Source organism: Periophthalmus magnuspinnatus, chromosome 15 (genome assembly GCF_009829125.3).
Source record: "Periophthalmus magnuspinnatus isolate fPerMag1 chromosome 15, fPerMag1.2.pri, whole genome shotgun sequence".
Classification (NCBI taxonomy): domain Eukaryota; kingdom Metazoa; phylum Chordata; class Actinopteri; order Gobiiformes; family Gobiidae; genus Periophthalmus; species Periophthalmus magnuspinnatus.
This window is the reverse complement of record NC_047140.1, coordinates 11,886,911-12,029,808: the sequence shown is the minus strand read 5'-3', so window position 1 is coordinate 12,029,808 and position 142,898 is coordinate 11,886,911. Positions and strand designations below refer to the sequence as shown.

General features: G+C 41.8%; 41 non-coding genes and 5 pseudogenes across 41 annotated transcripts; 39 read left to right on the top strand and 7 right to left on the bottom strand.

Moving 5' to 3' along the window:
* Nucleotides 1-55,553: 55,553 nt before the first annotated feature.
* LOC117383073 (U4 spliceosomal RNA) lies at nt 55,554-55,694 on the bottom strand. The gene has a single exon (XR_004542390.1). It is a non-coding gene; the product is annotated as a U4 spliceosomal RNA (small nuclear RNA).
* Nucleotides 55,695-59,638: 3,944 nt separating this feature from the next.
* Nucleotides 59,639-59,711, bottom strand: trnak-uuu (transfer RNA lysine (anticodon UUU)). The gene has a single exon. It is a non-coding gene; the product is annotated as a tRNA-Lys (tRNA).
* Nucleotides 59,712-59,919: 208 nt separating this feature from the next.
* Nucleotides 59,920-59,992, top strand: trnav-uac (transfer RNA valine (anticodon UAC)). Its single transcript has one exon. It is a non-coding gene; the product is annotated as a tRNA-Val (tRNA).
* Nucleotides 59,993-61,420: 1,428 nt separating this feature from the next.
* On the top strand, nt 61,421-61,493 carry trnar-ccu (transfer RNA arginine (anticodon CCU)). The gene has a single exon. It is a non-coding gene; the product is annotated as a tRNA-Arg (tRNA).
* Nucleotides 61,494-62,375: 882 nt separating this feature from the next.
* On the top strand, nt 62,376-62,447 carry trnam-cau (transfer RNA methionine (anticodon CAU)). Its single transcript has one exon. It is a non-coding gene; the product is annotated as a tRNA-Met (tRNA).
* A 943-nt stretch (nt 62,448-63,390) lies between these two features.
* trnad-guc (transfer RNA aspartic acid (anticodon GUC)) lies at nt 63,391-63,462 on the top strand. The gene has a single exon. It is a non-coding gene; the product is annotated as a tRNA-Asp (tRNA).
* Nucleotides 63,463-64,500: 1,038 nt separating this feature from the next.
* On the top strand, nt 64,501-64,573 carry trnav-cac (transfer RNA valine (anticodon CAC)). The gene has a single exon. It is a non-coding gene; the product is annotated as a tRNA-Val (tRNA).
* A 128-nt stretch (nt 64,574-64,701) lies between these two features.
* On the top strand, nt 64,702-64,864 carry LOC117383080 (U4 spliceosomal RNA; annotated as a pseudogene).
* Nucleotides 64,865-65,051: 187 nt separating this feature from the next.
* On the top strand, nt 65,052-65,123 carry trnap-ugg (transfer RNA proline (anticodon UGG)). The gene has a single exon. It is a non-coding gene; the product is annotated as a tRNA-Pro (tRNA).
* Nucleotides 65,124-66,928: 1,805 nt separating this feature from the next.
* On the top strand, nt 66,929-67,000 carry trnam-cau (transfer RNA methionine (anticodon CAU)). The gene has a single exon. It is a non-coding gene; the product is annotated as a tRNA-Met (tRNA).
* Nucleotides 67,001-67,622: 622 nt separating this feature from the next.
* Nucleotides 67,623-67,695, bottom strand: trnak-uuu (transfer RNA lysine (anticodon UUU)). The gene has a single exon. It is a non-coding gene; the product is annotated as a tRNA-Lys (tRNA).
* Nucleotides 67,696-67,903: 208 nt separating this feature from the next.
* Nucleotides 67,904-67,976, top strand: trnav-uac (transfer RNA valine (anticodon UAC)). The gene has a single exon. It is a non-coding gene; the product is annotated as a tRNA-Val (tRNA).
* A 1,429-nt stretch (nt 67,977-69,405) lies between these two features.
* On the top strand, nt 69,406-69,478 carry trnar-ccu (transfer RNA arginine (anticodon CCU)). The gene has a single exon. It is a non-coding gene; the product is annotated as a tRNA-Arg (tRNA).
* Nucleotides 69,479-70,360: 882 nt separating this feature from the next.
* Nucleotides 70,361-70,432, top strand: trnam-cau (transfer RNA methionine (anticodon CAU)). Its single transcript has one exon. It is a non-coding gene; the product is annotated as a tRNA-Met (tRNA).
* A 2,053-nt stretch (nt 70,433-72,485) lies between these two features.
* Nucleotides 72,486-72,558, top strand: trnav-cac (transfer RNA valine (anticodon CAC)). Its single transcript has one exon. It is a non-coding gene; the product is annotated as a tRNA-Val (tRNA).
* Nucleotides 72,559-72,686: 128 nt separating this feature from the next.
* Nucleotides 72,687-72,849, top strand: LOC117383079 (U4 spliceosomal RNA; annotated as a pseudogene).
* A 187-nt stretch (nt 72,850-73,036) lies between these two features.
* On the top strand, nt 73,037-73,108 carry trnap-ugg (transfer RNA proline (anticodon UGG)). Its single transcript has one exon. It is a non-coding gene; the product is annotated as a tRNA-Pro (tRNA).
* A 1,805-nt stretch (nt 73,109-74,913) lies between these two features.
* On the top strand, nt 74,914-74,985 carry trnam-cau (transfer RNA methionine (anticodon CAU)). Its single transcript has one exon. It is a non-coding gene; the product is annotated as a tRNA-Met (tRNA).
* A 622-nt stretch (nt 74,986-75,607) lies between these two features.
* trnak-uuu (transfer RNA lysine (anticodon UUU)) lies at nt 75,608-75,680 on the bottom strand. Its single transcript has one exon. It is a non-coding gene; the product is annotated as a tRNA-Lys (tRNA).
* Nucleotides 75,681-75,887: 207 nt separating this feature from the next.
* On the top strand, nt 75,888-75,960 carry trnav-uac (transfer RNA valine (anticodon UAC)). The gene has a single exon. It is a non-coding gene; the product is annotated as a tRNA-Val (tRNA).
* A 1,811-nt stretch (nt 75,961-77,771) lies between these two features.
* On the top strand, nt 77,772-77,844 carry trnar-ccu (transfer RNA arginine (anticodon CCU)). The gene has a single exon. It is a non-coding gene; the product is annotated as a tRNA-Arg (tRNA).
* Nucleotides 77,845-78,726: 882 nt separating this feature from the next.
* trnam-cau (transfer RNA methionine (anticodon CAU)) lies at nt 78,727-78,798 on the top strand. Its single transcript has one exon. It is a non-coding gene; the product is annotated as a tRNA-Met (tRNA).
* A 943-nt stretch (nt 78,799-79,741) lies between these two features.
* On the top strand, nt 79,742-79,813 carry trnad-guc (transfer RNA aspartic acid (anticodon GUC)). Its single transcript has one exon. It is a non-coding gene; the product is annotated as a tRNA-Asp (tRNA).
* A 1,038-nt stretch (nt 79,814-80,851) lies between these two features.
* trnav-cac (transfer RNA valine (anticodon CAC)) lies at nt 80,852-80,924 on the top strand. The gene has a single exon. It is a non-coding gene; the product is annotated as a tRNA-Val (tRNA).
* Nucleotides 80,925-81,052: 128 nt separating this feature from the next.
* LOC117383078 (U4 spliceosomal RNA) lies at nt 81,053-81,214 on the top strand (annotated as a pseudogene).
* A 187-nt stretch (nt 81,215-81,401) lies between these two features.
* trnap-ugg (transfer RNA proline (anticodon UGG)) lies at nt 81,402-81,473 on the top strand. The gene has a single exon. It is a non-coding gene; the product is annotated as a tRNA-Pro (tRNA).
* A 1,806-nt stretch (nt 81,474-83,279) lies between these two features.
* trnam-cau (transfer RNA methionine (anticodon CAU)) lies at nt 83,280-83,351 on the top strand. Its single transcript has one exon. It is a non-coding gene; the product is annotated as a tRNA-Met (tRNA).
* Nucleotides 83,352-83,973: 622 nt separating this feature from the next.
* trnak-uuu (transfer RNA lysine (anticodon UUU)) lies at nt 83,974-84,046 on the bottom strand. The gene has a single exon. It is a non-coding gene; the product is annotated as a tRNA-Lys (tRNA).
* A 207-nt stretch (nt 84,047-84,253) lies between these two features.
* trnav-uac (transfer RNA valine (anticodon UAC)) lies at nt 84,254-84,326 on the top strand. Its single transcript has one exon. It is a non-coding gene; the product is annotated as a tRNA-Val (tRNA).
* A 1,811-nt stretch (nt 84,327-86,137) lies between these two features.
* Nucleotides 86,138-86,210, top strand: trnar-ccu (transfer RNA arginine (anticodon CCU)). The gene has a single exon. It is a non-coding gene; the product is annotated as a tRNA-Arg (tRNA).
* Nucleotides 86,211-87,093: 883 nt separating this feature from the next.
* Nucleotides 87,094-87,165, top strand: trnam-cau (transfer RNA methionine (anticodon CAU)). Its single transcript has one exon. It is a non-coding gene; the product is annotated as a tRNA-Met (tRNA).
* Nucleotides 87,166-88,108: 943 nt separating this feature from the next.
* On the top strand, nt 88,109-88,180 carry trnad-guc (transfer RNA aspartic acid (anticodon GUC)). The gene has a single exon. It is a non-coding gene; the product is annotated as a tRNA-Asp (tRNA).
* Nucleotides 88,181-89,019: 839 nt separating this feature from the next.
* Nucleotides 89,020-89,108, top strand: LOC129456870 (U4 spliceosomal RNA; annotated as a pseudogene).
* A 196-nt stretch (nt 89,109-89,304) lies between these two features.
* Nucleotides 89,305-89,376, top strand: trnap-ugg (transfer RNA proline (anticodon UGG)). The gene has a single exon. It is a non-coding gene; the product is annotated as a tRNA-Pro (tRNA).
* A 1,808-nt stretch (nt 89,377-91,184) lies between these two features.
* Nucleotides 91,185-91,256, top strand: trnam-cau (transfer RNA methionine (anticodon CAU)). Its single transcript has one exon. It is a non-coding gene; the product is annotated as a tRNA-Met (tRNA).
* A 622-nt stretch (nt 91,257-91,878) lies between these two features.
* Nucleotides 91,879-91,951, bottom strand: trnak-uuu (transfer RNA lysine (anticodon UUU)). The gene has a single exon. It is a non-coding gene; the product is annotated as a tRNA-Lys (tRNA).
* Nucleotides 91,952-92,159: 208 nt separating this feature from the next.
* Nucleotides 92,160-92,232, top strand: trnav-uac (transfer RNA valine (anticodon UAC)). Its single transcript has one exon. It is a non-coding gene; the product is annotated as a tRNA-Val (tRNA).
* A 1,809-nt stretch (nt 92,233-94,041) lies between these two features.
* On the top strand, nt 94,042-94,114 carry trnar-ccu (transfer RNA arginine (anticodon CCU)). The gene has a single exon. It is a non-coding gene; the product is annotated as a tRNA-Arg (tRNA).
* An 882-nt stretch (nt 94,115-94,996) lies between these two features.
* trnam-cau (transfer RNA methionine (anticodon CAU)) lies at nt 94,997-95,068 on the top strand. Its single transcript has one exon. It is a non-coding gene; the product is annotated as a tRNA-Met (tRNA).
* A 1,842-nt stretch (nt 95,069-96,910) lies between these two features.
* On the top strand, nt 96,911-96,982 carry trnad-guc (transfer RNA aspartic acid (anticodon GUC)). The gene has a single exon. It is a non-coding gene; the product is annotated as a tRNA-Asp (tRNA).
* An 838-nt stretch (nt 96,983-97,820) lies between these two features.
* LOC117383081 (U4 spliceosomal RNA) lies at nt 97,821-97,909 on the top strand (annotated as a pseudogene).
* A 196-nt stretch (nt 97,910-98,105) lies between these two features.
* trnap-ugg (transfer RNA proline (anticodon UGG)) lies at nt 98,106-98,177 on the top strand. The gene has a single exon. It is a non-coding gene; the product is annotated as a tRNA-Pro (tRNA).
* A 1,808-nt stretch (nt 98,178-99,985) lies between these two features.
* trnam-cau (transfer RNA methionine (anticodon CAU)) lies at nt 99,986-100,057 on the top strand. Its single transcript has one exon. It is a non-coding gene; the product is annotated as a tRNA-Met (tRNA).
* A 622-nt stretch (nt 100,058-100,679) lies between these two features.
* On the bottom strand, nt 100,680-100,752 carry trnak-uuu (transfer RNA lysine (anticodon UUU)). Its single transcript has one exon. It is a non-coding gene; the product is annotated as a tRNA-Lys (tRNA).
* A 1,730-nt stretch (nt 100,753-102,482) lies between these two features.
* trnar-ccu (transfer RNA arginine (anticodon CCU)) lies at nt 102,483-102,555 on the top strand. Its single transcript has one exon. It is a non-coding gene; the product is annotated as a tRNA-Arg (tRNA).
* A 4,442-nt stretch (nt 102,556-106,997) lies between these two features.
* On the top strand, nt 106,998-107,069 carry trnap-cgg (transfer RNA proline (anticodon CGG)). Its single transcript has one exon. It is a non-coding gene; the product is annotated as a tRNA-Pro (tRNA).
* Nucleotides 107,070-142,898: the final 35,829 nt, after the last annotated feature.

Sequence of the window (142,898 nt, the reverse complement as noted above, 5' to 3'; positions counted from 1 at the left end):
GAATGGCCTCTTGGCCTTCTTAAGTAAAGCTTACCAGTGTGCCTTAGGCTTTAGCATTTTATATTCTCCAGGTGAAATTCCTGGGGTGGCATTCTTGGGGATTTGCTATGATTCGAGTATCAGTTTAAAGTGCCAACCGATTAAACATTATACAGTCTGTACCTCACCGCTTCCGCTGCACATATATAATCTAGGAGAAATCCAGAAACCATTCCAATTTGGCAGCCCTGAAATGGGTGTCATCCTTCATGGTCCTTCATTTGTCACAACCATGATAGGCATTGTGACCCTTCACATTTTTAACAAAAGACCTAGCAGGGGAGTCACACATGACTCCATCTAATTTGAGCTTTAACATCATGCCACCAAATTCATATCCATTTTCGGGTTTTTAATTAGCAGTAATGAAAGGCACAGAGTGTGTTTTTTCTGTAGCAGTGACTCAGACATGGGTGTCATTTTAAAGAGCATAGATTGTGCAGATTTTGCCTTAACCCTTCAATATCTGGATATTTGGCCCCAGGAGATGTTTGTCAAAAATAGACTTTATTATAAATCCCTGAACTTATAACATTTATTGATATTGACAGTTTAAATTATGTGAAATTGATGAAATAGTAAAATCTAATACGCAGATATCGTAGCCTCTTAGCAGCTAAATCACTCACGTCAATGCAATAAACACAAACAGTTGACATTTCTTAACAGCCAATTAACGTTAAGCAAATTAACAGTGTTTAGCAAGACACATTTGGGATAATTTCTCTTCAAACTACTGTCGCTCTTCCTAATTAATACTATAATGCCAACGACAATGGACAAACATAGTTTTTGAATTGTTAAAGTATGGTTGAATCAGTCAAATAAAACAAAAATAAATACAAACTCTATGTAAAAATACATTCATAGCTTAATTAATGTACACCTTGACTGCTAGCACATGTAGCTGCAGAAATCCATTTCTACCATACATTTGGAGCTTTATAAATCCAGTAAAAATAATAATGTGTACATCCCAGTGCACAACAATAATCCACTAACACTGAAACTCCCATAAAGTTTGTTCATTACAGCAGAAGCCATTAGTTTTTATGCAAATTCTCCACCACTATCCCTGTCAGTATGGGGTTTGGAGGTCCATGCTGGGATTGTGTGATGACAGTTACAGGAGCTTTATAGAGCAAGAATGGGTCACAATTGTAAAGTCGAGCTCTTGAAAAGGGGGAGGCCATCAATGTTTACATGAAGTTTTAGAGTGAAGTTATCTTCCAGTGAGCCAATGCACTTGGAAAGTGTATTTTGGGGAGTTTAACATGCCAAAATAGTGGTATTGTCCACCAGCATTTTCCATGAAACTATATTTTCTTTTGGTTTTAAGAAGGGTCAGAGGATGGTGCATTCTCAGAATGGCCAATGCTGCCGTCAGTGCCACAAGTGGTACAGCGACGAGTATTGCCCAGTTTAAGAGATGATGAAACAAAGAAGTGTCACCTGATTCCGAATCATCATCCTGAACATCATCAAACTGGAATCCCACACTGTCATCTTTTCTCATTTCACAGTCATCGGATCAGTTTGAAGTTAAATGTGACAGACTAGTCTCTCCCATGTTTGTAATCCCTCCTATGTCTATGCCTGTCATCTGCCCATGTCTGTCCTTGCTTCTTCATCCACTGCTGTCTTGTCTCCATTCGGGTGTTCCTCAGCAATTTCCCACTGTCACCTGATTATGTATATCTGGGTCCTCTGCCTTACAGCTGAGCCAGAAACAGGTACTGACTTTCTATTATTTTTTACATGAAAATTGTTTAGGAAGGAGAGTAAGGATATTCACTTCTTTTTATCAAATGTCATATTTGGGGTTTTCAAATAATGATAATCATAACAATAATTTACAAATTTACATAAAGCCAAGGTTGGTTTAAAATGCCTTTCCTAGTTATGGCATGTCTTAATAGACCTGAGTCTCTGTCCTCTTATTGTGGCCTTGCATTGTGGGCTGTGTTCAAACTGGACAAGTACATTATCTCTGTCTCAAAGTCCAGGTTCTTTCAGTTGAGGCTCCTTGTAAAATCTTATCTTCCACTGATGAATTCTGAAAAAGCAGTCCACACATTTGTATTGCCCTGTCTGGATTGTTGTAACTCTTTGTATCTGGGGCTCAACCAGGGCTCCCAGAATCGCTTACAGAATATCCAGAATGCTGAAGGATGACACCCATTTCAGGGCTGCCAAATTGGAATGGTTTCTGGATTTCTCCTAGATTATATATGTGCAGCGGGAGCGGTGAGGTACAGCCTGTATAACGTTTAATCAGTTGGCACTTTAAACTGATACTCGAATCATAGCAAATCCCCAAGAATGCCACCCCAGGAATTTCACCTGGAGAATATAAAATGCTAAAGCCTAAGGCACACTGGTAAGCTTTACTTAAGAAGGCCAAGAGGCCATTCCAATTCGCAATGTTTAATGAAAGAGGCAAAATAGTAAAATGTTAGATTTAAAAACATGCAATTCTTTATTAGTCTAATTTCAAGTATAAGCATATAAAGCCTACAGCATTCACACCTGTGCTGTGCAATCTTCACTCCCTATTTCATATGGAGTGTAATTAAAAAGGTTAGTAATTGTTTTAAAATGTTTGCACTCTATGGGTCCTCTTTATTTGAGGGAGTTACTGTAGTTCTATACACCCAGGGCCCAGAGGTCAGTGGACCTGCTCCTGCTGGCTGTGGTCAAAGTCAGATTTAAGACCAGGGGTGGAAGCGTCCAGACTTTGGAACAGCCTGCCTCTGCCTGTCAGGTCTTTACAGCCTTTAACGCAGTTTAAGACTTGACTGAAAATCCACCTCTTCTCTCTGACATGTAACACTAGCTAGATGGGATATCTTTTTCTATTCTATTTTCTATTTTTTATCTTTTTTCTATTGTTCTTTCCCTATGTTTTATATGATCTGTTTATCTGTTTCTTTATTGACATTTTATATGAAGGACTTTTGGCAGATTGAATTGTTTTTAAATCTGTTATATAAATAAAATGTAATTTAATTGAATAATATATATTTATATTTTTGGCCAAGGCACACCCCCCAAAAAAAATCCACCAGCCACTACTGGATAAGCATATGCACAAGTCTCATGGCGATGAAAATATCCACATATTATGTATGTACAAACTACCATTTACTTACCCCACTGAATGTAACAGCTTATTTCAGAATGTCAGCTAATAACCTCTGCTTGAATATGGCCACAAACAGGTTCAACAACAATAACACAATAATATTCACTGGTGGTTTTACTTGAGCTTCTTGATATGTACAACCTCAATTCCAATGAAGTTGGGACACTGTGTAAAACTTAAAAAAAAAAAAAGAAAAACATAAAAAAATACAGAAAACAATGATTTGCATGATTTCCTTAATTTTCCCATTCTTTTGTTGCCCCTGTCCCAGCTTTATTGGAATGTGTTGAAAATGAGTGAATATTTGCATAAAAACAACAAAGTATCATTTTGAACATTACATATCATGTCTTTGTAGTTTATTCAATTAGTTCAATATAGGTTGAAAAGGATTTGCAGATCATTGTATTCTGTATTTTTTTATTTCTTTATTTTTTAAGTTTTACTCAGTGTCCCAACTTCATTGGAATTGGGGTTGTAAAAGGATTTAGGAAAGAGAAAAGATGGCGCAAAATTCACCATGGGATACTTAATTATTTATAAAGGCACAGCCCAAATTGTGTACATAAAATAATTAATAATGAGAAGATTGGTATCAGGATGAGATCGGTATCAGAGGCCAAAAAGTGGATCAGGGCATCCCTAGTTATTAGACCATACAATCAGTCAGAGGAAGGTGCAGTGGTGCTTAATGTCTCTCTCTGTTCATACAGTTGTCATTTCAATCACAAAAATCAACTCAACATAATAACACAAGATTATATTACAATCTTTAATTGAGAGATATGTTCAAAGATGTATGATTCTGTAAAGTTTCACCTTCTGTTATTCTGTGTCTCTTAAGGTAGTAGAAATAAAAACAAAAAAAACAACTAGAACAAAAAACTGCAATCTTCTCCTCCTGTGAGACCATGTCATTGTACACAGGTTCATCTTATTTTAGGTTGGTCTTCATCTTACTCAATCTTCATCCAGGCATTTGATCCTTGATCGAGCCCCAGTACAGATGGATTGTATAAGCAGCTCTTGACGTCCGCTGTGTGCCGCCTGCATCTAATCAGGAAGAACCAGGAAGTGTACTGTTAGCATGCTAATTGTTGCTGGCATTACTCTGACAGTAAAACTCCACTCTGGCCTCTGAGAGCTGTGAAAGGCACTTGTAAATTCATCATGATGAAAAATGAAGATGCTCAGAATGCATAAGGTAAGGGAGAAATAACTGGAGCACTGCAAACAGCTTAAAATGAACTGTTTTTCATGTTTTTAAGACAGCAAAAATCAGGTGGAGCACTTTCAAAGCTACCACCTGTACATTTTATTTTATTTTTTAATGGCAGATGTCACACTTAGCTGGAATGTTACAGAAAAAGCGATAACACCTGCACGGAGACAGTGGCCCGTCCAGAAAAGTTACACATTGCAGCTTTTAAATCCAATTCATCATATGCTAACCACTCTACCACCGCTCTGCCAGATTGATCTTGGTGAGCTGCCTGTTGCATGAGGATCTCTTTATGTGCTAATGAATTGCAGAGCTCCGTGGGCAGTAGTTAGTGTTGGGCCCTCCGGTGGACATCTGCTCATTCCGACAGACAGATGGCTCCATACAGACTGGCCTTGGGGCCGACACACACTCAGATCTGCAGCTTTACCAGCACGTGCACGCCTGCTTCAGATATCTGAGGCCAGAGAGGGACTAAAGCCTCCTCACACTACAGGATCAATTGCGCAATTTAGAGCCCAAATTCGCTTCCTTCCAACTTCAGGGAGGCGTGACCCAGCTTTGGATCCTCATACGCGCTCCGCACGTGTGTGGAGTCTGCGACTATGAGCTGCTCTTTCATATCGTAACCACAAAACAATACCACTCCTTCTGCTACACAGCGTCAAGAGCAGACGGAGTGATGGACACAGAGCTGCAAGATATAAACTCAAGAAATAATTAGGTAACTTTATTACTCATTTCTCGTAAAGACTGCAGCATTCTCATCCATATTATCCATCAGAATTTGCCCTCTGGAAATAATGACACAAAGTACGCTAAACAGAAGTTATTAACCCTGTTTGAAACATTCTTTAAAAGTAAAACGGCAATATTAGTTCCTCATGTGTGTCTGTTTACATCTACGCCGCAAGGATGGGCTACTGCAGATAAGTGTTATATGAGCAACAGTAAAACACAACTCTACTTCCTGTGTACTCACCAGCATCCTGTGTATTAAAAAGCATTTATTCTATTGTACCACATTTCACAAATAATCAGTTTTAGGAGATTTAAAATCTGTCATGACGCCCGTTTGTTCCTGTCCTCCCGTGCTCTCTACCCCTCCCCGACCTGTCTGCCCGGAGCTGGGCGGAGTTCGAGACTTCTCCCGCACGCACCTGGAGTGCATCAGCGTAATCACCGCCACCTGCTGCTGAGTACTTGAGGGCTCGGCAGACTACACTTGGCGCCAGACCGTCCGCGTGTAAACGTGAATGCTCTAGCTCAGTTTTGTATTCTGGTACCAGCTTGTATGTACTCATTTGGATTTTGTTACCCTCCAGATCCCTGTCCTCGCTCATCCCCGCTCCTGCCTCTGCGCTCCGGCTCCGGTAAAGTCACCCCTCCGTCTCGCTACCTGTCTCCTCCTGGTCTCCGGCTTGCTGCTTACCTTGGGTCTCGGACTCCGCTCTCTGGACTACGCCGGACCAGCCTGCCCTGGTCTCGCCCTGCTCCTGCCTGCACCCCGGTCCTGGTTTCCTCGTCCCCGACCTGCACTCCGCCCGCCTGGTTTGCCTCCCGCTCCGTGATTCTCTGTGTGAACTTATATGAACTATTAAGACTGACTTTCACTGCCTTTGTAAATATACACTGTAACCTTGCCCCGAGTCTGCACCTCTTGGTCCGCTACACACACCCGTTACAACAGAACGGTGTGGCCACGATGGACCAAGCGGACTCGGGTCCGGATCAGGTGCTCCGGCAAGCGCGCTCCCACCATGAGGCGGTGTTGGGGCAGCACGAACAGTCAATCCGGACTCTGTTAGATTTAAATCAGACTTTGACCCAACAAGTGGCGCAGCTCAACCACCAACCACCTGCGGCCGCTGGGGGGCCGCCGCGTCCTCTGGAACCGAGAGGCACGGATCCGGAGCCATATTCGGGCCAGCCTCATCTCTGTCGGGGATTCCTGTTCCAGTGTGAGTATATTTTTCAACAGTGTCCTACGCGCTTTCACTCGGGGGCCACGAAGATACGCTTTATATGTGGATTACTTCGAGGAAGGGCTCTCCAGTGGGCTGAGGCACGGCTAACCCACACACCGGTCGAGACTTTGGATTATAACGAGTTTATCACTAACTTTAAATTGGTGTTCGACCACCCGCACTACCGGGACAATGCGGCGTCCCGCCTACTGACTCTTAGCCAGGGCTCCAGGATGGTGGCGGACTACACCATCGACTTCTGGACGCACGCGGCGGAGGTGGATTGGACAGACAGCACACTGCAGGCCGTTTTCGTGCTCCCTCATGCGTTATCGCCGCGGTCCACTGGGAGATCGAGAACACTGTCCGTGAGGCCCAGACCAACGACCCTGACCCAGGTAATGGCCCACCTGGTAAACTGTTTGTCCCAGACTCTGTCCGCTCCCAGGTGCTCCAGTGGGTCCACGCCTCCAGGTTCGCCTGCCATCCCGGTGCGAGTCGCTCTCTCTCTCTGCTCAAGAGGCACTTCTGGTGGCCCACCATGGACACGGACACCCGGGCCTTTGTCTCAGCGTGCCAGGTATGTGCTCGGGCCAAGGCCTCCCATTCACCCCCTTCTGGACTCTTGTATCCCCTTACAGTTACTCGGCGGCCGTGGTCCCATATCGCAGTGGACTTTGTGACGGGACTACCTACATCCCAGGGGAACACGGTCATCCTCACGGTGGTGGACCGGTTCTCCAAGGCCGCTCACTTCATAGCCCTGCCCAAGCTCCCAATGGCCAAGGAGACCGCCGACCAGCTCACCAACCATGTCTTCCGCCTTCACGGCATCCCGGTGGACATCGTTTCTGACAGGGGGACCCAGTTCACGTCCCAGGTGTGGCGAGCCTTTTGCAACGGTTTGGGGGCGACGGTGAGTCTCACGTCCGGCTTTCACCCGCAGTCAAATGGGCAGACGGAGCAGGCTAACCAGGACCTAGAATCTGCACTGCGATGCACCGTCTCCGCTAACCCCGCAACTTGGAGTTCTTACCTGCCCTGGATAGAGTATGCCCACAACTCTCTCGTGAGCTCGGCCACCGGGATGTCCCCGTTCCAGGCATCCTTGGGATACCAGCCTCCGCTTTTCCTCGCGGAGGAAAAGGACCTTGCCGTTCCGTCAGTCCAGCATCACCTCCGACGCTGCCATCGGGTCTGGAACAAGACCAGGGCAGCCCTCCTTCGGTCCGGGGCGCGCACCAAGGCAGCGGCCGATCGCCACCGCATCCCGGCGCCTACATACCTGCCCGGCCAAATGGTTTGGCTCTCATCCAAGACCATCCCGCTGAAGACCGACTCTCGCAAGCTGTCTCCCCGCTTCCTAGGACCGTTTAAGATTGTAAGAATCATCAATCCGTCTGCTGTGCGACTCCAGTTGCCCCCGTCTCTCCGGATCCACCCAACCTTCCACGTTTCGCAGATCAAACCAGTCCGGACCAGCGAACTTAGATACATTGAATACTTTAAATACAAAGACAAGACCAGTTAAAGACATGTTCATAGCACGTTAACTTTTTTTTTTTTTTTTTTTTCCTTATTACTGGTGATACATCGTAAGGATATAAATATAGAGGAAGTTTTTTTGTTTGTTTTTTTTAAGAGATGAGAGAGTCACAATTAACATATAGGTTATGCAATCTTAAAATGCATTTATTTAGTTTAATTTGAAATGCAACAATTGTTTGGTAAAAGCCAGGCTTTGTGCCAGTCATCTTATTGATTTAAAATAATGTCAATAGAATTTTCCTCTGGAAGTAATTTCTTTTTGCTGCTGAAATATCTAGTGAACATGTTTGCTGTTACAGTTTAATGTCATTCAGAAGCAGCTGCACTTGCACTGCATTGATTTGAACCATAGGTTAAGTGACTTTTAAGAGTATTGTGAGATGAGGGGCAATGGCTTCCATTACAGTGCTGAACTCTTGAAAGGAGATTGGAATACCATATCGAGAATAAGAAAGAGAGAACAGCCATTGTTTAAAAATATTACTTAGAATGCTAGAGTTCCATTTGACCAGAAAGTAAGACTGATAACATCACCACTTAACAATCTGCCTTCTGGTTTAATATGAGATTACCTATTAAGATTGAAATTGATATTAAGTTTAATTTCTTTGACCAACCCTTCGTTGTCTTTATTCTATCTTATGGTGAGAGAGCGACACAGGAGAAAGATAAAACCATACCCATACCAAAAAGAGCACAAAATGGCTAATACATGTATTTATTTATTTATGTATTTATTTTTTAGTCTGGTATTTTTCATATTTTGATTTAACATGCTTAAAATGTAAAATTACATTTTGGGATTTATTTTTTGTGTTAAAACATAATGCAAAACGACTATCAGTTCTCCCAACTATTTTTTGTTTTCTTTCTTTTGACACAGTCACCTAAAAAGAAATCTTGCTCTTGTGTACCTATGAAAAATGATCGAGCAAGAGCATGGGGTGGAGCCTTGTACAGGATCGAACTGCTAACTGTAAGGAGGATTCAAATAGGGCCCTGGAGAGATTGCTAGATTACTCAAACATACATGGAAGACATACTATAAAACCATTCCAGGCATGTTTTTGATGAGGGAATAATGTAATAGCATGGTAGAAATCTCCAAAAAGTCAATTTTACAATATATTGCATAATACAGTTTCTACTTAATCTGAGAATCTCCTTCAGTTAGATGGGTGCGATTGGCAGGTAGATTGGCCAATTAGAGACACCCATAGTCTATCCGTATAAGTATGGCTGCTTACAAGCAAAAAATACATGAAAAAATGTCACAGGGAACTGAAAAATATTTCAGATTTCTGCAGATTTAATAAGCAAAGCACTAAACTCTGAGGGGAGAGAGGGGAGAGAAATGTAATTTTATTCAAAATAATAGGTGACCAATGAGCTCCTTCATTTCACGTGCACCAATAACCAAATTGGACAGCCGTGTATGAGCCTTGGTCGAAGATTATTATTATTATTATTATTATTATTATTATTATTATTATTATTATTGTTGTTGTTGTTGTTGTTGTTGTTATTATTATTATTATGTTATTTTATTTTTTTTATTATTATTTTTTTTTACTATGGATCATACCTGGACAACTGAGGGATTATACAGACAATTTAGCATGCTGGTTGATGGCACCCTGAAAGTTGTGAAAAGCGCTTATGAGCTCATTGCGGTAAATAGTTAGGATACTTGAAATAGATAAGGTATACGAGGAATGACTACGGACCACTGCAAACCATTTAGGCTATAATGAACTAGTTCATATGTCACATTTTTAAGAACCCTTTAAGTAATTTACAGTGCCTTTAAATCAATGAGTTATTCATCAATTTGTTGGCACTTTTTAAACTACTACTGTATATTGGCAAAATGTGTTTACTGTGTTTACTGGCCCAACGACGCCACAACAGCGTGTTCATTCAGCCTGGGGGATACTCAATATTATTTTCCTGGCATGTACATGAACAGCTGTTTTCAGACCACCCAAGCACAGCCAATCAGAGTCCTGCTTTTGGTGCTTACTTTCAGATTGACAAGAAAGAAAAAATATACTATTATAAATTATGCTTATTCATATTAGTTTATACACATTTTTTTTCCCCACAAAGTGCTGCTTTTACAATACTCTTAAGAGGAAACTCCAGCTGAAAATGTGCACTATTGCATCAAAGTTGCTTAACAGGTCCAGGCTAATCTTAAAATCCTTTGGCGGAAACTACCTCCAACTCCAACTCCAACTTAAGCCTCAACTCATTCCATGAAAGAAATAAGCCTGGGTCAAACCAGTGCTAACTCAGCCCTGGTTGTCGTGCAGATTGGATGAGAGAATGCTTTGAGAGCTGTGCTTGTTCACCTGACCAGTATCAATATTTTGAGCAGAAGCTTCTGTCTGCAAACAACATATTCTTCCACCAATCAATGTCCCTTGCTCAAACTTTTGATTAAAGTTTTATTTAGAAATTTTTGAAGACAAAGCTGAAATAATCTTGACAGTTAACCTTGTCCCGACCAGGTTTGTACCTGAGGTACTACAGCAACTCTGGTTAGCCACATTGATGGAACAGAACTGAGTATTTGATCAGTCTGGTCTGCCCAAATAAGCCATTAATGGAATACCCCCTATGTAACTTTTCTAGTGGACGGTCCACTACCTGCTTGTCTCCATTGAGATTTTTTTTTCTAGAATTGTAAACAGCTTCATGTCTTGTGTTAGTTTTTCAGAGAGGAGCAGTTTTAGTTCACCCCTCCTGACTCATCCTCCCCTGTTCTCTCCATTGATCTTCTTCCCTCAATAATTCATGACAGACTAACTGCTCTGGGGCTGAGGGTCCACCACACACTGCCTCAAACTGCTGCCGCTTTACAACTGTGGGACCGACACCACACACAGAACTGTCACCTGTCTAAGCAAAGAGGTCCTACATGCTCTCTAAATAAAAACTACAAACTTAACAGGTCTTGGTGTCAAACTAGATATAATACATTTTCATGCTTTTCTAATTATGGCTTCATATCGTAGTTTTACATCAGTTACGTGACAGTTTGTGGTTGCTAGGTAACATTTGTGCAATTACCTCTACGTATGTCACATCTGCTGCCCATGTCCAACCAGGAAGTAACTTTTTTGATAAAATCTTAAAAATTATTATGCTACCTAAATGTTTGTGAAATTAGTAGTCTAACCTGTCATATGCACTTGGATGCTGTAGTAATGTTAGTTAAATTGTATATTAGATAAGATTTGACATAGTAGATTTGACATAGTAGTGAGTGCTACAACGCCAAGCCTGAAACTGAAAGTACAGAGTAGTGGGCGGAGGGTAGGTGGAGGTAGGTGAAAACACTTTTTTCCTGAGCATTCAAGCTTCAAATACAGGACAAAACAATATTACTCAAACATGCAGGAATCAATCAAAATCCAAGTGACTGATTCATGATGAGGGAACATAGTGATAATATGGTTATTGTATTTTCCGGACTCTAAGTCGCACTTTTTTTCCTAATTTGTCTTGGGGTGCAACTTATACTCAGATGCGACTTATATGTGAAATTTTTAAAATATATAATTTCACACAAGGGCACTAGGCTTGTTTACCAGTATGACAGCGGCACTTGTTGTTCAGAAGAGACACTGAGGATGAAGAATTCAGTGGATTTTGTGATTTGGAGTGAGATCGAGAGTAAACTTGTTAGCTTGATTTTATGCTTCAGTTACCTGATTAACTGTTAATATCTTACATTAACATACCAGACACGTATTCAGTTTGCTGTTTGTACTTCATGTACATATTTACGTATGTGTTATGTAAAACAGTTGATTATACGTGTTACAGTTGCTTGTTTGACCACTAGATTGTGCAGTTGTGTTTGTAATACCTGTAAGAAAATGTACTTGACTCGTTTTCTTTTATACATTTCATATTTAATTTTCCCTTATTTATTTCCCCTTAATTTATAAGACCATAAAGGTGATAAGTTTTCATTTGCAACCAGAGATGAAACTCTGTTTGGTCTGAGGGGGACGATTGCCAGTAATAACAAAGGCAGCAGAGGAGCACATGCTTTTGTTTTGATAATTTTAAGATTTCACTCTGCGGTTTCCTGAGCGATGGAGGATGATTATGGCGCTTTATGTGGACTCATTTGGCTGCGTCTTTATGCATACGTGCTCCACATGGCTATTTACTACCCCACATTTACCTGGGAATTACGCTTTTACCAGGACCGAGGAGGAGTTTTATGGCGGAATTTGGTTCATGTTATGTGTTTGGTTTCAACTTTTTATGCACGAACGCTGCAGACTGTAATGGACTGTGGATATTATTAAGCACAACACTTTGACTGTGGCTGTGTGTTCTTCAACTCTTACCGATAAGAAAGTACACTGCACTTGGTACAGATGTTAAAACCCAGTGTCTACAACATGAGTGGTGACTTAGCTCTGTAGCTCTTGTGTGGTCTGTGTGTTACGTTAGAGTGCTGTACTGCTATTCAGCGTGTTGTTACCTATTTTATTGTTATTATTATACCTTTCCTTTAAAGATAAAATGTCTGTTCTTGCTCTTGGATTTTGTAAAATAAATTTCCCCCAGAATGCAACTTATAGTCCAGTGTGACTTATATATGTTTTTTCTTCATTATTTTCGCTGGTGCAACTTATAGTCCTGAATGACGTATAGCCCGGAAAATACGGTACTTTTTTTTTACATATTATGTCCCCTTTCCTAAATCAGTTATTGAGTATTCATTTTTATGGTAGTATTCTACAGTTTTGCTTTATAGAAACCCTCAGTTGCATTCTCCTCTGCTCCAGTTTGGCAGAGGCTAAATAGGATGGTTCTACTATAGAGGCCCTCCACTCAGGCTGTAAAGCTGAAGGCTGGAGCTGTTCTCTGGTCTGTTCTCTGGTCTAACTTCTGAGCCACCTATCTGCCATTTACATGAGAGCTGTGCACATAAAATGTGCTTTCCTGTATGCATGCTGAAACACTGTCATCAAGTTATTATTCTGGAAATATTTGGAAATCTGTGGATGCATATTTTTCCCATAACCTTAATAAGTGCAAGGAGGAGGCTTACAGGTTGTTTCTGGTCTTAAATTAATGGAATGATTTTGCCTTCCTTCCACAGAGTGGGATATATTCCTGTCAGGGTGCACTGATTGAACATATGGCACAATGGGGCAGCAGTGTATTCAGCTGTTTTGTTTAGAACTATGTTGTTCAAGTTATCTCTTCCAGGACTTCCATGTATAGGAAGAGATTTAAGCAGGGTCATCACTTCTGCTGTTTGCATGCAGTCAAAGCCAAACATTTTGTAAACCATAATTTCAATTTTGATCAATGCATTAAAATTTTAATATTTTTCATAAACTCTAGTTTAAGATGCTAACTGTATTTATAAAATAGTTATTAAAATAATCTGGAATATCTGGAATAAAACCATTATCTGACTCAACAAATGAAGGGTATGAATTTCTGTTTCTAACCATTATTTCATGTACGATAATCCATTTTTTATGTTGAGCATTGTCAACTTTGTCTCTATATTATTATTATTATTATTATTATTATTATTATTTTATTTTTTATTTTATTTTTTTTTTTCCTTTACTCATTTTGGTGACTTTGTTTCTTAACTTGCAATATTTCAACCTGTTAACGTTTCAACGGCCTGGGCCTTTACTTTATAAATTTACAGCAATGTACATACACTTCTGCATCACCCACACAAACAATCTACACATCAAATGAAAGCTACGGCTCTCATCTTTCTGAATATGCAAACCTGCAATCACAACAGAGCTGACAGGAAAGCCATTTTTACAGAAAAGTAAAAAATGTGGATTTGTACTTCACAAATCCACATTTTTTACTAATAATTTTAGTAAAATTTTAGCTTTAGCTTCATCATATTCTTAAATGTCAATCCACTTGGCATTGCTTCTGTTTGTTATCTCTTTCACTGGTGCATATTAGTCTACAGTGCCCTAAAGTAAACTCATAAAAGCATCTGAATAAAACCTGACTTATACACATCATTCCAATCATACTTACTCACTTCTTTCACAATATCATCAATAGCACATGCTTTATAAAACCTTTTGTATTTAAAATTTCCCTACACTAGGGACTTTAATTACCTTTGTGACTGTGATGAAACTATGGTTGCTGAATCCAACAGTACTTGTTCACACACGGCTTATCATTCACCCCAAATGCCGTACCCCTAGACTTACACATAGAAGTGGTCTAAGGGGCCCCATACTGTTAGGCTCCATCCCACTGAAGCCAATAGCGGCTAGTAGTTATACTGGCTAATTTGGAGCAGAGTCCCATGTTTGGAATTTTGAGCAGGAATTTAATTGCAACCATTATATTCATAATATTCATACAATTTACACAGAGACACTAGAAACTCCTCTTAAGTTAAGTCAATGTTAGTACATCGTATCCCCCTCGTGAGTCTAGAGTAGGTTTATAGTTGCATAACTACACTGTACTGTACATATTCATAGACCTGGAAGGCACAACACTCTTTTTGTTTCTGAATGAGAGGCTGGAGGATGCAGCAGCACTGAGTATTTTACAAATGTGTCTCTTATGAGAACTTCACTATTAATAATTAATAGTTTGCATATTTTAAACACTATCTAACAGTGTTGTTCATCAACGCAGGCAAAATAATCCATACTGGGAAAGAACATTTAAAAAAATATTAATTAAGATAATAAGGATACACATTAAGCATTATACATACAACATTAAGAGTTATACCACTATACAAAATATATACAATAAGGCTTTAAAATATAAGTGCTTGTCATCAGCTCAGCTCCTTAGCACAGTGTTCCTCCTTCCTGTCGGGTAAGCCTCCTAGCCTGACTTATGTGATTTAATTTAGGTGTAGACATGTAAAAAACAAAATGATGCCCCTCAGCGGCTCCCTTTTCCTGTTGGGCCTCCTAGTACATTGTCAACCGGGTTTTCAAAACACTGTGTAGACCACTGACCCAGGGTTGTTGTCATGCCATTTAGTGATGACACTCTTAATGATAGAAACTGACGCTCCTCTGCTGTGTCTTTGCAGCTGCCTGTCCCTGTTGTGGGGTTTAGTCTTAGCAGGTGACACACTTGTTGGACTGCACATTTTCAGTCCTGAGGCCTCACAGGTCTGTTGTTACAGACATTATGCTTTTTAGTTATAATCTATAGAACATGTGGATAGTTATTTCATAAACAGGTTAATTAAGGATTAATTAAGGAAACAGGTCCTCTTATTTCCGGTTGAAAAGTGCAGCACAGATTTCACAGAAGTCTTTGCTGCGCATGAGGTGGGTGGGGAGGGCGTGGCTGTTTGGCAAAGCCCAGCTGAACCTTGGTCAAGTTGGAGTAGGAATCCTACACAAAGCAGAAGTTCTCAGTCTGTTCCCAGGCCAATTCGACACAACCTCCTTGCCAGGTCTAATCATATCTGGTACACTCCCCCATAATCTACCAGGTAGTCCACCTCCACTTCTAGCAGGATTTGTGCTCCAGCTGCAATAAGGTAATGTCTTATTTTAAAACTCTGCATATTAATAATGCATGCTACACAACTTACTTTAAAGACAAAAACGCCACAAGAGCTGTCATCTTGTTGCTTGGGATGTGATACAGCCTTTAACAACCAAAGCCTCGGGTGTCAGGACACCATTACATCAATTAAATAAAGTATGAGAGATACAACATTTATAAGGTAAGTGTCTGTACCTTGTCATTTGCTCACATCTTCACAAGATGAGCTGCAGTGGGACCAAAGTGATCCAAGTAATTCACAAAGCCACTTATAGACAGTGTTTACCACAAGTGAGTCCAGTGGTTATGAATGCCCCCACAGCTTTCTCCTGTGTCGAGACATTCATGCTAGACATATTATCCTGCAATTACATAGATCTACGATACTGCTTGCTTGCCTACTGGTCATAATCACTGGGTTCTACGCTCCAACACCTGTGACAAAGCCATGCAGTCCAGGACCATGGCATTACTCTTTCACTCCAGCTATTTCAGCTGGCAGAGCAGATCTCAATCAGTCAATGGAACTGGAAGGACATGAGTAAGACTTTCAGTAGGAAAAATGTCATTTCCATGTCCATGTTCATAATCATGTTTATTTCCTCCTTTGAACAAGTGAATGGAAGCCAAATCCATGGCCACCACTGTACCCAGTAAGTTCAAATGAAACTCATCAGTAAATCCACTTTTTTTTTTGCTACTGTATATGGTGTTTTAATAGAATGAATCTACTAGAATCTACTATTCCTGGTCATTTTTGGCAACTTTAGTGCAAAATACATTTGCATCTTTCTTGTCAAAAATGCCTAAATCTAAATGTGTGCTGCTTTTAACAGCCTCTGCAATGTCCAGTAGTTGGTGTCATCATGCAGGACCTCCCCATTACAGGCAGGTGTTACTGATTACAAACCCTTGGCTGAAGGGGCGGAGTTTGATACATGTTAGACCAAACACAATACCTCCTTATACCTCCAGACCATGCCCCTCTTCTTCTCACTCTCTTCTTTAGTCCACTGCACAGCCTGCAGTTTGATGCAATGCTGTTGTAGGGCGAGTTTAGATCTTTAGATCCATATTAATCTACCAGTAAGGTATACTCGGACACTGGCAAACTTTTGTTATGTGTTGTTGTACAGAGCTAAATACTAGAATACTGGTTCCAGAAATAAATTTCCCATTCATTTCACCGAAATGCTTTTTGAAAAATCCAAATATTAAGAGTTTTAAGGCATGGTGGGGACTGACCAGCTCTGTATTAACTGATGCCCATATGATGATTGTTTTTAGTCCAAAAAACATATTCAGCAAAAAGAACTCCATTTAACATTAATAATAATAATGCATTGGATTTATATATCACCTTTCAAGATACCAAAAGCATCTTGCAGTGCATTATTCATTCACTCCACATCTTGGATGTGTGCAGTTAATGACGCTCCTCCAATGCCATCTTCTGTCCCTCTTTTCAAGCTCCAAACCTACGGAGACAGAGCCTTCTCCATCACTCTCCAGCAGCTTTTTAATCTTTAGCATCTTTGACTTCCTCTGCTCTAACTCGAGCTCCGCTTGTTCTGATTGGTCAGAGCTGTAAAGGGTTACACAAGACCCCAAGTACTGAAGTTGTAAATCACGTTGCTGGAACAAGTGGCTTTGGGACTGATGTCGATACAAGGTCACAACTTTAGCTGAAGTGCATTTTATATTGGGAACAAATTAGTAGTTAAAAAAGTTAGTTGCCTGTAACTTACCATGAGAACTCCCTCTCTGTAAGAGTGGACTGAACCACTCTCACAGACAGGGGCACTGGCAGCACAGAGAGCTTGTGAAAGCAGAATGGAGACTGTGGGCTTATTTTGCCTTAAATCCAAACATCCGTATTTACATTATACAAGACCTTAAACATAAAGCTTTATTTCCAGAGTAGTTACTGGGTCAAAGATAATACTTAGCGGGAATGCATGCAGGCTCAAATTAAGCCCTGGAGCACAGACACTGGATGTACCTAGCCATTAAAGCTAAAGGTAAAAGCTAAACTACAGACATGGGAAATTTATTTCCAGAATGAAGTGGTGGGTAGTCACTGCTGAGCTCCATACGGAGAGAAAGTCCCTGTCAGTGTTCAACAACACATGTTTAAGTAGAGAGCTTGCAGTGGGCTGATACGGCAGAGTGGAAGAATGGTTAATCCCTTTTCATCTACAAAGAAAAAAAATGATTCTCAAATTGTGTTCCCTGTGTCTTGTTGATGGACTTAGGACAGAAGTGACAATTTAAGTGCACAACTTCACTCCAGCAGTGTGTATTTTATTTTGGATCAAAGATAATAGACAGTGGTAACACAGCATGTTTCCCCCACTGTCTCTCAAAAACACATATTTTTCTTCTGCTGCCTCTGCACACAAATATAGAGCTGAGAATCTAACGCCTGAATGACAGTTTAGTTACTTTACAGAAAAGGAAAAAATAAAAAAAACAAAAAAACTGTACTGACTATTATAGATTAAATGTGCACAGACAACAAGGTGGTTGAAGTGTCTTGCCTAAGGACACAACAGCAGTTTGCACTAGAGCCATTGCTGTTACCTGGTATTCAAGCTTTGTTAAGTTGGGATGGGATCAGCTAGGGAAAAGGTGAAGAAACAAAATAAGATGGAAATTTGTAAAACTAAAGTTATAATTTATTTAAAAGGAATGTTAAGGTTAAATCTAACAAAAAGAGGCTCTAAACAGAGTAGTTTTCAATGTGCAACTTAAATACAGCTAACAAAACAAAAATTTAGTGATGTGTCCTCCGTGTCGAGGCTTCGGAGTGTGTACCAAGTAGGGGAGGGGACGTTTCCGTGATGTGTGTATCAAGGTTTGCTTCATTTAGGGGAGGAGCTGAAAATGATGACATCCGAAGCCTCGCTGCCCGGCTGTACCACGTGACTGATTCAGAAAGTGGTTCGGATTTTGCCGTGAGTAACAACCTGTGGTGTCGCCTGGATGACAGTGTCAGGCACAAACACAAAACGTGAGAGCAGACACAAATATTGAGGTCCAACGCTACATGATGAAGCAAAATACTTCAAGGCTGGAGGACCCTTCTGTACTGGGAGAGACAGATAAACGTGGATTCAGAGCCCATGTATATGTATGTGTATTTATATAAGTTAACAGTGGCATTCTTGTGTACGCCTCATCTGTGCCTTGTGAGAGGGTGTTTTCTGCACACATACACACATATACACAGTGTGTGTGTGTATATATATATATATATATATATATATATATATATATATATATATATATATATATATATATATATATATATATATATATATATATATATATATATATATATATATATGTGTGTGTTTGGTTTTTTTTATTCTCTGCTGTCTACTATGATCCCTCTGCTGCCCAGGAAGGTGATCACCTGCTGCTCCAGTCCATGTCCAGCTGCTTCCCCCTCAGTAGCAGCGGCACAATCTGTTTATCCTTTTCTTCGTCTTGTTTTTTGAGCTGCATTACCTCTCTCATTAGGTCCATGATCGTATCCTGTAACTTTTTAAATTCTTCAGCCACAGAGCTTAGGGCTTTCCTTATGTCTCCAATCTCCTCCTTGAATACTAGATTTGTGCTTGTTGTTGTTTTCAGTCATTCAGTCACATATTGTGCTCATCTGTGTCTTTTCTCCAGGCTGTCTGTGTGTGTGTATATATATATATATATATATATATATATATATATATATATATATATATATATATATATATATATATATATATATATATATATATATATATATATATATATATGTGTGTGTCGGTGTGTGTCTATGTGTGTGTGTGTGTGTGGGGTGGGTGTGTGTATATATATATATATATATATATATATATATATATATATATATATATGTGTGTGTGTGTGTGTGTGTGTATATATATATATATATATATATATATATATATATATATATATATATATATATATATATATATATATATATATATATATATATATATGTGTATATATGTATATGTCAGGTGTAATCCAGGGTAGTAGCTGGGTCAAATGTAGCGTTTTAAGCCCAGTTTTGGTGCGGTGCATAGGCACTTGTAGCTCATTACACTTCCCAGTTGGAAGCTTCTGTTGTACTCTACCTCACACACTTACTTGCACAAATACACATGTTGGGTGTCTATGCTTCTTGGGGATATCAGATTGAATTGACTTCTATTCATTTCCTGGAGACCGATCCGAACCTTAACCATAGTCACTACTTACCTAACTTCATCCTAAAACCTAACTTAACCTATTTAAGCCATTTGTGAACTCGATGTTGTTGAACTAATAATAAAGTATTTACATCATGAGAACTTGATTTTGTCCCCATAAGGGAGGCAGTTCTCCATGAATGAAGTGTGTATACTGTTTTTTGGTCCCCACAATATGATAAATACCCACCCACACACAGATATATCTTGAGGGAGAACATTAAAAAGAATGCAAAAAAACAAAAAAAAACAAAAAAAACATCCAACAGAAATAAAAGATCTAGGAGTGTCAGGGCGTGCCAAGTACATAGGTTAGTACAGTTTGAAGTACATACCGTACTGGGATAGCCTCTAGCTACAAGACGTGTGTGTGGTGTGTGTGGTGTTGGCTTCCCTGTGTGGCAGTCTAGGTGAGCTTGGAGGTTTTGCACTAACAGGGGAAGGTTGAGGCAGACTGAGGACTGGAGAGAGGCCTGAAAGAGTGGACATGAATGCAGTAAAGGTTTATATGGAGGAATCTAATGACAATTATCTGCAGAACTCTTCACCTTTTTTTTGAGAAAAAACAGGGGGATTGTACAAGTATTTTAGGTGTCAAAAGGTTGCTTAGTGCAGCAAAAAGAGTTTATGTTTGATGCGATGACTGTGATGATGACTGTGCTCTGTGCAGCTTGTGTTTACTGTGCTCCACACTAACAGATCAATGCAGACAGACTTTGAACAGGGTTCCCTCTCCACTTACTGTTGATCAATATATTCACGATACAGAGGCTGAATTGTGTCTAACAACAAATATATCAATAAGCCTAGGAAGCTGCTTCTTCTGTCATCGCCCCGGATAGGTGGATCATCATCAGCCAAGACAAGGACCATCCAAATTGATTGGTGAAGTTGAAAAGGTAACATTATGGTTACTCTCATAGCTCCTTTAGCATAGGAACCTCAAGAGGTTTCTAACCAGTGTTAAAGAGCTATAGGACATCCCACAATCCACTGCACAGATCGGCCCAAATGTTTTCAAATAGGCTGATCTAACGAATAATTTATTAATTACACTGTTGCAGATTATGAAGCCGAATAAAATCAGGCAAAAATCCACAGACTTCACTGCATAAAGCATAACTGCTTTAAACCACAGTGGCTGTTTATGTTAATGTGTATTACTTACTCTTATAGAAACAAAAGTTAAAGCTACATGGCTTATTCTGCACTGACATAACAGAGCTCCATCTACTGCTGATGGACTAGAGAATATGATTCATATTGGGTCTCTCTGTGACAGAGGGATGTGTGCTGCTGATGGGAAATCTGCTCTGTGCATGTGATTATATTGTGTTTGCGGCGGTTCATGTTTAAACTTTTCAGTGATCATGAACTCAACTATGTTCCATTGTGATAAAAACACAGACTGTACAGACTGAAAGGTTAAATAATTGTCATGGCTCAGTGCAGTAGTAGAGGATGGTGTGCTTGCTGTAGTTTGTTTTCTGGGATTTGTAGTTTTTACTGAGCAGCTGTTGCCACCACTGGTTAGGAGGATTCAGATCCACCAAAAGCAGTGCGAGCTCCGTCTCCTCACTGCTCCTTACTTAGTCCTCATTGGAGGAGAGACAGAGCTTGTTTTGTTTGTTTTTTTTTTTTTTTTAAGGAGAGGCTCGTCCCAAAAAGTGAGTGGGTATAAGTCCACACAGTGTTTAAAAAGACACTCATACACACGCACACACACTCCTCAGTATGTGCTGACACTGTGCACTAATCATTCACTCAATAAAGGGGGTGCTGTGGAGGTGTGAGTGTGTGGAGGTGTAGGAGCTGCCATGTGTATAAAGGCCGTTCATTAGCGCCTATCGACCTGCAGGACAGAACACACTGCAGGGGTCTGAGCAGCAGGAGGCGCACGCTGCACACACAGAAGTTGGTAAATAAACTTGACTTGGTGGCTGCATATGTGCTGAATTTTACAACAGTGACACGTTGGGTTGAGCTGTCAATATGCCAGTCACAGCGGCTCACATTTACACACACACAGTCAAAGGTACAAATCTCTCTGTGGTCATTGTTTGTTGGCTGACTGGCTGACAAACTAAGCAGTTTTTAAACGTTTTACATTTTTTGCTGTGATACCCGGGCTACAAGATCACTTTTGTCCTAAGAGCTGTTACCCTAATCAAACTGCCCTGACACTAAATCTGATGACTCTACCTGCACTGCACTAAGACTTGTGTTTGAGCTTTTCTTGTACTTGTATTTTACTGCTCAATGTGCTTAAATTGCCCTTCAGGGACAAATAAAGTGATATTGATTGATTGATACAATGTGCATAGTTAATGTGAACCTGTATGTACAGCTCAGATCCTGCCGTACATAGAAGCAGCACCATTTGAATGAAATGTTTCAGGTTGCTTGCCCACAGGATTTATGACATGGTGGCGCAGAATATGTCAACAAGCTGTACTTTCTGAAAAGAAAATTAAAAAAAAATACATATGCAGAACAAAAAATATGTAGTTTTGGCACACTAGATAAACCCATCCCCTTTCCAAACCCAGCAGCAGCAGAACATACATTTAAGTGTCAGCCAATAACCTGCTATGATTGTCTATATCAACAGATTAATTTTAATCAGAATACACTGCATTCCTAATCTGTGCACCTCTGCTCATTCATGTCCATGCACCCATGTCCCACACACTATATCACACATGGCCCTGCACAGACGTGGTCGTGTAGATGCCGACTGTGGGCAGGTGATGGGGAGTGTACAAGGTGAGTGACATGGGAGAGAGGCTGGATGGAGAACAGCTGCTGCACACTCACCTCCGCTGTAGCCTGTGCGATCTGTCCACTATGGCCCATGGCTCTACACAGAGCTTCTTTCTGCTTTGTTTTATAATGGGTCAAGTCTTGTTCATAAAGAGACCACAGCAAATTACATATTTTAATTGGCACCTACTATACATTATAAAGAAAAGTTTGGACACACTTTTTTATTCATGTTTCGTCTTTATTTTCATGATTTCCATTTACATTGTAGATGTTCACTGAAGGCATCAAAACTATGAATGACACATATGAAATGTAGTAAAGAAAACATCAACTCTGAATAACTGATAACTGAAATCCGCAAAGTAGTCAGCTTTATTTTTTTTTTACAATTATATTATTATTATTAATTAGTATTATATATTTTTTGCAGCTGTAAAACCCCTCACCACACACTTTATACACTTTTCTCAGACAGGCATTAACATTTTCTCACATTTCTCTCTTGTTTAATTCATTAATAGTGACTCATGCGTATTTCACTTTTCCTCTGACTGTGCCTCTTCGTCCTGGCGCCGCTCCACTGTAGTGTCAGTCGAACATTTATGTAAATTTGGCTGAACACATTCTGTACTGTACAGGAGACACGGCATGGAGGAGATTGATGGACATGGTCTACAGTCCCTCAGCCAATCAGGATGCAAAACACAAAGCACATTCATACACTGTAAAAAAGCATGCAAAATTGCACTAAAAAAATCTGTGAAACAGCGAGATGTGAAATGTGAACTGCGATATAGTGATGGGCCATTGTATTCACCCTTTGCTTTGATCACTGCTGTGCACTCCATATATCTTGCATCATATATTTGATGTCTTCATTATGTATATCAAATTTACAAACTAATAAACATAGAAAAACATTGAATGAGAGAGTGTGTCAAGTTGGTTAAATGCAAATGACCTGAGCGTTCCTCTGATATTTTCATCCTCTGTACTACAGAAAATGAAGGGAAGTCTCAAAGATAAGTAGATCCCTGATCTCAGTTGTTTTAACATACACAGGCTTTTGTTCATCACTTATGTAACACAGCTCTGCTGTGCCTGGATCAGTCTGAAGAGGGCACTGTGGGATAGAGGCCTGCTGCTGTGCCCTGTCCCGCTGTGTCGACGGATAGAGAACAGACAGACAAGAAGCACTCACCTGGATCACATGTACACCACTTCAACATACTTAATCATTATCAGTCTACTGAGGTGGGACATCACACAACCAACTGTTATTCTCTCGCCAAGTGACAATGTAAAGTTACTAACATGATTCAGCAGGAATGATGAAATGCCATACAAACAAGAAATGGAGGGATTGAAAGGGCTAATCTGCAACAACATATCTACACAAAAAAGGTTATCAACAATAGCATGTATTATTAGGCCCGAGCCTGGGACCACGTCCTGGTGATGGACTCATTAAAACCGCATCCGGAGCATGGAAAATGGCAAAAATCAAGTAGTAAACACGCCCCGACATGGCAGTGAGTGGTATCAAAAATTAGAACTCGACGAGCTCTAATTGTCACAAAAGACCCAGAGAAAAAATAACGAAAAACGACTCGGAAGTGCCACCTCAAACTTTGATTTTCATGGGGCCAATGGGAGCCCGACTCGGAAAAAAGTCAACGTAAAAATCTGACACTCACATAAAAAATAGATGTTATGGCCCCGCCCTAAAATGTACAGGAAATCGGCCATATTGGATCAAACCCGGGAAAGACAAAAGTGCACACCCTCGCTTTCAGGACATCTTCTCACACAGTTTTCATCACAAACACTTCAAATTTGTCCAAATCCCACTAAACCCATGTGTGATTAAAGATTATCAATTACATTTTGAATATGACTTTGGGTGTGGTCAGGGTGAATTTTCAACAAACTCGCAATTTTTGGAATATTTCAATAAAATATTTCTCTTTCACACATTTTTTGTTGGGAAAACACTAATACAGCATTTATACATATTTGTGAGCTGAACACAATGATATGCATATTGTGGCACTATTTCAGGAAATGACTCTCTAGCGCCCTCTTCAAATTTCATTTTCAAAAATTAATAGAAGACAATTGATTTGTCTTGGACTTGTGAAAAAATTCACTGGGGCCTTATTTGTGATTGGGCACAATGTGAGAGAGTCACATGACTGTAGCTGTTATGGTTTAGGAGAGAAATAATGGATGGAAAAAAAATCCCATTATTATTATTATTGTCGGATTGAAGCCATTTTTGAGCCCCTGAACGTAAACGAAAACTCAATTTTATTGGACCCAAAATTCAAGGTTGGTGAAAAATTAATTATTTTGATGTTCAAAAAAATGTACGTATCAAAATGACTCAATAGCGCCACCTCGAAAATCAAAATACATTACGGTAATGAGAGACCTTTTTCATCGTAGACAAATGAAATTTGGTACAAGCATAGAACATGTCAAGACAAGTAAAAAATTATATTATGACCCCACCCTAAACCCTACAGGAAGTCGGCCATTGTGGGCGGAACCCAATTTTTTCAAAATTTTACCTCTCACATTTTAATTTTTTAGCATTTTCTTTCAAGAAACTTGCAAATTGGTCAAAATGAACTAGATCCATTTAGGAATATAGGCTACTCTCCTGGATTTTTTAAGCTATAAAATGTGGGTGTGGCCAGCCTGCAAAGAAAAAATATGTTTTTTGAAGTTTTAAATGGCCCGTAACTCAAACATGCAGTGTCCTATTTCCCAGCATTAATATACGTTTTGTTCAAAATCTTGTTCTTAATGTAATGATATAAATTTTCATAGGTCAGACATTATATTGCTCCACAGCGCCCCCTTGAACTTTTGAATAGGACCAAAAAAATCACTTTGTCAAAATCATTTGAAATTCGGCATGGACATCTGGCTTGACAAACTGAACAAAAAAGCCAATGAGAGCATACCTCTATCTGCAACCATGTTACCATGGTAATATAATAAATGTGTCATTGAAATACATGGGGTTCAGAGTACTGGACGTCGTTGTAGACTAAATAGATGCGCTACACTAATTCAACTATGGCCTAAAATTCAAGATTGGCAAAAAAATTTATATTTTCATGAGCAAAAAATGTGTTTCAAAATTACTCAATAGCACCACCTCAAAAATTAAAATATATTATGATATATATTATGAAATTTGGTACAAACATAGTACATGTCAAGACAAGTAAAAAATGATATTATGACTTCACCCTAAATCCTACAGGAAGTCGGCCATTGTGGGCAGAACCCAATTTTTTCAAAATAGTAACTCTCACATTTGAATTTTTTACACTTGCAAATTGGACAAAATGAACTATGCCCATGTGCGATTAGAGGCTCCTCCGACAGCTCCTCTGGGATGTAAACAGTCTGTCCTGTGACCAAACATCCATCAACGACCACAACTCCTGAAAAACAAACTTCTATGAGCACATCTAAAGTTTGAAGTAACAGTACTGGAGTATACAGTTACCCTTCCCACTGTGAGGAAGTCTATCTATAAGCAGAGATGTGTAGTACTCAGTTACATTTCACTTTTTGAACAACCGTATTTTTACTCCTACGTAAGTAATATTTAGTTTGAAGTAACAGTCAACAAGTGACAAAAGCTTTATGTTGACAATATGAAATGATCTGAACATTTCTGTTTCTTGCGCTCTTCAGTAGTAGTTTCCCCAAAATACTTCATATAAATACTCTTTGCTACTTGACAAATTTCTTGGGTTACTCTTAATCTTATTAGTACAATTTGTGATCAACTCTACCCAATTTGCACATACATCAAGGGAGCAACATTTCACTCTCATAGTTAGCTAATAACTACTAGCGTTAAACAGAATATATTTAATATTTTGTACATAAATTAAACGTCTAAATGTAGGTGAAGTATAGTAAAAAAGTAAAGTCATCTGACCTGGGACATGCTGAGAGCTGAAGTGGTTGAATTTAAAGCCCGTAGAGTTCAAGATCCGCTGAAAACAAAAGAAAATTACCACTCAGCTATAATAACCTCTCCATCCATAGATTTAATAATTGCCATTTCAAACAAACACATCTCCACCAAACAGAGCATTGGCTGTAGACGTCTCCATTAAGAGACCAATGGATATCACTGACAAATAGAAATGGATCTTTGTGTTTCTTGTACCTCTTTAACGATTTGGAAAAACATGAATTTATTAAATAATAGTTTGTTGTTGTTTTTTTTAAGTCAAAGTTACAGATAAGACCATGAATGACCTTAGTAATGTTGTTGATAATTGTGGATGTAATGTAGAGGTTTCAAGAGACAAGCCAACCTTAAGGCCAGGGTGCTTTTGTGCACATTCCCAAACTCCTGTTCTTCCGAGAACGGTGACAAGGGTTATCGAAGCACTCAAGGTCCCAAGAGCAGCCATTTTGGGTCCGCAGTGACTGTCCATTTGTCTTGATTTGAGTGCTTCGTTAAATTGTAAAACATGAGTGGTGTGTGTGATGGAGGACAGCCCTGGAATAACAGCTACTTTAGCCCTGTCCTTCGCCTGTCTAATACCACTAATGTTATTGATGGGCCTCCCACAGACATTAAAGTGACTGGATACCATTTTAGCCTAAATTCTGAAGAACTAGCTAGCCCTTCTGCATCCGCTGTTCGCTGTTTAGTTACTAAATCACAATTTCATACATTTTTAACTCTTCATTGACATCTCAGACCAATGCTTTGTAATTATTTCATTCCTGTGATACTTTTAAAGAACACCTATTGTTTTTGTTTTATATAGTAGTTTACAATCTATGACACCAGCGAATCATTATGTTATAATTTGTACATTTTAAATTGCAATATCCATCTAAAACAACTTCATAAAAGAAAAACGTCTGCTGACTCCCACGTTAAAAAACAGCCTTGCCCAATGGAAGATAATGTTGCTGTAAACGTCATCACAGCAAGAGTTGTGTAGCTGTCGGCATCTGTGATGGATAACTGCCCCTCACACTAGTGAGCCGCAGATTTTTTTTCATTCCAGAGCAGTGGGCAGTGGTGGTGAAAACGGGCTGATTGGTGTCTTGAAAATAAGTGATTAAAGATTACTCAAACATGCACAAATCACTCCAAAAAAGTATACCACATGGTTAAAAGCACTGAAATGTTGATTTTGCGTAATAAGTGCACTTTAATTAAAGGTTTTGTACCTGATATTTTTTTCCCCCATGTATGTGAGTAAAATGTGTCATGCCTCAGTACAGATATATTGTATAAGTAGCTCTTGAGGTCAAAACATGTCCACTGTGTGCGTCTGCATCTAGTTATAATGTTTTTAATTTCTGATAATCAGGAAACAGTGATAGTGTTAGCATGCAACATTTCTGATTTGAAAGTACTGCACAACTGGTCAGATATATGTCTTTTGGCCTGTTTTTCTATTTATTTATTTTTTTTCCTGTCAAGAAAGCAAAATAGTCAATAGTTACTTATTGAACTCTGAGCTGTTTGTCAGTTATTGCCCGGTAACTGATACTTGGAGAGAACTTGTACAACCTGACCTCTATTCTCTACACAAAATGGAGCATCAGAATCTAGCCTTGTTTTTCTAAATCTCTGCTTGAATTTAACATAGAACCACCATGCACATGTACTGCAACATAACTGAAAGCAATATATGGAGAAATGGCATTTAACAGGCTTGTGACAGAAATGATTGTATGCATGCAATGTACTTCTCTGAAAAAACAAAACAAAACTCATACAAATATTTATGTTGCTTACCTGTTCAGTGTCAATGTGACTTACACCATGTGAAGCAAACATGAGCAGTAAAAAGGAATTATCAGTAGAGAAGGGTTGTGCAGGGCCATACCAGTGTTTTTTGTTTCGATCCCATACAAAGCGATACTATGGCAAGTATCCCAATATCGATTTGATACAAATGAGTTTTTGTATTGAAACTACTCTACTACCTTGGTGTGTATAATTTTTGCAAATTATACAATGATTGAAATGATTAAAAAATGAAACAATAGTAGTAGGTATTGATATTGGTGTATGGCAATCAAACTTAATTTATAGCGCCCTTTACACTACTCAAGGTGACAAAGGGCTTTCCAATAAAACCAGCACATTATAAGAACATTCAAAACATTAAACAATGGAATAAAAACAAATTTTACAAAGTGTCTGAATACCTTTTTTGAGCCTGGATTTAAACAGCCCAAATCCTGTGATATTGTGTAAATCAAGGCGCAGTTTTTCCAAAGTCTGGGGCCAGCAAAGGAGAAAATGCAATCACCGCAGTGTTTGAGCCTGGCTCTGGGGACTTCCAGCAAGAGTTGGTTGCTTGACCTTAATGGCCTATTGAGCTGTGGACAGACAGGAGTTCAGTCAAATAGGAAAAAGCAAGGCCATAAAGAGCTTTCAAAACTTAAAAATTAATACAAATCAATAACATTTTTAAATGAACTCTAAAAGAAACTGAAAGCCAATGAAGAGATAAAAGGACTGGAGTGATGTGCTGACATCTGGAGGTGTTGGTTAAAAAACGTGCTGCAGCGTTCTGCACAAGCTGGAGGCGACTGAGGGCGGATTGGGACACACCGACAAAGTGCTTTGCAGTAGTCTATTCTGGAGCAGATAAAAGCGTGAACAGTCTTTTCAAGGTTGATTTGATTAAAAAAAAATGCTTTACTTTCGACGATGTAGTTGATAAAAACTTGATCTGCCCATACTGTCGATCTGTTTGTCAAACTTAAAATTGTTATCAAAAATGACTCAGAGATTCCTTACAGTGGCTTTTAACTTTAACGAAAACCAGCCAAAGTCCAAAGAAAAATCACCAAATAAAATATACTCTGCCTAATTTAGGTGAAGGAAATTCTGTCCTAACCACATCTTTATGTCTGTAACACAGTCACTTACAGATTTAAGAGCATCACTTTTGTTTGAAGAAACAATAAATCTGCAGAACGTCTGCATAACAATGAAAAGCCAATCTGTGCCTCGCAATAACTGACCCCAGAATGGAGCCCAGGGGCACTCCACAGAACAGGGAGGCAACTGAGGAGGACAGGTCCACAGTCCTGACAGAAAACTTTCTATTTGTCAGACACGACTTGAACCATGAAAGTGCAGTACCACAAATACCAACATCCTTATTAAGGCGAGACAACAGAATTGAGTGGTCAACTGTGTCAAACACCGCTGTTAAGTCCAACATAACTACCACCACAGAGCTTTTGGGAGGAAGGATAAGGAAAGGGAGGTGGAAAAAGTAGCATCAATCAAAGAGGTATGTGGATTCACAACAAAGTTAATAGTACTGAACAACGCACCGGGGCAGCGACCACTACTGCAGATAATTTCCGAAAGACACTGGCATTTGGCCTCTGTCGTAGCTCTCTGATGGTGAGCAAGGCTGTCCCTAAATGTGCCCAGAGACACATGTAATCTGTCCTTTTTCCACAGCCACTCTGCCTACAGCACTGTTTTAGGGCCTGGGTGGTGTCATTTAACCAGGGATCAGGCTTTGGCTCGGGGAACTATGCCTAAGAGGAGCAATAGTGTCAAGAATCCCACTACAGGCAGAATAAAAGGTAGACAGAAAACTATCTGGGCATTCAGCAAGGGCAGAAAACTCAGAGTTATTAAAGGCAGCAGTAAACTCCACAGCTGTTGATGACGTCATAATACGATGGCAGGAGGCTGGAGCAGGGGGTCAAGACTTCAAAAATAATGGGCCAATGATCCAAAATGGGGGTGGTAGAGATGTAAACGAACGACACAGAGGAAATAATCAACTCTAATGTACAGTATGTCCAGCATTGTGTGTTGGTGAATCCACAAATCAAAAGAGGCCAGAAGACGTTTAAAGCTGGTGGCTGATATGGCAGACAACAGACATGAATGTTGAAATCCCCACACATCAAGAGCTGTTCAAACTTGGGGAAATCAATATTTTTCAATACCTTGCCATTGTCAGTATATCAGTATTTTATTATCAATCACCCAGCCCTAGAGAGCAGTAGCATGTGGTGACTTTTATGGGAAGTCAAGCAGACTTGGGGTTGAAAAAAATATTTAGTCGATAACAGTTTATTAATGTCACTTTTTTATGCAAATTGCAAAATTTGACATCAAATGACATCAAATGCATATATAACTATTTGGGGTCAAATTAGTGCCTAGACCTATAGTCAGTACTACTGCTGTCTATGTAATTATCATTATGCATCTAGAAACTGTTGCGGGCATGTCATTTTAACATTGTTTTTTGTATACCACATGAGTGACATATGACAGCTCTACAGATGTGTAATGCACTTGATACACAAAATGTAAATTCATGAAGAAATACTAACAGTGCACTGGTCAGCCAGGTGCACTTATAAGTGGTTTTAAGGACTGAATTGGAGTTTTGGATTTTTTCTTCAACAATACCCATGTCTTGCCACAAAAGGGTTGTTACGACCCAGCTCAGCTAGGGAAGGTAACAAAACAAGATGGAAAATTGTGAAATTAAAGTTATTATTTATTTAAAAGGGATGTTAAAGTAAAAACTAACAAAAAGAGGCTCTTAACAGAGTAGTATTCAATGTGCAACTAACAGAAACAAAGGTACAGGGACTACAATAACACAAAACAAATCAATCTCAGAGCTAAGTCAAAGGACTCAATTTACAAAGGCACAAAAACTAAACAAAAGGCACAGAGCAAAGGTGGCATGCTGTTCACTATCTGAACCCAGCCTTTTAAGGAGCGGCTGCCACAGGTGAAGACCCAGGAGTGGCCAACCTCTGAGACTTCGCACCAATCGCACACGGGGCCCAGGATCCAATCAGATGCCGGCTTATGAGCAATCCTCCAGTCAGGTCTCCAGAGAGAGGTCTGACACTTCCAAATTTGCATAGGGAAATAGGGATCAGCTGCAGGGACTTGATATATATGGCTGTAGGAGGAGCTGGAGGCCTGGGGCCAGAACTAGGGTAAAATCAACCTTTTGGAACTTTCTACCTTCTTATAACACTGTTCCCTCATCAAAAACATACCTGCAGAGGGTTTAGATGTCATCCTTACATATTTGAGTAATCTAGCAACCTCTCTTGGGCTGTATTTAAAACCTCCTAATGGTTAGCAGTATGAGCTTGTACAAAGCTCAGCCCATAAGCGTATGTAAACAGTGCAAAACAGTACACTAAAACTTCACAAACCAGAGGCGATGTGCAGTAATTTAATTAACGGAATATACGCTGATTGTGTTACAATAGCGCTCTGAAGGAGGAGTAACTCAGAGTGTCAAAAACAAAACTGAAACTAATTAAACATTTTAATACTTTGTTCTAGATGATTTTTAGCATTTTCAGTTTCCAAAATTCCCATTCAACAACTTATTTGGAATCACTGTGGTCAAACATGGCAAAAATAATGCATAGTTGCAAAAGTTAACTGTGTTCAACTTTATCAAAAGTAACAGAAATTTCCAAAACTACAGAAATCCCCACTGCACCAGTCTGCATTGATGTTCTCCCTGAAAGACTAAACCTCACTGCTTTTCGGTAGTATGTACCGATTCCACTGAATTAAAATTATAAACACTTAAATAGTAAACCAAAAAACACACAGACATTGAAACAAAAAAAAGCACTTAAACTTTGTCACAACCCCACATACGTATAATTTTAATATCTTAATATCTTATCTTGGATACTGAAATAATGAACCGTGAAACCAAAAACATTATAAACTATGAAGGTAATCTGACTCATAAAGTTCCTCTCTCTCTGCTGGTACTTCATCTGAGTCATCCTCGCCTGATGATGCCTGAAAAAAAGAAAAAGAAACCAAGGTGACCTCGAAAAGCTGAGAGAAAATGAAAGATAAAAGCTGAGAGGTATGATGTACAGAGAGGTGATGTGAATCTATCCATTCTGCGTTTGAAAGGCCTCATCCTGAGTGAAGTCGTGTCACTGCCTGCTTTAAAGGGGCACCATGACTATGTTAATGCCAGAAATGTCCTTCAGTATGGTCTTAAACGTACATCTCTTGCATTTATTCAGTTACAAAAACAACAAAAAAACAAACAAAAAACAAACAAACCCTTGACTAACTTTTTTAGATGTAACCATATTATGGAAATCTTATTGTTTGCCTGGAATCTTCTACATGACATATTTTTCAATCATTGGTATTTTATTGCTTGACAAACTACCTTGAAAAAACATGGATTCTTAATTTCTTACTGTGAGCAGGCTTGCTTCTCCACTGAGCTGGCTTGTAGCTTGGACTGCTCTTGTCCATGGGGGTACATGGCGATGTTTATTGCCACACAGATGATCATTCCAGGCAAAGCAATAACTGAGATAAGCTGGTGGCGAACCGTGGCACTTGAAATGGGTTCTATGGGTTCTATGCATGGTGGCACAGCAGTAAGCACTTTTGCCACAGCAAGAAGGTCCTGTTTTTTTGTTTGTTTTTTTTTGTATTTAAAATACAAAAAACAGATACCTCTAAATATGCAGGATTGCAGCCAAAACAAATGTCCAACTGCAACTGTTGGGCCAAGGTCAGCAAAACAATCCACACTATTCATAAAACATGACAAGATACAAATAAAATAAATACAATTTAAAAAATGTCACAAACATCTCTCACGTGTACATTCCCATTCATTTTTCCCTCTGAAAATTCAAATATTAAGAGTTTAGAGGCACACCTGAGGCTTTCTCGACAGAAGTCTACAGGGAAATAGATTATGGAAAAATGACATCTGAAAACCAAGTGGTGAACAGTCACTGTTGAAAAGTTCAATTCATTGACGGAAAAAAAAAACTAAAAAGAATGACTGCATTGATTGTTATTTTCATCAACAAATAAAAGACGGGACATACACACACACAAAACTGACGACTTACAATCAAGAGACGTGACAAATATCTATCCCCATCACTGTTGATGTCTATGGTTTATACATGAGTTAGAACAGGATGGATGATGATGAGTTCAGAGACAATCAGAGCACGCCTTCTTGCATTGTGCCGACCCTAGAAGTAAAAAACAAACAAACATGCAAAACATTTTTGTTGCCAAAAAAAAAAAAAAAAAAACACCTAACACAAATGAATAAAAAAGTGTAAATCTATCTAAAATTTGAGACTCAAAAGACTAACACTAAAATTAGCTGTTCATATATATATATATATATATATATATATATATATATATATATATATATATATATATATATATATATATATATATATATATATATATATATATATGTATGTGTATATATATATATATGTATATATGTATGTATGTATAATTTGTTTGTACATTTGTGTACATTAGGGTATTAGAGGGTAATGTATTCAGTTAAAGTTAAATTAGCTCCTCAACAAGGGTTTAATTTTGGAAATCACTAAAATATGCTTTATTATTTTTTGGTTTTTACAACATTGTCACCATAATATTTGCAGAAAGATCTTTTCCTAATACTCTCCTTTTTTAGTTCACATCATCGACTTCAATACCCTAAATCAAATAACAATGGGCCTCTTTGAATACAATACTCCCAATGTACGATACAAACAGTTCTGATTGTATAATCAATTCAAAGTGATGTAAATGTGGCTGAACAGGTGAAACATCAGCAGATGATTACAGTAATCAGCCTCATTTAAGATGCAAATGCAGGTTTATATTTTCATTTTTGCTCCTTTCTTCCTTCTGACAATGTGCACTTCTTTGTTTTAAATGATTAGAAATTGTATATCTTGGAATGATTGGCAAAGTGTGGATCTCAGAAGGGAACACTTCAGAGAAGCTGATGTGAATGCATTTATGGGTGTGATCCAGTTTGAACTATAAATGTGTGGGCAGCCCAACAGTTATGGCACAAATCATTATTTCAGTGACCAGAGTCCAGTGGTCTCTGTTTAGGCATGAAAGAGCTGGAACAGTGTGTAATTGTTTTGCACCAGTTTCTAAGTTTCATGTTGCACCTGGAACAGTCTTCCTGAAGATGTGAGACAGGCCTGCTCTTTGACAATGTTTACGACGGAGTATAAGGGTCACTTAAATAAAAAAAATATGCGGGCGCTACGAGAAAAAAAAGTCGTAATATTATGAGAAAAAAAGGCGTAATATTACGAGAAAGTCGTATTTTTATGAGAGTACAGGCTGCTGTGCGTGAATGAGTGACCAGTGCGTTGTGCGTTATGGAGAATTTGGAGCATTTTGTTCAGATAAACTTTCAACTGGGGTTTATGCACGATGAAATACTGTGTCTTTTAGCCCACCATCACCACACTATCATCAGTATAAGTACTTTGAAGGGACACTGCCAGCATTTGAGTTTATTTAGTCAGAGGAACCAGACAGATTTAGAAGAAATTGCTATATCTGAACAAAATGCTCCAAATTCTTCATAACGCACTGGTCACTCATTCATGCACAGCAGTCGTAATATTACGACTTTTTTCTCGTAACATTCCGACTTTTTTCTCGTAACATTCCGACTTTTTTCTCGTAACATTCCGACTTTTTTCTCATAATATTATGACTTTTTCCTCGTAATATTATGACTTTATTCTCGTAATATTATGACTTTTTCCTCGTAATATTACGACTTTATTCTCGTAATATTACGACTTTTTCTGGCTTCGACTATATTCTCGTAAAATTACGACTTTAATGTCGAAATGCTACGACTTTATTCTCGTAGCGCCCGCATTTTTTATTTTTTTTATTTAAGTGACCCTTATACTCCGTCGTACAGTTTAGCTGTGCATATGACTAATTTTTTTTTTTATTCTGCACTCTTTTTCTTTAATGTTCATTTTATTGTGACTATTTGTGATAATTTATGTTTTCATTTGTTGTATTGTGATTTTTTTTTTTATCTGTAAAGTACTTTGAATTACTTTGTGTAAGAATTGTACTATACAGATAAACTTGCCTTGCCTTTAAATTGTCTTGCAATTATAATATATTAAAATTATTAATTTGTGTGATATGTTATGTTTTAGAAATTGAACACATTTATGCAATTTCCTGTGCATTACATATTATATCTTACAATGATGATGATTATAATTATGTCTAACATTTATACTGCAGTGATCACTGATACATATCTATTATGCAAATTTGACTTTTCAGAACTTTTAACTATGTCTCTTAACTTTTAACCATGATTTACTATCCCTCCACCATTTTCTCACTCAAAGTTGTATTTGGAGGGATTTGTGCATGTTTGAAGAATCTTTAAACACTTTTCAAGTCAACAACAGAACAAGAAAGGCAGAGGTGAATACAGCAGTATAAGGTGTAGATGAGTTTGTTTGTTGCATCGATGCAGATTCAAGTTTACAGTTATGGCAGATTTGGGGAGTAGAGGGTTATGGAGGGCCCAGAGGTGGAAGGAGGGGGGGGGGAGGGGGATAATGCTCATTGAGGAGTCTGGAGGTAGAGGCTGTTAGCCATTCAAGTGATTCGGGCCAGAAATTACCTACACCTCCTTCCAGAAGGCAGTGAGTGGAACAGGTGGTGTGCTGGATGGGAGCGGTCCCTGAGCATGTTGCCAGTCCAGAGCAGGCAGCAGGAGGTGTATACTGAGGCAAACTCTGGGAGGTCAAGACCAATGATTTTTCCAGTGGTTTTCACCACCTTCTGGTGTGCCCCTCTGCCTTAGTGCAGTTGGAGAACCACACAAGCAGACCATGCGTCAGCACACTCTAAATGGTACAGTTGTAAAAGTTTGTCATGAGCCCCTGGGGAAGTTTGATCCTCTTCAACTTCCTCAGATAGAGGAGCCGCTGCTGAGCTTTCCCTACAGCAGAGGTGATATTTTGGCCCCAGGACAGATCCTCTGACATTGTCATGTCCAGGAATTTAAAGGTGGACACCCTTCTCCACTGCCTCTCCATTGATGTTCAGTGGTGCATGACTTGTCACTTTATGGAAGTCAATGATCATTTCTTTGGTTTTCTTTATGTTTAATTCCAGATTGTGGTTTGTGCACCATCCCCCTAGTTCTTTGACCTCCTCCCTGTCTGCAGTTTCATTGTTGTTAGTAATGAGTCCAAGCATAGTTGTCTCATTTGCAAATTTTATCATGTGATAACTGGAGGAGAGGGAAGTCATGAGTGTAAAGAGTGTACAGTAGTAGGCTGAGTACACGCCTGGGGGAGCACCTGTGTTGATGTAGATGGTATGGTAATACAGGAAATGCTCCACTGTGTTTTTAAACTCCATACACATTCACTAGAATCATTAGGTAATTTCTGCCCTGCAATTGCTCATTTCTACTGAACCAAAGGTAAAAGGAGCTGTTAACTTGAAAACTATCTCTTTATGACATCACAAGATGGAACAGAGTATTTTGAGCTTTGGAGATCAACAGACTAATAACGTGTTACTCAACAGGTATGTTTTTGAGAAGGTAACAACATTCTAACATGGCTTAAACCTCACAAGAGTCAATTTTGCGTAATATAGGATCTTTAACCTGGTCCTGTTGCTCCTTGGGTTGACTTTCTGGCGGCCTCAGCAAATGTGGCGTTCCTCTGCCCTGTCATTGGCACGTCTCAGCCTGACTTCACGTTCAGCTTTTGAAGAAAACTATTGCAGAACAACAAACTGTCTCTTTCCCACGTTTGCTCATTCTTGCATCAGCTTTTATACTTCCACTCCCCACAGCTACTACATGAAACCAACCCCTTCTATTACTTTTGAATGCAGTTATTTAAAATACCACTTTAATTTTACTTGGCAACAGGCCTTTCCCAGCAGTTAACCTTCACAGCCTTACTCTAATGTGAACTTAAATGTACAATCTAAGTGGATTTAAAGACTGATTTACTTTTGTCACAGTATTTTTTATTGAAAGTTCTGTACAATAATAGAACAAAAACAAGTACAGTCAGCAAATAATTTAGCATACATTTGCATGAAAAATATGACACTGGATTGATAGATATTGGCATACATGCATAGACAGAGCAGCACAAATCATCTACTAGACTTCATTAGGATATTTAGACCCTTAAAATATAGGTCGAACATTCCATTTTAGTTTCTTCAGTTAATTTGAACCGTTTAATGTCTGTGGGTCCAGTTGATGTCATCTATGTGTAATTGCCTTTTTTTTCTTTCTTTTTTTTTTTTTTTTTTGCAAAGACACAGGTAATTTTGAATATGTGTGTGTGTGTGTATGTGTGTGGGGGTGGGGGTGTGTGGGGGGGGGGTGTGTGTGCGTGTGTGGGGGGGGGGGTGTGGGGGGGTGTGGGTGTGTGTGTGTGTTGGATCTCTCTCTTCTGTAATGGGAATGAAAAATGGGAAAGTAAACACATCTCTCATTAGTCCTGAAATGCTCTAAAATGCATACAAGAAGTTTGAAATTTGATTTGAAATTTTATTAATCCATTAAATAATGAATACTAAAACTAGTATTGAAACTAGGTAATCATTTGAACAGGTATCAATACTAAAACAGAACAGAAATGAACCTTTGCTGAATATCTTTAGAATGGTCTTGAGCTGTATCAGAACAAGTATAAGACACATAGACTAGTATAGACCATGGACCACTATGGAACCTACTGGACAACTGAGGGATTACACAGATATAATATGTATTACTTAATATTGGAAATCACATTCTATTGTCTAAATACATAGTTGTTGTTTTTTTTTTTTTTTGGGGTTGGTTTTTTTTGGGGTTTTTTTTTTGGTTTTTTTTATTATGATTGTTGGAATCGGCATTGAGTATCAAGTCTGTTCCTTAGTATCAAAATCTACTTTGAAATTTGAGTATTGTGATCACACTATTCCAGGTTGTTTACCATTTGAAACTCTTGATATTACTAGACAGTCTTTTCCAGAGCTAAACAAAGAGCATGTGCAAGAGTAGATGGATCAGAGAGTTTTGGCTGCTTTCCTGGCTTTTCTCTCTGAATAGATTTGGTCTGCACAGAGTTTTTCCTCCTGCTTTGATTCAGTCTTGTGCCAACAGTGTAGCAGGGCAGAGGACAGCGCTGCAACATCCATCAGAGGCACAATAAACAGGGAGAAATAGTACTGTGGAGAGAATGGTGTTTTTATTACATCTGGCAGCCCTCTCCACACAGTTGGGACTGGGACATTCTTTGTTCCCAAAAGGAGATGGGGACATTTTAATGAGCACACGCACTTTAGCGGGCAGTGATGGACCTAAATGGGTGCAGTATTGGGTGGTGATCAAATGAACATCAACAATACAAGGCTTCACTAATAAGATAATGGAGGTATCTGAGCAGGTAGTCAGACTTTACTCTAAGAGGTGAGTAGTGCCCAAGTACGATACATTTACTTAAAGAAAGGTTATTCTGCATATTGTGTGCATTTTCAGTTTTCTACCATGTTATAACGTTCTTCCCTCATTAAAAACATGCCTGAAAAGGTTTTAAATGTCATCCATGCATGTTTGAGTACTCAATCTCTCCTGAGCCCTATTTGAACCCTCTTTAAGGTTAGCTGTGAGATTCTGTGCAGCCCACAAGCTCTCCATAAATATATAAAAACATAATACAAAACTATACACAACAACTTCATAAACCAGATGTGATGTACAGTAGTTTCATCAGCAGGATGCATGCTGATGTGGTGTATAAGCGCTCTGAAGGGTGAGTGACTTAACACAGGGAGCAAAGAGATGTGTTAGCAGTTAATAGCCTATAAAAGTAAAATACCACTTTAAATACATTTACTTGAGTAACTTTTTAATTAAATTGTGTATCTTGCAGCTGTTTTCAGATACTGTACTTTTACTCCTACTTGAGTAATTTACTTTATAGTGTAACCTGTTGTACTGTTGCTATAGTGGACAGTTCCCTTTTGCTTTTTCTAAGAATATGAACTAATTTCAAGATAATGCTATAGCATCGTCTTGGTAAGACTAGGTAAGACTAATAAGTTTAAAATGCCTTTATTATGGACAATTAACTCCTGTGAGTTTTGAGCCAGGTTAAAATGTCGTTAACAAAATCAAACACATACCTAGAGCTGGGTTGTGTTTCATTCACATGTTTGAGTAATGTATCCTAAGTTCAAAATGCTCTGTTCCACCCATCACTCCTATTGCCCATCAGATACAGTGAGGAAAACTATTTGTAAATACAAATTATCAACTATGTCACCTTTTTGGAAAGAGGAAGAAATGCTCTTCATGTTTTCTGCCAACAATCATCCCACAGTGATCTTCCAGTCTTACAGTATCTGAACTGATCTTTTTTTTTTTTCTTTTTTACAGGATACACAGAGACAGAGACTAGAGAATCACAGCTGTCATGCTCTGTTTTTGTTGAAAATAACATACCAGTCTCTCTAACTTGTCTCGCTTTGAGCCCTTTATTTTGCTTCTGTGGTGTTTAAAATATGCACTGTATTAAAACGTAATGCATTGAAATGTATTAGAGGTAAATGTAGTGTAGGATTTTACAGTTACACCAGTTTAACAGGCCAAAGTATGCCCCCTGCCTGGACTATACATGGGTTGAAGGGGCCTCTATTATACCCAGGTATATTGTGGCCTAGGCCAGTTTATACTCCAAGTATATTATGGTCTCAGCCAGGGGTGGGCAAACTTTTTGACAAATGGGCCACAATGGGTTCTAAAATTTGACAGAGGGGCCGGGCCAGGATAAATATATGTATATATTACATTCGAGATTTAGCCTGTAACATGTAGCAAAGCATGAATATGCAAAGCTTATTGTACAATATATTTTCCAAATGCATTAACCTAATATATAATTAAGTTATTAAATTTCAGTTAAATAAACATAGCAGAAAAACTCACATCCAGTTTTATCAAGTGCCAAAAGATCAACAAAAAGGTAAAATGAACAAACTTTACCCTTAGCTATTTTAATATAATGTGATCACGTTTGGCTGGCCAGATTAATAACCCCAAAGGGCCGTGTGTGGCCCCTGGGCTGTAGTTTGCCCATGTCTGGTCCAGGCCTACTCCGTAGCCAAATTATACCCCCATGGCTGAATGTATTTATATATTTTCAATTCAAGTCTCTAAACCTACAGCCTGTAGCTGTGTCGTTTTTTTCTCACAAAAGCCTAATAGAAGACAGAGTCCTGGTTTACAGCACTCTGATTCAGGCCTGAATCAGCACTGATTCGGGGCTGTTAACAGTCCTCCTGTTTCAGTCCTTGTTCTGTTCTGTTGCAGTTCTGCTTCAGACTAAACATTATTGACACTGCGGAAATATCGACATGTTGCTGCTGATTGGTCGATAAATATCCGTCCATCCATTTTCCAGGGCCAGGTCACGAGAGCAGCAGTCTAAGTAGGGACTTCCAGACTTCCCTAACCGCAGACACTTCTTTCAGGTCAGCAAGGAGACATAGTCCTTATAGAGGGCATCTGGAACAGTTGCCCAAGCTACCTCAGCTGGCTCCTCTCCATGTGGAGGAGCAGCGGCTCCTCCCATGTCACTGAGCTCCTCACCCTATCTTTAAGAGAGCACCCAGCTACACTGCGGAGGAAACTTATTTCGCCCACTTGTATCCATGATCTTGTCCTTTCGATCATTGCCCAAAACTCATGACCATAAAGGTTCAAAGGTTCAGGGGTAAATTTGAACAAAGTTTATTTACAGACACGGAAATGTAAATGAAGGTTGACGGAGCAGATTGTTGAGAGCGGTGTTGTATGCTGAAGTCTTTGAGTAGGTCGTGGGTAGCCAGGTCACAGACTGGGGTGTTCATACCAGTTGAGGTGAGCTGGGTCGGATGCAGAGGTGCAGAATAGTTCCAAGGAGCGGGATCACAGGGGATACACGGACGATCTGGCGCTGAGTGTTGGATTCTCGGTCCCTTTATGCTCCACCGCTGCAGCTTGATTGTTGATGGGTTGCAGTTGTGTAGTGGGAGGTACCAGAATCTCTGCCCAGCTCCAGGCTCAGATACAGAAGGGAGGGGGAAGGACAGCACAAAAACACAAGGCAGACTGGGATCCTGACAGTAGATTACTCAGTAAATTGAAAGTTTACTTACTTGAACTCCTCCACTTGAGGCAAGAGACTCTTTACCCACCTAGAGATGGCAAGCCACCTTTTTCCGGTCAAGAACCATGGTCTCGGATTTGGATGAGTTGATTTTCATCCCAGTAGCTTCACACTCCACCCCAGTACCTGTTGCAGGTCCTGGTTTGATGAAGCCATCAGATCCTATGGTTCCCAAACCGGACCCCTTCCAGCCTGTGACTGCACCTAGAAATTCTGTACATAAAAACAATGAACGTTCTGTTCATGACAAAGAGCAACATGCACTGGGAACAGTTCTGACAGCAGTGCACTCATTTATAAAGCTTGTTTATACACTGCACATTGCATAGGTGCTCTCTTTGTCAGACGTGGGAATTATAAAACTCCTACTAAGCACAGCACTTTCGTTATCTCTTCGCCAGCTGGGACTGTGGTGTGCGAAAAGCAGAAGTGAAGAGAGTTTGAGTAAATAAATAGATAAAGAAATCATCAGTAAATAGGCTACATCATATAAAATAATGACATTCGCATTTGCACATTTAAGCAGATGGCCAAAACATGGAGTAGGACTGTTTTTTTCACTCATTATTCTCAACATTATTATCATGTGGCGCACTCCCAATGCAACACTGGATCTTGCTCAGTCTGAGCTGTGACCATAGACTTCTATATGCAGTCTATGGCTGTGATCCAACGAAGAGAGGATTAAATAATGACGTGACTTGAGAGAAAACCCTTCCCTCAGATGGAACACATGAGCAAGAAACTTGGAGTTCTTACACTGAAGAGCCCTGCCTATCTAAAAAAATAATGTAATAAAGTCTGTATGACATGAAATCAGACTAAACTTTTCCTTTTTCAGATCAATTAGAATTACTAAAATTATTGCCAAATGCCAGAATAATTAGAGAAGGATTTTTTAAATACAAGTTTTCTCTACTTTTCAAAGTCAGAAGTTTAAATATGTTTCATTAGTATTTGTAACAGTGCCTTTAAACTGTTTAACCTGGGTCAAACGTTTTGGATCTACTTCCACAAGCTTCTCACAAGAGTTGACAAGAAATTTTGCCCAGTCCTTCTGACAGTACTGGTGTAACTAAGCCAAGTCTACTCACACATGCCTTTTCAGGTCCCCCATTAAATTTTCAATAGAACTGAGATCAGGGTTTTGTGATGGCCACGCCAAAACATTGAATTATCTTTAATCCACTTTAGCAGTATACTTCAGGTCATTGTCCATTTCAAAGACCCATTTATGCCCAAGTTTTAACTTTCTGGCTGATGTCTTGAAATGTTGCTTCAGTATTTCCACAAGATGTTCTTTCCTCATGATGACATCTATTTTGTGAAGTGCACCAGTCCCTCCTGCAGCAAAAAAAAACAAAAACCCAAACAAACAAAAAAAGCCATCCCCCGTATTTCACAGTTGGGAAGCTGTTCTCAGGCTTGCAAGCTTCCCCCATTTTCCTCCGAGCATAACGATGCTCATTATGGCCAAACAGTTCCATTTTAGTTTCATCAGACCACAGGACATGTCTGGGAAATTAAGGTATTGTCCCTGTGTGCATTTGTAAACTGTAATCTGGCTTTTATGTTTCTTTTGGAGTAATGACTTCTTCCTGGCAGAGTGTCCTTTCAGCCCATGTTGATACAGTACTCATTTCACTGTGGATAATGACACATTCAGCTTCAGCCAGCTTCTTCACAAGGTTTCTTCCTTTTGCTCTTGGGTGAACATTTCAGACCAAAGCACGTTCATCTCTGGGACACAGAACTCGTCTCCTTCCTGAACGGTATGATAGCTGGACATGGTGTGTATACTTGAATATAATTGTTTGAACAGATGAACATGGCACCTTCAGCCATCTGGTAAATGCACCCAAGGAGCAATCAGACATATGCAAGTCCATAGTTCTCTTCCTGATACAGTTGAAGACAGAAGTTTACATACACTATATAAAGATGCATACGCTTTTTTATCACTGTCTGACAAGAAATCAGACTAAACTATTCTTGTTTAAGATCAATTATGATTACCAAAATAACTGATATTTGTTAAATGCCAGAATAATGAGAGAAGGACGTTTTTGCATTGCTTTCTTCAGTTAGAAGTCTACATACAGCAAGATTACTATGCCTTTAAACTATTTGTGAAAACCCAGGTGATTAGGTCATGTCTCTGGAAGCTTCTGATAGGTTTATTGAAAACATTTGAGTTCATTAGAGCCTGTGGATGTATTTGAAGACACAACTGAAACACACTGCTGCTTTGTGTAACATCATGGGAAAATCAAAAGAAATCAGCCAAGATATCAGGAGGAGATTTGTGAACAAAAGTCTGGTTTATCCTTGGGTGCAATTTCCAGATGCTTGAAGGTGCCACGTTCATCTTTTCAAACAAGTATACACAAGTATAAACACCATGAGACTGTCCAGTCATCTTACCACTCAGGAAGGAGACGGGTTCTGTGTCCCAGAGAGAACGTGCTTTGGTCCAAAATGTGCATATCAACCCAAGAACAAAAGCAAAAGACCTCGTGAAGATGCTGGCTGAAGCTGGAATGAGTGTGTCATTATCCACAGTGAAACAAATACTGTTTTGACAGCAAGAAGCCATTACTCCAAAAGAAACATAAAAAGCCAGATTACAGTTTGCAAATGCACACAGGGACAGACCTTAATTTCTGGAGAATGTCCTGTGGTCTGATGAAACTAAAATTGAACTACTTGGCCATAGTGAGTATTGTTATGTTTGGGGAAAAAAGGGGGAAGCTTGCAAGCCTGAGAACACCATCCCAACAATAGCAGCATGATGTTGTAGGGTTGTTTTGATGCAGGAGGGACTGGTGGTCTTCACAAAATAGATGGCATCATGAGGAAAGAAAATTAAGTGGAAATACTGAAGTAACATCTTAAGACATCAGCCAGAAAGTTAAATCTTAAGCGCAAATGGGTCTTCCAAATTGACAACAACCTGAAGCATACTGCTAAACTGGTTTCAAAGTGGATTAAAGATAAGTCAATGTTTTGGAGTGGCCATCACAAAGCCCTCATCTCAGTTCTATTGAAAATGTATAGGCAGACCTGAAAAGGCATGTGTGAGTAGACTTGGCTCAGTTACAGCAGTCCTGTAAGCAGAAATGGGCCAAAATTCCTGCCAACTATTGTGAGAAGCTTGTGGAAGAATATCCAAAACATTTGACCCAAGTCAGACAATTTAAAAGCAATATTACTGTAGTGAGGTTGTCTGTTTCCCCTGCTGCCCTTGAAAGCACCCCTGTGGGCTCCGCCCTACTAGTTAGAAACTATTTAAGCCACCTGCTACTCTCTGCAGCTGCTGCTGCTGCCATGTCTGCTGCTGACCTTGACTGGATTGTAAGGTAGGGAAGAGGCCTATACAAATGGTTTAAATTGTAAGTTAATTTAATGATTTATTTCCCCTCGTTGGTCTGGGGAGTCCAACTCACTGTACATCTTCTATTGAGGACTGGTTTAATTCCTGCTTGCCATTAAAGGGTGGTAAGTTTGGTTGTTACATTCCCTTTTAGTAACAAAGGTGAGCCTCTTTAACATTGTCTTCTTTTTGCAGGCTGATCCTGCTGTTGTTTGCACCTATGTTGTTTTGTATTTGTTTTGCCTTTTGTTTTTGTTTTATAAGCAGGTTTTGACCAACTGGGTCTTGTCATACAATTAACCTTTTTGTTTTGTTTCAGCGACGCTGGGCGCCTTCTTGTGGGGATGTTGGGCTGTTTTATGTTTAGTGTTTTGTGTGGGTTGCGTGTTTTTACTGCATGTTGTTTCCCGCATGGTGTGACTTTTAGACTGTTTTATTGAACAGCTCTTGGGGCGTGGCCCCACCCTTTTGGGCCAATCGCGGAGGACGTTGATGCCGGTGCCTTCCTAAATGAACAACAGGTGTGGGCTGTTAGAGGGGGCCGATAAATAGACAGACGCACACGAGGAGGAGACGGACACACGGGAGACGCACACGGGACACGCTGGACTAGGAAACGGGTGCAACAGGGGAAAGGGAAAACGTACGGGGGACAAGACGCAGCGCTGACGCGCAGATGAGGACGGCCTGGACACAGCGCAAGCCGTGGGATTGAAGCCGGGCTCTGTGGAGACGGCATCGGGCGATCCGGAGGAGCCGGAGCGCAGTACTGGAGTGACGCAGTGTGCCGGCCTGGAGGAGGCGGGGGACCGGAGGACGGGGCTGACCTACGGCGAATACTAACACTGGACGGCTCTTAAAAGCCGTCCAGCTCGGTGAGTCGGCCGCATGTGGGGTGGGTTGTAGCGGGCCTATTGTACCCCCCACTGGCAGTTGTCCTGTCCCTTCCCCGTAGGAACAACCGACGGTCCCGGCCCGGAGGAGCCCAGAGCGTAACCCAGGGCGACGCAGCGCGGCGGCTGGAGGCGGTGCGGACCCGGACGCGGATTGATACGCGGATTGATACGCGGATTGATACGCGGATTGATACGCGGATTGATACGCGATTTTTCCTGTGGACATTTTATAAAACATTTTATGTCCCTTTTTTTTAATCCTCGTCTTAATAAATGGTTGTAGAAATACACTGTTGGTTTTAACTCATTGCTCACCCCTGTGACCTGCCGGAATATTAGAATAGAGTCCTAGACTCTTTAACTCTAGGTGGCGTTGTCGGATTAAATTTAAAAAGAGTATGATGGAGTATTAACCCTTTCCTAACCCCCCACTCGCCTTGCGGCGGCCACGTGACATTCTGGTGGTTAGGCTAGGCATGTTGGAGAGGTTCCCCCACCTTTGCATGTGATTTGGTGCACTGGGATCACAAGTTATGGTTTGTGCACCTTTCATTTGCTGTACTGTCTGATGTCCACTGAGGTGAATATGTGGTAGCACCCCTGGGCACACTCCCGATAGTCTGCTCACCACTGAGCAGACTATCGGGAGTTTGCTTTTGTTCTCTACTTGTACTTCTAAATTTTAGTTGTCTTTAACTTTTTTTATTTTGGCCATATGCAAGAATTTTACATTTTGACTTTAAAACCATTTTTAAATTGATTTGAACTGTTTCACTTTCATCTTTTAATTCAGGACCTTACCTGTGTCTTTACGCTGTAAATTTGATTGTGAACCCTGGGTCTTAAAGCCTCCAAACATGCCCTCGGTGGATGACTTTGCAACATTACCAAATACTAAAATGTATATAAACTTGTAGCTTTGAAGAAAGTACGAGAGGGAAGGCACATGTGTCGTTTTATAGTGTACGTAAATGTATGTGTGTGAACAGGGCCAGTGCTCACGCACATATTGTAGGCATACTTGAAAATAGTTATGTGCAAGTCTAAAACAACTAGGCTGTAATCTTACCTGCAAATAGTTCAACTTAAATATTATGACGTGTAACTACTACACTATATAAAATTGACAGATGAGTCATTGCCTTCATGTTTATTATAAAACTTTGATTGTGTGGTTCTGCATGTAGCGTGTCCTCCCTCTGTCCCCCACATCTCGTTCAAACTCACTGATTATCATGTCATGGTTAGGCAGATCTCATTCATGATTGACTTTGGATAGTGCTTTTATGGTGAATTGAAGGTGTGGAGAGGTTATGAAGCGACATGGTTCATGTGCACAGGTGTGATTTATGAAGCACAGATTTCACAGTGGAGTGCACAGGAAAACTCAGCAGTCCTCTATAAATGAAGTCCCTGGTCATACAGGGACCGAACAATATCCAAGTGCATATTTAATTTACTTTGTCTCACTCTATTTGAAGACTTGTGGGTCACATCTCAATGATTCCTGGGTCATTCTGAATAATTTCAAAACTCAAATGTAGCTTAACTGGTCTTTTTTTTTCTTTTTTTATTGCTTGAAGCCACCACTGGGGGACACCATAAACATTCAACTCAGCAGTCCTCTATGTGTTATTGATCAATGCTGGAGCACTTAGTGGCACAACATTTCATGCACATAAACTTACAGCCATACATCTCCCTCCTCTTGAGCCCTCCTCCTGCTCACCTGTGCATAGGCTCTCCTGTGAGACTCATCCATGTCCCAGGACCATGCACAAGCTCCCAGATGATGACGGATGAGCAGCCAGACCCCTGCCTCCTGCCCCGGGGGACGCCAATGCAGCCTCTGCAAAGCATCATCAGTCACACCACAGGAAGGAAGCACTCACACTCCAATCCTATTTATGTCTAATGTGCATTTCCCACATGAATAAAAGATGCACCCATCAGGAGAGAGAAACATGCAGTGAAGGCAGTGCCGAAACGGTGTGTCCTTCGTCCATTTTGTGCACAGTGTAGATGTTCAGGCTGCTTCTTAAGGGCCATTGTAACAAGTGTGTTACTTTGAGGTGATGGACAGAATCAATTGTATTGAACCAGATGTCAGAAGTTTTCACTCCAGTCCACAAGCTGCACAGTGGCTTTCCAAGATCATACAATGCTGCATAAACAAGAAAATGGACAGTGGAATTAAAGGCAAATGAGTGTCAGTCACAGTCAAGAATATAGAAATATTCTCATGCCAACTCAAACCACCACCCACCTGTTACACTGTGCCTCACTGAGAATGTGCTCAGTGGTGCACAGTATAACTTTTTTTGTTGCAAATGGCGTGATTACATTTTCCTCTTACTATGTACTATATTTTTTGAGATTCGTACTGTGCATCTCTACCATAGATCTATTTTAAAATCTCTACACTGTACCCATCTTTCATGGCAACTTTACAAACATAATAACCAATATCAAAAGCCTTCAAAAAAGGAGAAAACCAACATAATTTGTGTGTGAACAAATGCTAAGACCATATACATAATAGCGTAATTTCAGAAAATCTTATACTAATCCAAGGTGGCATTACTGTGATGCAAAAAATGACCGCTTTATTGTCTGCAAATGTGCACCATCTTCTTTGCCTGGCAAATCCAGAATATCTCTATTTTTTTATACAGATGGATATCAGTCTGGTCTCCATGCATTCTGTTGCATCTCAAGTCCAGCCAAAGTGATCGTACAATCAGATTTGTTTATTTCAGTAACGCATGTAAAACAAAGGGTCTTATTAGTGGTCACCTATGATTTACAAATAAAATCAGATAACCAAATTAACTAGTGGTAATGAATGGCACCAAATCCAATTTTGGAGATTTTTTGGTCCTTAAAGGAAATTGTAGACAATGATTTATGTTAAAACTAATCAGATTAAACGTTAGTGACCCTTTCCTGCCACAGGTGTTATTTTAAAGAGTAAAGATAGTGTAGATTTTGCCTTAACTCTGTTATATCAGGAGATCTTGTTTAGTTTTCACCTTCTTACATCATCAAAAAGGCTCCCTGGAGATTTTTTTGTGAAACATATACTTTATTATTACCGGTAATGTATGGCTTGATTAGCTGTGAGACATCTTCTAGTGTCAATCAACAAATTCCCAGAAAGTTGGTCTAGTTTGTTCCCTACAGGTCCAAAGAATATAATCCAGTGAATTAAAAAAAGATGTCCACAAAATAAGATTAGAGGTTAGATCCTCCATGTCCAATCTGCTGCAGGAAAGTATTCCAAATGTCAAATCTGCTCTGTCACATTTCTTTTGTCGATTTCAGGAATAACAAACTTCAGACAGTGCCAACTTTGCTTCTCAATGCTAAACACATGCGTTCGCTTGTGATTGACACCAAGGTTGGCCAGTAAGGTAGGGGTTGTGGGTTACTAGAGCCGCAGACCAGTTACTGGAGCCCCAGAACTACGTGATCAAGGACACTGTGTATGTTTGTACAAGTTACTAGAGGCATCTCTGTCCTGGAGTGGTTGGTGGCAAAGAGTGAAGATTCCACGGTGGACTCAGGAGTAGAGGGCCTTATTTTTTGATGGAATGGATGCTGTTCTTGATCAGTAAGCGTGGTTTATTCTGCTATTGACATAATTGTAGGTAAAATATATCGTGTGTAATCATTAGCATTGTTTCTGCGCACATAGTGCATATTCGAACCATGCACTCTTGTATTTAGCTGTATGAATTAGACTTCATTTGTCTATCGATTGTTTGAAAGGCATTGTTTTATTCTGCAGTTTGCATTATTGTAGGTACAAATATAAGATTCTTCCTCCAAAATATAAGATGCTGACATGTCTCTGAAACATAGCAAGGCAGTTAGGGACAGGACCGCTGGACTGGCAGACCAGTGTGGTGGTTCCTCTGTTTAAGAAGGTGACCAGAGGGTGTGTTCCAATTACAGGGGAATCACACTCCTCAGCCTTCCTGATAAGGTTTATTCCAGGGTACTAGAGAGGAGAATCTGACCAATAGTCAAACCTCAGATTCAGGAGGAGCAGTGTGGTTTTTGTCCCAGCTGCGGAACACTGGAGCAGCTCTACACTCTCCATCCAGTCCTTGAGGGTTCATGGGAGTTTGCCCAACCAGTCCCTATGTGTTTTTGTGGATCTGGAGAAGGCATTTGACCGTGTCCCACGTGGTGTCCTTTGGAGGGGTGCTCCGAGAGTATGGGGTCTGGGGCCTTTGCTAAGGGCTGCCTGATCCCTGTATGACCGAAGCAGGAGGTGTGTTTGCATTGCTGGCAGTAAGTCAGACCTGTTCCCGGTTCATGTTGGACTCCAGGGCTGCCCTTTGTCACCGGTTCTGTTCATTATATTTATGGACAGAATTTCTAGGCGCAGCCAGGGGCTGGAGGGGGTCTGGTTTGGGAACCACAGGATCTGATGGCTTCTTCAAGCCAGGACCAGCAGCAGGCACTGGGAAGGTCTGCATCCGTATGTGAAATGGCTGGGATGAGAATCAGCTTCTCCAAATCCAAGGCCATGGTTCTCAACTGAAAAAGGTGCCTTGCCGTCTCCAGATGGGTGGAGAGTCCCTGCCTCAGGTGGAGGACTTCAAGTATCTCAGGGCCTTGTTCACAAGAAAGGGAAAGATGGAGTGGATCGGTGCAGTGTCTGCAGTGATGCAGTCACTGTATTGGACTTCAGGGTGGCTGGGCTCTCTCTTTGAGGTAGGGTGAGGAGCTCAGGCACACAGGAGGAGCTAGGAGTCTCTCGACTGGCTTGGGAAAGCCTTGAGGTCCCATGAGAGGAGCTGTAGGACATGTCGGGGGTGAGGGAAGTTTGGGAGTCCCTGCTTAGACTGTTGCCCTCACGACCCAGCCCCGGATAAGCGGAAGAAAATGGATGGAAAATATAAGATGTGCAAACATTAGCATCTCATCTGTGCGCATGGGTGAGGTACACTCTGGCATGTTCCTGTGGAGAGTTACAGATCAGAATTTGCTTATTGTTGATGTCTGGCAGAATATTGTTCAGACGGCGATAACTGCTTGCTCAATGCTAAACCCAAATGTTATCTTCTCACTGACACCTAATTTGACAATCAACATTAGTTTTGCGAATCACTGAAGTCACAGATTGCAGAATGGTCATGCCCACTCTCAACGTTGTAGTATCAACCAATTGCTATGCATTATGGGTTACTGATGTACAGTGTAAAGACGCAGCTCCACTCCATGTGCAAATCATGCATCATTGTGTGTTGTTTACGGTTTCTGTGTGATGATTATGGATATGTATATGATATAATATTACTTCACACCCTCTCAATTTTGTACTTTTTTACTAATGTGTGATTTTCCTTAGGCATATGGGTAACATTGACCTATCAAATGCACTCATGCAACTATTACGATTATTATTACAAAACAAAGAAATGGTACAAGACATCATCATCTGGTGTACATCAACCCCGGGCAGTGACAAGACACACTTATCTAACTTGCAATATATCCCTTCCCATACCCCTTTGTTGCTTCCAGCAACAAAGAGATAGCTATAATGACTGACACACAGAGAACAAGCCAAAATCATGTACAGTGTGTTTACAGTTTGCAGTGTGTTTGTTTACATTTTGATGTTTGTGCATGTTTACTGTTTGCAGTGTGTGGTCTGTAAATATATATTTATTTTGACCCATACCACATGTTTTGACTATATGTTGTATACAAATATACATTTTATATTGTGTTTTGATATGCTATATGAATGTACATAAGTAATTAACCAGATAGGTGTGCAAAGAAATATCCCGCAAGTGAAGGCTTTCAGTAGAGCCTCATTGATGTCTGTGGGTTGAAGCGTTCAGATGCCATTGCATTTTTTTTCCAAATGTTCTCCAAATGTTTCCATTTGAATAGGTTTGGATACATATGGATACATCAAAAGTCTCTCCATAAAATGCCTCGAGTGTAAAAATCAAATTTTTATAGATATTGTCCTCAAATTTCAAATATGAGTGGTCAACAATATTTCCAGTTGAGACATAGTGTATTTTTGTCCCCAGCAACCTACTGCAGCTTTCTAATGTTGGGGAAAGGGGGAGTGACTTAGTGCAGAGAGCAAAGCGAGGGGGGACTCAGAGCATCAAAAACAAAATTCATAAATCATGTTAATGCAGTGTTTTTGGTGAATATAGCCTTTTCAGAACAATAAAAGGTAACATGGTTATCTAAATATGTTACATGTTAGTAGTTATTACCACATAGAAGTAAAATGTCCCCTCTATAACAATGAAAAAAAATAAAACAAGTAAAACCTTTAATTCCAATTTTCTGTCAGCAATTTCCTGTTTCTTCCACAAACCTGACTTGAGAGATTTGTGCTTACTTTAATGCCTTCCAAGAAACACATTAAGAACTCTTCTATCAGCTCTGAAACACACTGGCCATAAAGTCGGAGGCCAAAGCGAGTCCTGCAGGCTACCATCCAAACACTCCCCAGCAACACTAATGCTTTTACACACCACTGCACACTGTATTTTCTTTCACTGTCGGCCTGAATCCTGCTGTGGGTCATATTAGGATGCACAAAGGAGGAACAAAAAGGTGGAACTTTTCTTAAAGGCGCTGTAGCAGAGTTTTCTGTCTTAAAGAGCGGGTGTCATGCTAAATCAACTTGACTTTTTGGAGCTTCCTACCATGTTATAGTGTTGTTCCTATGTCAAGACATGCCTCAAGTTGTTTATCAGAATGTGTGTGCGTGTTTGAGTAATTGTGTGGTCTCTCGCAGGCACAGTTCAAGCCCTCCTTTCATTTAAGTATTCCTTATGGGGCATTAACTGCTAACAATGACACATACCATATTTAGATCACCATGTTACCATTTATTGTTTCGAAAATGTATAAATATTTGCAGAAAACAACATATTAAAAGGGTGAAACTGTAAACAATGGCTCTTTACAGTTTCAGTGTAGTTAGCTCCTCCTTGTCCACCAACAATCTGACCAGAACTGAAGAAGCAGCTTGGATGAGCAGCAAAACGTCTTCACTCCTACAACTGTTTGTCCAGTTGACAGATTTAACTTTGGCTTTTACTATGGATCAGACCTGGACAACTGAGGGATTAGACAGACAACACATTAAAATGTTTCATAACTTTCAGTTTTGATGTTGATGCTCTGTGCCCCCGCTCCCTCTACTCCCCACGTTAACTCACTCTCCCTTCAAAGTGCTATCACAATGCAATCAGTGTGCATCCCTCTAATGAAACTACTGCACATCGCATCAGGTTTGTGAAGCTGCAGTGTATTGTTTGTATATTTATAGAAAATTGCTGTGTGGAAAATTTCTGTGAGGGAGCAAGGGTGATGTAGGGTTTTGGGCTGAGCATTGCATAGAACGATTCAAATATGGTCCAGAAAAAATTGCTAAATTACTCAAATATGCATGTATGATATCTAAAACCTATTCAGGCCTGTTTTTCCTGAGGTAACAATGTTATAACATGGTAGAAAGCAAAAAAAAAAAAAAAAATTCTCCATAAATATACAAAAACATGATACAAAACTGTACAGTGCAACTGAGTGACGTAACGTCGTCAAAAACGAAAGTGAAACTTATAAAACATACACACTGCAAATATACAATTTTTCAAAACAATACAATGTAATATGACGATCTAAATATGTTGCTAGCAGTTAATACCTCATAAAAGCAAAATACCCACTCTTTAAGACCTAAAAATCTCTACTGTACACACACAGACACACTACGTTCTAATTTCCCTCTCTCTGAAGCTACATAACAAACTGAACTTGCATAATTTCTTCTGCCCCCACATTACATCACATGCAATTAAGAAAATAAAACAAATAAAATAAAAAACTACTCTGATCTGTTTCTTACACACTGTCATGTTTAATTATGTTGCATTTACTTTATATCATGTCCACACTGTTTTGAAGGCCAGGAAACAAGTGAAGGAAACGTCATCCACCAATTGTGCAAGTTTTCCCACTTAAAAAGATGAGAGAACCCTGTAATTTTCATCATAGGTTCACTTCAACTATAAGGGACAGAATGGGGGGCAAAGAATCCAGGAAATCACATTGTAGGATTTTTAATGAATTAATTGGTAAATTCCTCTGTAAAATAAGTATTTGATCGCCTACAAACAAGCAAGATTTCTGGCTCTCACAGATCTGTAACTTCTTTAAAAGGCTCCTCTGTCCTCCACTGGTTACCTGTATTAATAACACCTGTTTGAACTTGTTATCAGCATAAAAGACACCTGTCCACAAACTCAAACACAGACTCCAAGCTCCACTATGGCCAGGACCAAAGAGCTGTCAAAGGACACCACAACAAAACTGTAGACCTGCACCAGGCTGGGAAGACTGAATCTGCAATAGGTAAGCAGCTTGGTGTGAAGAAATCAAGTGTGATAGCAATTATTAGAAAATGGAAGACATACCAGACCACTGATAATCTCCCTCGATCTGGGGCTCCACGGAAGATCTCACCCCATGGGGTCACAATGATCACAAGAACGGTCAGCGAAAATCCCAGAACTACACGGGGGGATCCAGTGAATGACCTGCAGAGAACTGGGACCAAAGTAACAAAGGCTACCATCAGAAACACACTACGCCACCAGAGACTCAAATCCTGCAGTGCCAGACATGAATTTAGATTAAGAAGGTAATTTTAGCTTTCAAAATGGTTTTCCTTTCTATAATAAAGTTGTCAGAGCCGCTTCTTCAGTTCTGGTCCGATTGCTGCTCTGCTATTGTTCTCATTGTTCTGTGTCTGAGGATGGAGTTATAGATGGTGGAGAGATCTTTCACACCTTTACACAAAGGTCTAATAAAATAAAGGGAATGTTATGTTAAACAGTCAAGGTCCACAGTGAATTTAGATTTGGAATATAATTTTATCTTTCAAAATGGGTTTCCTTTCTATAATGAATAGCAGCTGTCCAATATCCAAGGAGCCCACTTTAGCAGAGGATGGTTTCGATCCATCGACCTCTGGGTTATGGGCCCAGCACACTTCCGCTGCGCCACTCTGCGCTCCCCAGCTTCTGTGTTTGTGTGGGATTCAAACCTACTGACATAGAATTAGGAGGCCAGTGCCTTATGCATTAAATGCATGTGGGCAAAAGGGGTAGCAACGAGAAAGGGAGCGCTTACCAGGTACGCACACCTGCAGCACAGGCCTCAACAGCCGTCTTACCACATATAAGAAACATCTCCAGTCCCACATCTGAAGAGCCCAATTTAGCTGAGGATTGTTTTGACCCATCAACCTCTGGGTTGCATACGTCCGCACACTTCTGCTGTGCTTCCGCTGAAAGTCATTCCAGATGGGAGTCGAAGCCACAGGAGCGCAGACACCAGGCTTTGACATATTTACACAAAGGTCTATTTAAATCATGGGCATGTAAAACGGCTAAGGTGCACGCTGAGTTTAGACTTTAGACTCTTTTTAGCCTTTTTTATGCAATATTACTATTTGCTTATAGCTGGTCCATTATACATGACCAAGAATTGACTGACTTTCCAAGCACATGAATGCTTTTTAGTGTACTTTCACACGATTGTATACACCAAACCTTTGAGTTGGATGCAACTGCTTATAGCTCAGCATTTGATAAATGGGCAAATGCTATGTGATGTTTAGTTTTACACATAAATACCAGTCTCCTCAGAGACTGGCAAAAATTGCCATATCCGACTATTTTTCAAGTCGTCAAGGCGGGGTATTGGGTAAAGTTTTCAACTAGCAATAATCGCGCCTCGGATAGACCTCATAGGCTACGATACTGCCACTGCGCAAAGCTAAAATTTGTTTGGAGCTAAAATGGGCGGGCCTTGGTTTTCCTCACTTCCTGGTCATGATAGGTTAATTGTGGGCAGAGCAAACCTTTGACTAAACACTGGCTGAGAGAAGAGGGCTACTTTGAAAAATTATTGCCTATAACACTTTGAAAGTTGTTGGTAACATGCTTAATACTGAATTTCTATTTGCAGTAGGACGTTATGTGGTGGGGCCAAACAGACTCTGACAGATCTTCCATTTGTCAAGCATTAAAGCCCTCACGTGCAGCATGACCAACAACTGACTGAGTGACATCAGGTGAGAATAATGATTTGTTGGGAAGTGAATGCACTGTTCTTTGAGTTGGACAGTCTGGGATTGAAACTGAGAATCATAGACCTAGACCACAAGCCAAATTTGTTTGCAAAATGCCCATTCTTGGTGGATCATGGCAGGCTGAGAATAGTTGATGAAAACTATAAACTCGTGCAGCTTTTAAGAGACAAACAACAATCATCCAGGATTTGAACCCAGGACCTCTCACATGCTAAGCAAGAACCCCTAGACCAACAAGCTACAATGCTTGAAAGGGCACCTGAAGTCTGAACAACATTTGACAGACGGATATCAAGTGTGAATTCTCATTAATTGGGAATTGAATGGACTGTTTGTGGGGGTTGAATAGTTTGGGATTGGAATTGAAAATCTGCACACACTGGAAAGTTGGATTCTAGATGTGATACTAGATGATGGAACTGGCAACCTGGAGCAGTTGATAAGAGATAAGCAGACCTTGCTGCTTAGATACTGGGCTCGTCCGGGATTTGAACCCGGACCCAAAGAGAGAATCATACCCCTAGACCAGAGGTGCTCAGACTTTTTCAGTATGTGAGCTACTTTTAAAATGATCGTGTCTGAAAGATCTACCACCTAATACAAAAATGTTGAACATATATTTATTTGTAAATGTATTATGAATTCTTACATGTACAGTGCATTTTGATGTGCCTTGCACAACGTCATGAGATAATACTGCACAACACAATTGAACTTCCTACATGTTCATAATTACTTGAATGATGATTACTGCTCTGATGACTTGCACTGAATGGGATGAGTGAGGGATGCATAGTTCGGGCAGTAGCTTCTGACAGCCAGGAGTAAAATTGCATTTTTCATTTGAAAGTGATAACAGAGCTAATCATGTTGATTACGGTTTTATCTTTTTTATAGCCATAAAAATCATGTTTAACGAAGTATCAGAATTTACTACATTTTTTCACACAGCTACTTCTATTTTACACATCCATCCATATTTTTTTTCTTTTACGCATCAAATAAATGACTGGGAAAATCCCTGCAGCACCGCGCTCTCATTCATCACCTTCGAGGGACAACAGAGGCAGATTACCGTAATGATGGTAAAATATTTAGATAGCCCCGTGCTTCCGCTTTGAGACGTCGTTTGAATTTACATGAGAGCACAACTGGGTGCGGAGTTACGCTGCTGGAAAATCCGCAACTGCGCTCTATCAGTGACGATAGGATCTGATGCTATAGGGTTAAGCTGATTAGCGCTTGTTTATGCGTGTGCAGTGCCCATGATGTGACCTAGGGTCAGGTGTAATCTGGCTGGTTGTCCTGTATATTAGTCATGTGACTGGATGGGTGGCGGGACGTGATCTACCCAAAATGCCTCCACGATCGACTGGTAGATCGCGATTGACATAATGAACACCCCTGCCCTAGACCAACGAGCCACGATACAGTAGACTTCAGATGTAGAATGACCAACCATTGACTGACTTTCCTATGGGTGTGCACACAAATGCTTTTTGGTGTACTTTGACAAGATTGTATACACCAGGCATGCCCAAACTGCGGCCCGGGGGCCAAATGCGGCCCTCAGACCAATTTTTCTTGGCCCTCAAGCTTCCAGGTGAATTGGCCTGTATTTCTTTTAACAGCACTTTTTACTGTACATTTCTGAAAATCTTCTTTAACAAGCCCTTATCAAATATTTAATGTGTCCCATTGAGGATGTAAGCATGAATAAAGGTCTAGCGGTTCAGTCTAACTTGTAATAACACAGATTTGAAGTATTCACTGTATTGGCGACTAGTCTATGGCCCTCAGTCGGCCCTTGGCTTTGTCTGTGATTTTATTTGTGGCCCTTCATGAGAAAAGTTTGGACACCCCTGGTATACACCAAACCTTTGAGCTGGATGCAACTGTGTGCAGCTTTTAAGAGATTTTTCCATTTAGCCTAAACGGCTTGTGTATTTATTTTTTTAATTCATTCCATGGAATGCAAATCCATTTTGTTGAGGGCCTGGATAGCGCACTCAGTAGAGTATCAGACTTTTAATATGAGGGCAAAAGCTCTGTATTCTGTGTGGGCAAATTGGTTTTCAGTGGATTTTGAAGCTTTTGAAAAGTTGGCTCTTCTGGTATAGCTCCACCCATGCAGCAAACACTGGTTATTCTCACTTTACAATTTTTCAATAAAGTGCCAAAAACAGGCAAGGCTTTTCAAGGGCCTACTGAGATTTGAACTCATGCCAGTAGAGACAGTGCTTTCCCTATCTTTCCTTTTGCTCACATAATGAACATCTGCCTGAACAGGGACCCTGGACCCTCAGATTAAAAGTCTGATGCTCTACCGACTGAGCTACCCAGGCCCTCAGCATGAGAAATTGAATGAAGAATGGATCAAAAAATACACAAGCTTTTTAGGCTAAGTGGTTGGATAGAATCTCGTACCAAAGTCTTTTTTTTTGTCTTTTATTATCAAAAATAACATTTTACAAAATAAAAGCACAGTACATGTACAAGAACACATTGGGTTATGTGTGTGTGGGGGGGGCGTGGGGAAGGGAAGAACACATGAAGGAAATGGGGAGAACATACAAGAAATGTTAAATAAGTATATATATATATATATATATATATATATATATATATATATATATATATATATATATATATACATCAAAAGACAGGTAACATTAGGGCGTGCGGGGGGGGCGTAAGGAATGGGATAGTAGACATGAGGGAATGGGGCAGACGAGGACGTAATGAATGAAATTAAGAAGAGAATTAGCATGCAATTTCTGAACTTAGATAGGAGTCTCTGTCCATTGTTCTGAGGGGGGTCAAAAAAGGAGATCGAGTTGTCCTTGGGTATTGATGGTGATGAGGGTGTTGTGGGGAAGCAAAGTCCTGTTGAAGTGGTGGGGAACGGCCATGTGGAGGTGCCCTGGGAGGGGACGACCAGGAGCACTGGTCTCTCCTGTTCGGGGCCGGAAGGGGGTGCCCTGGGGCCGTGGACCTTGACCGTTTAACATAACATTCCCTTTATTTTATTAGACCTTTGTGTAAAGGTGTGAAAGATCTCTCCCCCATCTATAACTCCATCCTCAGACACAGAACAATGAGAACAAAAGCAGGGTCATTAAGGGCTGAATAGGGTAGTTTCAGCTGAAACTGGAGACAATAGATGTTTACAGTTTCAGTGTAGTCAGCCCCTCCCTTCAGATAGATAGATATAAGGGAGTGGCCACCAGCAATCTGACCAGAACTGAAGAAGCGGCTTGGACGAGCTGCAAAACATCTTCACTCTTACAACGCTTTTTTTCAGTTGATAGATTTAAACTTCGTATTTTGCTTTTTCCTAAACTTCAGACCAATTTGTCCAGGCAGTTCTCCACGCAGAATACAGAGCTTTTGCTCACATAATGTTAGAATGACTTGAATGAGGACTTGTATCCTGGACCCTCACAATAGAAGTCTGGTGTTTCTCCAACTGCCTCTCTTGTACCTTGGCTGTGCAGTATACAAAGTTCTCTTTCAAGCTTTATCAAACATAGTTGCCAAAGGCTTTTCAAGGGCCTACTGAGATTTGAACTCATGACAGTAGAGACAGTGCTTTCCCTATCTTTCCTTTTTCTCACATAATGAACAATCTGCCTGAACAGGGACTTGAACCCTGGACCCTCAGATTAAAAGTCTGATGCTCTACCTACTGAGCTACCCAGGCCCTCAACATTGGAAATTTAATGAAAGATGGATCAAAAAATACACAAGCTTTTTAGGCTAAATGGTTGGATAGAATCTTGTACCAAAGTCATGCCTGACACCCATCTGATTATAGTCCTGCTCTTCCACAGTGCAGTGAGGTTTGGGAATAAAGCAGGAAAGCAGCAGGAAAAGGCAGACATTGTGTACGACATACAAGCTCATTTAATGGTTTCATAGTGTAGCGGTCATCACGTCTGCTTTACACGCAGAAGGTCCTGGGTTCAATCCCCAGTGAAACCTTTTTCAAGCGTACGCCAATGGCATTTCAAGGTCCCACTGAGATTTGAACTGAGATCGCTGGACTCAAAGTCCAGAGTGCTAACCTTTTTTTTTTTTTTTGTCTTTTATTATCAAAAATATCATTTACAAGGTAAAAGCACAGTGAACGTACAAGAGCACATTGGGTTTTGTGGGGGGAACCTGGGGAGGGAAGAACACATGGGGGGAATGGGGGAAACATACAGGAAATAATAAATAAGTATATGTGTATGTAAATCACAGGACAGGTAACATTCGGGTGTGTGTGGGGGGGGGGGACTTGTGGACCTAGTCACCAAAAAGAACACCTTAAGACTGAAATTGGTCCGCAGGTTCCTGGACCCCCTCTGTCACGCCCCCTGGAAACCCTTCTTCGGCCACGCCATGGGCCTGGAGGGCAGCTAGGGAGTATACAAGCTCTGCCAGATGCTGCTGCCTTCGATGCTGAATGGCCTGCCCCCATTGCGATGAATCCTCCGAGACTTTAGAACACCTACTCCTCGAATGTGGTGCCGCCCGCCGCTTCTGGGTCCGGGTCCAGGACCTCCTCACTCGGAGGCTGAACTGGAGTCTCCCACCGCCGGCGACCCTTGGAGGGAACAACCAGGTCCGCTGGTCTCTCCTGTTAGGGGCCAGAAGGGGGTGCCCTGGGGCCGACCATCGCCCCGTCGCCGCTGCCGACCGTCAGCTCGTCGCCGGAACCCACTACAGCCCAGCTGCTGCCGCCTCAGCTGCCCCGGCAGACCATCGCATGGACCATCGAGCGGAGAGCCAGGTGTTCCCCCATCACACTCCGGAACACCCGCCGGAACAGCGCACCCCAGATCACTGCAACAGAGGCCACCGCACCCCAGATCACCGCACCCCAGACCACCTCATCCCAGACCAGCGCACCCCAGACCACCGCACCCCAGATCACCGCACCCCAGATCACCACACCCCGGACCACCGCACCCCAGATCACCGCACCCCAAATCACCGTACCCCAGATCACCGCACCCCAGATCACCGCACCCCAGAACATCGTCACCATCACCATCCGCCCGACCTTCCACCCGATCACTCGCTCAGACCCAATCTCCTCCTCATCAGACTCCTAATGTCCATAGCCCGGTACACCATCTATCACGTCAGGAACATCCACCTTCATCGACAGCTTTGGACTCTTTTCACCACCCACCTCACCACTCACCTCAGACACCTTCACATGGCTGTTCCCCATTGCTTCAACAGGACTCTGCTTCCCCGCAATTATTATAGAAAGGAGTCTTATCTGGAGTGTCTTTCATCAGACTGGCAAAGCGTAAGCGCAACAGAAGTGTGCTGGCATGTAACAAAGTAAAGGAAAATAAAGGAAGGTACTTTAGGTTTAGACTGTACATTTGCTGAAACATATATACCTTGAATGTGGTCCCAGTGGCCTAATGGATAAGGCATTGGCCTCCTAAGCCAAGAATTGTGGGTTCGAGTCCCATCTGGGATGAGTTGGAATGTTTTTTTTTACAGTTGGATTGGTGTAGCTGTAACCTTACTCTGACGTGAGGCCAAGAAAAATGCCTATGGTCCAAGCATCAGCACTTGTTCCTTTTTAAGATGACTGGACTTTTAAACATCCCTTATTGTCATTTATTTTGCTAGGTCAAATAATTGAACATCCGAGAAAAAGCTCCGTAGAGAAAGGATGTTTTTGTTTTTTTTTGTTCCACTGCCACAGCCGAAGCATGCTGCACCCATAACCTAGAGATTGATGGATCGAAATCGTCCTCTGCTAACATTGGCTCCTCAGATGTTGGACAGGAGTTCTTAATTATAGAAAGGGAGAAAAAAGCTAAAGTCGAATTAGGTTAAAGAAGAGTTCTTTAAGTTCTTTAACCAATTTGAAAGAAAAAAGTATATCCCAAATCTGTGGATAATGGATCAGCAATAAGCAAATAGTAATATTGCATACAAAAGGCTAAAAAGAGACTAAACTCAGCATGGACCTTAGCTGTTTTACATGCCCATGATTTAAACAGACCTTTGTGTAAATATGTCAAAGCCTGTTGTCTGCGCTCCTGTGGCTTCGACTCCCATCTGGAATGACTTTCAGCGGAAGCACAGCGGAAGTGTGCGGGTATGCAACCCAGAGGTTGATGGGTCAAAACAATCTTCAGCTAAATTGGCCTCTTCAGATGTGGGACTGGAGATGTTTCTTATATGTGGTAAGACGGCTGATGAGGCCTGTGCTACAGGTGTGCTTACCTGGTAGGCGCTCCTTTTCTCTTTGCTACCCCTTTTGCCCACATGTATTTAATGCAGAAGACGCTGATCTCCTAATTCTATGTTAGTAGATTTTTACTCCCACACAAACACAAAATCTCAGGAGAGCAGAGTGGCGCAGCGGAAGCGTGCTGGGCCCATAACCCAGAGGTCGATGGATCGAAACCATCCTCTGCTAAAGTTGTCTCCTTGGACAGCTGGCTTTCATTATAGAAAGGAAACCCATTTTGAAAGATAAAATTATATTCCAAATCTAAATTCACCATGGACCTTGACCGTTTAACATAACATTCCCTTTATTTTATTAGACCTTTGTGTAAAGGTGTGAAAGATCTCTGAAAGAGACACATGCATTATTATTATTATTTGTTACTGTTTTTTCATCCTCGAGAGCATCAAGGAGCCTGTCCAGCCTCTTTTGGTACTTCTCCTCGGGGAGTACAGAGTTATTGAGGACCCACAAATGCCCGTTTCACCCTTTCCCCATGAGGGAGAAGCTAACAGAGAGCGGTGAGTGATCGCTGACGCCTGTCCATGTGTACTCCGCCCTGTCCAGATTCCTGAGCAGGCACCCAGAGGAGAAGCACATGTCTAGCCTGGACTGTTTCAGTACACCCTGAACGACCTGCCTTCTCGAGAAGGCCCTGGCCCTTGGGTGTAGCACGCGCCATATTTCAGTCAAGTTGAGGGTGTGGGTGAGTTGTATCAATAGTGATCGGCTGGGATCATTCTGAAAAAAGTTATTGCATGATATGTCAAATTTGGTTAAAGCTGTGTTGAAATCTCCTATGATTATGGTTTTATTTGTGCCGTATAGAAATAGGTTGGTAAAAAAGGTCTTTCTGTCTGGTATGTTGTTAGGTGTGTGCGCATGTTTCCACAAGCCTCCTTGCCGTGTAGTTGGCAGTAGTGGTTGATAAGATTGCGTCACACCCATCAAATGTTTTAGGCAAGTTCACCTACCTTTCTGTCATGAATAGTGTCCACCTGGCAGCAGCAATGATTAGATCAATGCTAATCTTTTGTTCTTCTTCACAAGCAACAGAAAACCACTACCATGAGCTGTGGAACCATGATTTCCAAGCTCTAGAATCATTTCCAGTCCTTCCCAGCCGTACCAGTCCTCGTTAGTATAGTGGCCAGTATCTCCGCCTGTCACGCGGAAGACCGGGGTTCGATTCCCCGACGAGGAGTGCAACTGCCCTTTTCCAACCTGGTAAGGTTCACAGTTGAGTCTAACCATTGTGTCGAAAAATTTCATCAAAATTAACTTTGGTGAAGTAGCTTACAAGAGGTTCTTGCATGTGGTTTACGTAGTGTAGTGATCATCAAATTTGCCTCACACCCATCAAAGGCAGGTTTCGGCAAGTTTACTTACCTTTCTCTCATGAATAGAGTCCACCTGGCAGCAGCAAGGACATCAAATGCTAAGCCATTGTTCTTCTGCACAAGTAACAGAAACCACTACCATGAGCTGAAAATGATTGTATCATGAAAGCAGGGTTACGGTAGGGCTAGGGTCTGATGTTCAAGGCAAGTCCATCTGGCAAGATAATTGTCTATCATGAAAAAACTGCCAGGGATATTCTAGGGAGATTAGGATTTACAGGCTCAACTGTGAACCTTACCAGGTTGGTAAATTGTAGCATTGGATTGTTCACCTTCTGACACAGAGCTCCAGTAAAGTAAGATCTTCAAACTGTATGCTGTCCTCTGGATCCTATTCAGACATCTTCGTGGCTTCCTTTGTTGAGCTCCAGTAAAGTAAGGTCTTCTTATCAAACTGTATGCTGTCCTCTGGATCCTATTCAGACATCTTCGTGGCTTCCTTTGTTGAGTTATGCTGGCTCAGGTGAGGGAATGTCATAGTAATTCAACACAGCCCCACCTTCTTTTCAGGGTCTCAAACGACTGTGCTAATGGCTCGTCTGGCAATGTGTCCTCAATGTGTAGCCAATTTACATATAAGCCATCAATAAGGTTGTTTCTGCATTGTTCTTCTCAAGAGAAGGAAAACCACCACCATGAGCTGAAAATGATTGCATCATGAAAGCAGCAGCAAATGTAGCCTTTCTGTGTCCTGAAATGAGTGTTCCAAAAGGTAAGATTGTTGGATTAGTCCATCCAACATTGCATCAGTGATAAATCATTTCATGCTTGCGGGTGGTGTCAAAACTAGGGTTATGGTTACGGTGGGGCTAAAGTTACTTGCATGAATTTGCTTCTTTGTAGTTTCTGTAGTGTAGTGGTTATCACGTTCGCCTCACACACGAAAGGGCCCTGGTTTGAAACCAGGCAGAAACACAGGCTGATATGTTGACTCCTTGCTGAATACTTGACAGTAGTGGTAGTTGTCCAGTTTTTGGCAAGTTGACCTACCTTTCATTCCCCCGTCCCCTCCCCCCCACTTGCCCCAATGTATCTTGTACTGTGATTTTATGAAATTATATTTTTGATAATAAAATTAAAAAAAAAAAAAAAAAAAAAGGTCTATCCGAGGCGCGATTATTGCTAGTTGAAAACTTTACCCAATACCCCGCCTGGACGACTTGAAAAATAGTCGGCTATGGCGATTTTTGACAGTCTCTCAGGAGACTGGTATTTATGTATAAAACTATTACATTTGCCCATTTATCAAATGCTGAGCTATAAGCAGTTGTGTCCAACTGAAAGATTTGGTGTATACAATCTTGTCAAAGTACACCAAAAAGCATTTGTGCGCACACCGATAGGAAAGTCAGTCAATGGTTGGTCATGCTACATCTGTAGCTTAGTATATCGTGGCTCGTTGGTCTAGGGGTATGATTCTCGCTTTGGGTGCGAGAGGTCCCGGGTTCAAATCCCGGACGAGCCCAGTGTTTAAGCAGCAAGGTCTGCTTATTGCATATCAACTGCTCCAGGTAGCCAGTTCCATTATCTAGTTTCACATGGGGGCCTTGTCCCAATTCGCCAAACTGGCCATAGAATCACCGTTTGAAGTGTGCATCGCAGGGCAGTTACATCATTTCTGGCACGAAAAGGGCCATCCCATTTCAACCCACCTTACTGAATGCGATTTGTCAATGTATCTGAATCTCACTGTAAATGTTATACGCTGCTGTATTTATAATTGGGTAAATTGTCAATGTTTTTGTGTGTCACTCAGAACAATACTGCAGAAGATGGGCCTGGAGTGGAAGGTCACCCCCCTTCAGGCCAAGAAAAAGTGGGAAAACCTACAAAAGAAATATAAAGTATGTACATGATCTGAACGTGTACTGTTTTAATTTGTACTTATAAAACATTGTGTTAATCTTGTTTTCACAGGTCTTGTATTAATATTTATTCTGTCAAAGGACTGCAAGTATCCAAAAAGCGGGGAAGGTGTGGCAGGGAAGGCGACAGCTGAAACTTGGCCCTGGTTTGTCCTCATGGATGAGGTGTTGGGGCAGAAGGCCTCCATCAACCCCCCTGTCCTCATCGCCTCTATCCCTGAGGACACACCAGGGCCAAGTACTGCCTGGCAGCCACAGCCGCTGGAGGAGGAAGAGGAAGAGGAGGAGGAGGTGGAGCAGCAGCAGCAGCAGCAACAGTAGCGGGAGGAGGATGAGCCACAACAAAGGAGAAGAGGCCAAGGTAGGAAAAGGAAGCGGGAGAGTGAACTAGTCAAATTGTACAGGGAGGATTTAAGGATGCAAAAGGAACATTATGAGAGGGATGCAGAGGAGAGGAAGGAGCGTTTTGAGAAGTTATTTGGGTTGTTAGAAAAAAATAATAGATAAAGATTAAAGTTTGAGTTTGAAACATTCATGAGTTTTTATTTACAAATATTTACATTCATCTTACCTGTCCTAAAGGAAAATAAAGTACAATTTACAATTTATTAACATAATAAGTTTAAAGACTAAAGTAAAGTGCAAATGAATAAACCTGAGTGTGCCAGTGCCAGGTTTTAATCATGAAGACACACTTCCAGGGACCTTGGCAGTGCTAATCAACCTTCTCTACCTGGATCGACTTGAGAGTGCTGAGATTGAGGTCTTCATCATCTGGCTGGTATGTGTAGCTCTCACATCGGGTGCTGCTCCACTGTCCACCGCATCATTCATGGGCTGGGTTTGCAGGGCTGGCTGGGGCCATAGATGACTGGCATGTCACTTAAAAGGAATCGGAAAGAATATTGATAGTACTGCTCATGTTACATCCCATCTATTTACAGTTACAGTGTTTACAGGTAATCACAGGTAATTACAGGTACCCTGAAACACTTCCAATAACAATTTCAAACTTGGTATTATGTAAATACCTAGATATAATCATCGTCCATGGGAACCTCCTCCAGGGCAGGGACCTCAAACAGACAGCTGGTCCCGCCACTGTGCTCCAGCGACGGCCTCCACTTCATTGCTCATCTTCCACTACATTCTCTTGTGGCTCGTCCTCCAGGGCCACAGTGTCTCCTGCCCCAAGGCAGATGTTGTGGAGGATGGCACAGGCAATGATGACCTATGACAAAAAAATATGATTTCGTCTTTCATAATCACATATTTCATTACCTGGTAGGCGCTCCCTTTCTCGTTGCTACCCCTTTTGCCCACACGTATTTAATGCAGAAGATGCTGACCTCCTAATTCTATGTTAGTAGATTTTTACTCTCACACAAACACACAATCTGGGGAGAGCAGAGTGGCGCAGCGGAAGCGTGCTGGGCCCATAACCCAGAGGTCGATGGATCGAAACCATCCTCTGCTAAAGTTGTCTCCTTGGATATTGGACAGCTGCTATTCATTATAGAAAGGAAACCCATTTTGAAAGATAAAATTATATTCCAAATCTAAATTCACTGTGGACCTTGACTGTTTAACATAACATTCCCTTTATTTTATTAGACCTTTGTGTAAAGGTGTGAAAGATCTCTCCACCATCTATAACTCCATCCTCAGACACAGAACAATGAGAACAATAGCAGAGCAGCAATCGGACCAGAACTGAAGAAGCGGCTCTGACAAGCAGCGAAACATCTTCACTCTTACAACGCTTTTTTCAGTTGATAGATTTAAACTTCACCTTTTGCTTTTTCCTAAACTTCAGACCAATTTGTCCAGGCAGTTCTCCACGCAGAATACAGAGCTTTTGCTCACATAATGTTAGAATGACTTGAATGAGGACTTGTATCCTGGACCCTCACAATAGAAGTCTGGTGTTTCTCCAACTGCCTCTCTTGTACCTTGGCTGTGCAGTATAACAAAGTTCTCTTTCAAGCTTTATCAAACATAGTTGCCAAAGGCTTTTCAAGGGCCTACTGAGATTTGAACTCATGACAGTAGAGACAGTGCTTTCCCTATCTTTCCTTTTTCTCACATAATGAACAATCTGCCTGAACAGGGACTTGAACCCTGGACCCTCAGATTAAAAGTCTGATGCTCTACCTACTGAGCTACCCAGGCCCTCAACATTGGAAATTTAATGAAAGATGGATCAAAAAATACATAAGCTTTTTAGGCTAAATGGTTGGATAGAATCTTGTACCAAAGTCATGCCTGACACCCATCTGATTATAGTCCTGCTCTTCCACAGTGCAGTGAGGTTTGGGAATAAAGCAGGAAAGCAGCAGGAAAAGGCAGACATTGTGTACGACATACAAGCTCATTTAATGGTTTCATAGTGTAGCGGTCATCACGTCTGCTTTACACGCAGAAGGTCCTGGGTTCAATCCCCAGTGAAACCTTTTTCAAGCGTACGCCAATGGCATTTCAAGGTCCCACTGAGATTTGAACTGAGATCGCTGGACTCAAAGTCCAGAGTGCTAACCTTTTTTTTTTTTTTTGTCTTTTATTATCAAAAATATCATTTACAAGGTAAAAGCACAGTGAACGTACAAGAGCACATTGGGTTTTGTGGGGGGAACCTGGGGAGGGAAGAACACATGGGGGGAATGGGGGAAACATACAGGAAATAATAAATAAGTATATGTGTATGTAAATCACAGGACAGGTAACATTCGGGTGTGTGTGGGGGGGGGGGGACTTGTGGACCTAGTCACCAAAAAGAACACCTTAAGACTGAAATTGGTCCGCAGGTTCCTGGACCCCCTCTGTCACGCCCCCTGGAAACCCTTCTTCGGCCACGCCATGGGCCTGGAGGGCAGCTAGGGAGTATACAAGCTCTGCCAGATGCTGCTGCCTTCGATGCTGAATGGCCTGCCCCCATTGCGATGAATCCTCCGAGACTTTAGAACACCTACTCCTCGAATGTGGTGCCGCCCGCCGCTTCTGGGTCCGGGTCCAGGACCTCCTCACTCGGAGGCTGAACTGGAGTCTCCCACCGCCGGCGACCCTTGGAGGGAACAACCAGGTCCGCTGGTCTCTCCTGTTAGGGGCCAGAAGGGGGTGCCCTGGGGCCGACCATCGCCCCGTCGCCGCTGCCGACCGTCAGCTCGTCGCCGGAACCCACTACAGCCCAGCTGCTGCCGCCTCAGCTGCCCCGGCAGACCATCGCATGGACCATCGAGCGGAGAGCCAGGTGTTCCCCCATCACACTCCGGAACACCCGCCGGAACAGCGCACCCCAGATCACTGCAACAGAGGCCACCGCACCCCAGATCACCGCACCCCAGACCACCTCATCCCAGACCAGCGCACCCCAGACCACCGCACCCCAGATCACCGCACCCCAGATCACCACACCCCGGACCACCGCACCCCAGATCACCGCACCCCAAATCACCGTACCCCAGATCACCGCACCCCAGATCACCGCACCCCAGAACATCGTCACCATCACCATCCGCCCGACCGTCCACCCGATCACCCGCTCAGACCCAATCTCCTCCTCATCAGACTCCTAATGTCCATAGCCCGGTACACCATCTATCACGTCAGGAACATCCACCTTCATCGACAGCTTTGGACTCTTTTCACCACCCACCTCACCACTCACCTCAGACACCTTCACATGGCTGTTCCCCATTGCTTCAACAGGACTCTGCTTCCCCGCAATTATTATAGAAAGGAGTCTTATCTGGAGTGTCTTTCATCAGACTGGCAAAGCGTAAGCGCAACAGAAGTGTGCTGGCATGTAACAAAGTAAAGGAAAATAAAGGAAGGTACTTTAGGTTTAGACTGTACATTTGCTGAAACATATATACCTTGAATGTGGTCCCAGTGGCCTAATGGATAAGGCATTGGCCTCCTAAGCCAAGAATTGTGGGTTCGAGTCCCATCTGGGATGAGTTGGAATGTTTTTTTTTACAGTTGGATTGGTGTAGCTGTAACCTTACTCTGACGTGAGGCCAAGAAAAATGCCTATGGTCCAAGCATCAGCACTTGTTCCTTTTTAAGATGACTGGACTTTTAAACATCCCTTATTGTCATTTATTTTGCTAGGTCAAATAATTGAACATCCGAGAAAAAGCTCCGTAGAGAAAGGATGTTTTTGGTTTTTTTTGTTCCACTGCCACAGCGGAAGCATGCTGCACCCATAACCTAGAGATTGATGGATCGAAATCGTCCTCTGCTAACATTGGCTCCTCAGATGTTGGACAGGAGTTCTTAATTATAGAAAGGGAGAAAAAAGCTAAAGTCGAATTAGGTTAAAGAAGAGTTCTTTAAGTTCTTTAACCAATTTGAAAGATAAAAGTATATCCCAAATCTGTGGATAATGGATCAGCAATAAGCAAATAGTAATATTGCATACAAAAGGCTAAAAAGAGACTAAACTCAGCATGGACCTTAGCTGTTTTACATGCCCATGATTTAAACAGACCTTTGTGTAAATATGTCAAAGCCTGTTGTCTGCGCTCCTGTGGCTTCGACTCCCATCTGGAATGACTTTCAGCGGAAGCACAGCGGAAGTGTGCGGGTATGCAACCCAGAGGTTGATGGGTCAAAACAATCTTCAGCTAAATTGGCCTCTTCAGATGTGGGACTGGAGATGTTTCTTATATGTGGTAAGACGGCTGATGAGGCCTGTGCTACAGGTGTGCTTACCTGGTAGGCGCTCCTTTTCTCTTTGCTACCCCTTTTGCCCACATGTATTTAATGCAGAAGACGCTGATCTCCTAATTCTATGTTAGTAGATTTTTACTCCCACACAAACACAAAATCTCAGGAGAGCAGAGTGGCGCAGCGGAAGCGTGCTGGGCCCATAACCCAGAGGTCGATGGATCGAAACCATCCTCTGCTAAAGTTGTCTCCTTGGACAGCTGGCTTTCATTATAGAAAGGAAACCCATTTTGAAAGATAAAATTATATTCCAAATCTAAATTCACCATGGACCTTGACCGTTTAACATAACATTCCCTTTATTTTATTAGACCTTTGTGTAAAGGTGTGAAAGATCTCTGAAAGAGACACATGCATTATTATTATTATTTGTTACTGTTTTTTCATCCTCGAGAGCATCAAGGAGCCTGTCCAGCCTCTTTTGGTACTTCTCCTCGGGGAGTACAGAGTTATTGAGGACCCACAAATGCCCGTTTCACCCTTTCCCCATGAGGGAGAAGCTAACAGAGAGCGGTGAGTGATCGCTGACGCCTGTCCATGTGTACTCCGCCCTGTCCAGATTCCTGAGCAGGCACCCAGAGGAGAAGCACATGTCTAGCCTGGACTGTTTCAGTACACCCTGAACGACCTGCCTTCTCGAGAAGGCCCTGGCCCTTGGGTGTAGCACGCGCCATATTTCAGTCAAGTTGAGGGTGTGGGTGAGTTGTATCAATAGTGATCGGCTGGGATCATTCTGAAAAAAGTTATTGCATGATATGTCAAATTTGGTTAAAGCTGTGTTGAAATCTCCTATGATTATGGTTTTATTTGTGCCGTATAAAAATAGGTTGGTAAAAAAGGTCTTTCTGTCTGGTATGTTGTTAGGTGTGTGCGCATGTTTCCACAAGCCTCCTTGCCGTGTAGTTGGCAGTAGTGGTTGATAAGATTGCGTCACACCCATCAAATGTTTTAGGCAAGTTCACCTACCTTTCTGTCATGAATAGTGTCCACCTGGCAGCAGCAATGATTAGATCAATGCTAATCTTTTGTTCTTCTTCACAAGCAACAGAAAACCACTACCATGAGCTGTGGAACCATGATTTCCAAGCTCTAGAATCATTTCCAGTCCTTCCCAGCCGTACCAGTCCTCGTTAGTATAGTGGCCAGTATCTCCGCCTGTCACGCGGAAGACCGGGGTTCGATTCCCCGACAAGGAGTGCAACTGCCCTTTTCCAACCTGGTAAGGTTCACAGTTGAGTCTAACCATTGTGTCGAAAAATTTCATCAAAATTAACTTTGGTGAAGTAGCTTACAAGAGGTTCTTGCATGTGGTTTACGTAGTGTAGTGATCATCAAATTTGCCTCACACCCATCAAAGGCAGGTTTCGGCAAGTTTACTTACCTTTCTCTCATGAATAGAGTCCACCTGGCAGCAGCAAGGACATCAAATGCTAAGCCATTGTTCTTCTGCACAAGTAACAGAAACCACTACCATGAGCTGAAAATGATTGTATCATGAAAGCAGGGTTACGGTAGGGCTAGGGTCTGATGTTCAAGGCAAGTCCATCTGGCAAGATAATTGTCTATCATGAAAAAACTGCCAGGGATATTCTAGGGAGATTAGGATTTACAGGCTCAACTGTGAACCTTACCAGGTTGGTAAATTGTAGCATTGGATTGTTCACCTTCTGACACAGAGCTCCAGTAAAGTAAGATCTTCAAACTGTATGCTGTCCTCTGGATCCTATTCAGACATCTTCGTGGCTTCCTTTGTTGAGCTCCAGTAAAGTAAGGTCTTCTTATCAAACTGTATGCTGTCCTCTGGATCCTATTCAGACATCTTCGTGGCTTCCTTTGTTGAGTTATGCTGGCTCAGGTGAGGGAATGTCATAGTAATTCAACACAGCCCCACCTTCTTTTCAGGGTCTCAAACGACTGTGCTAATGGCTCGTCTGGCAATGTGTCCTCAATGTGTAGCCAATTTACATATAAGCCATCAATAAGGTTGTTTCTGCATTGTTCTTCTCAAGAGAAGGAAAACCACCACCATGAGCTGAAAATGATTGCATCATGAAAGCAGCAGCAAATGTAGCCTTTCTGTGTCCTGAAATGAGTGTTCCAAAAGGTAAGATTGTTGGATTAGTCCATCCAACATTGCATCAGTGATAAATCATTTCATGCTTGCGGGTGGTGTCAAAACTAGGGTTATGGTTACGGTGGGGCTAAAGTTACTTGCATGAATTTGCTTCTTTGTAGTTTCTGTAGTGTAGTGGTTATCACGTTCGCCTCACACACGAAAGGGCCCTGGTTTGAAACCAGGCAGAAACACAGGCTGATATGTTGACTCCTTGCTGAATACTTGACAGTAGTGGTAGTTGTCCAGTTTTTGGCAAGTTGACCTACCTTTCATTCCCCCGTCCCCTCCCCCCCACTTGCCCCAATGTATCTTGTACTGTGATTTTATGAAATTATATTTTTGATAATAAAATTAAAAAAAAAAAAAAAAAAAAAGGTCTATCCGAGGCGCGATTATTGCTAGTTGAAAACTTTACCCAATACCCCGCCTGGACGACTTGAAAAATAGTCGGCTATGGCGATTTTTGACAGTCTCTCAGGAGACTGGTATTTATGTATAAAACTATTACATTTGCCCATTTATCAAATGCTGAGCTATAAGCAGTTGTGTCCAACTGAAAGATTTGGTGTATACAATCTTGTCAAAGTACACCAAAAAGCATTTGTGCGCACACCGATAGGAAAGTCAGTCAATGGTTGGTCATGCTACATCTGTAGCTTAGTATATCGTGGCTCGTTGGTCTAGGGGTATGATTCTCGCTTTGGGTGCGAGAGGTCCCGGGTTCAAATCCCGGACGAGCCCAGTGTTTAAGCAGCAAGGTCTGCTTATTGCATATCAACTGCTCTAGGTAGCCAGTTCCATTATCTAGTTTCACATGGGGGCCTTGTCCCAATTCGCCAAACTGGCCATAGAATCACCGTTTGAAGTGTGCATCGCAGGGCAGTTACATCATTTCTGGCACGAAAAGGGCCATCCCATTTCAACCCACCTTACTGAATGCGATTTGTCAATGTATCTGAATCTCACTGTAAATGTTATACGCTGCTGTATTTATAATTGGGTAAATTGTCAATGTTTTTGTGTGTCACTCAGAACAATACTGCAGAAGATGGGCCTGGAGTGGAAGGTCACCCCCCTTCAGGCCAAGAAAAAGTGGGAAAACCTACAAAAGAAATATAAAGTATGTACATGATCTGAACGTGTACTGTTTTAATTTGTACTTATAAAACATTGTGTTAATCTTGTTTTCACAGGTCTTGTATTAATATTTATTCTGTCAAAGGACTGCAAGTATCCAAAAAGCGGGGAAGGTGTGGCAGGGAAGGCGACAGCTGAAACTTGGCCCTGGTTTGTCCTCATGGATGAGGTGTTGGGGCAGAAGGCCTCCATCAACCCCCCTGTCCTCATCGCCTCTATCCCTGAGGACACACCAGGGCCAAGTACTGCCTGGCAGCCACAGCCGCTGGAGGAGGAAGAGGAAGAGGAGGAGGAGGTGGAGCAGCAGCAGCAGCAGCAACAGTAGCGGGAGGAGGATGAGCCACAACAAAGGAGAAGAGGCCAAGGTAGGAAAAGGAAGCGGGAGAGTGAACTAGTCAAATTGTACAGGGAGGATTTAAGGATGCAAAAGGAACATTATGAGAGGGATGCAGAGGAGAGGAAGGAGCGTTTTGAGAAGTTATTTGGGTTGTTAGAAAAAAATAATAGATAAAGATTAAAGTTTGAGTTTGAAACATTCATGAGTTTTTATTTACAAATATTTACATTCATCTTACCTGTCCTAAAGGAAAATAAAGTACAATTTACAATTTATTAACATAATAAGTTTAAAGACTAAAGTAAAGTGCAAATGAATAAACCTGAGTGTGCCAGTGCCAGGTTTTAATCATGAAGACACACTTCCAGGGACCTTGGCAGTGCTAATCAACCTTCTCTACCTGGATCGACTTGAGAGTGCTGAGATTGAGGTCTTCATCATCTGGCTGGTATGTGTAGCTCTCACATCGGGTGCTGCTCCACTGTCCACCGCATCATTCATGGGCTGGGTTTGCAGGGCTGGCTGGGGCCATAGATGACTGGCATGTCACTTAAAAGGAATCGGAAAGAATATTGATAGTACTGCTCATGTTACATCCCATCTATTTACAGTTACAGTGTTTACAGGTAATCACAGGTAATTACAGGTACCCTGAAACACTTCCAATAACAATTTCAAACTTGGTATTATGTAAATACCTAGATATAATCATCGTCCATGGGAACCTCCTCCAGGGCAGGGACCTCAAACAGACAGCTGGTCCCGCCACTGTGCTCCAGCGACGGCCTCCACTTCATTGCTCATCTTCCACTACATTCTCTTGTGGCTCGTCCTCCAGGGCCACAGTGTCTCCTGCCCCAAGGCAGATGTTGTGGAGGATGGCACAGGCAATGATGACCTATGACAAAAAAATATGATTTCGTCTTTCATAATCACATATTTCATTACCTGGTAGGCGCTCCCTTTCTCGTTGCTACCCCTTTTGCCCACACGTATTTAATGCAGAAGATGCTGACCTCCTAATTCTATGTTAGTAGATTTTTACTCTCACACAAACACACAATCTGGGGAGAGCAGAGTGGCGCAGCGGAAGCGTGCTGGGCCCATAACCCAGAGGTCGATGGATCGAAACCATCCTCTGCTAAAGTTGTCTCCTTGGATATTGGACAGCTGCTATTCATTATAGAAAGGAAACCCATTTTGAAAGATAAAATTATATTCCAAATCTAAATTCACTGTGGACCTTGACTGTTTAACATAACATTCCCTTTATTTTATTAGACCTTTGTGTAAAGGTGTGAAAGATCTCTCCACCATCTATAACTCCATCCTCAGACACAGAACAATGAGAACAATAGCAGAGCAGCAATCGGACCAGAACTGAAGAAGCGGCTCTGACAAGCAGCGAAACATCTTCACTCTTACAACGCTTTTTTCAGTTGATAGATTTAAACTTCACCTTTTGCTTTTTCCTAAACTTCAGACCAATTTGTCCAGGCAGTTCTCCACGCAGAATACAGAGCTTTTGCTCACATAATGTTAGAATGACTTGAATGAGGACTTGTATCCTGGACCCTCACAATAGAAGTCTGGTGTTTCTCCAACTGCCTCTCTTGTACCTTGGCTGTGCAGTATAACAAAGTTCTCTTTCAAGCTTTATCAAACATAGTTGCCAAAGGCTTTTCAAGGGCCTACTGAGATTTGAACTCATGACAGTAGAGACAGTGCTTTCCCTATCTTTCCTTTTTCTCACATAATGAACAATCTGCCTGAACAGGGACTTGAACCCTGGACCCTCAGATTAAAAGTCTGATGCTCTACCAACTGAGCTACCCAGGCCCTCAACATTGGAAATTTAATGAAGGATGGATCAAAAATACACAAGCTTTTTAGGCTAAATGGTTGGATAGAATCTCGTACCAAAGTCATGCCTGACACCCATCTGACTATAGTCCTGCTCTTCCACAGTGCAGTGAGGTTTGGGAATAAAGCAGGAAAGCAGCAGGAAAAGGCAGACATTGTGTAGGACATACAAGCGCATTTAATGGTTTCATAGTGTAGCGGTCATCACGTCTGCTTTACACGCAGAAGGTCCTGGGTTCAATCCCCAGTGAAACCTTTTTCAAGCGTACGCCAATGGCATTTCAAGGTCCCACTGAGATTTGAACTGAGATCGCTGGACTCAAAGTCCAGAGTGCTAACCTTTTTTTTTTTTTTTGTCTTTTATTATCAAAAATATCATTTACAAGGTAAAAGCACAGTGAACGTACAAGAGCACATTGGGTTTTGTGGGGGGAACCTGGGGAGGGAAGAACACATGGGGGGAATGGGGGAAACATACAGGAAATAATAAATAAGTATATGTGTATGTACATCACAGGTCAGGTAACATTCGGGTGTGTGTGTGGGGGGGGGGGACTTGTGGACCTAGTCACCAAAAAGAACACCTTAAGACTGAAATTGGTCCGCAGGTTCCTGGACCCCCTCTGTCACGCCCCCTGGAAACCCTTCTTCGGCCACGCCATGGGCCTGGAGGGCAGCTAGGGAGTATACAAGCTCTGCCAGATGCTGCTGCCTTCGATGCTGAATGGCCTGCCCCCATTGCGATGAATCCTCCGAGACTTTAGAACACCTACTCCTCGAATGTGGTGCCGCCCGCCGCTTCTGGGTCCGGGTCCAGGACCTCCTCACTCGGAGGCTGAACTGGAGTCTCCCACCGCCGGCGACCCTTGGAGGGAACAACCAGGTCTGCTGGTCTCTCCTGTTAGGGGCCAGAAGGGGGTGCCCTGGGGCCGACCATCGCCCCGTCGCCGCTGCCGACCGTCAGCTCGTCGCCGGAACCCACTACAGCCCAGCTGCTGCCGCCTCAGCTGCCCCGGCAGACCATCGCATGGACCATCGAGCGGAGAGCCAGGTGTTCCCCCATCACACTCCGGAACACCCGCCGGACCAGCGCACCCCAGATCACTGCAACCGAGGCCACCGCACCCCAGATCACCGCACCCCAGACCACCTCATCCCAGACCAGCGCACCCCAGACCACCGCACCCCAGATCACCGCACCCCAGATCTCCGTACCCCAGATCACCGCACCCCGGACCACCGCACCCCAGATCACCGCACCCCAAATCACAGTACCCCAGATCACCGCACCCCAGATCACCGCACCCCAGAACATCGTCACCATCACCATCCGCCCGACCGTCCACCTGATCACTCGCTCAGACCCAATCTCCCCCTCATCAGACTCCTAATGTCCATAGCCCGGTACACCATCTATCACGTCAGGAACATCCACCTTCATCGACAGCGCACCGCCCCCCTTTGGACTCTTTTCACCACCCACCTCACCACTCACCTCAGACACCTTCACATGGCTGTTCCCCATTGCTTCAACAGGACTCTGCTTCCCCGCAACACCCTCATCACCATTAATCCCGAAGGACAGCTAGACCTCCACTTTTGACCCCCCTCAGAACAATGGACACAATACACTAATCCAGACGTTTAATTGTTATTCATTCATCAATCTCTTTGTTCACCACGTCCTCGTCTGCCCCATTCCCTTATGTCTCTTACCAAATGTGCTCTTCCCTTCCCCACGTCCCCCCCCCCACATAACCCAATGTGTTCTTGTACGTGTACTGTGCTTTTATTTTGTAAAATGTTATTTTTGATAATAAAAGACAAAAAAAACAAAAAAAACAGAGCGTGATGAATCGAAACCTTCCCCTGCTAATCTTGGCTCTTCAGATGTTGCACAAGAGGTAATTATTATAGAAAGGAGTCTCATCTGGAGTGTCTTTCATCAGAGTGGCAAAGCGTAAGCGCAACAGAAGTGTGCTGGCATGTAACAAAGTAAAGGAAAATAAAGGAAGGTACTTTAGGTTTAGACTGTACATTTGCTGAAACATATATACCTTGAATGTGGTCCCAGTGGCCTAATGGATAAGGCATTGGCCTCCTAAGCCAAGAATTGTGGGTTCGAGTCCCATCTGGGATGAGTTGGAATGTTTTTTTTTACAGTTGGATTGGTGTAGCTGTAACCTTACTCTGACGTGAGGCCAAGAAAAATGCCTATGGTCCAAGCATCAGCACTTGTTCCTTTTTAAGATGACTGGACTTTTAAACATCCCTTATTGTCATTTATTTTGCTAGGTCAAATAATTGAACATCCAAGAAAAAGCTCCGTAGAGAAAGGATGTTTTTGTTTTTTTTTGTTCCACTGCCACAGCGGAAGCATGCTGCACCCATAACCTAGAGATTGATGGATCGAAATCGTCCTCTGCTAACATTGGCTCCTCAGATGTTGGACAGGAGTTCTTAATTATAGAAAGGGAGAAAAAAGCTAAAGTCGAATTAGGTTAAAGAAGAGTTCTTTAAGTTCTTTAACCAATTTGAAAGAAAAAAGTATATCCCAAATCTGTGGATAATGGATCAGCAATAAGCAAATAGTAATATTGCATACAAAAGGCTAAAAAGAGACTAAACTCAGCATGGACCTTAGCTGTTTTACATGCCCATGATTTAAACAGACCTTTGTGTAAATATGTCAAAGCCTGTTGTCTGCGCTCCTGTGGCTTCGACTCCCATCTGGAATGACTTTCAGCGGAAGCACAGCGGAAGTGTGCGGGTATGCAACCCAGAGGTTGATGGGTCAAAACAATCTTCAGCTAAATTGGCCTCTTCAGATGTGGGACTGGAGATGTTTCTTATATGTGGTAAGACGGCTGATGAGGCCTGTGCTACAGGTGTGCTTACCTGGTAGGCGCTCCTTTTCTCTTTGCTACCCCTTTTGCCCACATGTATTTAATGCAGAAGACGCTGATCTCCTAATTCTATGTTAGTAGATTTTTACTCCCACACAAACACAAAATCTCAGGAGAGCAGAGTGGCGCAGCGGAAGCGTGCTGGGCCCATAACCCAGAGGTCGATGGATCGAAACCATCCTCTGCTAAAGTTGTCTCCTTGGACAGCTGGCTTTCATTATAGAAAGGAAACCCATTTTGAAAGATAAAATTATATTCCAAATCTAAATTCACCATGGACCTTGACCGTTTAACATAACATTCCCTTTATTTTATTAGACCTTTGTGTAAAGGTGTGAAAGATCTCTGAAAGAGACACATGCATTATTATTATTATTTGTTACTGTTTTTTCATCCTCGAGAGCATCAAGGAGCCTGTCCAGCCTCTTTTGGTACTTCTCCTCGGGGAGTACAGAGTTATTGAGGACCCACAAATGCCCGTTTCACCCTTTCCCCATGAGGGAGAAGCTAACAGAGAGCGGTGAGTGATCGCTGACGCCTGTCCATGTGTACTCCGCCCTGTCCAGATTCCTGAGCAGGCACCCAGAGGAGAAGCACATGTCTAGCCTGGACTGTTTCAGTACACCCTGAACGACCTGCCTTCTCGAGAAGGCCCTGGCCCTTGGGTGTAGCACGCGCCATATTTCAGTCAAGTTGAGGGTGTGGGTGAGTTGTATCAATAGTGATCGGCTGGGATCATTTTGAAAAAAGTTATTGCATGATATGTCAAATTTGGTTAAAGCTGTGTTGAAATCTCCTATGATTATGGTTTTATTTGTGCCGTATAAAAATAGGTTGGTAAAAAAGGTCTTTCTGTCTGGTATGTTGTTAGGTGTGTGCGCATGTTTCCACAAGCCTCCTTGCCGTGTAGTTGGCAGTAGTGGTTGATAAGATTGCGTCACACCCATCAAATGTTTTAGGCAAGTTCACCTACCTTTCTGTCATGAATAGTGTCCACCTGGCAGCAGCAATGATTAGATCAATGCTAATCTTTTGTTCTTCTTCACAAGCAACAGAAAACCACTACCATGAGCTGTGGAACCATGATTTCCAAGCTCTAGAATCATTTCCAGTCCTTCCCAGCCGTACCAGTCCTCGTTAGTATAGTGGCCAGTATCTCCGCCTGTCACGCGGAAGACCGGGGTTCGATTCCCCGACGAGGAGTGCAACTGCCCTTTTCCAACCTGGTAAGGTTCACAGTTGAGTCTAACCATTGTGTCGAAAAATTTCATCAAAATTAACTTTGGTGAAGTAGCTTACAAGAGGTTCTTGCATGTGGTTTACGTAGTGTAGTGATCATCAAATTTGCCTCACACCCATCAAAGGCAGGTTTCGGCAAGTTTACTTACCTTTCTCTCATGAATAGAGTCCACCTGGCAGCAGCAAGGACATCAAATGCTAAGCCATTGTTCTTCTGCACAAGTAACAGAAACCACTACCATGAGCTGAAAATGATTGTGTCATGAAAGCAGGGTTACGGTAGGGCTAGGGTCTGATGTTCAAGGCAAGTCCATCTGGCAAGATAATTGTCTATCATGAAAAAACTGCCAGGGATATTCTAGGGAGATTAGGATTTACAGGCTCAACTGTGAACCTTACCAGGTTGGTAAATTGTAGCATTGGATTGTTCACCTTCTGACACAGAGCTCCAGTAAAGTAAGATCTTCAAACTGTATGCTGTCCTCTGGATCCTATTCAGACATCTTCGTGGCTTCCTTTGTTGAGCTCCAGTAAAGTAAGGTCTTCTTATCAAACTGTATGCTGTCCTCTGGATCCTATTCAGACATCTTCGTGGCTTCCTTTGTTGAGTTATGCTGGCTCAGGTGAGGGAATGTCATAGTAATTCAACACAGCCCCACCTTCTTTTCAGGGTCTCAAACGACTGTGCTAATGGCTCGTCTGGCAATGTGTCCTCAATGTGTAGCCAATTTACATATAAGCCATCAATAAGGTTGTTTCTGCATTGTTCTTCTCAAGAGAAGGAAAACCACCACCATGAGCTGAAAATGATTGCATCATGAAAGCAGCAGCAAATGTAGCCTTTCTGTGTCCTGAAATGAGTGTTCCAAAAGGTAAGATTGTTGGATTAGTCCATCCAACATTGCATCAGTGATAAATCATTTCATGCTTGCGGGTGGTGTCAAAACTAGGGTTATGGTTACGGTGGGGCTAAAGTTACTTGCATGAATTTGCTTCTTTGTAGTTTCTGTAGTGTAGTGGTTATCACGTTCGCCTCACACACGAAAGGGCCCTGGTTTGAAACCAGGCAGAAACACAGGCTGATATGTTGACTCCTTGCTGAATACTTGACAGTAGTGGTAGTTGTCCAGTTTTTGGCAAGTTGACCTACCTTTCATTCCCCCGTCCCCTCCCCCCCACTTGCCCCAATGTATCTTGTACTGTGATTTTATGAAATTATATTTTTGATAATAAAATTAAAAAAAAAAAAAAAAAAAAGGTCTATCCGAGGCGCGATTATTGCTAGTTGAAAACTTTACCCAATACCCCGCCTGGACGACTTGAAAAATAGTCGGCTATGGCGATTTTTGACAGTCTCTCAGGAGACTGGTATTTATGTATAAAACTATTACATTTGCCCATTTATCAAATGCTGAGCTATAAGCAGTTGTGTCCAACTGAAAGATTTGGTGTATACAATCTTGTCAAAGTACACCAAAAAGCATTTGTGCGCACACCGATAGGAAAGTCAGTCAATGGTTGGTCATGCTACATCTGTAGCTTAGTATATCGTGGCTCGTTGGTCTAGGGGTATGATTCTCGCTTTGGGTGCGAGAGGTCCCGGGTTCAAATCCCGGACGAGCCCAGTGTTTAAGCAGCAAGGTCTGCTTATTGCATATCAACTGCTCCAGGTAGCCAGTTCCATTATCTAGTTTCACATGGGGGCCTTGTCCCAATTCGCCAAACTGGCCATAGAATCACCGTTTGAAGTGTGCATCGCAGGGCAGTTACATCATTTCTGGCACGAAAAGGGCCATCCCATTTCAACCCACCTTACTGAATGCGATTTGTCAATGTATCTGAATCTCACTGTAAATGTTATACGCTGCTGTATTTATAATTGGGTAAATTGTCAATGTTTTTGTGTGTCACTCAGAACAATACTGCAGAAGATGGGCCTGGAGTGGAAGGTCACCCCCCTTCAGGCCAAGAAAAAGTGGGAAAACCTACAAAAGAAATATAAAGTATGTACATGATCTGAACGTGTACTGTTTTAATTTGTACTTATAAAACATTGTGTTAATCTTGTTTTCACAGGTCTTGTATTAATATTTATTCTGTCAAAGGACTGCAAGTATCCAAAAAGCGGGGAAGGTGTGGCAGGGAAGGCGACAGCTGAAACTTGGCCCTGGTTTGTCCTCATGGATGAGGTGTTGGGGCAGAAGGCCTCCATCAACCCCCCTGTCCTCATCGCCTCTATCCCTGAGGACACACCAGGGCCAAGTACTGCCTGGCAGCCACAGCCGCTGGAGGAGGAAGAGGAAGAGGAGGAGGAGGTGGAGCAGCAGCAGCAGCAGCAACAGTAGCGGGAGGAGGATGAGCCACAACAAAGGAGAAGAGGCCAAGGTAGGAAAAGGAAGCGGGAGAGTGAACTAGTCAAATTGTACAGGGAGGATTTAAGGATGCAAAAGGAACATTATGAGAGGGATGCAGAGGAGAGGAAGGAGCGTTTTGAGAAGTTATTTGGGTTGTTAGAAAAAAAATAATAGATAAAGATTAAAGTTTGAGTTTGAAACATTCATGAGTTTTTATTTACAAATATTTACATTCATCTTACCTGTCCTAAAGGAAAATAAAGTACAATTTACAATTTATTAACATAATAAGTTTAAAGACTAAAGTAAAGTGCAAATGAATAAACCTGAGTGTGCCAGTGCCAGGTTTTAATCATGAAGACACACTTCCAGGGACCTTGGCAGTGCTAATCAACCTTCTCTACCTGGATCGACTTGAGAGTGCTGAGATTGAGGTCTTCATCATCTGGCTGGTATGTGTAGCTCTCACATCGGGTGCTGCTCCACTGTCCACCGCATCATTCATGGGCTGGGTTTGCAGGGCTGGCTGGGGCCATAGATGACTGGCATGTCACTTAAAAGGAATCGGAAAGAATATTGATAGTACTGCTCATGTTACATCCCATCTATTTACAGTTACAGTGTTTACAGGTAATCACAGGTAATTACAGGTACCCTGAAACACTTCCAATAACAATTTCAAACTTGGTATTATGTAAATACCTAGATATAATCATCGTCCATGGGAACCTCCTCCAGGGCAGGGACCTCAAACAGACAGCTGGTCCCGCCACTGTGCTCCAGCGACGGCCTCCACTTCATTGCTCATCTTCCACTACATTCTCTTGTGGCTCGTCCTCCAGGGCCACAGTGTCTCCTGCCCCAAGGCAGATGTTGTGGAGGATGGCACAGGCAATGATGACCTATGACAAAAAAATATGATTTCGTCTTTCATAATCACATATTTCATTACCTGGTAGGCGCTCCCTTTCTCGTTGCTACCCCTTTTGCCCACACGTATTTAATGCAGAAGATGCTGACCTCCTAATTCTATGTTAGTAGATTTTTACTCTCACACAAACACACAATCTGGGGAGAGCAGAGTGGCGCAGCGGAAGCGTGCTGGGCCCATAACCCAGAGGTCGATGGATCGAAACCATCCTCTGCTAAAGTTGTCTCCTTGGATATTGGACAGCTGCTATTCATTATAGAAAGGAAACCCATTTTGAAAGATAAAATTATATTCCAAATCTAAATTCACTGTGGACCTTGACTGTTTAACATAACATTCCCTTTATTTTATTAGACCTTTGTGTAAAGGTGTGAAAGATCTCTCCACCATCTATAACTCCATCCTCAGACACAGAACAATGAGAACAATAGCAGAGCAGCAATCGGACCAGAACTGAAGAAGCGGCTCTGACAAGCAGCGAAACATCTTCACTCTTACAACGCTTTTTTCAGTTGATAGATTTAAACTTCACCTTTTGCTTTTTCCTAAACTTCAGACCAATTTGTCCAGGCAGTTCTCCACGCAGAATACAGAGCTTTTGCTCACATAATGTTAGAATGACTTGAATGAGGACTTGTATCCTGGACCCTCACAATAGAAGTCTGGTGTTTCTCCAACTGCCTCTCTTGTACCTTGGCTGTGCAGTATAACAAAGTTCTCTTTCAAGCTTTATCAAACATAGTTGCCAAAGGCTTTTCAAGGGCCTACTGAGATTTGAACTCATGACAGTAGAGACAGTGCTTTCCCTATCTTTCCTTTTTCTCACATAATGAACAATCTGCCTGAACAGGGACTTGAACCCTGGACCCTCAGATTAAAAGTCTGATGCTCTACCAACTGAGCTACCCAGGCCCTCAACATTGGAAATTTAATGAAGGATGGATCAAAAATACACAAGCTTTTTAGGCTAAATGGTTGGATAGAATCTCGTACCAAAGTCATGCCTGACACCCATCTGACTATAGTCCTGCTCTTCCACAGTGCAGTGAGGTTTGGGAATAAAGCAGGAAAGCAGCAGGAAAAGGCAGACATTGTGTAGGACATACAAGCGCATTTAATGGTTTCATAGTGTAGCGGTCATCACGTCTGCTTTACACGCAGAAGGTCCTGGGTTCAATCCCCAGTGAAACCTTTTTCAAGCGTACGCCAATGGCATTTCAAGGTCCCACTGAGATTTGAACTGAGATCGCTGGACTCAAAGTCCAGAGTGCTAACCTTTTTTTTTTTTTTTTTGTTTTATTATCAAAAATATCATTTACAAGGTAAAAGCACAGTGAACGTACAAGAGCACATTGGGTTTTGTGGGGGGAACCTGGGGAGGGAAGAACACATGGGGGGAATGGGGGAAACATACAGGAAATAATAAATAAGTATATGTGTATGTACATCACAGGACAGGTAACATTCGGGTGTGTGTGTGTGGGGGGGGGGACTTGTGGACCTAGTCACCAAAAAGAACACCTTAAGACTGAAATTGGTCCGCAGGTTCCTGGACCCCCTCTGTCACGCCCCCTGGAAACCCTTCTTCGGCCACGCCATGGGCCTGGAGGGCAGCTAGGGAGTATACAAGCTCTGCCAGATGCTGCTGCCTTCGATGCTGAATGGCCTGCCCCCATTGCGATGAATCCTCCGAGACTTTAGAACACCTACTCCTCGAATGTGGTGCCGCCCGCCGCTTCTGGGTCCGGGTCCAGGACCTCCTCACTCGGAGGCTGAACTGGAGTCTCCCACCGCCGGCGACCCTTGGAGGGAACAACCAGGTCTGCTGGTCTCTCCTGTTAGGGGCCAGAAGGGGGTGCCCTGGGGCCGACCATCGCCCCGTCGCCGCTGCCGACCGTCAGCTCGTCGCCGGAACCCACTACAGCCCAGCTGCTGCCGCCTCAGCTGCCCCGGCAGACCATCGCATGGACCATCGAGCGGAGAGCCAGGTGTTCCCCCATCACACTCCGGAACACCCGCCGGACCAGCGCACCCCAGATCACTGCAACCGAGGCCACCGCACCCCAGATCACCGCACCCCAGACCACCTCATCCCAGACCAGCGCACCCCAGACCACCGCACCCCAGATCACCGCACCCCAGATCTCCGTACCCCAGATCACCGCACCCCGGACCACCGCACCCCAGATCACCGCACCCCAAATCACAGTACCCCAGATCACCGCACCCCAGATCACCGCACCCCAGAACATCGTCACCATCACCATCCGCCCGACCGTCCACCTGATCACTCGCTCAGACCCAATCTCCCCCTCATCAGACTCCTAATGTCCATAGCCCGGTACACCATCTATCACGTCAGGAACATCCACCTTCATCGACAGCGCACCGCCCCCCTTTGGACTCTTTTCACCACCCACCTCACCACTCACCTCAGACACCTTCACATGGCTGTTCCCCATTGCTTCAACAGGACTCTGCTTCCCCGCAACACCCTCATCACCATTAATCCCGAAGGACAGCTAGACCTCCACTTTTGACCCCCCTCAGAACAATGGACACAATACACTAATCCAGACGTTTAATTGTTATTCATTCATCAATCTCTTTGTTCACCACGTCCTCGTCTGCCCCATTCCCTTATGTCTCTTACCAAATGTGCTCTTCCCTTCCCCACGTCCCCCCCCCACATAACCCAATGTGTTCTTGTACGTGTACTGTGCTTTTATTTTGTAAAATGTTATTTTTGATAATAAAAGACAAAAAAAACAAAAAAAACAGAGCGTGATGAATCGAAACCTTCCCCTGCTAATCTTGGCTCTTCAGATGTTGCACAAGAGGTAATTATTATAGAAAGGAGTCTCATCTGGAGTGTCTTTCATCAGAGTGGCAAAGCGTAAGCGCAACAGAAGTGTGCTGGCATGTAACAAAGTAAAGGAAAATAAAGGAAGGTACTTTAGGTTTAGACTGTACATTTGCTGAAACATATATACCTTGAATGTGGTCCCAGTGGCCTAATGGATAAGGCATTGGCCTCCTAAGCCAAGAATTGTGGGTTCGAGTCCCATCTGGGATGAGTTGGAATGTTTTTTTTTTACAGTTGGATTGGTGTAGCTGTAACCTTACTCTGACGTGAGGCCAAGAAAAATGCCTATGGTCCAAGCATCAGCACTTGTTCCTTTTTAAGATGACTGGACTTTTAAACATCCCTTATTGTCATTTATTTTGCTAGGTCAAATAATTGAACATCCAAGAAAAAGCTCCGTAGAGAAAGGATGTTTTTGGTTTTTTTTGTTCCACTGCCACAGCAGAAGCATGCTGCACCCATAACCTAGAGATTGATGGATCGAAATCGTCCTCTGCTAACATTGGCTCCTCAGATGTTGGACAGGAGTTCTTAATTATAGAAAGGGAGAAAAAAGCTAAAGTCGAATTAGGTTAAAGAAGAGTTCTTTAAGTTCTTTAACCAATTTGAAAGAAAAAAGTATATCCCAAATCTGTGGATAATGGATCAGCAATAAGCAAATAGTAATATTGCATACAAAAGGCTAAAAAGAGACTAAACTCAGCATGGACCTTAGCTGTTTTACATGCCCATGATTTAAACAGACCTTTGTGTAAATATGTCAAAGCCTGTTGTCTGCGCTCCTGTGGCTTCGACTCCCATCTGGAATGACTTTCAGCGGAAGCACAGCGGAAGTGTGCGGGTATGCAACCCAGAGGTTGATGGGTCAAAACAATCTTCAGCTAAATTGGCCTCTTCAGATGTGGGACTGGAGATGTTTCTTATATGTGGTAAGACGGCTGATGAGGCCTGTGCTACAGGTGTGCTTACCTGGTAGGCGCTCCTTTTCTCTTTGCTACCCCTTTTGCCCACATGTATTTAATGCAGAAGACGCTGATCTCCTAATTCTATGTTAGTAGATTTTTACTCCCACACAAACACAAAATCTCAGGAGAGCAGAGTGGCGCAGCGGAAGCGTGCTGGGCCCATAACCCAGAGGTCGATGGATCGAAACCATCCTCTGCTAAAGTTGTCTCCTTGGACAGCTGGCTTTCATTATAGAAAGGAAACCCATTTTGAAAGATAAAATTATATTCCAAATCTAAATTCACCATGGACCTTGACCGTTTAACATAACATTCCCTTTATTTTATTAGACCTTTGTGTAAAGGTGTGAAAGATCTCTGAAAGAGACACATGCATTATTATTATTATTTGTTACTGTTTTTTCATCCTCGAGAGCATCAAGGAGCCTGTCCAGCCTCTTTTGGTACTTCTCCTCGGGGAGTACAGAGTTATTGAGGACCCACAAATGCCCGTTTCACCCTTTCCCCATGAGGGAGAAGCTAACAGAGAGCGGTGAGTGATCGCTGACGCCTGTCCATGTGTACTCCGCCCTGTCCAGATTCCTGAGCAGGCACCCAGAGGAGAAGCACATGTCTAGCCTGGACTGTTTCAGTACACCCTGAACGACCTGCCTTCTCGAGAAGGCCCTGGCCCTTGGGTGTAGCACGCGCCATATTTCAGTCAAGTTGAGGGTGTGGGTGAGTTGTATCAATAGTGATCGGCTGGGATCATTTTGAAAAAAGTTATTGCATGATATGTCAAATTTGGTTAAAGCTGTGTTGAAATCTCCTATGATTATGGTTTTATTTGTGCCGTATAAAAATAGGTTGGTAAAAAAGGTCTTTCTGTCTGGTATGTTGTTAGGTGTGTGCGCATGTTTCCACAAGCCTCCTTGCCGTGTAGTTGGCAGTAGTGGTTGATAAGATTGCGTCACACCCATCAAATGTTTTAGGCAAGTTCACCTACCTTTCTGTCATGAATAGTGTCCACCTGGCAGCAGCAATGATTAGATCAATGCTAATCTTTTGTTCTTCTTCACAAGCAACAGAAAACCACTACCATGAGCTGTGGAACCATGATTTCCAAGCTCTAGAATCATTTCCAGTCCTTCCCAGCCGTACCAGTCCTCGTTAGTATAGTGGCCAGTATCTCCGCCTGTCACGCGGAAGACCGGGGTTCGATTCCCCGACGAGGAGTGCAACTGCCCTTTTCCAACCTGGTAAGGTTCACAGTTGAGTCTAACCATTGTGTCGAAAAATTTCATCAAAATTAACTTTGGTGAAGTAGCTTACAAGAGGTTCTTGCATGTGGTTTACGTAGTGTAGTGATCATCAAATTTGCCTCACACCCATCAAAGGCAGGTTTCGGCAAGTTTACTTACCTTTCTCTCATGAATAGAGTCCACCTGGCAGCAGCAAGGACATCAAATGCTAAGCCATTGTTCTTCTGCACAAGTAACAGAAACCACTACCATGAGCTGAAAATGATTGTATCATGAAAGCAGGGTTACGGTAGGGCTAGGGTCTGATGTTCAAGGCAAGTCCATCTGGCAAGATAATTGTCTATCATGAAAAAACTGCCAGGGATATTCTAGGGAGATTAGGACTTACAGGCTCAACTGTGAACCTTACCAGGTTGGTAAATTGTAGCATTGGATTGTTCACCTTCTGACACAGAGCTCCAGTAAAGATCTTCAAACTGTATGCTGTCCTCTGGATCCTATTCAGACATCTTCGTGGCTTCCTTTGTTGAGTTATGCTGGCTCAGGTGAGGGAATGTCATAGTAATTCAACACAGCCCCACCTTCTTTTCAGGGTCTCAAACGACTGTGCTAATGGCTCGTCTGGCAATGTGTCCTCAATGTGTAGCCAATTTACATATAAGCCATCAATAAGGTTGTTTCTGCATTGTTCTTCTCAAGAGAAGGAAAACCACCACCATGAGCTGAAAATGATTGCATCATGAAAGCAGCAGCATAAATAAAATTAAAATTAAAAAAAAAAAAAAAAAAAAAAAGGTCTATCCGAGGCGCGATTATTGCTAGTTGAAAATTTTACCCAATACCCCGCCTGGACGACTTGAAAAATAGTCGGCTATGGCGATTTTTGACAGTCTCTCAGGAGACTGGTATTTATGTATAAAACTAAACATCTCATAGCATTTGCCCATTTATCAAATGCTGAGCTATAAGCAGTTGTGTCCAACTGAAAGATTTGGTGTATACAATCTTGTCAAAGTACACCAAAAAGCATTTGTGCGCACACCGATAGGAAAGTCAGTCAATGGTTGGTCATGCTACATCTGTAGCTTAGTATATCGTGGCTCGTTGGTCTAGGGGTATGATTCTCGCTTTGGGTGCGAGAGGTCCCGGGTTCAAATCCCGGACGAGCCCAGTGTTTAAGCAGCAAGGTCTGCTTATTGCATATCAACTGCTCCAGGTAGCCAGTTCCATTATCTAGTTTCACATGGGGGCCTTGTCCCAATTCGCCAAACTGGCCATAGAATCACCGTTTGAAGTGTGCATCGCAGGGCAGTTACATCATTTCTGGCACGAAAAGGGCCATCCCATTTCAACCCACCTTACTGAATGCGATTTGTCAATGTATCTGAATCTCACTGTAAATGTTATACGCTGCTGTATTTATAATTGGGTAAATTGTCAATGTTTTTGTGTGTCACTCAGAACAATACTGCAGAAGATGGGCCTGGAGTGGAAGGTCACCCCCCTTCAGGCCAAGAAAAAGTGGGAAAACCTACAAAAGAAATATAAAGTATGTACATGATCTGAACGTGTACTGTTTTAATTTGTACTTATAAAACATTGTGTTAATCTTGTTTTCACAGGTCTTGTATTAATATTTATTCTGTCAAAGGACTGCAAGTATCCAAAAAGCGGGGAAGGTGTGGCAGGGAAGGCGACAGCTGAAACTTGGCCCTGGTTTGTCCTCATGGATGAGGTGTTGGGGCAGAAGGCCTCCATCAACCCCCCTGTCCTCATCGCCTCTATCCCTGAGGACACACCAGGGCCAAGTACTGCCTGGCAGCCACAGCCGCTGGAGGAGGAAGAGGAAGAGGAGGAGGAGGTGGAGCAGCAGCAGCAGCAGCAGCAACAGTAGCGGGAGGAGGATGAGCCACAACAAAGGAGAAGAGGCCAAGGTAGGAAAAGGAAGCGGGAGAGTGAACTAGTCAAATTGTACAGGGAGGATTTAAGGATGCAAAAGGAACATTATGAGAGGGATGCAGAGGAGAGGAAGGAGCGTTTTGAGAAGTTATTTGGGTTGTTAGAAAAAAATAATAGATAAAGATTAAAGTTTGAGTTTGAAACATTCATGAGTTTTTATTTACAAATATTTACATTCATCTTACCTGTCCTAAAGGAAAATAAAGTACAATTTACAATTTATTAACATAATAAGTTTAAAGACTAAAGTAAAGTGCAAATGAATAAACCTGAGTGTGCCAGTGCCAGGTTTTAATCATGAAGACACACTTCCAGGGACCTTGGCAGTGCTAATCAACCTTCTCTACCTGGATCGACTTGAGAGTGCTGAGATTGAGGTCTTCATCATCTGGCTGGTATGTGTAGCTCTCACATCGGGTGCTGCTCCACTGTCCACCGCATCATTCATGGGCTGGGTTTGCAGGGCTGGCTGGGGCCATAGATGACTGGCATGTCACTTAAAAGGAATCGGAAAGAATATTGATAGTACTGCTCATGTTACATCCCATCTATTTACAGTTACAGTGTTTACAGGTAATCACAGGTAATTACAGGTACCCTGAAACACTTCCAATAACAATTTCAAACTTGGTATTATGTAAATACCTAGATATAATCATCGTCCATGGGAACCTCCTCCAGGGCAGGGACCTCAAACAGACAGCTGGTCCCGCCACTGTGCTCCAGCGACGGCCTCCACTTCATTGCTCATCTTCCACTACATTCTCTTGTGGCTCGTCCTCCAGGGCCACAGTGTCTCCTGCCCCAAGGCAGATGTTGTGGAGGATGGCACAGGCAATGATGACCTATGACAAAAAAATATGATTTCGTCTTTCATAATCACATATTTCATTACCTGGTAGGCGCTCCCTTTCTCGTTGCTACCCCTTTTGCCCACACGTATTTAATGCAGAAGATGCTGACCTCCTAATTCTATGTTAGTAGATTTTTACTCTCACACAAACACACAATCTGGGGAGAGCAGAGTGGCGCAGCGGAAGCGTGCTGGGCCCATAACCCAGAGGTCGATGGATCGAAACCATCCTCTGCTAAAGTTGTCTCCTTGGATATTGGACAGCTGCTATTCATTATAGAAAGGAAACCCATTTTGAAAGATAAAATTATATTCCAAATCTAAATTCACTGTGGACCTTGACTGTTTAACATAACATTCCCTTTATTTTATTAGACCTTTGTGTAAAGGTGTGAAAGATCTCTCCACCATCTATAACTCCATCCTCAGACACAGAACAATGAGAACAATAGCAGAGCAGCAATCGGACCAGAACTGAAGAAGCGGCTCTGACAAGCAGCGAAACATCTTCACTCTTACAACGCTTTTTTCAGTTGATAGATTTAAACTTCACCTTTTGCTTTTTCCTAAACTTCAGACCAATTTGTCCAGGCAGTTCTCCACGCAGAATACAGAGCTTTTGCTCACATAATGTTAGAATGACTTGAATGAGGACTTGTATCCTGGACCCTCACAATAGAAGTCTGGTGTTTCTCCAACTGCCTCTCTTGTACCTTGGCTGTGCAGTATAACAAAGTTCTCTTTCAAGCTTTATCAAACATAGTTGCTAAAGGCTTTTCAAGGGCCTACTGAGATTTGAACTCATGACAGTAGAGACAGTGCTTTCCCTATCTTTCCTTTTTCTCACATAATGAACAATCTGCCTGAACAGGGACTTGAACCCTGGACCCTCAGATTAAAAGTCTGATGCTCTACCAACTGAGCTACCCAGGCCCTCAACATTGGAAATTTAATGAAGGATGGATCAAAAAATACACAAGCTTTTTAGGCTAAATGGTTGGATAGAATCTCGTACCAAAGTCATGCCTGACACCCATCTGACTATAGTCCTGCTCTTCCACAGTGCAGTGAGGTTTGGGAATAAAGCAGGAAAGCAGCAGGAAAAGGCAGACATTGTGTAGGACATACAAGCGCATTTAATGGTTTCATAGTGTAGCGGTCATCACGTCTGCTTTACACGCAGAAGGTCCTGGGTTCAATCCCCAGTGAAACCTTTTTCAAGCGTACGCCAATGGCATTTCAAGGTCCCACTGAGATTTGAACTGAGATCGCTGGACTCAAAGTCCAGAGTGCTAACCTTTTTTTTTTTTTTGTCTTTTATTATCAAAAATATCATTTACAAGGTAAAAGCACACTGAACGTACAAGAGCACATTGGGTTTTGTGGGGGGGAACCTGGGGAGGGAAGAACACATGGGGGGAATGGGGGAAACATACAGGAAATAATAAATAAGTATATGTGTATGTACATCACAGGACAGGTAACATTCGGGTGTGTGTGTGTGGGGGGCTTGTGGACCTAGTCACCAAAAAGAACACCTTAAGACTGAAATTGGTCCGCAGGTTCCTGGACCCCCTCTGTCACGCCCCCTGGAAACCCTTCTTCGGCCACGCCATGGGCCTGGAGGGCAGCTAGGGAGTATACAAGCTCTGCCAGATGCTGCCGCCTTCGATGCTGAATGGCCTGCCCCCATTGCGATGAATCCTCCGAGACTTTAGAACACCTACTCCTCGAATGTGGTGCCGCCCGCCGCTTCTGGGTCCGGGTCCAGGACCTCCTCACTCTGAGGCTGAACTGGAGTCTCCCACCGCCGGCGACCCTTGGAGGGAACAACCAGGTGCGCTGGTCTCTCCTGTTAGGGGCCAGAAGGGGGTGCCCTGGGGCCGACCATCGCCCCGTCGCCGCTGCCGACCGTCAGCTCGTCGCCGGAACCCACTACAGCCCAGCTGCTGCCGCCTCAGCTGCCCCGGCAGACCATCGCATGGACCATCGAGCGGAGAGCCAGGTGTTCCCCCATCACACTCCGGAACACCCGCCGGACCAGCGCACCCCAGATCACTGCAACCGAGGCCACCGCACCCCAGATCACCGCACCCCAGACCACCTCATCCCAGACCAGCGCACCCCAGACCACCGCACCCCAGATCACCGCACCCCAGATCTCCGTACCCCAGATCACCGCACCCCGGACCACCGCACCCCAGATCACCGCACCCCAAATCACAGTACCCCAGATCACCGCACCCCAGATCACCGCACCCCAGAACATCGTCACCATCACCATCCGCCCGACCGTCCACCCGATCACTCGCTCAGACCCAATCTCCCCCTCATCAGACTCCTAATGTCCATAGCCCGGTACACCATCTATCACGTCAGGAACATCCACCTTCATCGACAGCGCACCGCCCCCCTTTGGACTCTTTTCACCACCCACCTCACCACTCACCTCAGACACCTTCACATGGCTGTTCCCCATTGCTTCAACAGGACTCTGCTTCCCCGCAACACCCTCATCACCATTAATCCCGAAGGACAGCTAGACCTCCACTTTTGACCCCCCTCAGAACAATGGACACAATACACTAATCCAGACGTTTAATTGTTATTCATTCATCAATCTCTTTGTTCACCACGTCCTCGTCTGCCCCATTCCCTTATGTCTCTTACCAAATGTGCTCTTCCCTTCCCCACGTCCCCCCCCCCCCACATAACCCAATGTGTTCTTGTACGTGTACTGTGCTTTTATTTTGTAAAATGTTATTTTTGATAATAAAAGACAAAAAAAAAAAAAAAAACAGAGCGTGATGAATCGAAACCTTCCCCTGCTAATCTTGGCTCTTCAGATGTTGCACAAGAGGTAATTATTATAGAAAGGAGTCTCATCTGGAGTGTCTTTCATCAGACTGGCAAAGCGTAAGCGCAACAGAAGTGTGCTGGCATGTAACAAAGTAAAGGAAAATAAAGGAAGGTACTTTAGGTTTAGACTGTACATTTGCTGAAACATATATACCTTGAATGTGGTCCCAGTGGCCTAATGGATAAGGCATTGGCCTCCTAAGCCAAGAATTGTGGGTTCGAGTCCCATCTGGGATGAGTTGGAATGTTTTTTTTTACACTTGGATTGGTGTAGCTGTAACCTTACTCTGACGTGAGGCCAAGAAAAATGCCTATGGTCCAAGCATCAGCACTTGTTCCTTTTTAAGATGACTGGACTTTTAAACATCCCTTATTGTCATTTATTTTGCTAGGTCAAATAATTGAACATCCAAGAAAAAGCTCCGTAGAGAAAGGATGTTTTTGGTTTTTTTTGTTCCACTGCCACAGCGGAAGCATGCTGCACCCATAACCTAGAGATTGATGGATCGAAATCGTCCTCTGCTAACATTGGCTCCTCAGATGTTGGACAGGAGTTCTTAATTATAGAAAGGGAGAAAAAAGCTAAAGTCGAATTAGGTTAAAGAAGAGTTCTTTAAGTTCTTTAACCAATTTGAAAGAAAAAAGTATATCCCAAATCTGTGGATAATGGATCAGCAATAAGCAAATAGTAATATTGCATACAAAAGGCTAAAAAGAGACTAAACTCAGCATGGACCTTAGCTGTTTTACATGCCCATGATTTAAACAGACCTTTGTGTAAATATGTCAAAGCCTGTTGTCTGCGCTCCTGTGGCTTCGACTCCCATCTGGAATGACTTTCAGCGGAAGCACAGCGGAAGTGTGCGGGTATGCAACCCAGAGGTTGATGGGTCAAAACAATCCTCAGCTAAATTGGCCTCTTCAGATGTGGGACTGGAGATGTTTCTTATATGTGGTAAGACGGTTGATGAGGCCTGTGCTACAGGTGTGCTTACCTGGTAGGCGCTCCTTTTCTCTTTGCTACCCCTTTTGCCCACATGTATTTAATGCAGAAGACGCTGATCTCCTAATTCTATGTTAGTAGATTTTTACTCCCACACAAACACAAAATCTCAGGAGAGCAGAGTGGCGCAGCGGAAGCGTGCTGGGCCCATAACCCAGAGGTCGATGGATCGAAACCATCCTCTGCTAAAGTTGTCTCCTTGGACAGCTGGCTTTCATTATAGAAAGGAAACCCATTTTGAAAGATAAAATTATATTCCAAATCTAAATTCACCATGGACCTTGACCGTTTAACATAACATTCCCTTTATTTTATTAGACCTTTGTGTAAAGGTGTGAAAGATCTCTGAAAGAGACACATGCACCACACGGGCGGCACCCCGTGTGGTGCATGTGTCTAATGAGGTACTTGTTGGTGAGAATGTTGTTAGCAATGTCCCGGTGTGGAATGCTATATGATTGGGTCAGGCTGATGACGGACGCAATGGCTAATCCAAGACGGTTGGCGAGAATTTTAGCAAGTAATCTGTGTTGAGTAGTGAGATGGGTCTGTAATTTTCCAAGTCCATTTTGCTGTCCTTCTTGTGTAGCAGTGTGATGACGCTGGTGCAGAATGATGCGGAGACGCGGTTTTGGGATTGCATCTGTGTTCAGTGACTGCAGTATGGGCACGATGCGGTGAGCGAAGGTCTTGTAAAACTCCCTCGTGAGACCATCCTGACTGGGGCTCTTGTTATTGTTTAGCCCTTTGATGGCTTCTCGGACCTCCGCGACGGTTATGGGCCCGTCGCAGAGGTCGCGGTCGCCCTCAGTCAGTCTGGCCTCAAGAGCGCTTAGGGCAGTATGGGTGGCTTGTGGCGATGTACCTTGCGCGCAAAATAACTCGGTGTAAAAATTTTGAGTTGTCTCGAGCAAAGTACAATGGTCCGCAAAGGTGTCACCTGCAGAATCGGTGAGTTCCCGGATGAAAAGTTTGCCTTGTTTCCGCTTTTCCAGGCCAAAGAAAAAGGCTGTTCCCCTCTCTCTCTCCACTGTACCTGTATACCTCACCTTGAAAGCCCTGAGAATGGCCCCCTTGCTCTTCTCCAGCTCCAGGGCCTCCAGGCGGGCCCTGAGCTCAGGGTCAACCCGGCCCTCCCGAGAGGCCGCACCCGTACAGATGGACTGGATGCGTTGGCGCAGCGTGTTCCCCTCGACGATTTTTTATGTTTGCTATAGTTTATTGTGGATTTTTTAATTCTTGATTTTGCCTCCTCCCACCAGTCTATTATATTATTTGTTACTGTTTTTTCATCCTCGAGAGCATCAAGGAGCCTGTCCAGCCTCTTTTGGTACTTCTCCTCGGGGAGTACAGAGTTATTGAGGACCCACAAATGCCCGTTTCACCCTTTCCCCATGAGGGAGAAGCTAACAGAGAGCGGTGAGTGATCGCTGACGCCTGTCCATGTGTACTCCGCCCTGTCCAGATTCCTGAGCAGGCACCCAGAGGAGAAGCACATGTCTAGCCTGGACTGTTTCAGTACACCCTGAACGACCTGCCTTCTCGAGAAGGCCCTGGCCCTTGGGTGTAGCACGCGCCATATTTCAGTCAAGTTGAGGGTGTGGGTGAGTTGTATCAATAGTGATCGGCTGGGATCATTTTGAAAAAAGTTATTGCATGATATGTCAAATTTGGTTAAAGCTGTGTTGAAATCTCCTATGATTATGGTTTTATTTGTGCCGTATAGAAATAGGTTGGTAAAAAAGGTCTTTCTGTCTGGTATGTTGTTAGGTGTGTGCGCATGTTTCCACAAGCCTCCTTGCCGTGTAGTTGGCAGTAGTGGTTGATAAGATTGCGTCACACCCATCAAATGTTTTAGGCAAGTTCACCTACCTTTCTGTCATGAATAGTGTCCACCTGGCAGCAGCAATGATTAGATCAATGCTAATCTTTTGTTCTTCTTCACAAGCAACAGAAAACCACTACCATGAGCTGTGGAACCATGATTTCCAAGCTCTAGAATCATTTCCAGTCCTTCCCAGCCGTACCAGTCCTCGTTAGTATAGTGGCCAGTATCTCCGCCTGTCACGCGGAAGACCGGGGTTCGATTCCCCGACGAGGAGTGCAACTGCCCTTTTCCAACCTGGTAAGGTTCACAGTTGAGTCTAACCATTGTGTCGAAAAATTTCATCAAAATTAACTTTGGTGAAGTAGCTTACAAGAGGTTCTTGCATGTGGTTTACGTAGTGTAGTGATCATCAAATTTGCCTCACACCCATCAAAGGCAGGTTTCGGCAAGTTTACTTACCTTTCTCTCATGAATAGAGTCCACCTGGCAGCAGCAAGGACATCAAATGCTAAGCCATTGTTCTTCTGCACAAGTAACAGAAACCACTACCATGAGCTGAAAATGATTGTATCATGAAAGCAGGGTTACGGTAGGGCTAGGGTCTGATGTTCAAGGCAAGTCCATCTGGCAAGATAATTGTCTATCATGAAAAAACTGCCAGGGATATTCTAGGGAGATTAGGACTTACAGGCTCAACTGTGAACCTTACCAGGTTGGTAAATTGTAGCATTGGATTGTTCACCTTCTGACACAGAGCTCCAGTAAAGATCTTCAAACTGTATGCTGTCCTCTGGATCCTATTCAGACATCTTCGTGGCTTCCTTTGTTGAGTTATGCTGGCTCAGGTGAGGGAATGTCATAGTAATTCAACACAGCCCCACCTTCTTTTCAGGGTCTCAAACGACTGTGCTAATGGCTCGTCTGGCAATGTGTCCTCAATGTGTAGCCAATTTACATATAAGCCATCAATAAGGTTGTTTCTGCATTGTTCTTCTCAAGAGAAGGAAAACCACCACCATGAGCTGAAAATGATTGCATCATGAAAGCAGCAGCATAAATAAAATTAAAATTAAAAAAAAAAAAAAAAAAAAAAGGTCTATCCGAGGCGCGATTATTGCTAGTTGAAAACTTTACCCAATACCCCGCCTGGACGACTTGAAAAATAGTCGGCTATGGCGATTTTTGACAGTCTCTCAGGAGACTGGTATTTATGTATAAAACTAAACATCTCATAGCATTTGCCCATTTATCAAATGCTGAGCTATAAGCAGTTGTGTCCAACTGAAAGATTTGGTGTATACAATCTTGTCAAAGTACACCAAAAAGCATTTGTGCGCACACCGATAGGAAAGTCAGTCAATGGTTGGTCATGCTACATCTGTAGCTTAGTATATCGTGGCTCGTTGGTCTAGGGGTATGATTCTCGCTTTGGGTGCGAGAGGTCCCGGGTTCAAATCCCGGACGAGCCCAGTGTTTAAGCAGCAAGGTCTGCTTATTGCATATCAACTGCTCTAGGTAGCCAGTTCCATTATCTAGTTTCACATGGGGGCCTTGTCCCAATTCGCCAAACTGGCCATAGAATCACCGTTTGAAGTGTGCATCGCAGGGCAGTTACATCATTTCTGGCACGAAAAGGGCCATCCCATTTCAACCCACCTTACTGAATGCGATTTGTCAATGCATCTGAATCTCACTGTAAATGTTATACGCTGCTGTATTTATAATTGGGTAAATTGTCAATGTTTTTGTGTGTCACTCAGAACAATACTGCAGAAGATGGGCCTGGAGTGGAAGGTCACCCCCCTTCAGGCCAAGAAAAAGTGGGAAAACCTACAAAAGAAATATAAAGTATGTACATGATCTGAACGTGTACTGTTTTAATTTGTACTTATAAAACATTGTGTTAATCTTGTTTTCACAGGTCTTGTATTAATATTTATTCTGTCAAAGGACTGCAAGTATCCAAAAAGCGGGGAAGGTGTGGCAGGGAAGGCGACAGCTGAAACTTGGCCCTGGTTTGTCCTCATGGATGAGGTGTTGGGGCAGAAGGCCTCCATCAACCCCCCTGTCCTCATCGCCTCTATCCCTGAGGACACACCAGGGCCAAGTACTGCCTGGCAGCCACAGCCGCTGGAGGAGGAAGAGGAAGAGGAGGAGGAGGTGGAGCAGCAGCAGCAGCAGCAGCAACAGTAGCGGGAGGAGGATGAGCCACAACAAAGGAGAAGAGGCCAAGGTAGGAAAAGGAAGCGGGAGAGTGAACTAGTCAAATTGTACAGGGAGGATTTAAGGATGCAAAAGGAACATTATGAGAGGGATGCAGAGGAGAGGAAGGAGCGTTTTGAGAAGTTATTTGGGTTGTTAGAAAAAAATAATAGATAAAGATTAAAGTTTGAGTTTGAAACATTCATGAGTTTTTATTTACAAATATTTACATTCATCTTACCTGTCCTAAAGGAAAATAAAGTACAATTTACAATTTATTAACATAATAAGTTTAAAGACTAAAGTAAAGTGCAAATGAATAAACCTGAGTGTGCCAGTGCCAGGTTTTAATCATGAAGACACACTTCCAGGGACCTTGGCAGTGCTAATCAACCTTCTCTACCTGGATCGACTTGAGAGTGCTGAGATTGAGGTCTTCATCATCTGGCTGGTATGTGTAGCTCTCACATCGGGTGCTGCTCCACTGTCCACCGCATCATTCATGGGCTGGGTTTGCAGGGCTGGCTGGGGCCATAGATGACTGGCATGTCACTTAAAAGGAATCGGAAAGAATATTGATAGTACTGCTCATGTTACATCCCATCTATTTACAGTTACAGTGTTTACAGGTAATCACAGGTAATTACAGGTACCCTGAAACACTTCCAATAACAATTTCAAACTTGGTATTATGTAAATACCTAGATATAATCATCGTCCATGGGAACCTCCTCCAGGGCAGGGACCTCAAACAGACAGCTGGTCCCGCCACTGTGCTCCAGCGACGGCCTCCACTTCATTGCTCATCTTCCACTACATTCTCTTGTGGCTCGTCCTCCAGGGCCACAGTGTCTCCTGCCCCAAGGCAGATGTTGTGGAGGATGGCACAGGCAATGATGACCTATGACAAAAAAATATGATTTCGTCTTTCATAATCACATATTTCATTACCTGGTAGGCGCTCCCTTTCTCGTTGCTACCCCTTTTGCCCACACGTATTTAATGCAGAAGATGCTGACCTCCTAATTCTATGTTAGTAGATTTTTACTCTCACACAAACACACAATCTGGGGAGAGCAGAGTGGCGCAGCGGAAGCGTGCTGGGCCCATAACCCAGAGGTCGATGGATCGAAACCATCCTCTGCTAAAGTTGTCTCCTTGGATATTGGACAGCTGCTATTCATTATAGAAAGGAAACCCATTTTGAAAGATAAAATTATATTCCAAATCTAAATTCACTGTGGACCTTGACTGTTTAACATAACATTCCCTTTATTTTATTAGACCTTTGTGTAAAGGTGTGAAAGATCTCTCCACCATCTATAACTCCATCCTCAGACACAGAACAATGAGAACAATAGCAGAGCAGCAATCGGACCAGAACTGAAGAAGCGGCTCTGACAAGCAGCGAAACATCTTCACTCTTACAACGCTTTTTTCAGTTGATAGATTTAAACTTCACCTTTTGCTTTTTCCTAAACTTCAGACCAATTTGTCCAGGCAGTTCTCCACGCAGAATACAGAGCTTTTGCTCACATAATGTTAGAATGACTTGAATGAGGACTTGTATCCTGGACCCTCACAATAGAAGTGTGGTGTTTCTCCAACTGCCTCTCTTGTACCTTGGCTGTGCAGTATAACAAAGTTCTCTTTCAAGCTTTATCAAACATAGTTGCCAAAGGCTTTTCAAGGGCCTACTGAGATTTGAACTCATGACAGTAGAGACAGTGCTTTCCCTATCTTTCCTTTTTCTCACATAATGAACAATCTGCCTGAACAGGGACTTGAACCCTGGACCCTCAGATTAAAAGTCTGATGCTCTACCGACTGAGCTACCCAGGCCCTCAACATTAGAAATTTAATGAAGGATGGATCAAAAAATACACAAGCTTTTTAGGCTAAATGGTTGGATAGAATCTTGTACCAAAGTCATGCCTGACACCCATCTGAAAATATCATTTACAAGGTAAAAGCACACTGAACGTACAAGAGCACATTGGGTTTTGTGGGGGGGAACCTGGGGAGGGAAGAACACATGGGGGGAATGGGGGAAACATACAGGAAATAATAAATAAGTATATGTGTATGTACATCACAGGACAGGTAACATTCGGGTGTGTGTGGGGGGGGGGCTTGTGGACCTAGTCACCAAAAAGAACACCTTAAGACTGAAATTGGTCCGCAGGTTCCTGGACCCCCTCTGTCACGCCCCCTGGAAACCCTTCTTCGGCCACGCCATGGGCCTGGAGGGCAGCTAGGGAGTATACAAGCTCTGCCAGATGCTGCCGCCTTCGATGCTGAATGGCCTGCCCCCATTGCGATGAATCCTCCGCGACTTTAGAACACCTACTCCTCGAATGTGGTGCCGCCCGCCGCTTCTGGGTCCGGGTCCAGGACCTCCTCACTCGGAGGCTGAACTGGAGTCTCCCACCGCCGGCGACCCTTGGAGGGAACAACCAGGTGCGCTGGTCTCTCCTGTTAGGGGCCAGAAGGGGGTGCCCTGGGGCCGACCATCGCCCCGTCGCCGCTGCCGACCGTCAGCTCGTCGCCGGAACCCACTACAGCCCAGCTGCTGCCGCCTCAGCTGTCCCGGCAGACCATTGCATGGACCATCGAGCGGAGAGCCAGGTGTTCCCCCATCACACTCCGGAACACCCGCCGGACCAGCGCACCCCAGATCACTGCAACCGAGGCCACCGCACCCCAGATCACCGCACCCCAGACCACCTCATCCCAGACCAGCACACCCCAGACCACCGCACCCCAGATCACCGCACCCCAGATCTCCATACCCCAGATCACCGCACCCCGGACCACCGCACCCCAGAACATCGTCACCATCACCATCCGCCCGACCGTCCACCCGATCACTCGCTCAGACCCAATCTCCCCCTCATCAGACTCCTAATGTCCATAGCCCGGTACACCATCTATCACGTCAGGAACATCCACCTTCATCGACAGCGCACCGCCCCCCTTTGGACTCTTTTCACCACCCACCTCACCACTCACCTCAGACACCTTCACATGGCTGTTCCCCATTGCTTCAACAGGACTCTGCTTCCCCGCAACACCCTCATCACCATTAATCCCGAAGGACAGCTAGACCTCCACTTTTGACCCCCCTCAGAACAATGGACACAATACACTAATCCAGACGTTTAATTGTTATTCATCAATCTCTTTGTTCACCACGTCCTCGTCTGCCCCATTCCCTTATGTCTCTTACCAAATGTGCTCTTCCCTTCCCCCCCCACATAACCCAATGTGTTCTTGTACGTGTACTGTGCTTTTATTTTGTAAAATGTTATTTTTGATAATAAAAGACAAAAAAAAACAAAAAAAAACAGAGCGTGATGAATCGAAACCTTCCCCTGCTAATCTTGGCTCTTCAGATGTTGCACAAGAGGTAATTATTATAGAAAGGAGTCTCATCTGGAGTGTCTTTCATCAGACTGGCAAAGCGTAAGCGCAACAGAAGTGTGCTGGCATGTAACAAAGTAAAGGAAAATAAAGGAAGGTACTTTAGGTTTAGACTGTACATTTGCTGAAACATATATACCTTGAATGTGGTCCCAGTGGCCTAATGGATAAGGCATTGGCCTCCTAAGCCAAGAATTGTGGGTTCGAGTCCCATCTGGGATGAGTTGGAATGTTTTTTTTACAGTTGGATTGGTGTAGCTGTAACCTTACTCTGACGTGAGGCCAAGAAAAAATGCCTATGATCCAAGCATCAGCACTTGTTCCTTTTTAAGATGACTGGACTTTTAAACATCCCTTATTGTCATTTATTTTGCTAGGTCAAATAATTGAACATCCGAGAAAAAGCAAATAGTAATATTGCATACAAAAGGCTAAAAAGAGACTAAACTCAGCATGGACCTTAGCTGTTTTACATGCCCATGATTTAAACAGACCTTTGTGTAAATATGTCAAAGCCTGTTGTCTGCGCTCCTGTGGCTTCGACTCCCATCTGGAATGACTTTCAGCGGAAGCACAGCGGAAGTGTGCGGGTATGCAACTCAGAGGTTGATGGGTCAAAACACTCCTCAGCTAAATTGGCCTCTTCAGATGTGGGACTGGAGATGTTTCTTATATGTGGTAAGACGTCTGATGAGGCCTGTGCTGCAGGTGTGCTTACCTGGTAGGCGCTCCTTTTCTCGTTGCTACCCCTTTTGCCCACATGTATTTAATGCAGAAGACGCTGACCTCCTAATTCTATGTTAGTAGATTTTTACTCCCACACAAACACAAAATCTCAGGAGAGCAGAGTGGCGCAGCGGAAGCGTGCTGGGCCCATAACCCAGAGGTCGATGGATCAAAACCATCCTCTGCTAAAGTTGTCTCCTTGGATATTGGACAGCTCGCTTTCATTATAGAAAGGAAACCCATTTTGAAAGATAAAATTATATTCCAAATCTAAATTTACCGTGGACCTTGACCGTTTAACATAACATTCCCTTTATTTTATTAGACCTTTGTGTAAAGGTGTGAAAGATCTCTGAAAGAGACACATGCACCACACGGGCGGCACCCCGTGTGGTGCATGTGTCTAATGAGGTACTTGTTGGTGAGAATGTTGTTAGCAATGTCCCGGTGTGGAATGCTATATGATTGGGTCAGGCTGATGACGGACGCAATGGCTAATCCAAGACGGTTGGCGAGAATTTTAGCAAGTATTTTGTAATCTGTGTTGAGTAGTGAGATGGGTCTGTAATTTTCCAAGTCCAATTTGCTGTCCTTCTTGTGTAGCAGTGTGATGACGCTGGTGCAGAATGATGCGGAGACGCGGTTTTGGGATTGCATTTGTGTTCAGTGACTGCAGTATGGGCACGATGCGGTGAGCGAAGGTCTTGTAAAACTCACTCGTGAGACCATCCTGACTGGGGCTCTTGTTATTGTTTAGCCCTTTGATGGCTTCTCGGACCTCCGCGACGGTTATGGGCCCGTCGCAGAGGTCGCGGTCGCCCTCAGTCAGTCTGGCCTCAAGAGCGCTTAGGGCAGTATGGGTGGCTTGTGGCGATGTACCTTGCGCGCAAAATAACTCGGTGTAAAAATTTTGAGTTGTCTCGAGCAAAGTACAATGGTCCGCAAAGGTGTCACCTGCAGAATCGGTGAGTTCCCGGATGAAAAGTTTGCCTTGTTTCCGCTTTTCCAGGCCAAAGAAAAAGGCTGTTCCCCTCTCTCTCTCCACTGTACCTGTATACCTCACCTTGAAAGCCCTGAGAATGGCCCCCTTGCTCTTCTCCAGCTCCAGGGCCTCCAGGCGGGCCCTGAGCTGGAGAAGCTCAGGGTCAACCCGGCCCTCCCGAGAGGCCGCACCCGTACAGATGGACTGGATGCGTTGGCGCAGCGTGTTCCCCTCGACGATTTTTTATGTTTGCTATAGTTTATTGTGGATTTTTTTATTCTTGATTTTGCCTCCTCCCACCAGTCTATTATATTATTTGTTACTGTTTTTTCATCCTCGAGAGCATCAAGGAGCCTGTCCAGCCTCTTTTGGTACTTCTCCTCGGGGAGTACAGAGTTATTGAGGACCCACAAATGCCCGTTTCACCCTTTCCCCATGAGGGAGAAGCTAACAGAGAGCGGTGAGTGATCGCTGACGCCTGTCCATGTGTACTCCGCCCTGTCCAGATTCCTGAGCAGGCACCCAGAGGAGAAGCACATGTCTAGCCTGGACTGTTTCAGTACACCCTGAACGACCTGCCTTCTCGAGAAGGCCCTGGCCCTTGGGTGTAGCACGTGCCATATTTCAGTCAAGTTGAGGGTGTGGGTGAGTTGTATCAATAGTGATCGGCTGGGATCATTTTGAAAAAAGTTATTGCATGATATGTCAAATTTGGTTAAAGCTGTGTTGAAATCTCCTATGATTATGGTTTTATTTGTGCCGTATAGAAATAGGTTGGTAAAAAAGGTCTTTCTGTCTGGTATGTTGTTAGGTGTGTGCGCATGTTTCCACAAGCCTCCTTGCCGTGTAGTTGGCAGTAGTGGTTGATAAGATTGTGTCACACCCATCAAATGTTTTAGGTAAGTTCACCACCGGGGAAGACAGTGGGGCAAGCTGCCAACGACAGCGCGCTCTCTGTCACAGGGCAGCGCGGGGCAGCGCGGGGCAGCGCGGGGCAGCGCGGGGCAGCGCGGGGCAGCGCGGGGCAGCGCGGGGCAGCGCGGGGCAGCGCGGGGCAGCGCGGGGCAGCGCGGGGCAGCGCGGGGCAGCGCGGGGCAGCGCGGGGCAGCGCGGGGCAGCGCGGGGCCGAGAGGCGCGTGCTATGCCTGCGCGCAGCCGCCGCGAGCCAGCTCTCTCTCTCTCACCAGCCTCTACCGCTGACGACTCTGAGCTGATGGAATTCAGCACGCCTGAGGTTAAAAAACGCCTGGGGGACACGGATATGCAGAAGAGTAAACACAAAAAGTCAAAATGAACGTGGGGCTTCGCGGGTCGGCCCAGCCTTGTCCACGCAGACCCGGAGGGGAACATGCTAGTCCTGGACTTCGAGGGGGCCCTGGCCTTTCGGTTAATTAACGTACACGCGCCCAACCATGAACAACACCGGAAAACATTCTTTATCCAACTTTTCAAATACGTGAATAACCAAACAATAATAATCGCGGACTTCAATATAGTACTAAGTAAACACGACATATCAGAAAATAACACCTACCACAATGACACCAGCCGCTCCTTCTTAATAGAATCAATAGAAACATTGGACATGACAGAAATTTGGCGCTTGCTACACCCAAGGGCCAGGGCCTTCTCGAGAAGGCAGGTTGTTCAGGGCGTATTGAAACAGTCCAGGCTAGACATGTGCTTCTCCTCCGGGTGCCTGGACTGGAGTCTCCCACCGCCGGCGGCCCTGGGAGGGGACGACCAGGAGCACTGGTCTCTCCTGTTCGGGGCCGGAAGGGGGTGCCCTGGGGCCGACCACCGCCCCAGCGCCGCGGCCGACCGTCAGCTCATCACCGGAGCCCACCACAGCCCAGCTGTCGCCGCTCTAGCCGCTTCAGCTGACCATCGCCCGGACCATCGTGCGGCAGGCCAGGTGCTCCCCCATCACACTCCGGGACACCCACTGGACCAGCACACCCCAGATCACCACACCCCAGATCACCGCACCCCGGATCACCGCACCCTAGGTCACAGCACCCCAGACCCACATCCTCCGGAACATCGCCACCATCACCGCCCGCTCGACCGTCCACCTGATCACCTATCCAGACCCAATCTCCCCCTCGTCAGACTCATCATGTCCACAGCCCGGTACACCATCTTCTTCATCAGAAACCTCCACCTGTACGATCAGCGCACCGCCCCCCCACTGGACCCTGTTCACGAACCGTCTTACCACCCACCTCCAACACCTTCACATAGCCATCCCCCACCGTTTTAACAAGACCCTGCTCCCTCGCAACACCCTCATCACCGTCACCCCCCAAGGACATTTGGACTTTCACTTTTGATCACTCACCCCATCCCCCACCCCACCTCAGGTCCTGAAAGACTGAAACCAAAATGCGCAAAGATTGTTTATTCAATTATTTCTCAAATCATGTCCCAGTCTGCCCCACCCCCCATGTGTCCTATCCAACCCCGCACCCTCCCTACTTGCCCCAGTGTCGTCTGTCTTGTGATGGACATGTACACATTTATTTATTATTTCTTGTATGTTCCCCATTTTCCACCATGTGTGTTTCCATCCCCCCCCCCCCCCCCCCCCCCCCCCCCACTTGCCCCAATGTATCTTGTACTGTGATTTTATGAAATGATATTTTTGATAATAAAAGTAAAAAAAAAAAAAAAAAAAGGTCTAGGCGCGATTATCAATACCCCGCCTTGACGAGTTGAAAAATAGTCGGCTAAGGTGATTTTTGACAGTCTCTCAGGAGACTGGTATTTATGTATAAAACTAAACATCTCATAGCATTTGCCCATTTATCAAATGCTGAGCTATAAGCAGTTGTATCCAACTGAAAGGTTTGGTGTATACAATCTTGTTAAAGTACACCAAAAAGAATTTGCGTGCACACCGATAGGAAAGTCAGTCAATGGTTGGTCATGCTACAGCTGAAGTTTAGTATATTGTGGCTCGTTGGTCTAGGGGTATGATTCTTGCTTCGGGTGTGAGAGGTCCCGGGTTCAAATCCCGGACGAGCCCAGTATCTAAGCAGCAAAGTGTGATTTATCTCTTATCAACTGCTCCAGGTTGCCAGTTCCATCATCTAGAATCCAACTTTCCAGTGTGTGCAGATTTTCAATTCCAATCCCAAACTATTCAACCCCCACAACCAGTCCATTTTTTTTTTTTTTTTACTTTTATTATCAAAAATATCATCTCATAAAGTCACAGTACAAAGTACATTGGGGCAAGTGGGGGGGAGGGGGGGAATGGAAACACACATGGTGGAAACTGGGGAGCATACAAGAAATAATAAATAAATGTGTACATGTACATCACAAGACAGGCGACACTGGGGCAAGTAGGGAGGGTGCGGGGTTGGATAGGACACATGGGGGGGGCGGGGTGGACTGGGACATAATTTGAGAAATAATATTAAATTGAATAACACATTTTCACATTTCACATTTTCATTTTAGCCAGTCCATTCAATTCCCTATCAAATGCTGAGCTATAAGCAGTTGCATCCAACTCAAAGGTTTGGTGTATACAATCGTGTGAAAGTACACCAAAAAGCGTTCATGTGCACACCCATTGGAAAGTCAGTCAATTCTTGGTCATGTATAATGGACCAGCTATAAGCAAATAGTAATATTGCATAAAAAGAGTCTAAACTCAGCGTGCACCTTAGCTGTTTTACATGCATACGTGTAAATATGTCAAAGCCTGTTGTCTGCGCTTCTGTGGCTTCGACTCCCATCTGGAATGACTTTCAGCGGAAGCACCGCGGAAGTGTGCGGGTATGCAGCCCAGAGGTTGTTGGGTCAAAACAATCCTCAGCTAAATTGGGCTCTTCAGATGTGGGACTGGAGATGTTTCTTATATGTGGTAAGATGGCTGTTGAGGCCTGTGCTGCAGGTGTGCTTACCTGGTAAGCACTCCCTTTCTCATTGCTCCCCCTTTTGCCCACATGCATAAGACATTGGCCTCCTAATTCTATGTCAGTAGGTTTGAGTCCCACACAAACACAGAATCTGGGGAGAGCAGAGTGGCGCCGCGGAAGCGTGCTGGGCCCATAACCCAGAGGTCGATGTATCGAAACCATCCTCTGCTAAAGTTGGCTACTCACATGTAGGACATGTTGTTATAGGAACGAAAGCTAAAGTTACCTTCCGACTCTAAATTCACTGTGGATCTTGACCATTTAACATTACATTCCCATTATTTTATTAGACCTTTGTGTAAAGATTTGAAAGCCTTTTGTCTGTGCTCCAATGGGTTCAAGTCTCATCTGCAGTGGCTTTTAGGTGTCTGGTAATGCCGAAGCACAGTAGAAGTTTGCTGGCAGGTAATCCTAAACCAGGGGCTGTGGGTTTGAGTCCCATCTGATTTTTCTGTCGAACACTCCTTTTGACAATTGACAAAGATGATGATTGTAGAGAACTGTTTCAATTCTAAATGACTCTTAATTTATAAAGATGTAGTTGTTGTTCACATTGATTAAACTAAGCACAACCAATGCTCAAATGGTGCTTTGCCAGTGGAGACAGTGCTTTTTCTCTCTATCCCTTTGCCCACATAATGAGCAACTGCCTGAACAGGGACTTGAACTGAGCCAACTGAGCTACCCAGGCCCTACATGCGAAATATTTCATTGCTTGAAGGTAAATTCCATATGTTTTCGCATGCCAAAACACAAAATGTTGAGCATTTTAAAGGGTGTTTTTTGGTGTTTGTTTTGAGGGTTTATGTGTGTGTGTGTGTGTGTGTGTGTATGTCATCCAGGTACGCTTGCACAACTGGTAAACCTGCATGAGTGACATCATTTTATGAAAGGCTGATAAGGCAGAAGATAAGCAAATGGCTCTCTGTAAAAACAAAAAAAAGTTAACCATGAGTTATCAATGCAGTAATATCACAACTCTCAGGTTGGAGAGACATTTGGTGGTAGGCAGAAGCAAGGTCAGTAGTGGAGAAAACACTAGCCACTTGCTGATTTGGAAACAGTTCATTCAAGTATGGTAAGGGATAACAGTCCACAATAAAGGCCATGTTTGGCTCTTTCAAGATCCACACATGTGGTGTGCCACCATTTCTTCGACTGAAGATCTCTTTGCACCAGCCTTCCACGGATCCTCCCACAGGTGGTTGGTCCATGGGAGGACAGCCCCACGTCGCTCCTTCAGGCTCAGCCCCAGTGGGCCATGGGGTAGCCTGGCTACCAGGCGCTCGCTGGCAAGCACCTACCTCAGGCTTGGCTCCAGGGTGGGGCCCTGGTAACGCCAGCCATAATGGGCCTTTGTCTTGTACTCAACATGGAAGGCCTCTGAATTTCTATTGGATTCTAAACAATTGGTATCGACATCGGCATTGGTCAATCTCTAATTAGCAACATGCTAACTTAGCTGGTCATATAGCATTTGTTCTTCCATGTTGCTAAATCACATTTACCGTCTCATCTATTCTCTTGTGCCGCTCGGCAATGACATTCACCTTGGGCACAAAATGTACTTTTGGCCCAGCAATATCAGTAACATAGGTGGTTCCAGTATCAGGTAGTGTGTAGTCTCTGTCCCTTGGACCCCAGACCATAAAGTAGATCGGGCCTGCTATCCCCAGTAGCTGCTATCACCCATAGTTTTCTAACATTTTCTAACATTTTCAACCATGTTGGAAATGGTATCACTGGGCCCTCTGGGAAGGGCAGGAATGGAGCAGGTAAAGGTACAGAAACATCCAGAAGACATCCTTGTTGCCAAAAATGTGGTATTGTTGTATTGAAAAGTGAAATAAGCAGGCAGGTTCTTTTTTTACTTGTCACTCAGTGCACAGCATTTTATCAAAACATATTCATGCATTGCAGTGTATCAGAGCTCCCTCTGTTAGTAACTCCAACTCATAGCACAACACAAGAACATAGAGATGTTCCCTCGGTGCAATTTTTTCTCTAAGAACCTGCAGCATTTCCATAAGGTTCCTGTCCCTAGGGCTGTTGACCTTGTTGCTCCTTGACATTGTATCTGCAAAGCTGTCTTTATTTATTTTCCATAAAGTCAGCTCTTTTGTGATCCAAGTCTTTCATGACTTGTCCAGGTTTGTCATTGCTTTGTCATTCTCTCCTTTCCCATGTTTTCTGCTATTTTCCCAGAGAGCAGATCAAGGGTCTCAAACAAATTTGTATTACTAGTGGCCCACCGATAAAATGCACAAGACAATTTGAACCACAGTTCCCATAATACATTGCTGCTTATTGTGCTGATTTGGCCCCTACCCCGATCTTGGTGCAATAGCAGTAGAATACAGCGCGAAAGAGTAAGAGGAGCAGACAGAGCCTATAGAAACAGGTGGGAGTGACTGTCAAAGCCGGAAGAGAAGCCTAATAAGCTAAAGTTGTGGCTAAAGTGGAGGAAAAACTACCATTGTACTGAATTGTACATCACATGTGCTTAATATCTACTCAATGGTTAATGGTTTGTTGGTTAGTGTCTTTACAGAAATAAAGATTTACTCCAGTCCTCAGGTGGGAAATATGGTAAATTGAAAGCAAGGATGAGACACTTGTAGGATATAGAAACACAGGTTAAAAGCCTGAACAAAGCCCAACACTGATTTTATAATTTCGGCTCCTGCTCCAATGAAAAGCCTGGCATACATGCGGCCATGCCCTCCCGGCTTTTCTAATAGTTTGTTTACATATTGTATAACGTGTACGGTTAATTCTTCTGTATGCTTTGTTTTAATGTCAAATTGTGAACATGACCCTCAAAAAAATAATAAGTATAAAAAAAAATAAAAATATTTTAAAAAGCTCTTAATCATCATAGCAAAATTAATGTAAGATTTTGCATTTTATAATGGGACGGTCATCCTGAATTTAATAACAGACAGTTTTTAATATGTTTTTGTTTATTAAAATGTAATTGAATGGGAATGCAAGTTAAAGCAAAACCTTTGTGATTTGAAGTATCTCTGAGTCCGGTTTGTGGGTCAGAAGAAGCTAGTGAAGTTTAAATCATTTGAGCAGCATCCGATGCCAGCAGCATTTGGACCATAATGAGAGCGAGTTATAGCAGGAACAGGATCCCATAAACTGGACAGACGATTGGCCATCAAACCCACTCCCACAGATAAAAGAAGACATAAAACAGACAGCAGTGTACAAGACAGTTGAAGCTTTTACAAACTAGTTGATATCACATATTTTTCTTGCTGCAAGTTCAGGGAACAGGTGACTAATTTAAGAGAATAGGTTCAACGTGTTGCAGATTTTTACTACATAATAGATTGGCTCTTGCCATTTGTATGGTATTTGTATTGTATGACATACATACCCCCTTGCCCCCTGAAGTACTGATGTGAGTGTGTATATGTCACTCACTGTCACTAAGCTTACCCTAGTCTAGCCTAGGTTCTTTTTCATCAGAGGTATATCTTTCAAAACTGAAGTTATATATAATCTCTATGTCAAAACAGTCTGTATAAATGTTCATTGTTAGGCTAGATTTTTTGTCCAACCCTGTTTTCAGTGAATTCATATGCATATTAATATTGATCAAAAGTACTTTAAATAAGGGTTAACGTTTTTCAGCAAATTTAATTTTGTGTATAGGATATTTACTCAACAGAATTAGTAAAGTAACAATATATTTTACCTTGTAGTTATGGTGATTGAATAATGTCATTTTAATATTATAGCTCAAGTGGATCATAGTGCCAGTCTTTCGGGCTATATAAAGTTCCAGTTGTTTCCAGAAATCATGGGATGGGGTGCATTCATAGAATAGATGTTTTAAATTGTCAATCTCAATATTACAGAAGTTGCATTTTGAAGATACTTTAGTAAATTTTGAAATAGTCAAATTTGTGGGGTGTATATTGTGTAGCATTTTCCAATGTGCTTTTTTTTATTATTAATTTAATTTTATTGTTGATGCAATAGTTGAAGGGCATGAGCCAGGCTCAATCCCATTGGATGTTAAAGAGTTCCAAGGTCCTTTAAGTTTTGAGCGATCGTGAGATATAAGCTTTGATTTATTTTTTTCCCTGATATGTCTGTTTGTACAATTTTTACTTTGAATATCAATACTTAAGATTTTATTAGAGGTAGGATAATGCAATTTTGTTTGTCCTTTCATTAATTCAATTATACCTTTAGGAATAGATTTTATAACAGAACTATATTCTTGAGGTTTGACTGGGAAATTGTATATATTAATAAAAGCTTCATATTTCAAAACATTCTCACCATCCTCAAAGAGGTCCTGCATAAAGATAATGTTTTTTTGTTTGTTTGTTTTCCATCCAGTTTTCAAGGAAAAGTGATTGATTTCTTTTGACATGTATACATTTGTTCCAAATTATAGATTTGTGAGGGGATAAATTATGGAAATAACATTGTTTCCATGCTAGTAAAGCTTGCAAGTAAAATGTAGAGAGGTTCATTGGTAACGTGGGTACATTGTATTGGCATCTTAATAGAAAATTCAAACCTCCAACTTGTAATATGTTGAAAGGTATAAAGTACCATAAAGAGTCTGATGTGGTTTTCCTTTTGAATGTTATATTGTTTGATTTCTTTACATACACCTAAATGCCACTTCCCTTATTTTAAACTTAAAATATACTTACTTATTTTACATACTTACAGTATTGTTCTCCTTAAAGATATCTTGAGCTATTTTTTTGACAATATCCTGAAAAATGCTGTCATTGAGTAAATTAATGTTAAGTTTCCAGTGTTGCCCAGTATTATTGTTGTTGTCTACATTTTTCCCAGTAAGATTTATTGTGATTAATTGGTGGTCAGAGAAGGAAGCATAACTTCGAGAGATTTCTTTGATGTACAGGATACACTCTTGGAATATCAGCCATAGACCAATTTTAGAGCAGAGATTTCTGCTTGAATTAGACCAGCTACTGTATATTCTTTAGTACTGGGGTCCAGGAACTGCCATGCATCAACAAGATTTTATTGTTCAGATAACCATACAGTGCCTTTACATTTTGATGAATGAGTAGGTATGGCTGGCATTATATAATTCAAATCATTAGGTGCATCATTAAAATCGTCTCCAATAATTAATTGAGATTTCCAAAATTTGTTATCTTTCTTAATGGAGAGGGTTTGTTGTAAAAAATAAAAAATAAAATAAATAAATAATAAAAATAATTTCTGTCTTTTTCCTTTTACAAAACAAAAATATCACATTTCTCTTCACATTGTCCCATGAACCTCTGACTTTTAAAGAAATAATCTGTCCATCCATCTATTTGCTTCCGCTTTATCCGGGTCAGCAGTCTGAGCAGGGTGGCCTAAACTTCCCTCTCCACACACACCTTCCTTAAGCTCTTCCAGGGGGAATTCCGAGGCGCCCCAGGCCAGCCGAGCGACAGTCCCTCTAGCGTGTCCTGGGTCTTTCCCTGGGGCCTCCTCCCAGTGGGACATAAGTGGAACACCTGCCTAGGGAGGCATCCAGGAAATACTATTTAGAGAATTAAAGTTATCCATAATTTATTTAAAAAAATAAATAAATAAATAAATAAAAATTAATTAATTAATTAAAACTGCAAGCAATGATAAAGGGCCCTCGCAACCCTTGCGACCACAGAAGGGCAGGCCACAGTGGGAGAGCTGCATATAAACCTTAGCTTTACATGTGATTTAATATTTCCAGTGTCATGTGAAAATAAATGGTTACAGCTCATTGTGACTTTGCAGGTGGCACTGGAGAGCCATTTTTAAATATATAATTTTAATCCACACATCATTTTGTCCAGATCATCAAAATACATAGATGCTACATTTAGTTTGTCTGAATCCGACGACGTTTGCAAAAGTTACAGGAATTTTTTATACTTTCAAAATGGCTGCTTGTTAAGAGCTCATTATGACCACACCCTGAGACTTTCTTTAAATAACTTTTGATCCTAGATATGCCCTGATGATACTGCAGTAGTTTTTGCACGGGGTCACATGAAGAATCAATGTACCAAATTTCGTGCGATTATGACTTCTTTTTTTTTTTCACTTCCCTTTGACTTTTTTAAGGCGTGGCCATGCAAATGTAGATGTAAACATGGTGTGGTCTTCATTGGCTTTTTTGTGCAGCATCTCATAAATTGTATTTGTCTACAATTATATGATATTTTTTGGCCCCATTTTTTTCAACTGTAATTTTGCAGGGAGCACTGGAGAGGCACTTTTAAAGATTTTGACCTGTGCATCACTGAGTTCCTTGAAAAGAAAGTCAGCAAACTGTTTCAGATCTTCTATTGAAAATTTGTTGCTGTTGATCAGGTCTTTGAGGCAGTCCGTGCACTCATTCATTTTTGAAAACACATTTTCTAGAGTTCCAGTAGCGACGTTGGTTCTGTCTTTCCTTTTCTTGGCTCAGGGCCAGCGGGACTTGACAGAGAGAGCAACTCGTGCAGTATTTCCTCAGCATTTAGTGCAGAAAATGTATAAAAGTCCATCACATGTAGGTTGCTTACATTGTTTTTTACTTTGCCTCATCTATAAGAAAGTGTTCCTTAACTTTCACTCTGTTCCACTTCTCCGCCATTCTCTCATGCAGTTTTGGAAGAACTAGTTTGTATATTCCACAATAGCAGTTTAAAGATGTCATACTACTCCATTTTGGCAGTCCACAAAAGATTGTACAGTCAAGTGTTAAGTCAGTGGTCTTCTTCACCTCGTTAAGGTAAAGGATTCAGTATTTATCGACAAGCTGGTCACACGTGAGCTCATTGCCCATGCACTCTATTTTCATTGTTTTCAATCAGCTGAGGGACCCGGAAGTGACATCACACTTAACAACTCTGTAACGCTCGGGGAGATGACTTCACATGCATGCACTACCAAGCACCGTATAGACAGGGATAGTGGTGCAAAATTAACTTAAAACCTAATTACATTGGCCATTAATCAACAAACTTTATTGGAGTTTCAGAAATGGTGGATAATTGTTGCACACTGGGATGAACACATGATCCAGGGCAGAAGAAAGCCAGAGCATTTTAGTGAATTTGCAAAGCCCCAGATTGACAAGAGAAGTTGATTTCTGCAACTAAACAGATCAGCAGCAAAGCAAACCTCACATTGATTGAGGGAATAATATGCAAAATTGACTTTTTGGAGCTTTCTACCACATTCAAAGTTGTTCCTTCTCCCAAAACATGTTCAAAGTGGTCTCTACCTCACTGACAGACACGAGTTCACCCACATCAACCACCGTAAATCCCCCTTTGCTCCACCTACTGAAGGTGTCCCCCAAGGTTTTGTTCTCGACTGCCTCCTCTTCATATTCTACATCCTCCCCCTCAGTCATATAATCCGCTGCCAGGGTCTTCAGTTTGACTGTTTTGCAGATGTCATCCCTTTGTTTGTCTCTTTATGTAAAATGTCTCTTGAAAAACACTATAAAAGTGTTGTGTTATTATTATTAATAATAGTTTAATAAGCAGAATGCATGCAGACTGTGTTTTGATAGTGATCTGAAGAGAGAATGACTTAGCACAGGGAGCAAAGATTCAGAGTGTTAATAACTATTCTGAACTACAGTGCTTGGGGACCTGTCTCCAAATCTTGTTTTTGTGCATTATTCTTCTGGTTCTTCTGCTTATCAGAGGTTATCCAGAGTCATGTGTGTACTCTCTCATTAAGTGTGGACAGTCTCTGTAGTCAGTCTCAGTCCTGTCATGTGGGGTGGACCTTCTATAACATTCTAAATCTCTCATGACTGGGAAAGTCATGCAGTGTGTCCTCAGCTTCACCCTCCCCGTGAAGGCTGGTTTATAGTCAAGCCCATTGAATTACTGCTTGAGTTGATACACAAAGGCTATATGGACAACTGAAAAACAGCTTGGAACAGCTAATACATACATAGAAGTGTGCACATGTGAGCCTAAACATGAGTAATTTTTTTGTTGTGCTAGTAAATAATTAAATCCAAATTAAATCAGTTGGATTCCCACTGACACGTTGATTAGCTAAGCGGAAGATTGTGCGGTTCAATTTTGTGTCAAGACTTCAGCACTCAGACATTCAGCTGCACAGACCCTGATGTTGGACTTTAAACCGACTGCCCCTCCTCCCTGCTCACTCTCGCTTCTAGTCCTCCAGACCCTCTTGCCCACTCACTCTCCTCTTTGGTCCTCCAGCTCTGCTCCGAATATTTAGCATGAAAGCTACTGAAAACTTTGAATACTTAGCATGCTGTGAATTCAAAAGGAAAGTGATGAATAACAAGGGACCACTGCAACATTTAAAATAAATTAGTTCCGTTTTTCACTTTTTCAGGTATTGAGTCTTTAAATATGTTTGTTTTAATAACTGTGAGCCTCTAATTGTATGTGTTAATGTAAATTGTGGTATGCTTCAGGTAAGTTATGAAGCAAATTCAAATTTGTACAAGCTAGTTAAAGTGGCTGTACCTGATTATTTTCATGGTGAACTACAATTGGCTTCACCCTCGAAAAATATATTGTTAAACAGGGGTATTATGTAAAATTTCTTTCTTTCTGCCATGTTAAAATGTTGTTCCCTCATCAAAAACATTCCTTAAGGTTTCAGATGACATCCATGCATCTTTGAGTGATTTAACAGTTAGCAGTACAACCCTATCCAAAACTCAGTCCATGAGTCTACGTCACCCATGCTCCTGCACTGCAATTTTCCATGTGTGATAGAGCTTTAAAAGAGAAGTGTTAGTGCAGAGAACAAAGGGAGGGGGTATCAGAGCGCCAAAAATGAAACTGAAATGTATTAAATATGTAAATACGTTTTTTTTTTCTGACAAATATAAATATATATAATATATAAAATGTATATAAATAAATATATTCTCAAAACAATAAAAGGTAACACTGTGATCTTAATATATTATGTGTGTAGTATTCAGTATATGCAAGTATCAGAATAAACTGGAGAGAGGTTGGAAATAAGTTTATTTAACAAACGTGGCACTTCTAAAACACTTAGAAGGCAATAGGCAATTTAGTAAAGGCAGATAAAGTGTCCAGAGCTATTCCAACATCAGGGTGCACACAAATCAATATCGTCAAATACAAAACACAGCAGATTAAATAAAACATTAGAATAATGTGGCACTTCACTACACTATGCCGCATTGCACCATTACCTGAATTTGACTAAAACCATATGAAGTGCCAACGTGCGAGAGTTACATGTTATGGGCCCATAACATTATTAGTAATAATAAACACACACTTCATTAGGATAAATTCATACCAGTTGGATAAAATCAAATACAGTAGATCAACGATACCTTTGAAAAAAGGTTGATTTCAAATGTTTGGGTTTGTCTTCCTTTAACTTAACACCCATGACTAAGTTCAAAACAACACTTTAAATAAACACAGTAGTAGTAGTAGTAGCATTTGCAGTAGAAATGCATACAAACTCACATCAAGTACTTCTACCTGCGTGGTGGATGGCTGGACGTAGGCTGATAACGTGCCTATGGAATGAATGTGCAAAGTGCAATTATTAGGCTGTAAAACGAGCACATTTCACTACTTTCATTTTAGTTCATTTAGAAGGTCCCTTAATGTGCAAAGTAAAAATATTTCTTACACAAGCTCTGTTTGGTGTCTGTGCGCTGCAAGAGAGAAGTGTCATGTTTTTGACCAAAAGCAAGGATTCAAAGGGGGCGCTTCATTACTCACGGCACTATAAACCTTCACCTACGGACGGTCACGCCTACTCCAGCTACAACTTCACCTGTTACATGTGTTAGCAGTTATTACCCCAAAGAACTGTAATACTCCCTCTTTAATAACTGTGTGCCTCTAATTAGATGTGTTAATGTAAATTATGTTATGCTTCAAGTAATTTATGAAGCACATTCTCAGTTGTACAAGTTAACTAAAGGGGCTCAACCTAATTATTTTCATGGTGATGGAGTAAAATTAGTATATTGTAAAAGATGCAGTTAGTAACAAAATCTGGCCAGTAGTATTTTTGAACAAACTAGCTGTGCCTCTAACAGCTTGACAAGGGTAAAAGCCAGATATAATCCCTTTAACACAATGTCTAGACTAGAGCATGTTGTCTGCACTACATTTCAATTTATAATACTGGCTCAGCTCCTGTTGCACCAAAGACATTCTCACATCTGACTGAATCCATTAGTTTGTCTGTACGCACTGGAACAAAAAGCCAGGGAAATGTTCAGAGTGACTTGATAAAAGCATGGAAGCAGTACATAATGCGGGTAATTGGATTTGATTAGAAGCATTTTCAAGCCAAGGAGAGAAAAGACCTCTTATAACAGTGCAACATCAAGCACACTGCTATTTCATGTTGCACCTGGCCTGTGTCTGAGAGTAGTGTTGATAAAACTCACATAATGACTCAAAAAACAGTAGTTCTATCTGAACGTAAAACTTCCGTTGGCATCATGCTCTACAAATTTTGAGTATTATTAAAGGCCCTGTAAATTTTGTCTTGCTCCAATACAGTACATATGTAAGTATGCATCTAAAACTAAAGTGTTTCATTATCCAACTATCAGGAAGTTCACATTTGCATGGTGTTGTTGTAAGTAAAAGCCAAAGTTAAATCTGTCAACTTGACAAATTTGTCCAGTTGGCAAATTAACGGTGATTAAATGTAGTATTTTATTTATTTATTTATTTATTTATTTATTTATTTATTTATTTATTTATTTATTTATTTATTTATTTATTTATTTATTTATTTATTTATTTATTTATTTTATTTTATTTTTTTGCTCTTTAATAGCTATTTATTTGACCTTTTAGCCTTAAATAGATAGTAGTTTCACCCAGTGTTGAGGTGGTTTTACTTGGATATAATTTTCTATGTATCTAAGTTATTTGAAAATGTCCAAATAAAAGTCAAAAGAATAAAATAAAGAGGCTCAGTATGAGATCATTATTTTCTAATGTCTACATTCAAATATAGGATTGGAATGTTATTTAACCTTTTAAAGCTGAACCTATTTTTTCCTGTGGTTGTCTCATGTGGTCTGCTGCTCTTTTCTGGTATGAGCCAGAAGAAGGCTGCTAGAGTCCTGGCTTAGTCTTGCTTTGCTCCTGATTCAGGTGTGGTAAAGGTCAAACCTGATATATAGTCCTTGTTTAGTCCTAGTCAGTTCTGGTGCAGTCCGAGTTCTAACCAGCTAAACATGATTGACACGAGCAGTAAACTCTGTGCATTGTCGCTAATAGATCGCTAATCCTCCATGTGCATACTGAATCATGTATTTAGCATCACTTTCTGAGGACTTTAGCGGACTGTTTCTCCGTGATCACTGACTCTTTTTAAATAGTTTCAAAACGCAGATGATGCTTGGACTCGTCTTTTTCATGTACAGCAGGACTCTTTCCTTCATGTCCAGTGCAGACACAGCGGACCCGCCCCTCTGTGTGTGTATGTGCTGAGCAGAGAAAGAGAGATCCTGTGTTGAGTTAATGCAATAAAACACATTAACGTGTCCAGCCCTGTTACAGTTGAAACCAGAAGTTTAAATACACTATATTAAATAAAATGTAACCTTACAAACCTCACATAATGATATGCAACTTAAACTTCTATCTTTAAAAATGTCTCTCCAGCGCCCCCTGCACAGTTGTAATGAGGCAGAAAATATTTGTTTCTTGTAGCCTCTTGCACAGGCTCACATAAAGGGTGTGTGTACCAAATGTCATTATTCTTGTAGAGTAATGACATTTGGTACACACACCCTTTATGTAAGCCTGTTCAAAAAAATCTATGGGGACCACACCCTAAAAAATGGACATGAAAGCATGTTACTTTTCCAAACATCATCAAATTCAGACAAACCCAATGTAGCGTTTGTGTATTTTGATGAACTGTAGTTAATGATGTCTGAATTAAACGTATATCTTTAAAAATGTCTCTCCAGCTCCCCTTGCTAAATTAAAATGGGGCAGAAAAATTTTGTATGTCATAGAAAAATGAAATTTGGTACAGACAGCCTTTATGAGATTCTGAACACATAACTCAAGACCATGCCCTGTCTACTTGCACATTTTGAAAAGTGAAAAAAAATTTTGTCATAAACCAGTGAAATTTGGTACTCATTCTTCATGTGACCCTTTATGTGAAGCTGAACTCCTCCTTTCAACTCCTTTTTCACTAAAACAGTCCGATAAAGTGGCCATATCACTGCAGATGCTGCACCGATCTCCCTGTAAATCTCATCACTGTTTCATCCTTCCCTCACTCGTGAACAAGACCCCGAGATACTTGAACTCCTCCACTTTAGGCAGGGACTCTCCACCCTTTTCCTGTCAATGGCCTCAAATTTGATTCTCATCTCAGCTGCTTCACACCCCTGTACCTGCTGCAGATCCTGGTTTGGTGAAGTCATCAGGACAGCATCATTTGCAAACACCAGAGATCAGATCCTGTGGTCCCCAGACCCCATCTGGCTCCTAACTAGTAGCCATTTTGAAATCTGAACAAAATGATGTGTAGAGTAAAATTCTATCTTTAAAAATGGCCTTCCAGCACCCCCTGCAAAGTCATAATGGGGCGTAAACATTTATCTCCAACCTGACACCGGAAATAATGAATCACATGTCAAGCTAAGGTTGATATGCAGCTTCCCACTGTGACGCACCGTTCTGCGGTTGCAAGGGTTGTGAGGGCCCTTTATCACCGCTTGCAGTTTTTATCATTATTATTATTATTATTATTATTATTATTATCCCTACCGATCCTCTCTCCAGCTTTCTTTTCTGTCTACACATCCTCTTCCTCCTGTCCCCTCTCCTCGTCTCGCTCCCTCCACTCCTCCTCTTTTCTCCAGCTATCTGTCCCCTCTGTCCACCTCATCAACATGGGGGGGCAAAGCATTCAGTCGCTCTGCTCCCCAGCTTTCACCTGACCTCCACAATCTTGATTCTCTCCCAACATTCAAATCCCTCAAAACAAACATATAATGCAAAATCAATTTTTAACCATGCTGTAGTTAATTACCCTCATCATTTGCTCACCCAAAGTTGTATTTGGAGTGATTCATGGATGTTTGAGCAATCTTTAATCACTTATTTTCAAGACAACATTTTGGCAATAAATTCCCATTTTCACCACCTTAGTACATGCCCACTGCTCTCCAATTTATTTTTTATTTTTTTGTAATCTGTGATATGTGGAGGATTTTGCAGCATCACATAGTCATTTTGATACAAATAAAAATATAAAAAATCGGTGGCTCGTTAGTGTGATCTGAAGCTATCCATAGGAGGTGCTGACAAATACATGGCTCTTTGTTATTATGATGTTTATGGTGACGCCAGCTCCTATTGGGCACCGCACTTTTTGTAACGTGAAGTCAACAGACTTAAACAACAGTTTTTTTCAGTTACTCACGCTCACCTATTTTGTTGAAAATCACACACCTAAACAAGACCATGAACACTCGTATTGATCACAGTCTCCTGAAAATGTGCTGTTTAAAACAATTTTGTATTTTTTCTTGAGTTTTTAGATGATTTAAACACTTTTTGACAGTGTCTGTTGATGTGTGCATTGTGTTTCTATGGAAACCTCTGAAAATTCCACCATGTCGAACGCCTCCAGTGTGATGCAGTATTTTCACATGATGTTCTGTCCTCATGATGACATGTATTTTGTGAACTGCACCAGTCCCTCCTGCAGTAAAACAACCCCACAACATGATTCTGTTGCCCCTGTATTTTATATTTGAGATGGTGTTCCTGGACTTGCAAGCTCCTCCTTTTTCCCCTAAATGGTGCTCATTATGGCCAAATAGTTCCGTTTTTGACAGACCACAGGGCATGTCTCCTAAAATGAAGGTCTTTGTCACTGTGTGCATTTGCAAACTGTAATCTGTCTTTTTTATGTTTCTTTTGGAGGAATTACTTCTTCGTGACAGAGTGGTCTTTCAGCCCATGTCGCTACAGTACTCGTTTCACTGTGGATAATGACACACTACTTTTGTTCTTGGGTTGATATTTCGGACCAAAGCACGTGCATCTCTGGGACACAGAACCTTTCTCCTTCCTGAGTGTTATGATGGCTGGACATCAGACTCATCACATCATCATCTGGGTTTTCCCAAATTGTTTAAATGCATAATAAGTTTACTGCATGTACACTTCTGACTTTAAAGAAAGTACTGAAAAAATGTCTAAAATCCTCTCATTCTGGCGTTTAGCAAATTGAAAAAACCTAAAACAGGAAAAGTTTAGTCTGATTTCATGTCAGATAGTGAGGAAAAAAGCATATCTCTACCCCATTAATGCACTGATGTTTTATAACCTGTGTTGTTTGTTGTTCTTCATTGTGTCTCTCACTTGCTGTCCTTGAGTGCCCAGAAACTTGCCTTGAAACAAAATCCATTATTATTTATTATTTGTGTTTTAATCAATATGGTAAAACATTTAGAAGTACTTATGGTCCATAGTCTTCTGCTAATATAAACTGCTCCTCTGTTCCGCTCCATATTGTTTCAGATGCCTGTTTGCTGTTCGATGCCTCTTGGATCACACAGATTTGTCCATGTTGAATCTTTGTCACGTCCCTGTTGATCCTCTGCTGTGCTGCTGCTTTCCATCACAGACAGCACTGCCCCTAGTGGCTGAGAATAAAAGTGTTACATTAGCCCCAGAAGCTGTATGTGCTGTCTGTGTTCTTCCACTTGGGCATACCTGTGGAACAGTGCACACTTAAACATGGCGTCAGACACACAGGGCAGCCTCACATTTCACACATGGATTCTCACACGCTGCACCTTCTGTTGCACACATATACTTGCATGTTTGGTTAACCTATTCTGTGGGGACATAACATTTACTTTCATTCATTTCCTGCCAACTGGCTATAATCTTAACAAAAATCTTGGGGTATTATACAAAATCTTGTTGGGTTTTTTTTGTTTGTTTTTTTTTCTACCATGGTATGTTGTTCCCTCATCAACAACATGTCTGAGGAGGTTTTAGATGTCATCCATGTATGTTTCAGAAATCTGGTGATCTCTTTTGCTGGCCCTGTTTGAACCCTCCTTATATTTAGCTTTAAGATTCTGCCAACGTCATTAATGCTCCCACATGACAATTCTCCATAAATATACAAAAACACAACACAAAACTGTAAACCACAACTTCACAAACCTGATGTGATGTGGAGGAGTTTCATTGGCGAGATACATGACGGTTGTGTTCTGAAAGGGGAATGACTTAACGCAAAGGGATACTCAGAGAGTTAATAACGAAAGTGAAACTTATCTAATGTGAATACTTTGTTTTTGGCAAATACAGCATTTTCAGAATAATAGAAGATAACATGGTGATTTAAATGTTATGTGTTAGCAGTAAATATCTCATAGAACTGTAATACCCCCTCTTTACCATAATGCCTAAACATAACCTAAATCATAATGTTAACCTAAATTAACCCCATTAAACCCAACTGATTTTTTGGTTCCCACAAAGGAAAATGTCGCCATGAAATGAGTGTAGATTTGAGTGACCCCCCCGCAGTGAGATGAACATCCACTACTCTCACTCATGCATGCGGTACATGTCCACAACCACACAGCCTCTCCTTATGCACCCTCCCCTTATGTACTCTCTCCCCTCATACACTTTTCCCTCATCTACCCTCCCCTAACGCACTCTCACACATGTACACCCACCCCTCATGCACTCCCCTCTCATGCACTCATACACATGTACACAGCACACCCTCCCCTTGTGCACCCTCCCACTGTGCACTCTCATGTGCACCCTCCTCTCGTGCCTTTTTCCCTTGTGCACTCTCCCCTGGTGTACCCTCCCCTCATGCACTCTCACACACGTACTCTTTTCCCTTGTTCAATCAATTTTCGTTCATGCAGCTTTCCCTTGTGCACCCTGATGCACGTTCACACATACATACTCTGTCTCCTCGTGCAATCTCCATGTGTCTGCTGTTTTTGATCAAAGTGTCAGAGATGCACAATGACCGCACAAAGTCATGCAAAGTTGGGAGTCTGAATTATTATTATTATTATTATTATTATTATTATTATTATTATTATTATTATTATTATTATTATTATTATCATTATTATTATTATTATTATTATTATTATTATTATTATTATTATTATTATTATTATTATTATTATTTTATTTTTGTATTTATTTATTTACTTTTTCATATAAAATACAATTAAATTACTGTACAGTAAAACTCTTCTCCCTTCTCCTCTGCTAGCTCCACAGAGGCAGGGTGTCCTTATGTGGCCTGAGTGCTCCCCCTGGAGGTCAAACACAGTACTGCATGTTGATGACAAAGCTGAATTATACTGCCAGTCCTGTTCATTAGTAAAGCAGCGACACCCTCGTCGCTATGGCAACCCATGCGGAACAGCTGTGCTCCTCTACTCCCCAACCTCCCCTCCCTCACAGGGGGACAGCTCGCTCATGTTAATTACCCCATACATACTGGGAGCAGCGGCAGATCGATAGACGTGATGTGTTACAGGGATTCACACATATCCGCTCATCAGATCAATCCAGGAAGGACATGGGCAACCGGCTTCAGTTCTGTGGAGATCATTTGTATTTTCTCTCATCACACAGAGAGCAAAGGAGACTTTTTAATGGGTGTCCATAAAGTAGACAAAAATGTAGAGTACTGGTAGAGTATGTCACTTTCTGAAGGATGCATGTGGCCTACATGATTCCATGGAAATACATTTGTTTTAATTAAATAAGTTAAAAACATACTTCGGAAGGGTATATGGGGGTAGATACATTTTATCTTACACTTTGGAAACTATTCCTTTAACACCAGCAGGAGGAGGCCCTCCTTCAGGCTAAATAAGAATCAAACTACAACTTGCTCTTATTGTTGTCTATTTTTTGGCCTAAAAATTATATACTGCAGCGTTAAGAGTACTGTGATTTCAAATTTATATTACTCAAATAGTATAGTACATTATAGTACAGTATAGTGTAGTATAGTGTAGTGTAGTGTAGAAATGACTCATGTAAGTACAAATAATATGGGGAAACTACTGAAAGTGTATATGACAGGTTAGAGAACTAATTTAACTGAATCTGAAAATTTCACTGAGATTTTAGAAAAAGATCAGATTATAATTCTACTTCCCACAGGGAGCATTTACGTAGAGGTAATTCCATAACTGCCACCCAGCGACCATTATGTGAACAAGGGCCAAAATGTGGTTAAATTACACAGTAGTAAATACCTCATTTGAAATGGAGGTGTAATTACTTAATAAAGTATTGGATTTCTATAGTGTTTTTCAAGACTCCACAGGCTGACGGAAGCAAAGCTACCAATCTGTGCCATCGGGTAGGCAATGTGGGTAAACTACCTTGCCTAAGGACACAACGACAGTTTTTTTTTTGCCACTGTTACCCGACTGTAGCACCTGGTATTCCCAGTGGTCTCCCATCCTAACCTAAAGTACTAACAAGGCACGGCCCTGCTTAACTTCTGAGATCTGTCCAGATCAGGCTTTCACAAGGTTTGACCACAAGGAAGCTTGGTTACTACAAAATGGTACAATAGGTGTAGCGGAAAAGCTCGGATGAAGGCAGACAGTTAACTGGCCAATAAGAAGCAGTCAAAAGAAAAGGAAAAACTGTTATAGACACAAGTTTGCAGTTTAAAAAACAAATGTTTGTTTTCCAAAGACATTATAGACATTAGTTTTGTTAGAAAACATTAATCCCAGAGAGACCAAAACCATATTTAAAATAGAACTAAAACCACAGGAGAAGGTATAATATGTTTCAAGAACAGTAACTTTAATGCTGTACTGTGGAATGAGCAAAGCAACAACATAAGAGCTGCATTTTACCTACAAAAATATCTGAATACTTGGCTGTCATGGAGGATTCACACAGGATCTGATGCTGTTACTTTAATGCCCCCAGGTCCAAATGGACTGATGTTGTGTGTCAGCGCCTTTCCCACTTATTCAAAGTTCATTTGAATAGAAGACTGTTGTGTTTTCCTTTCAAACCGCTCATGACTCACTTCAAAAAGACTGAATATGCTGGTGCAGAGCATGCAGGTGCACTATTTGATCTGGTAAAAAGCCAAAATGAGAACTCCTACCTGCTACAACACACTTTAGTCCTATTACTAACAGTACAACTACTACTACTACTACTATTGCTACTACTATAGCTACAGCTACCACTACTACTATTTATTATCTGTAACTGGTTCCTTGATGTAAAGTGCTTTCAGAGCCTTGGAAAAAGAAAAGTGCTATATACATTTAATTGAATTGGCAGTACAGTGACTCTAGCCACACAACCAGAAGGTCTTGGGTTCAATTCCTCTGCCTATATGTGTGGAGTCTGCATGTTCTACCTGTGTCTGTTAAAGTAATTGAAATATAATGAAACAAAACACTCAAAAGTAACCCTTTATTATTAGTCTGTCTACAACTCCAAAGCTAAAGATGCTCCATTCCACCTTGTGATGTCATTTAATGGTAATTTTCTAGTTAGTGGCTAACTTTTATCTTTAGTTCAGTAGAGATTGGCTACTTCAGTGCTGAAATAATCCAAAAAACATTGTGGAGCACTTCCTGAACTACTACATGGCATCACAAAGTGAGACAATTTTTCTGTTTGAGAGAAGAACTCAGCCTAAATATGCAAGGTTTGTGTGTTAAATGTGTGAATGAAATAAAACACAAGAAAGGCTGTCAGTCTGCACCATTGGCCCCTCCAACATCCACCAACACAGACACCACATTTCTACCAGGCAATGTGTCTTGCCTGAGGACACAACAACAGTTTATGCCACCAGTGTCCCACCTGATATTCCCTGGGGTCTCCCATCCAAATACTAACCAGCCCCAGCCCTGCTTAACTTCTGAGACCTAACGAGATCAGGCTTTCACAGGGTTTGGCCTTAAGGAAGCTTGACTACTACATAATAAAGCAATAGGTGTGGAGGAAAGGCTCGGATGAAGGCAGACAATAAACTGGCTGATAAGAAACAGTAAAAAAGAAAAGGAAAAATTACAACATCTGAAATAATGCTACATAGGCATACTCATATTTTGTATGCACTTTTTAAAAACATAAAAATGCTTGTATTGTGCCAAATGTTTCCCCGAGTGCTGTTTGCTGCTAATCTCCTGACTTGAGTCTCTGCTGTTGGGCTGTAGGGAGTGGGGCTGAGGGAGAATCCAAATGGAGTGTTTAGTGTGTACAAAGTGTCATCAGAGAGAGCACACGAGTGAGCCGGGTTTGAAGCTGAGCTGGGAGGTACAGCCTTTCCCAATGCTAGACACTGGATGCTTTACCAACACAAAGCTTAACATTTAAAGTACAAATTTCATAAACATATTTATAACCTTTTAACAAAAATGTGTTTTTTTGTTTGTTTTTTTATTTTTATTTTTTCAGTTTAACCCTGCATGTGGGTAATATTTATAATTTACATACGCATAGGTAATTCTAAAAAATGTTACCTTGCAATCATACTGTAAAAAAGGGCAATCAAATTTAAACAATAGTTATTAATCGACACACATAAAATAAATAATAAAAAAAAAATCATATACCTTTACACTTTTATTACACTTGTATGTGGTATTAACTGCTCACAACAGATAACCATGTTATCTTTTATTGTTTTGAAAGTGCAATATTCATAGAAAACTACTTGTTTTGTTTTTGTGATGTAAAATGGGTCTATTGTGTCAACATTACTATTACATTGGTTAAACATTTAATGATTGATACCTGTATGAAAAGCAAAAGAAAAATATAAAATCTGTCAACTGAATAAAACGTAGGACTGAAGATGTTTACCATCCATCCCCTATCTAGAACTCCATCCTTAGACTCAAAGCAAAACAAAGACAACAATAGGACTAGCAAGGATGCTAATAAGTGTGAAATCACTCATTAGGGACTTGAATGACTATGGTAAGCAGGATGCAAGCACAGTGCACACTTAGGGTAGCACCATAGACCTTGCCTACAAACAGAAGCTATAAACAATAGATGTTTACAGTTTCAGTGTAGTTAGCTCCTCCCTTCAGATAGATATAAGGCAGTGTCCACCTGTAATCTAAGCAGAACTGAAGAAGCGGCTTGTATGAGCAGCAAAACGTCTTCACTCCTACAGTGTTTTGTCCAGTTGACAGATTTTATAGTTTTTCTTTTGCTATGGATCAGACCTGGATGATTGAGGATTACACAGATACATGTATGAAACCTGTTCAAATTATTAACTGCCCATATAATAATTTCATTTAATAAGGGGTTCAAGGATAATGTGGACAGACAAAAACATCACATTGTTTTGTTTTTTTTGTTAAAGAGAGCTTAATTATCCTGTACATTTTTGGTATTTATATTTAGCACACGCTGACTGGACTGAGGCCATGCATTTGTCAACCATGATGACTGTCTCTGACAAAGCTGAGGAGGAAAAATACCTAAAGTTTCACAGATTTTGTTACTGTCTCCACTTTTCTAACAGCATCTGTTCTGTTTAGGATACTCCATCATAAACATCCACAGCATGTACAAATTCAACAGGGCAACTTCTGCATGGGAAATGCATCATGTAACTTTTTTGGAGAAAACATTTAAACAATACAACAAAACAACTGAGTGGCAACTGTCCTAATTTTTTAACACATGAATATAGCCCTATCCATTGCAATGCAGAACTAAGTACCTTATTAAACATTACTGAAAGTCAAAGTGATGGTGTTACGGCCCCAGGCCTCCAGCTCCTCCTACAGCCATCAAGTCCCTGCAGCTGATCCCTGTTTCCTTGTGCAAGCTTTGAACTGCCAGACTTCTCGTGCGATTGGAGCAATGATCGCACCTGATTGGCTCCTGGGCCCGTCTGCGGATTGGTGCAATGCCCTAGAGGCTGGCCACTCCTGGGCCTGCTGCCACTCCTTAAAAAGACCTGCCCCCTGCCACTCGTGGCTGCTGGGTTCTGTCACGTCACATTTGTTTTGTGTCCATTGTTCCCTCCAAGCTGCGCGTGTGCGCAATTACGCACTGCTGACACGGTCTCCGCGCACAGAAAATCTGTGCTGCGCACAAAAACAATCGAACCGGAATTGAATTGATTCATTCTGCGCTATTTTTCAATGTGAGTCAGTGAGTGTGACCGGTGACGAGCTGCTCCAGCCAATTATGTGATTCACATACGTATCTGCGCAGTTTATCCACGTCATTGACAGGCGTCCTTATGCGCGGCTACCAGAGTTTTAGCCGATGTGGCCGATGTGGACTGAAGACTCGCTAATGATGCTAATGATGCTAATGATGCTAATGATGCTAATAATGCTAAGTGTTTAACCCCTTAACGTTCCGACGGCCCGCGCTCTGGCGCACTGTTACGCACTGTTTTGCAGCAGTTTTGCGTTTTAAACATGACGAAACGGACAAAACAAAGGAAGTACGCGACCGAGGACACTGTGGATGTTTGTCCAAGTTAAACTAGAGGCATCTGGACCCGGAGCGGTTCGTGGAACCGAGTGAAGATCTCATGATGGACTGAGGAGCAGAGGACCTTATGATTTGATGGACTGGATGCTGTCCCTGATCGGTAAGTGTGGTTTATTCTGCTATTGACTTAATTGTGGGTCAAATGTATATTATGTGTAATCATTAGCATTAGCTAATGCCAATCATCCAACCACCAATCATCACGCACACACCACTTGGGTGAAGTGTCTTGCCTAAAGACACAATGACAGAAGTTGGTCCGAGCGGGACTCGATCCTCCAACCTCTAACCACTGAGCCACTGTAGCAGAATGACTGTCACACTGTACAATCATGTACAGTGTATTTTTAGTTTCCAGTGTGTGTTTGTTCACTGTTTGTAGTCTGTGGTTTGTAAATATATATTTATTTTGACCCATACCACTTGTTTTGAATATATTTTATATACAAATACACATTTTATATTGTGTTTTGATATGATATATAAATGTACAGTAATAGAGCAGCTGTGCAGATCCGATTCCTCTCAGTGTGTATTGGTCATTGAAACTGTCACTAGTTTATGAGTTGTAAAAATCAAATGATCTGTCTCCCAGACACAGTAGGACAATCTCACTCAGTCACAGCAAAAGCTTCACACAATGGCTTATACTCATAATACAAGTCAGAGCTTTATCATAAAAATGTTAAGTGTGTTTTCAACATTGGAGTTTACAGTTGTCTTGGTTTGGTTGGAAGCTCATGTTTTGCCATAGTTAAAATTAAATATTTATACTTCCAATAGCATTAACAAACTACACAGGTCATGAACAAGATTTTTGTCATTTTCATTGTATAAGTGGCTAAAGCACTTAATTAAAAGTCAGAAATGTAAATGCGGCAATTTGATTCTTTTAATAAACCATTTAACTTGGATGGATGTGATGCAGCATGACCACAGTGCGCACGTTTGATGTTGCTCACAGTGGTCCATGGGACCGCTCAGGGAGTTTGTGTGTTTGCTCAGACTAGTGAAAAATTAGAGGGAACATTGTTTGTGTCCATGTGATTTTTCTAATTTTTACTAACTGAGACACACGTAGATCTTTGGGTAGTTCTGAGATTGTTTTTTTTTTTTTTGTGTGCTTCTGGCTGGAATTGATGTAATTTTGATTTTGTAATCTGTATTCCTGTACATTGAATTACTCTGTTTAAAGCCTCTTTTTCTTAGTTCTTACTTTAACATTCCTTTTTAATAAATTGTAACATTAGTTTCACAATTGTCCATATTGTTTTGTTACTTCCCCTTTCCCTAGCTGAGCTAGGTTGTAACAGATGGTTAAATACATATTGTTTGGGTGAAGCGTTCATTGTCTCTGCTGACTCTGTGCGGAAAAAACAACTTGATAAAAATGGTGGACTTGAGATCTACTGGAAAATCCTGGCAGTTATTTAAATATTAAATATGTGGCAACAATATATGTTTTTATATGTGATTATACTGCCTTACCCTAGGTTTGGTGGCAGCAAGTATTCCATATGATTAAAGGTAGCAAAAGGAGCTCAGGCCGCACATGTGCAGACCGGTGGTGCCAGTGGGGGTGCTGAGGTGCTCTGGATTAACATCGAAAGACTACCACAGCCTTTTTCCTTAATGAATACATAGTTAGCACACAAACATGTGGTCTCGTGTGTGCAGCTTCAAAGGCAGTGACACAACAGCACAGCAGAGCTGTGGCAATATATTTTGCCACAGCAGGTGTGGCAATGTATTTTACCACCTATGCACCTGTATTAAACTACAGTTCGGAAATGCAATAATTTGTATAAAAACACCTACGCATAACACTTGAAACAAAACCTAAATTATAATGGATAATGACTAATGACAAACAGCTCATATCAATTAACGAGCAACACAAAATACAGGCCTATGAGATTTAACCTTTATAGTTATGAAAATGGGAAGTGCGAATCCTCCCCCAGACTTTTTATTAAATTGTTTTAAACAAGTCATATTTTCTGCATTTTGGGACATTTGAATGGTGCTAATTGGGTATAGTGGGAGTTAAAAATAATTCTGATGGAGAGTGTAATGTAGCCTAGTATTATAACTATAATGTCCAGATCCTTTCAAAATGAAGGGCAATGTCAGGCATCTTTGTTTACTCTACATAGTCTATGTAAAATTGTTAAGGAATTCCAATAAAGCAGACTTCTAATGTCTATGGCATTTAATACTTGCATTAAGAAAAATAATAGGTCAATTTTTATTTTATTATATTTTTCATAGTACAAGAAAATAACTGCAGATGTTTTAGCAGAAGGTCTATTCCAAGGTACTGGAGAGGAGAATTCGATCGATAGTCGAATCTTGGATTCAGGAGAAGTGTAGTTTTTCTGAATACTGGATTAGCTCTACAAGCCTCATCAGGAGCTTGAGGGATCATCTGAGTTTGCCCAACCAGTCCATATGTGCTTTGTGGATCTAGAGAAAGCATTTGACTGTTTCCCACGTGGTGTCCTGTGGGGGGTGCTCCGGGAGTATGGGGTCTGGATGGACAGAATTTGCAGATAATGTTTTCCTGATGGCTTCAGGACCTGCAACATGCACTGGGGCGGTTTGCAGCCGAGTGTGAAGTGGCTGGGATGAAAATTAGCTCCTTCAAATCTGAGGCCACTGATAGATGGATGGTTACTGCAGAACAAAATGTTAAATTCAGATCATCACTCTACACAACACGTGGCAATATTTGCCTCCTGCTTTTCCTGCTGTATCTCTTCTCCTTTCCTTTTCATTCTAATGACCAACACCCATGTTCTAAGTATCTATTGTCTGATGATCATATAAGTATCTGCCTGATCACTGATGCAGGCAGTCTCAGTCTTGATCCTGTTCGATCTGACTGCAGCTTTTGACACTGTCGATCATAGAATTCTCTTACAGAGACATAGACCAATGGATTCACTCTGCTACTGCATCCAACAGATTAGTGTGTGGATGTAAAAAAAAGACTGAAGTCATCGTCTTTGGTCCACAGAATCTAAGAGCACGTGTCAGCAGTCACCTCCAGTCTCTCTCTCTAAAACCTTTAAATCAGGCTAGAAATCTAGGGGTAACAATGGACTCAGACTTGAACTTTAACAGTCACATCAAATCAATAAGATCTGCAGCTTTTTGCCATCTAAAACCATTGCAAAAATGAAAGGTATACTATCAAAACCAGCTAAGACGGCTGTAGTAAATCTCAAATGCCGCTTCTCAGGTACAAACTAGAACCAGGAAGTATGTAAGTAACAGGTTTACTGGCTAGAGACCTGAGTAATAGTTATAGTAGCCCTGTGACCAAGTGCAGATCGTTGGGCTAGGATCAGAAGACCAGAAACGACTCGTGCAGAGAGTGGACAGAGATGGTACGTTGCGTTTAAGTGGCACCAGATATTAAAGGTTAAGTGGACAACAAAATAGAGAGACGCTGATGAAAATTCATACAAATAAGATACAAAAATGTTTATTGAGCAGTTCGCAATGATAATGTACAGTTCGGCGAGCTACAGTGAGCCGCCTACCCGGCCCAACCAGAGCAGGTGTAGTTTGATGTAGAGAGAAGTCTTCAGATTTAGGCTTGAGAATTATTCCATAGCCATATAATTCAAGAATGAGAAGCTAGCCAGAATACTTTTTACACTCAGGTCTCTGCACTGGCTTCCTGTAGCTCACTGAATAGATTTTAAAGCAGCTCTGCTTGTGAACAAGTCTGTCCATGGACCAGCACCAAAGTACATCTCAGACATGTACCATATGAACCATCTTGCAATCTGACGACTTCAGGGACTGGCATCCTGCTTGTACCCAGAGTCAGGACTAAACATGGGGAATCAGCATTTCAGATTTATGCAGCTAAAACCTGGAGGATGTGAGACAGGCCTCTACAACGACTATGTTTAAATCCAGACTCAAAACTGTTCTGTTGAGCTGTGCATATGACTGAAAGGTTTTTGTTCTGCACTATTTTTAATGTTGATTTTATGATGATTATTTATGTTTTGATTTATTTGCATTGTGATTCTAAGGTCTCTCTTTATCTGTAGTCTTTCTTATTCTGTAAAGCACTTTGAATTACTTTGTGTGCTTTACAAATAATCTTGCCTTGCCTAAGTAGTAATATGAGTGAAACAATCTGAAAATGTCACGTGCTGTTGTAACCTAGTGATACCTAATTAGACTTATGGTAAAATAATCCTTTGCCTATACAACACCATTGTGTTACGTAGCATTAGACCTTCATATTTCAGTGAACACTGGATATATCTTTTCTGTTGGGAGGAGTTCATGACATGCAATTAATTGACATTAAGACAGTTATCCTACATTAAGACATCGTCCACTCAGTCACTTCCATTCAGTGTCCATCTGTCTTTGGCAAATGATGCTTGTGGTAAACAGAAGCATAGTAAACCAGGAGAACCAGCACCAGGAGCACAGACCTCAGATGTCTTCTTCACATCCCTGTAAAAGTAGATTCCTCCAAGATGCTGTTAACAACTCCATATGCAACATAGATAAACAAACTCTCCGTGATCTCATTCCTGAGTTGATGGTGTGTAGTCCTTTATAATAATGTTCATTTAAAGCAGAACTAACTTTAACTTACTTTTTATCTAATTTGTTTCCACAAAGCTGGTGAACACTTTGCAACAACAATGTCTCAGGTGTGTAATGTTATTGTATTTACACTTATACATAAGCTATCTTGTAAATGTATTGTGTATGCGCTCTGTGGGGCTTCACACTGGTAATGAAGGTGGTGCAGAGGCAGTTAGGGTTTGCCAACATTTGTAATGTTTCCCCCGAAATCCCAAATGGGTTGATCTAACATAAATGTGTTACTGTTAGCCTCGGGCTCCTTTGACATCGGGACTAAAGTTGCTTGTTGCTACATTTACAGACTGACTGACAATGCTGATTGGCAACAAAGAACACATCTAGCAGCTAAAACATCACTGCATACAGATGAAACATGAGTCTGTCCATTACAGACGTAACCCCAACGTGACAAGCGGTTTGATCACACGCAAATACATTACCTTGTTTGATGCTGGGCATGAAGTTAGCCATAATCAGATATCACATTGGGGTAAATTTGCACATTGCTCTTGTTTATGCACTGACAACAAGTAACACTAGCTGCACATATACTGCATGCTGAAGTTGTAGGAGTGAAGACATTTCTCTGCTCATCCAAGCCGCTTCTTCAGTTTTGGTCAGATTACTGGTGGACACTACTGTCTATCTGAAGGGAGGAGCTAACTACACTGAAACTAACACCTATTGTTTACAGTTTCTGTTTGTAGGCTCGGTCTAATGAGCTTCGCTGTGAACTGTGCCTGAGTCATACTTAGCATAGTCATCCAAGCCCCTAATGGGTGCTCTCACACCTACAGTATGAGCATACTGGCTCACCCTATTGTTTTCTTTGTTTAGGTTTTAAGTCTAAGAATGGAGTTATATGTAGGAATTAAATGATGTCTAAGGCCCCCATTCCTGTTCAAAAAATTGTCTTTCCTAACAAAAATTGCTTCTTTAACTTCCCTCTCAAACAATTTATTTTCTTTAGAACAATGATACCACGAGTAATACATATAAAACATATGTGATCAATAATAGCATTGCCAGATCTACTTCGCACTTCCACCCTTCTTTTTCTTTGTGCTCTCTCCTTCCTCAAATGCCTTCCCCAGGTTGACTTGTGTCTGAGCTCTGGCCCTGTCTGATTCACGTTTTCTTTTCCTTGTGTCTTTGGACAAAGGCTTCCTCTGTCATTTAGCTGGTTGTGCCATGGCTGACACTTCACAAATGAACACTAGACGTTTATTCTTTCTGTGAATTGTGGACAGTGCCAGTAAATGGCGTGCCACTAGTTACCGTAAATTTCGGACTATAAGCCGCTACTTTTTTCCCCACACTTTGAACCCTGCGGCTTATACAACAGTGCAGCTAATTTAAAGATTTTTACTCCCTAACGGCCACTGGGGGGCACTCTAACAGTAAATGCAAAAGTGAGACATGGGGAAAGATTATGAACTGATGCTTTTCAGACACAGTAAAAAAAAAAAAAAAAAAAGCGTTTCCTAAATTAAAACAAAAAAAAACCTTCTGTGTACCGTCTTTCTGTGTAAATATCACATGTTACAACACAAAAACCTGCGGCTTATATTCAGGTGTGGCTTATATATGTACAAAATTGATTTTCATTTTAAATTTAGCTGGTGCGGCTTATATTCAGGTGCGCTCTGTAGTCCGAAATTTACGGTACATTACCTGTGGCTATGGTGTGCATATTGAAGTGGTGTAAAGCAATTTTTTTATAGCAAGAATGAGAACAGACTCCGAGAGTTGACCGTGGGTTGGCGGCACCTGTCGATTAACCTGTCGGTTAATAAGCACAGAAATAACTTGAATCTGATAAAAAATAAAATAAAAATTCTATGAAATTTAACCAATGAAAGTCAAACATTGTTTTTCAACCAGGTTTCAACTGAATTATTTGAAAAAATGAACTCATGAAACAGGACTGGACAAAAATGATAGTACCCCTAGAAAAGACTGAAAATAATGTGACCAAAGGGACATGTTAATCCAAGGTGTGTCCACTAATTAGCATCACAGGTGTCTACAATCTTGTAATCAGTCAGTGGGTCTATATACAGGGCTACAGGTCATCACTGTGCTGTTTGTGACATGTACCACACTCAACATGGACCAGAGGACGGAGGAAGGAAAGAGTTGTTTCAGGAGATTAGAAAGAAAATTATAGACAAGCATGTTAAAGGTAAAGGCTATAAGACCATCTCCAAGCAGCTTGATGTTCCTGTGACTACAGTTGCACATATTATTCAGATATTTATGATCCATGGGCCTGGAGCCATCCTCCCTGGACGTGGCCGCAGGAGGAAAATTGATGATAAAACAAAGAGACGGATAATATGAATGAGAACAAAAGAGCTCAAAAAAACTTCTAAAGAGATTAAAGGTGAACTTCAAGCTCAAGGAACATCAGTGTGAGATCGCATCATCTGTTGTTGTTTGAGGCAAAGTGGACTTAATGGAAGACAACCAAGGAGGACCCCATTGTTGAAAACAAATCATAAAAAAACTGATTGGAATTTGCCAAACTACATGTTTAGAAGCCACAAAGTGTCTGAAGAATGTCCTATGGACAGATGAGACAAAAATGGAACTTTTTGCCAAGGCACATCAGCTCTATGTTCACAGATGGAAAAATGAAGCATATCAAGAAAAGAACACTGTCAATACTCTGAAACATGGAGGAGGCTCTGTTATGTTCTGGGGCTGCTTTGCTGCATCTGGTACAGAGTGTTTTGAATCTGTGCAGGGAACAATGAAATCTCAAGACTATCAAGGGATTCTAGAGAGAAATGTGCTGGCCAGTGTCAGAAAGCTTGGTCTCAGTCGCAGGTCATGGGTCTTGCAACAGGACAATGACCGAAAACACACAGCTAAAAACACCCAAGAATGGATAAGAGGAAAACATTGGACTATTCTGAAGTGGGCTTCTATGAGCCCTGACCTAAATCCTATTGAGCATCTTTGGAAGGAGCTGAAACATGACGTCTGGAAAAGGTACCCTTCAAACCTGAGACAACTGGAGCAGTTTGCACATGAGGAGTGGGCAACAATACCTGCTGAGAGGTGCAGAAGTCTCATTGACAGTTATAGGAATTGTTTGATTGCAGTGATTGCCTCAAAAGGTTGTGCAACAAAATATTAAGTTAAAGGTACCATCATTTATGTCCAGGGCTGTTTCATGAGTAAATTTTTTTTTTATATAATTCTGTTGAAGAATGATTGAAAAGCAATGTCTGACTTTCATTGGTTAAATTTCATAGAATTTTTATTTATTACTTTTGCCACATTCAAGCTATTTCTGTGACCATTGGGAGTTTTTCTTTCATTAACCGAAGGGTACCAACAATTTTGTCCACGTGTGTAGTTCTGCTTTAACTGGTCATTATATCCTCAACTTCTTTTTTTCATATTACAACAAATAAACACACTCTGTCTCCAGTCTCCAGATACTGGTCTCTGATTGGCTGCTGTGCACATAGAGAGAGGGAGCAAAGACTCAACAATGAGGCTACTACTGTAGACAGCATCTTTTGCAATGCCTTTCCATTGTCCACACCAGACAGTGGTCAGTGTGGTGGCAGCTACCCCTGTATATCCACCCCTGTGACTGTCACACCACAACAAAACCAGTCCAACACTGGAGTTGCTGCTGGACTGGGTGCAGTCTGAGCAAGATTTTATTTAAAAAAAAAAAAAAAAAGAGAAGAAAAAAGCACATTTCAGTTTGTGCTCTATCACTGAAAGCAGTGCTCCTCCAGCCTAAATATTGGCCCAAAAGCCTTTTTCATGCAGTTAATAAATCTCCATGGAGGGATGACCCTGTTTTCTGCTGACATGATCTACATGGGAATCTAAATACATTTGTCTCCACTTGTATTTATTGCTGGTTTTTTTTTTTTTTTTTTTTTTTTGGTAATTAGTTACTTTTCTCTGTACCTTTTTGAGGCAAGAAGACCGAACAGCTATCGTAATTGATGACATATCCTTTGATATCAGCCAATAATACACCTGGAAATAATTTCGTGCCGACTCAAACCCTGCCCATCTGTTCTTCAGCTTTTGCCATGCTTCCATTAGCGAATATGGGGCATAGTATAAAGCAGGGAAGTTGCCTTGGCACAACTCCATATTACGCTTATTATGTTTTTGAGACTCATACTGTGCATCTTTACAATGGATCTATTATAAACTCTCTACACTGTACCGGTCTTTCACAACAACTTTACAAAGCTAATAACCAATACCAAAATTGTCCACAAAAGATGGAAACCAAAAGAATAATTAGTTTGCTCTGTTGATGTGTCCTTGCCTAGTATAAATGTGGCGTGTTCATGAGTGTTGGTGGAGGTCGAAGGGGCCGATGGTGTAGATGGGCAATAATGACAAACCCTCGGTGCTTTTATGGGATCTTTGGGATGTGTTAATTTCAAAGAGTGGTTAAAAAAACTGTCTTTTTAAAATATTTGTTTATGTGGCAGACACCCATTGAGAACAAATTTTTACCAACAAACTAATCACAGAGAAAAATTACCAAGGCTAAGATTTGTTTAAAATAGTTCAGACTGAGAGTGGGAGTGTATTTACCTTTTAGAAATTTTGCATAATCTAAGGTTGTTTTCACTAGTTAGGCTGATGTAAAGAAGCATGAGCTGTGGGAACAGTATGCTGGGGCGTGAACACAAAAGTAAATGGCAAATGTGTCTCAAATAAAATGTCCCTGACCTGTGGGGTGCCCTAGGGGTCAATCCTGGCACCCTTGTTGTTCAATCTCTACATTCTGTCGTTAGGCCAGTTAATACGCACCAATAATGTGTCCTACCACAACTCTGCAGATGACATGGCATTTGTCTCCAGTAGGTCAGCTGTACATATGACCGAAAGGTTTTTATTCTGTGCCTTTCTCCTGTAAAGTTGATTTTATGATGGTTATTTGTGATTATTTATGTTTTGATTTGTTGTATTGTGATTTTAATGGATTTCTTATTCTGCAAAGCAGTATGAATTACTTTGTGTATGAATTGTGCTATAAAAATAAACTTGCCTTGCCTTTATAGACACTTTTCACTTCCAGTTTAGATACACTATATTCATTTTTTGATCTGTTATGATTTCTTGATCTGTTGCGTCATTGATTTTCCGAGGAAATCCAAGTAAATACCAAATACAAGTTCAATAACTTCTGTCTAATTGCGCTCTTGTTTTTGTTTTGTCGTCCAAGGACAACATGGTGAACAAAGTGTGCGTTGATTTGGTGCACGTTTGTTTTAACCAACATATATCAGTACACCAGCCTTCAGTCAATGAACCTCTGACAACTACTTGGATAACTTTTATTTTTCAGGGAAATGTGCCTGAACATGCCCAAGATGTTTTGTGTCACACTACTTCAAGGAGGAATGATTCTCAAACCTGTGCCACTACAGTAAAGGATTTGCTGAAAGGCTCCATTTAATAGAGAGATCATTTCCTTCTGTCTATCCAATTGATGCAGTAAGTCAAAAAGTTGAACAAAAATGATGATAAATAGTATTGTATAAGCTGATGTGACTTTGTGGTTTATATGGCGTTTTGACTTTAGCATTAGCTATGAATAGTGCTGTTTGTCATTGTGCTGTTTGTATATCTACATGCATTAAGTCACTCTTGTGACTCTGTGGATTCATTACGGAATTTATAATTGCCCCTTTTGTATTTTCATTTTCTTATCTTCCACCTCAAATTGCTAAAAAGTTAGCTAGCTGTAGCTTCTAGCACTCTAGGCTAATCGCTTGTTTACAAGATGCGGCAGGCTACTTGTTGGTCACAGAGGTTGATTTGGTTGCTATTTGGTATTTCGAAGAATAAACATTGTGGTTTTAAGGAGTCAGTCCCATTACTGCAGGCTAGGTGGAAAAAATCGGATGCATTTTCAATGGAGGAGACAGTAACACTACACCACACCATGCTATAAAAATGTGTAATTATTCTTATTAGGGTTAAGAATTTTGCATGTCTTTGTAAATGACAACTGAGCGAGTGAGTTCTAAGAACACATAAGCTATATCAAATATCTAGCTCAAATACTTTATTTAGCTGGCTCGCGTTAGCGTCTAGTAGTAATAGCAAAGGCAGCCAACGTTCTTTTTATTCCTATTTTGATGTTACGATGTGTGTACCTAAATATAGTGGATAACAAACACTTCTAACTTTAAAGCAGAATACCTAATGGCCACTAAGGGAATGTTGCTTATGGATTATACGTGTATAGTGTGTATATTGTGTATATTGTACAATTAAAATATTGTTTTAGGGACTTCGAATGCACACCAACCATTGTTTGCTACAACGGGCCGCCAGACAGAAATAACAATGTGCACAATTGGGGCACAGCTCTCTATTGAAACCTTCCAGCCTCATTTCAGAAATATCAGTATGTAAACATTTATACTAAGTGCAGATACTATAATGGGTAAAGAGGTTAATAGTACCCTTTATGTGTTTTTTCTTTTGTGAGTTTGGAGTATAGACCCTGTGCTGAAAGAACCGTGAAGCTAATATCAGTGTTTCTTTGATTTTATACATACATAACTATATATACAAATATATTTGAGTCCATATATATATATATATATATATATATATATATATATATATAACAACAGAATATTTAAAGCTTTCAGTAAACAGGAAGAAAAGTAATAGATTGTCCATCATTGCATCTTTGACAGTATAGATCAGTGGTGGCAAACAAGTTAGATACAAAGAGTCAAACTTTTCAACTGTGTGAGTCAAAGAGCCACACCAAGCACTGACCTGACAAGACAGACACACACAAACACACACAATTACAACCATATTATTTCCCATAACACACTCCTCTCCCTACAAAAAACAGCAAGTATTGTACTTCTGTTCATTTCAAGGTAAATGTCCACCCTCAACACACACACACACACACACACACACACACATATACAACAGGCACCTCTCCCTTTCTCTCACTCTAACACACAAACACACACATATTTGCTCTTTATCTTCTTTTGTCTCTCTCTGACACACACAACTACTGAACACACTTCAGAAACACAGGTAGGGCGTGTATAATGTATACTGACGGAATATTAAAATATTAACACAAGCATGCTCAGTCAGGTGTTTTTTACGAACCACATCACAGATTGTCTTACCTTGTTGAAGTGATGGGATGATAATCTCTGTGGAATTTCTTTGAGTTTTTTATTATCTGGAGCCAAGGTTTCAATTACATCCACAAAATGCTGTTTTAAAAACTCTCCTTCGTTGAATGTTTTTTTAGCACATGCAATGTTCAACGCCACTTTACAGGATGCAAGTGTCACAGTTTCTCCATGCTTGTACAATTGCTGAAACATTTGAGTGTCTTTTCACCTGGCTTTTCAAGGTGCTCATTTTGTTCTTGCATAGTTCAATACATTTGGGGAATTCCTTGTCAATATTAGCATGGAGAGTGCTAAAATGATGCTGAAGATTTGAAGCCTTGAAATGTGATATTGTAGTATTGCAAATTAAACAGAGCGATTTGACCTTCTATTCAGTAAAGAAGACTCTTCCCATTCTTCCAGAAATGTCCTGCATCCATCTTCATATTTTCGTTCAGCTTTACATTTTGCCATTTTGATGACGAGGGTAACAGTCTGCACATGCATGTGTCAGAAGCAGCGTAAAAAAGCAATCTGCCAAATCAATGTTTTCAATAATTATTTATGATTTGTTTTTAATAAGCCCTGAGGGATTTGAATGTGTTTTAAGAGAGAAAAAAATAAGTGAAACATGAAATGATGCAGAGAGCCACAGTATATAGAACATATGATAAGAGGCAAAGAGCCTCATTCCTATTGGCAAACTCACATGCAGCTCGAGAGCCGCATGTTCGCCACCCCAGGTATAGATAGATAGTAATTACAAATTAATCAAGTAACCATTGAAAAGCATTCATTCTAGCTTTTGAAGGTTTGTCTTGTTTGTTATCTTCATGCTTCGGATCAGATTCTGGTTCAAACATGTAGGGCTGGACGGTAAAGTCTTTCTGTTGTGTCAGATTTAATCAGTAGTAGTGGCACTGTTGCAAAAACTTTAGGATCGTAATGCCACACTAGGCTTACTAGCAGCAAAAAGTCGAGGAAAAGTCCAATAGCATAAGGCGCTAACTAACTCTTTGTAAGTGTAAAACAATATTTGTGAGTGTAAAAAATAAATATTTTTATTTACCAGTGTACAAATCAACATTTACACATTCAAACATATTGGAACAATTGTACCTTCATAAATTCATAAATGTGTAGTGTATGTGAACAAGGCTGACCCAAAAGTGGAGTAAACAGAACTAAATCTAGTGAGTTGGTCCACAGAGTGTAAAAATGTGTGAAACGAATAAAATGTTGCACTATAATAACAATAATAATTATAATGATAATAATAATAGTTTATTATTATTATTATTAACTGATATTATGATGTCAAATATGTTTTCTGCAACCATTCACATTAAGGAACCGTTTAAAAGAACTGGCTCATTCACAAATGTCACATCACTAATTGGCAGCCTCGCCGCAGTAGTAATGACAACAGTGTAGCACTTTGAGAGGCATTATAATAATTTTGCTTATTGTCCTGTAATGTGTCCTGGGTCTTCCCTCCTTCTGGTGGGACATGTTCAAAAGGGAGGCATCCAAAACATCTCTGTGCTAGTCTGGTAAGTGGTTAGGCAGGCGTGGGCAAACGAGC